Source organism: Podarcis bocagei (assembly GCF_964188305.1).
Source record: "Podarcis bocagei genome assembly, chromosome: 2".
Lineage (NCBI taxonomy): Eukaryota > Metazoa > Chordata > Lepidosauria > Squamata > Lacertidae > Podarcis > Podarcis bocagei.
Genome location: NC_138126.1, coordinates 91,580,712 through 91,724,890, shown reverse-complemented (window position 1 = coordinate 91,724,890; position 144,179 = coordinate 91,580,712). Strand labels below are relative to the sequence as shown.

At 42.8% G+C, this 144,179-nt stretch overlaps 2 protein-coding genes across 10 annotated transcripts; one reads left to right on the top strand and one right to left on the bottom strand.

Moving 5' to 3' along the window:
* The first annotated feature begins 26,826 nt into the window (after positions 1 to 26,826).
* On the top strand, positions 26,827 to 98,633 carry MYH10 (myosin heavy chain 10). 4 transcript variants are annotated; one of them, XM_081184444.1, is made up of 43 exons: positions 26,827 to 26,948; positions 32,162 to 32,534; positions 38,191 to 38,347; positions 47,267 to 47,294; positions 49,726 to 49,828; positions 52,306 to 52,335; positions 56,419 to 56,511; positions 58,289 to 58,352; positions 60,521 to 60,619; positions 61,739 to 61,882; positions 62,433 to 62,528; positions 64,299 to 64,417; positions 64,999 to 65,151; positions 65,542 to 65,715; positions 66,628 to 66,801; positions 69,060 to 69,174; positions 71,520 to 71,582; positions 73,840 to 74,033; positions 74,733 to 74,854; positions 75,034 to 75,103; positions 75,198 to 75,358; positions 75,645 to 75,753; positions 75,845 to 75,976; positions 76,798 to 77,004; positions 77,147 to 77,284; positions 78,449 to 78,572; positions 82,791 to 82,962; positions 83,573 to 83,785; positions 84,330 to 84,474; positions 85,282 to 85,488; positions 86,987 to 87,091; positions 88,421 to 88,573; positions 89,161 to 89,409; positions 89,795 to 90,007; positions 90,690 to 90,902; positions 92,344 to 92,505; positions 92,755 to 92,883; positions 93,364 to 93,452; positions 93,610 to 93,733; positions 93,819 to 94,027; positions 95,127 to 95,235; positions 96,221 to 96,393; positions 97,100 to 98,633. In XM_081184444.1, exons 2-43 carry the CDS (start codon positions 32,187 to 32,189, stop codon positions 97,242 to 97,244), a joined length of 6,027 nt encoding a protein of 2,008 aa, XP_081040570.1. In that variant the 5' UTR covers positions 26,827 to 26,948; positions 32,162 to 32,186; the 3' UTR covers positions 97,245 to 98,633. The 4 variants fall into 4 exon arrangements, with proteins under 4 accessions (XP_081040570.1, XP_081040567.1, XP_081040568.1 ...); XM_081184441.1 differs by lacking the exon at positions 71,520 to 71,582 and adding an exon at positions 53,723 to 53,740; XM_081184442.1 differs by lacking the exon at positions 71,520 to 71,582.
* A 1,121-nt stretch (positions 98,634 to 99,754) lies between these two features.
* NDEL1 (nudE neurodevelopment protein 1 like 1) lies at positions 99,755 to 142,832 on the bottom strand. Of its 6 annotated transcripts, none has more exons than XR_014005289.1 (11): positions 142,679 to 142,832; positions 118,749 to 118,846; positions 115,416 to 115,569; positions 114,342 to 114,490; positions 113,496 to 113,632; positions 112,143 to 112,316; positions 111,312 to 111,403; positions 110,160 to 110,311; positions 106,759 to 106,891; positions 105,397 to 105,421; positions 99,755 to 100,986 (listed from the first exon to the last, which is right to left on the bottom strand). XR_014005289.1 is itself a non-coding variant. In XM_081184487.1 (10 exons), exons 2-9 carry the CDS (start codon positions 118,838 to 118,840, stop codon positions 106,792 to 106,794), a joined length of 1,050 nt encoding a protein of 349 aa, XP_081040613.1. In that variant the 5' UTR covers positions 118,841 to 118,846; positions 128,264 to 128,287; the 3' UTR covers positions 99,755 to 100,986; positions 106,759 to 106,791. The 6 variants fall into 6 exon arrangements, 3 of the variants coding, with proteins under 3 accessions (XP_081040613.1, XP_081040615.1, XP_081040614.1); XR_014005290.1 differs by lacking the exon at positions 142,679 to 142,832 and adding an exon at positions 129,608 to 129,766; XR_014005291.1 differs by lacking the exon at positions 142,679 to 142,832 and adding an exon at positions 128,264 to 128,374.
* Positions 142,833 to 144,179: the final 1,347 nt, after the last annotated feature.

The following is a 144,179-nucleotide window of genomic DNA, read 5'->3' as shown; positions in this document are numbered from 1 at the left end:
CAGACTACTCCAATGTCTGGCCTTCAGTTGCTGAAAGATGTGTGAATGGAAAGTTGCATGGCATATCAAACCAACAAGTGGAATTCAACGTCGGGCTGATACGTCATTCCTTCAGTGCAAGCCTTTCTGCTTGCCACATCGAACAATCTCCACTCACCTTGCATGCTGTTCTAGGCTTCCACCACCAGACTCTGTCTGTAGCCCCACCCACTAATGCACAAGACCAGACTTTGCCAACCTGGTGCCCTCCACATGTTGTTGGACTACAGCTTTCATTTGCCCCTGCCAGCACATCGAGGGGAGGTGCAGTCACTAGGCCACATGAGAGCACCCCCATTTTTACCTGTGAAATCTGTTGGAGCTAATGGAGAACTGAATGGACACTTGCTGTGCCGTCCTGCAGCAATGGCAGCTCGGAGCACAGGGCCGCTGCTCAAGGGCCACCCAAGCACTGCCTTGACCAAGGGTGCACAGATCTAAAGCTGGCAGCTTGCTGTCCCTAAAGCAGAAAAAAAATCCCTTCATCTTTCATGCAGAGAATTTCTCATGACAGCCTCCAAAATGCTGTGATTAGTTGCAGACTCTTTGCAGAATTGTCCTGGAATGAGAAAAGATCCTCTTCAAAGCTCATGTTGCCCCCTTCCCCTTGCATAACCACCAGCACCTCTGCTTATTCTTTCCTTTCAGCATTTCTGGCCAAAAGAAAAGAAAATGTCAACCTTCTGCTGTGCAGTCTCCCGTCTTAACAAGCTACTGCCACAAGCTGTTCCTACTGTTGGGTTTGCAGAATAATGTATAACAAAAATATTTCCAGATGCCCAACAACACCATAACCATCAAGAGGGGAGGAGAAAGGAAGGGCGGTTTGATGATAAGCAGCTAAGGCCAAGGGATCCCAAGGATATTGCACTGAAGGCAAAGGTCAAAAGGTCAGGCAGGCAGGCTGTGGGCTTATCAAGAGTCAACCGCCAGAGACGGGTGGGTCATTGCTACTGACGGCTAGCTTTGGATGCAGACAATGTGGGTGCTATTCTTAGCTTTGACGAAAATGTCCAGGCTGGCCTTTGTGTAATGCAGGGGTAGCAGTCAGCGTGGCACCCTCCTTTTGTTATTGGACACAACCCCTGCCGGTGTGGCCAATGATCAGAGATGATGGGAGTTGCAGTCCAGCCACATCCGTAGGGCTGTTCATTGGTTACCCTTGGTGCAACGTCTAGAAATGTGTTCTAAAAATCCTGTTTTGCAATAAGCTTGAAGCACTGGGCTCTGGAGCAGTTCCAGCTCAGCTTGGATTGTTGCACCATCTCTCCCTCCCCCTCTGCAGAGTGCTAGATTCGGCCTGGAAACCATGAAATATTGGTTGCTGGCGTAAACCTTATTTGTTTCCAAATAAACCTGTCTGCCCGAACCAACTACATCTGTGTCTTCTGGTGCCCATGAAGTATGCTACACTGTGCCAATTTCTGTCAGCTTCCTTGCTGTGTTATAAGGACAAAAGTCTTGATTTGTGAGAGGGGGTGGAAAGGATGTGGCAGTATGAAGAATGTCACAAAGGCCAGGAACATACTTCATTTTAATGGCTGGTCTGCAAATGCCCCATTAGAATGTAAGCTCTCCTTTCCACTTGGTGCTCTAGCTTTTCAGGGTATGATCAACTAATTGCTATGAACAAACTGAGCGTGTCATCATTTCACTGAAACCCTGTAGCATCATTTAACTGTCTTGTTAAATGGAATGTGAAGATTTCCCCCCGATGTCTCCCCCAAATCCAGCCCAGTGCATAAATGGGATTGAGTCCGCACAACTCTTCCTCATCCACCTGGCATGCCATTCTCACCTCTGCCATCCCTACAGATAAATGCAGGGATGGAATGTCCAAATGCTGCTCACAGTGTACAGTGTAGGTGGAAATTGCATGGCTGATGTTCTGCTTTGAAAATCAAATGTGGCTTCCACCTACGTTCCACCGATGCACTGAATTGTATGTGCACAGGCGACGTCTGGATGCTCCATCCCTATGTGTGCATGCAGGGATGGCTGAGGTGAGGCCTGCATAGTGGATGGATAGCTCCACCCCTCCACACATTGTGTTGGATGAAGGGAAGGACATCATTCGATCCAGCCTAAAAGGAAATTACCTGCACAGGCTTGAGAAACAGGTAGGGTCTGAGAACTTATTCTCCCCAGCTCTGCTTCTTTGCGTTTAAGCAATCCGATGAGAACATTTAAGATAAAGTGTGTGGGAGGAGGAATTTCAGGTGCCTAATTTCTGCATATTAAGCTACTATTAAAAGCGCAGAGCCACTTGAAAACTTGGCAACCACAAGGACTTTGGTGGTTTTTGTACTGGCTCTGTTGGAAGCTGAAAGAAGAAAGCATTGAAAGAATACACTCTCAGCATCTGGGGCTTGGGCTGACTGTTCCTTGGATCTTGGCAGGCCAATCAGCCAGGATTTTATAGGGCCAGCCAAAGAGCCATCCTTCTAGGCCCCCAGGGCTGGTCCACCCATGAGGCAGGGTGAGGCAACTGCCTCAAGTGGCAGTACCAACAGGGGCAGCAGATGTGGTCTCCAAGGAACGCATTGCCTGCTGCTGCCTTTGCAGTTGTAGTGAGCTCCTTGGAGGACCTGCCTTCTCCTTGGCAGCCCCTCCCCCCCCCCATTGCCACCTCTACAACAGCCTCTTGGCGAATTGGGAGGTGCTGCTGGTCTCCTCCTGCCTTTGTTGCCAATGTAGGTATTTATTTCCCCCTTGTTCCTGATGTCAATCTTCACTCACCCTTTTCTTCTCTGGCTGGGGGGATGCCATTTTGTGATTCACACCAGATGCCTAAATGTATTGGGCCAGCCATGTAGCCTCTTGCCACAACAGAAGGCTGTAAATCCAGCACGAAAAAAGTGGGTGGGTGTTAGTGTTTTCATCATCCCATTATTTCCACTTTGGCGGGGTGGTCATCCTGTTCCTTTAAGGACAGAGGACTGACAGAGATGGGCTAAAGACACTCTGGTACCTGAGGTCGGCAGCTGAAAAGGTGTTTCCATACCATGATCAAAATACAATGATCAATTAAATAATGGACAGTTAACTGCTCTTTTGTTGTATCCCAAAATCTGCTGCTGCCTCACCTTGTGTAAAAGTAATACTGGCTCTGTGTGTCCTGAGTAGGAGTGCCCGGTCACAACATGCGGACAACTTCTCCTGTTGATGAAGCAGAACCACTTTTTCCCACCCCGTCCCAATATCTTGCCCACCTTATGATGCAATCAAAGCCGACCTTAAGGCAGGCAGCCCACCAAGAAAATTTCAGGGTATTTGTTCCTTTAAATCTGCTACTTTAAAATAAAATAAACCATCAGTATTTATATGAAAATGGAATAACTCAGCCTTTCGGTGTAAGCTTTTTGTAAAATGACTGATAATTCTGGTAGGACTATCTTTCCAGTTCTTCCACTATTCTGGCTGGGCCATCCTTCAGAATCCCTCTCAAAGCAGAGGAGTGTAGAGTTGAGGATTCTTAAAGGTGAAGACGGACCGATGCAGAAAAATGCCACATGAAGGGCTCCTCAGCAAACCACAGTCTTTTCATCTGCTTCTCTCTCCTTAATGCTGTAGAGCAGAGTGGCATAGTGGTCAATAGGACCTGGGAGAAATGGCTAGAAGCCACTGCTGCCACATTCCTAGATTCAGCAGTGAATTTAGAAGTACGTGGGAAATATCCAGGTGGCAATCGGATGGAGTATTGAGCATTTCTGGACACCGAAATTGTTTTCTAACTCCTTTCTTATACAGCAGTGTTGGGCGACAACTCAGGTCTGTCTTTATATTAAACCAGAAACTGTGGCCTTATTTTAAATAAAATAAATGCACTCTGAACCTGCTCAGAGAGCTCTGTTGTCTACACCCACTTTTGAAAACAGGAGCTGCTTCTTACCAAAAGGGAAACCCCTTAACACTTGCTTGGAGGCACTGTGTGTTTAGATGGCGGGGTGGGGAGGGGAGGGGGAGGGCATGCTTTGCTTCCCTCTAGGGACTTTAGAAGTGGGACTTTGGGGGCTGGCCCCATATTTACATTCCACTTTGTCTGGAGCTGCAATCTGGCCCCTTTCATCTTATATTAAATCACTCAAAAGAATCTGCCGTGAGGAGCTACTAAGGGGCCAGGAAAGCTGCTCTCTCTGTAAAATGTGATAAAAATCTTCCTTTATCTGATTCCAAGGAGAAGCCAGTCACAATATTTACACAAGCCTTATGTAGCGCCATTGGTCCCTATAGCCACAACTCTCTGAAGCAGAGGCTGCACCACACACACACACACACACACACACACACACACACACACCCCTCTCCCCACCCTCCCAGCTTCTAGCACTCACTGGCTGAAATTACTCACATTCCTGGGTTTACTACTTCACTTTCCCACCCAGAGATGCTGGCTGCAGCAAATCATGTTTCTTAGACTGTGGAGAGATCCTGTCAGTACTTGGAACAGTTGGGCCTTGAGCACTTGGTTGTCTGTCTCCATAGAATGAAAGCAAGATGTATTGTACTTGTACAGACGTTCAGCCTTTAGCAGCAGCCAACTCTGCGTGGGGTTCCTATTGCCTCATCCTCTGTCCTGCAGCAAAAGCACAACACCACCAACAACTTAACGCAGGTGAGAGGAGCCTTGCTGCAGTGGAGTCTGCCACACTGACAGGCCAAGGAAGCCCACCTAGCCCTTAAGAAACAAAGGAACAAACCATACTGTGGAGGGGGAGATGGGGGGGGGAATGGAAAATGCACTGAAACTGAAGAGGCATTTGCGCCTGAAATCCTGGAGTACCATTGCCAGTCAGTGAAGACCACACTGAGCTAGATGGTCTGACTCAGCGGAAGGCAGCATCCAAAGAGAGAGAAAATGTTTTCTTCTTACACCATGCTGACACGTTCCTCGCCACCTCCTCCTTTTTCTCTTTTATAAAGTGCAACATGAAGACTTCATATAGTTGAGCCAAGAATTCTCCATCCCCCTTAATTAAAAGCAAAATGAACTTTAAATGGCAAAACATGGTGAGCAGAGTTTTGTTTCGCCGGTCATTAAGTATGGTTAGAACCACTGTCTAATAGTTGCTTGGGACATCTGCACACTCATGTTGCACACAGGAGCCCGATAACAATGATGCCACCACTGTCTGGAGTGAACCAGATCCCACCAGTGCAGATTCAACCAGATTCCATCTAGCTGCGATGTGCATGCGGAAGCATGACTGGAGGCAAAGCGTCTGAGCCTCCTGGTCCACATTGCAAATCTATAGGGCAAAGTGAGAATCATCATGATCTATACCAGCGGTACCCAACCCTGGTGCCTGGTGTTTTGGACTACAACTCCCATCAGTCCCAGCATGCCCAATGGTCAGGAATGTAGTCTAACATCATCTGGAGGACACCGGGTTTGTAAAACTGGTATATTCCTGGCTTCTTTTAAAAATGCCTTCTATCCTTTAGAAAAAGTAATATTTCATTTTCAGATTCGCGATCGTATCTCAAGCTGTTGTACACACCTCGATTTTTGGTGTTATGGTGTCTTCCTTGGGAGTAAACATCTCCCTAGACCGGAGTGAATTAGAATAAAAAGATTTGCTTGAAGCCACTTCTTGGGACTGAGCCTGCTAAACAGAACATGTTAATATTTTAGTTCCCCTTCTTTCTTGTATCTTGGATTAAGCTGTTCTGCAAGGATCAAACTTTAAGCAAATTTGTTGGTTTATCTATTGGCACCCCTCTGGTCCCTGGGGCTTTCCTGATAAAGTTTTCCATGGAAGCTGTCCGGAAACCTGCCTGGGGTGTATTCAGTTTTCAGACATGTTCAGCCTATCATTTCTGGGAAATATGTATTCACATGTCCTGATTGGGCAGCCTAACATTGCCAGCTTGCCAGGAGGCAGAGCTGGGCTTCTGCTTTGCATGTCTGCAATGAGAACGCATCTTTAAATTATCCACGAGAATCACATAAAAATAAACACCTGCCTTATTTAGTCCTCTCTGGCTAAGTATTTTGCTGTCATTTTTAATTATACAATTGTTTGTTTTCAGTTGCATATTCTAATTCCAGGGATGGGGAACCTGTGGTCCTCCAAATGTGGCTGGACTTCAACTCCCAACAGTCCTAGACACATAGCCAATGATGGGGTTTTTAGCTCAACATCTGGAGTGCCACAAGTTTCCTATCTCTATTCTAAATAAATATTTCCAAGGAAAATAAGCTCCTGATATCTGCTCTGGTTCTAAATCAAGGCTCAGTTTACCATGTTATGCTATTGCTGTAGTCAAGCTACTAAAAAAGTGTTGCAGCCTTTGAATGAACAATGCAGACAGAGACTGGGAAGCCAAGAGGTTTAGGGCTCAGTCCCCATGGTACAGACACGGTCCAGGGTACACAATCTTGACTGATAGCCCTACTGCTAAGTAATACTGTAGCTGGTGACAGTTTCCAATTTATAGTATATGTAGGTTTAGTAATAATGCTAACACTGAAGAGACTAACTCCTTTCCAAATCTGACTTAACAAGAGATCTATGAGGGTGCTGACTGAGAAGAAGAGCAAGAACTTTCCACGAGGCTTCAAGTTGTGTCACATTAGACCACGTCTAATGTGGTCCTCCAGAAATCAGCTCCTCCAGAAATCTGAGAATTCAGTGGCTTCAGCAGCAATCAGAATCATCTTACAACCCAATCCAAGCACGAAGCTCATGGGCATGTGCACATATATGCCACCTAAGGCTCAATCGCTGGGTTTCCCACAAGGTTGAACTTGTCCACCTTGAAGTCAAACATTGCATTTCAGAAGGCCTGGTATTCCTGCCTGCGATATTAGCAGGCAAAATGCATGAGAGGTAGACATCATCTAGCAGCGTAACACAACTCCAAGCAGAAAGACAACAATAGTCCAATAATCCTCCACTGGTCCCAAGAGAAGTTGGAGAAAAGAGACTCTTGAGGCATGCAGAGTATATACTTGGGCTTGAGGACAGAACATAAAGTCATGTCTGTAAAGCCATGTCACTCATAGCCTTCTGGGTCCATTTAAAAACACCCACCCACCCAAATTCACAATTCCAATGAATACATAGTTGACACGCTTCCTGACACCCAAATCTACTATTCTTGGGTCCTACAGCATTTTTTATCACGAGCAGACCTGACTCCCTTCTAGTCAACCAATTGTCTAGGTCAGTTCTTTGTGTGCTTGAGCAAATGTCAGCTGAGACAGAATGGAAACGCACAGATTATTTCTATTTCTGAATGCGCAGCCTATGTACATTGTGTACTCAGCTATAGGGAAGGGAGGTGGGGTTCAGCATTGCACAAGCTTTTTCATCTCAGTGGGGACAGGCTGGGGGCTTGGGTCTTCGAGGCCGCAGGGAAGCTCTGGCATAGGAACCAGAGTCCCTTCATTAATCCCCGACTTCTCTGGCTGAGCTAGCAGTAAGCGATCCTGAATAACAGGAAACTCCCTTGACAAACACCCTGTCTACTTCTGCATTATTCTGCCTATTATAGGTGCCTCATAAGAAACACTATTTTGACTTGCCACAACAAACTGAGAAAAAGAATGCACATCTGGACACAATCAAAGCCGAAGCATCTGGCTGACCTGGCGAGAACAAAGGGAACAATATTTCTCTATCACTCTCTGTTCTCTGCAGTAGGAGCAGGGCTGCGATCAGCCATAGCACAAAGGCATAAATGAATCACAATCGGTGGGCAGGCAGGAGCCTAAATACAGAGAGAAAACTGGAAATCCCCCCCCAACTTCCCTCATGCTGGTTGGTTTATTTTAGTCAGGGCAGAGATAAGGAGAAGCTGCTTCCATATGTGACATTACCAAGCGCTGAAAAGTGAGGCCATGGCAAGACAAGGTCCGATGTGACATAAACCTCACAAGAATACATCCATCACCCAATGCTTTGAAAGTTGTAGGGCAGATCCCAGCAAAAATCAGGGGAGAAGCTTCTGCTTAATACTGACCAAGCATGAGCAGCAGGTTTGAGACCTTTCACCAGTCTACTATCAAGGAGAAATGAGTAATGCTTACCCAAAGTAACTAAGGTTGTGTTCACACTCCTGTTTGCTGTGCACTTGGTGCATTTTCTTTGCTGGATATCTAATCCATATTCACACCACCCGATGCAAAATTCATATGTATCCGACTTCCGGGTTAGCGTGAACGGCTAATGGCGGATTCCCTCCGAGCTCTGGAGGGAATCGGCTCCATAGGAACAGGGTCTTTCCGCTGCGTCGACGCGGGGACCCTTAAAAATCACAGGCAGAGGAGCCTGTGAACTTGGTGACTCAGCGGGCACCATTTGCGCCCCCCGACCCGCGAAAGAGCCTTTTTAAAGGCTCCAGAACGGGGGACGGGGTGAGCGGCGCGGTGCTGGGAGTCGACTGCTTCTCCTGTGGAGTGAAGCCGCGGTGCCATGGCCGGAGAGCGCTGACTTCTTCTTTTGATCAATCGGACTTTAGAATAACAACCCGTGAGTTGCTTGGAAATTTGGGCTTTAAAGGAAAAATTTGTATGAATCAGGAACGAGCGGGGAAGGGTGTAAAAAGGAAGTCCGCCCCCCCCTCACTGTAGACAATTCAAAGCAAAGGACCTGCTTGCTAAGGTCGAAATTTTCCTGTTTGTATTTGTAAAAGACTTTAATTTCACGGCTTGATATTACAAGAATTTTTACTGGAGGATAAAAGTTAAATTGGAAAGCTGAAATTATACCCCCCCCCCCGGGGCCCGGGAACGTCCCGTGAGAGAGCCTGCTGAGGAAATATTGAAGAGCTTGACAGCTGTCAAGTTAGCTGTCAAGTCGGAAAAAGAGAACTTTGTTTCTGTGGTTTCTGCCGGTTATATTTGTTACAATTTGCTGAAAATAAGGAAGGGCTGATACAAAATAACTGGACTTTTGGTCTCCAGCCAAAAAGAACATTAATGAACTAAAATCCCCCTAGAGGGACTTAGTGACATTACAGAATGGCTGGAGGAGGGAAAATCCAGGCTGAACTGGACAGAGCATTTGTTCTCTTGGGAAAGTTACAAGGCCAATTTGATGTTTTGGCTACAATTGTTTCAACTCGGTGCTCAACAGCAAATAATTTTCCGGAATCGGATAAGGACTTGAAACAAGGAGCCTATTCAATTGAAGAATTTGAGAGCTTTGAAAATAAGGAGAGGGAGACATTTGTCACCCCTGAAGAAAAGGAAGGAGGAACTGGAATTTTTCAGATGATAAAGGAGAGTTCTACCTTGAGGCCTGACATGATGGCAATAAAGGAAAATAAAAATTTGATGTGGAAAGCTTGGCCTGAATTGGAGATCGAGAACTGGAGAGATCTTCTTTTGTGGAGATCAGAAGACCTAAGGATTACAAATGCGATTAAGGTGGAGGTTAGAGCTTTGGGGACTTTTGGATTTGAAAGGAGCAAGAAACAAGAAATGGAACACCCTATAAGCTTTATCCTTAAGTATGGAGGCCTAGCTGGAAAAAACATGGATTATGTTGGGCCGGAGCCTTTTCAAGATTTGGTGGTTAATATCAAGGACTATCAAAAAGACCGGCAGAAAGGAATTGAGAGACAATTGAGTGCCTCGGACGTGAGATCTCCAGGCTGATAATAGATTAAGACTGATGGATACTATTGGGGGCTGAAACCGGGAAAGGGGGGGTGGAATTTGGGAATCCAAAGGATTTATAATTACAATATATTTCATTTCGATTTTGTTTGTTATTGGTATGCAAATTGGGTAATCCGTGGAAGGGAATTTTGGACGACCTTAGAAAAAAAAATGCTTCAAGAATATGAACCGATGTATAAGATTGAGGTTTAAGTTTGGATAATGTAAAGTTGGTGTGTTTTTTTGTTTGTTTGTTTGTTTTTTGTATAAAAAAGGAATTTTTAGAAGTTTAAAAGCCAAATGGTTTTCAGCAGTAATGTTTAAGTTAAAAGAAAAAAAAGGGCAAAAACTAAATGAAATTAAGGGAGAGGACTTGCTGAATAAATAATTGGAAATTAGAATACAGAAAGGGGAGGTAGGAGGAGGTCAGCGAACTAAGGTATAAGAAAATAAAGGATTGAAATTATACTTGTTTTTTTGTCTGTGCTCTGTTCGTGTGTATATATAATCTTTGAAAATCTCAATAAATATCTATTTAAAAAAAAACAAAATTCATATGTATCCTGTATAGTACTTGATACTACTGTTTGATGACTTGCTTCTCAAGCCAGCTTCACACTAACTGGAGTCCTTAAGTTGGTCCTCCTTGCATGTACACAACTGAAAACAACTGAAGCCATGTTGATGTGAAGAGCTGTGAAATGCACCAAAACATCACTGCAGTCTAAGATGGAAATGTGAACATACCCAAAAACGTTAACTCTACCATCCCACTCTATTCTAAAGAGGGACATTACTTACTCATGAAACCTCTTTTGAAATGAAGCTGGGCCACATTTAAGGATCATTCATGCCCACCTGTTGCACAGGGCTGTTGTGTTGTTGATGATAACCACATGCTTCATCTCCCCTTCTCTAAGATTCTGCTAAGATCTAGCTCCCATTGCCAGTCTATCTTGAAGGTGGATGTGAAGGTTTGTAGTTGACATCAGTTGGCAGAGACGTAACAGGGATATTACTGGAGCGCACATATACTGTACACAAAACAAACATTTCTAAGTGTAATTTATCTCTTATGAATTCCAAAATGTATTTTTTCTTAAGATATGCATTTCAGTTCCTCTTTTGTGCTGGAATCTGCATTGCAGAATTTGGAGTGCTCTAAAATCTGAAGGACAGCTGCATTCCAATCTGCTCATTAGTCCAATAGGTGTGGATTTGATGAGTTCATAGAAGAATCTGCAAATCATGAATTCCTCAAGCAGCCATATTTGAGCCTTTCTTTCCCTTCCAAATAAAAGATTCCAAGAAGCAGGGGGACAGGAAAAAAGAATGGAGTCTGGAATAATATCAAAGGCAAAAGAGCACCTCCAGTGAGGTATGTGGTTTGTGGGGTGAGATCCTCCCCTTTGACCAGCACCACACTCAAAACTTTGAGGGTTTCTTTGTTTTAAAAGCTGTGTAAGGATGAGAAATCAGGTATCTGGCAAAATAAGTCCATATACACTACCTAACAGCAAGCCTTCAGGAAAGCCATGAATTTGGGACACAGAATGATGATACATATCTCCAGGCTACCAGAGCAAGGACAGAGTATATGGTCTTAGGCTGCTGTTCACAGTCCTTGTACATTTAGAGTGGTGTGTGACTGTAAAACCATTATTTCCGGGGGGGGGGGGGGGAAGCGGGGCCGATTAAAATGCATGCAAACAATTTATGACCATGCATTAAGTACTTTTTGTGTGCTGGTAAAACTGGTGCCCATGCACTGGGATTGTCTGTGTCTTTGCTGGTGTTTGCTAGTGAGCATGTATGATGTGAAGCAGGCTAAAGACAGGATACATACACAATTCATTTATCTTCAGCTATAATTTCCCCACACTGCCTGACATGGCAATGTGACACCCAACAATTGTACCAGGTAAGTCAAGATCTCTCTGGCAGCAGGCAGCATTTACGCCATATAAACCGGTGGCTATATTTGCTGGCCAAGCCCTTGGAAACTAGGAAATGCCAAGTTTAAGGCTACTAGCACAAGCTGGATAAGGTTCTCCTGCTCATGGCTTGGGTTGCCTGAGCCTGGACTCAAGTGGTATCGAAGCTATAGCCTTTGGCTCAGCAGTTCCTCCATAAAGCCCAACCCCCTGTATTTTAAAAAATAAGTGGCTTTCATGTGCAACAGGAGCTGGCAGAGGACAAACTGTGCCACTGATCAGTTTATAGTGGACCACCTAGTGCACACTGGTGGCAATGGGGGCTGGACTATGTGGGGTTTGGACTGACATAACAAGGAAATTCTTGAACAGTGAAACCTCTGGATAACCTAGATCAGCCATGTCTCACTATTAAGGGATCCAAAGCATGCACTCTTGCTTTGTAAACTTATAACACATTGGTGGATTCCAGCGGAGGTGCAGCAGCAGCAGCAGATGTAAATAAACTACTTTACTCCTCTAACAATGGAAACCTGCCTAACCTGAAGCCTCAGTTTAACCAAGCAGGATGAAGTAGGGCAGTTAAAGCCTTCTCCCTCTAATTTTCCAGTGAACTCCCGTACCATGGATAATTGGAGAAAATGGCCTTTCTTAGCCCTCACAAACCAAGCAATCTCATCACCGTGTGCCAGGAGGGTGTTGGATAGGATTCTCTCCTAGACACAGTGCCGCCTGTTCTGCACTGGGCCTGTGCTGTACCTGGCTCTGCAATGATTCCCTGTAAGGAGAGGGCAGTTGGCAATTTATTCTCAGTGACATGTTGGTTTCATGTGCTCACCCAGTCTGTTAACTCTTTCAACACTTAACACGCACCCTGATCTTGCCTTAAATCGGCGGCTTGCATTTCAGCTGGTACCTGAAGGGTTAAGCAGCTGGCTTTTTCCAAGACAGAGGAGCACAGCAGTTAATCAGGGTGGAATTTGGCTTAATTGCACGTTGACAGGAGCGCTTGATGGCAGCTGACCTTCAACAGGAGTATGAAACGGCAAATATTTATCCACATGGCAGCAGATCTGGTGCTCTCCAGCCTTGCCCCCAAAGAATCAGGGACAGAGGCCACTGCTTCTTCAGCGCTGTCCTGACGGGCAGTGGAGAAAGGAAGTACAGGCTGCACAGAGGCTGAAAAGGACTCTTGAAAGGAGAAGGCTAGCAAGCAGGCAGTGGGGAAGACGCACTCAGTGCCATTGTGCAAGGGGCAATGATACCCTTTCCACGTAGCAGATTGCAGAGGGCCATTTTGCAAAAATACAGTTGTATCTGGAATAAGTACTAACCATGGTTACCCATTGGACTGAAAAGCACAGCATCCTCCGGACTGACCTTACTAAAGTGGCTTCATGCTGAAAAGCAATTACAAGGAATATATGACTCTCAAAGCTCTAAGTACCACCATGCTACTGTGTAGGTTCAACAGGGCATTCAGGTTGTTCACATCAATACTCCAATGCAGTTGGCTTTGCAATGCTCCCATTGCTCAAGAAGGTAACGGGATGTCTTAAGAAACTTACTGATTTGCCCAAAGCCCAAAGGTGGCAGAGCAGTATAGTCTACAAACATATGCCCAGACCTCCTTTCCTCTTTTTTCACCCCAGTGATTTCACCCCTCAGGCGGCATATAGCAGGGATGTGGTCATAGAATGACTTGTACTTCAGACTGCAGAGGGGGATAGCCCCCCCCCCACAAAATCTTCCAGGATGTTTGGAACAAACTGCAGTCTGGAGTACAGCAGCCTGTTCTATCCACTCAGAACTCTACTAATTCTGCTTCATGTGCAGACCTGTCCTTGTGCAATTTCCGTTCTGTGAAGACAGGTCTCTTCTGTGAAACTGCCAGTACCTGATTCCAAACAGGCCTTTAGGAGATTAGTGTCTGATGCAAAAAAGACACCTAAGAAACTGTGTTTTTTCTAGAATAAGAGACTTTTTGGCCTTTAACTTAAGCAGTACCTAGTAGCACAGTACACTTGACTTGCGTTTCAACTTCTGCTTCCATAACCTTCTGGTAGTGCTGTCACCAGAAACTGTCTGGTTGGAGGTGAGCTATGACAGGGCCTTTTCAGCAGCACTTCCCCATTTGTGGAATGTTCCCCATTTCTCTCATTATTGACTTTCATGGGAAATTTAAACACATTCCTCTTTAACCAGGCATTTGATGTCTGAAAGACACTGTTCCTGGTGACTCTGAAATAAGTCTTTTCACAACTTTTTTTGGCAATGCTTTATTATAGTCGCGTTTGCCACTCTGGGGTCTTGGGGGGGGGGCAGGATATAAACTGAAAAAGTAATAATAAACCTCAACAAGGATCAGAGCCTTCATTGGTAGCCTCTTTTCATAGAAAGCAACTTTTCCAAATGTGACTCCCCATCCCCACCAAAAAACAAACAAACCCCTCTCCCTGCTCATCTAGCTGCTGAGAGGAGACTTTGAGACAGGAGTGGGCAACTTGAGACCCTAAGGCCACGTGAAGATAACTTTTTAAATTACACCCAGCCCTGCAAGTGACTTGTTCAGACTTCTGACAAGAACATTCTGTCTGTTCCCAAGCCAGAATCCTACTTGAGGTGGGGGAGAGAGAGGGTATACAACCCACTTTTGGCTCTGGCCCTTCCCACTGTTGACATGCCACTGGCTCCCGCCCCCTCTCCCTGCCCCCCCCCGCCCCATTACTCCTGAGGGAATGAGGCTCTTGACAACAAAAAGGTTCCCCTCCCTGCTTTAAGCAAAAACTTCTGAGAGAAAAGTCTGTTTGAGAAAAGCTTGACAAGACCTTGAGGGGTGGGTAAGAGTTGATGCATTTCAGGCTTCGACAACTGGAAGGGAACCAGCCAGACCTTCCCTCCTAGTTGCCTCAAGTGATATATTTGGCAAGGTGTTTTGTTCACAACTCTCCCTCCTGTTACAGGATTACCCGACTACTGAGCACAGAAGTTGGTCCCCATATCCCCAAACCTGTTGCCCCATATCCCCAAACTTGTTTCAGTCCCATATGCATCCTGCTGTATCTTAACTCCTGTCAGAGCTTAGCTGTGCATTTCTAGCAGACGAGGTTTGGGCCCCAGCCAGGCGTTGTCTTAAATGTTACCAGAAAGGGGCTGGCGGGGATTCAGCCGTAATTCATTGCAGATCCCATATACATTCAAGCTAGGGATGGCAAGCAGCCTCCTTGGGACCCTGACAGAGAATTTAAATTAAAAATAACAAATCCGGAGAAGCAAAATTCTTGACATGTATGTGGATATTAAAAAATGCCACTCATTTCTCCTAATGCAGACCAATAGCCACTGTCTTCAGCTCACAGACCGCAAGAATAGTCATGATGCTTCAGAAGTGCAGGCGCTACCAGGAGGCCATTTTACTGCCACTGATGGTCACCTGGCACATCACATGCTTCAGTGAGTTTCACACACTGAGAGAAAAAAACCCTTTGGCTCCAGATCAGCCTTTCCATCCCAGTAATAGTCAGTGGATAAGACACTAAGGAAAAGATCACTGGTGTACATATCACAGACACTGCTTAGAATTGCTATGGTGTTCCTGGCATTGAGTTGCTTTGTCTTCTCACTCACTTGGTGTGCTTTCTTTTCCTTAACTCCTGAGGCAGCTCAACTAAGAAATCCGAGGGCTGCACATTAGTGGTACCTCGGGTTACATACGCTTCAGGTTACATACGCTTCAGGTTACAGACTCTGCTAACCCAGAAATATTACCTCGGGTTAAGAACTTTGCTTCAGGATGAGAACAGAAATCGTGCAGCAGTGGCAGCTGGAAGCCCCATTAGCTAAAGTGGTGCTTCAGGTTAAGAATAGTTTCAGGTTAAGAACAGACCTCCAGAACGAATTAAGTTCTTAACCCGAGGTACCACTGTACTTCTAAAGACAGGAACCTCTCTTGCCAAGTACTATGGGGTTCTCAGGAATGTACTTAGCCCAGGTCCATCCATAAGTCTATTTACAATGAAAGTGCTACCATGATTCAGGCATTGGGGTGTTTGATCATACCTGTTTCTTAATGCCAAGAATCTTAGAATGTTAAGACTGGATGATAACAAAACCATTAAGTTCACGCTCCTCTTTTGTGGCAAGACTATTCACCCTGGTCACATATTTTCATCTGGAGGTCACCTCACTCTGGTCTCTGCTCTTACACAATAGAATGCCGACTGCTAAAATCTTGGCATCCTAAGGTTCCTTCAAACCACTGGAGGCATGCATCTAATCTAAGAACTATGGCTTCATAGTCAAGCCTCTAATAGTTCAGTGTGGAAAAAGTGGCTGAGGCCCAAAAATTTTGATGGCAAGTCCTGCAATCTGACCATTTCTTTAGGTAGTAAAATGAAGTTTGGCCTGGAACCAACTACTCCTCTTCTCCAGCTCTAAACCATTATGGACTCAAAGTTAGCAGCTGAAATCTAAATATCGGCTGGCTAATTAAACAAATGTGTGATCCAATCAATAATTAAACTTAGTTCAATTGTTGCTGTCAGCTCACATTTCAAATGGACAAATCAAAAACTCTCCAAGTTCCATCAGCTGGGATGGATTTGGTCTCGATGAAGGTACTGGTGGCATCAGAGGCTGTGTAAACAATGCAATTTTAAGGCACATTTGAAATATTTTAAGCACATTCTTTTCCTCAAAGAATTCCAGGCACTTTCAGTTTACTCCTCAAAGAGTTTAAATTCTCAGCAACTCTTAACAAATTACAGTGCCCAGAATTCTTTGAAGGGGCGGATGTACTTTGAATATGAGTGTAGTGTGTATGCAGCCTCAGCTCCTTAAATCATTGAGATTAGGTAATGACATTGAATTTTTAAGAGCAGGCATAGGCAAACTCTGGCCCTCCAGATGTTTGGGACTACAACTCGCATCATCCCTAGCTAACAGGACCAGTGGTCAGGGATGATGGGAATTGTAGTCCCAAAACATCTGGAGGGCCATGTTTGCCTATGCCCGTTTATGAGAGTACTATTCATTCCCCTACTATGGGTGATAATCCTGTATCATTGATTCAGGTTATTCTCCTGCCCCACCAAGCACTTGTAAAGATGAGCTCAAGCATTCTGAAAGCTGTGTGGCTCCAACATACTCTGAGCCCTCCACTGAGTCTTTATCCAACCAGTTTTATGAGCAAACTGTGCACTCAGTCTGGGACTGGGGAACCCAACACAAAGAGGTGACTTCTTAACACAACTCTTACTCAACATGGAAAAATTAAGTGCCTCAGAGAACTATGTTAGTTTGTCATGCTAGTGGCACACAATCATTAGCTGTATGCAACTCAATGGTATGACCAGGAAATGTCCTACTGTCTGAACATTTATGTTCAAACCTGGGCAGCTGACATCCATCAATGGGCAACTGCTCAACCACTGATGAATAACTCCAGTGAAATTCCATGCTCTGGCCCCTGCTGCTTCTACCCTGACTCACTCCCAGCTTGTACCGTGTGCTATTTTTGCTGATCTGACCTCAGTTTTGCAAAAGCATAGCCCACTGCTATTGTGCAATCCTAAATAAGAAACCTTTCCATTCCTGTTTTAGCTGCTATGCAAACTTTCAGGGGGGAGGCTATCTTCCTAGAAAGATAATGAAGTTCATCTCTATAAAACACACAAAAGGAACCCTCACTTTCCCCATTAATACATAAGATAAAGGTAAATAGAACTGGCTTCATTTGTGAAATAAGAAAATTCCTTCCAGTAGCACCTTAAAGACCAACTAAGTTAGTTCTTGGTATGAGCTTTCGTGTGCATGCACACTTCTGAAGAAGTGTGCATGCACACGAAAGCTCATACCAAGAACTAACTTAGTTGGTCTTTAAGGTGCTACTGGAAGGAATTTTTTTATTTTGACTATGGCAGACCAACACGGCTACCTATCTACTACTTTGTGAAATAAGGTTGTTGATACCAGAGTGCAATTTTTGTCTTAAACAGATAAGTCAGGTATTCAGCAAGAAGGCTAACATTTTAAAACTTATTATTGGATAATTCTGTCTGAACATTAGGAAATGTGTGTATGTGTTTTGAGTTCTGGTTTTTCCCAACCTACAATGATGAATCCTGGATTCTTCCTCCCCGTTTTTTACCTTTTCCAGTAAAATAAATAACCACATTTCTGGCCTTTTAGCTCAGTGTTTTTCACCAAAGCCAAAAATGGCCATCCAAACTTGCTTTAGGACAACTGAGTTCCATTCTGAAAGGTTCCAGGACTAAAATAGTATGTCCATCAAAGAAACATTCCAATAGTTGGCACATAAGCTTGAATTAACACTCATGATTCAATACCCCAGGAAGAGACAACCAGTTGAGCAGAGCAGTGAAGTGACTCGCATGGACTCAAATGACGAGTAAGGAATAAGAGACAAGAATTCTGACACTGTCTTTGTAACCCCTGCAGAGTTCTCCACAACACACTGAGGTCAAACCATTCCTGTTTAGTTCCAGAGTGATTCCAAACCAGGTTATTATAACTTCTACGGCCATCCCTGAAATGTGTGGCTCTGCATTACTGTGCATTTAAGGTTATAATACTTCTTACATGATGAACAACACAGCTGGAAATAAAACAACATGTTCGACCAGTTATCAGAGAGATAAAAAATAATCTTAGAATTGTAGAACTAATTTAACCTGCAAGTACTCAACCTGGCAAGCAATTTCTGTCACTTTCCTAGGAAGTGTGGATGGGTAGTAGTAGTGGAGGTTTATTTGCCATTTTCAGGCCATTGCAGAGAATGCAGGGTGACTATTGTTTAGAACACCACAACACACACGTAATTGGCTGTAAAGTAACATAACATTACGGTATATGTAATAAAACTGTAATTTAATTTAAAGTGACAAGGTTTCCAAGAGATTTTTCAGTAGGCTTTTTCAGCCGAAAGTAGTCCACAGAAATGCAGAAGTTGCCGGTCAGAGATGCTCCGTATCAATGACCACTGAAACTAAGCTATATAGGAGCAACCCCTGCAATGGGGCAGGTGCAGGCAATTAGAATTAAACATTATTTATCTTTGAAAATGTTTAATTCTAATTGCCTGCACCTGGAAACCTTGTTGCTGAAGAAGTCCAATGGGTGAAACAAGGGTGTGTCCTGAGAACTGGTCTATCATCAGTTGCCTTGCTGTTACTAAGTAGCTCCGTTTGTTACACTCTCAAGACATAGGACGATGCAAAAGGAAGTTCCGTTTGTTGCACTTTTAAGACATAGGACGATGCAGAAGGAAGATATCAGTATGAAATGGCATTACCAACAGGAACTGTGCATTGTAATCGTTGGACTTGACAATCTTTGGACGACAATCCTTGGACTTTACGACAATAAATACCGGTACATATAGATGGTTAATAGTAATATGATATGTTATTGCCACCAGGAACTGTGCTTTGCAGTTTTTTGATATGACGATTAAATTACAGTTTCATTACATATAATGTTACTTTACAGCCAGTTACGTTTGTTGTGGTGTTCTAAACATGATTTTTATACCTGTTGTCTTTGTCCATGGAGTTTTCTTGGCAGGGATACTGGAGTGGCTTGCCGATTCCTCCTCCAGGTGGATCACGTTTGGTCAAAACTCTCCACTATGACCTGTTCATCTTGGGTGCCCTGCTCGGCATAGTTCATAGCTTCTCTGAGTTCTTCAAGCCCCTTCGCCACGGCAAGGCAGTGATCCATGAAGGGGGCACAAGGAGAAGGGGACGACAGAGGACGAGATGGTTGGATAGTGTCTTCGAAGCTACAAACATGAGTCTGACCAAACTGCGGGAGGCAGTGGAAGACAGAAGTGCCTGGCGTGCTCTGGTCCATGGGGCCACGAAGGGTCGGACACGACTAAACGACTAAACAACAACAAACATGATTTATGTAATGAGGCAATTGTGGTGTAGGGTGACTATTGTTGCCAGAGATTTTTCAAGGTAGCAGTTGTTTATTAATTAGCTATCGCTATCCCTTCATGGAAGTAAATACTTGGCATTAGATTTAAGACCATGCACATAATAACAATGGAAATGCAGCAGCCCAACACATGCCTTCATTGCTGCTTTTTGCTCTGTATCAGAGAACAAATCCTGGCAATGTGCTGCTAAAACTAGGTTGAATGAAACAGAGAGTACTCCAGGTATGTTCACATTAGTGACTTAAAATGCAGTGAGGTCATCCCCTAACGCTGTGTTTCAAGCTGCATTTGTACAGTGTTCACATCAGAGATGCGGTAGGGAAGTCTCCACCCTGTCACTGCAACCCTCCTTGCAGAACTCCTATTTATTAAGCTGTTACCTGTGCATGGCCAATGGCAGTCTCAATTGTATACACCTGGCTTAAGCATGAAATGAATGTGGCTCAAGTTCTCTAATTGGATTGAAGTTGGTTTGGGAAAACACACATCAAACAGCTGCATATATCAAGAAACTACAGGTCAGATATGGATTGTGGCTAACACTATGTGCATGTGACTTCAAAAACTAGAAGTGGGAATGCACTGGCAGTGGAGTAAGCATTAATGTGAGCATATACTCCATCACCCTGTTGTCATTTTTGGTTGATGGTTTTCACCTGTATCATTACAAAATTTATGAACTGTTTATGGTTTTAAATTTTATGTGGTCCAGCATCTATTTTATTTTTGCCTGTAATTCCCCTTTGTGACTGTGTTGATTTACTGTCATGTTCCTCATTTAACTACGTATGTAGAGCGTTACTTAATTATTGCTTCAAAAATGTATGGCTCAGAAACACTTGTGCTGCTAGACTTTAAACCATAATGTGCTTAACAAGTCTACTTTGATGGTTTAGTGTACTGTAAAACATAGGAGCCAACTCCTAGGGGCCAGCCCCCACTCCCAGTTGATAGGCATTGCCATTCAAATGGTGTGTGTGCATCGTGCCATGTGATTATGTGTGGTGCAGTTTATCTGTCCCCCCAATATTTTATTCCAGTTGGCACCCCTGCTGTAAAATCGAATCACATGCTCCCCTGCTACCCATTCAATCTAACAAGCACTGTTGAAAAATGCATTCATAGAATGGTCTTCCCTCCTATGCTTTTGTCTCACATTTGTTGCTGTTTAGTCATTTAGTTGTGTCCGACTCTTCATGACCCCATGGACCAGAGCACGCCAGGCACTTCTGTCTTCCATGCCTCCTGCAGTTTGGTCAAACTCATGTTGGTAGCTTTGAGAACACTGTCCAACCATCTCGTCCTCTGCCGTCTCCTTCTCCTTGTGCCCTCCATCTTTCCCAGCATCAGGGTCTTTTCCAGGGAGTCTTCTCTTCTCATGAGGTGGCCAAAGTATTGGAGCCTCAGCTTCACGATCTGTCCTTCCAGTCTCACATTTACTTGGGGGCATATGCTACTGGCAAGATTACTAGTCATCTATGGTCTTTTGTGGGACACCTGAAAAGACAGAGGACCATCTCTCTCATCTTTTTCTCTCTGAGGGACCTAGCCACCATGAGCAGGGCATGTTTAGGCACACAGCGAACACAAGTGCTGTTTTGGAAAAAGTATGCGAAGAGCAAGTTTCTGAGTGCAAGAACTGAACTCCAGTCACCCCACAAAGCAAACTTTCACAAAAGTCATAGCCATATATCAGCACAAGGCATTTAACAAAACTTGGATCCCTCGTTCTTTTCTAAGCTCTTTATCTCCAATACACTCCCTGTCAGTTAGTTTCAAATTTAAGCGTAATCCAAAGGGATTTTGCTGTTGGCCTCCAGGTTCTGTATGGTGGTGTTGGCACTGGAGGGTGCTAAGGAGGAAATGTGAAAACAGTTGGGAATGGAAAGAGTTCTTTGGTCCGCTGTTGCACAGATTGTTCGCCCCACCATATATGACCAAATCCATTTCTTCAAGGAAGTAAAAGGAGCCACACCACCGGCTCCCCTGCTTCTGCAAAATCTTGCTCTATTTAGGTTATAAATCCAGCTGGCTTCCATTCCAATTGTAGACAGCAAAAAAACTCCTACTAAAGTCAAGATTATAATATAATCTATCATTTGAGAGCACATAAAAAATGGAGAAAGCAAGCCCTTGTCTCAGCCCACATCTTCTTTCCTTTTAAGAATGCTTAATTTTTAAAAACATATATTGTTTGTTTCCATTGTTTAAATAGTTTCCATTGCTTTAAGCCAAAACAGTGATATTACTTGACATTAAAGGTGAATAATGTTCACAGAAAATCCTATGAAAGTTCAGGGCTGGGGGGCAAAGATGAATCAAGACTACTATTATTTAGAATAGTGCTTAGTATTCAAAGTACTTCACATACATTCACTTGTTAAAATATTTACAACTCTCTGTAAGGTAGATCAGTATTGTTAGTTCCATATCATGGGTGGGAGATGCGAGTTCAAGAGTGCTCTAAGAATACATGGTGAATTCAAGGTTGACACAATATTTAAACCTAGGACTTTCTTATTTGCAGCATAGAGTGATGTCCAACTAAGTTGTAGGCAGAGTTGGGACTTAAAGTTACTTAATTCCACTGATTTCAATGGGTGTATTCTGCATATAACTAGTGATGGATTACCATGTAATCCTATGAATGCTTCCTCAGAAATAAGCCCCCCTGTGTTCACTGGGGCTTACTTCCAAGCAAGCCCATGTAGAATTACAAATTTACTAAGAAAGTCTCACTGATTTCAACGAAGCTTACTATTCCCAGGTAGGTGAGTATAGAATGGTTCAACAACCTATGGTATGTTGAAAGGAGGGCGAAACAGGCACACAAAGTGAAAGAAGTGGCAGAAGACAGAAAAAAGAGCAATTGTAAAAGGTGTAGTTCCCCTTTTGTCAGCTATAAGGAGCAAGTTTTAAGTTGGGATTGATACAATAAATTAATATTGATTGCCTTATATTTACAGTGCTTTAGTACAAATTTGATACGTATTTATGTGAACAGAACTAAAGGAATATAATTTTTAATGCTTTCTACATTTATGCTCTTACTATGAAGAATGTATTATATGTTGTATGTTTGTTCATGTATGCATAATTTAAAATTATTTAAAAGGAGGAAGAAATAGCTTAGGTAGCTTTTACCACATCGGTTTTGCTCAACCCTACTCATTTCCTTTTCTTAAGTGCTGATCTCTGGCCACCTTTCTTCCAGATCTGAAGAATCTGTTCAAAGCTCTGTTGCAAAAGAGCTTTGAAGCCCAGGCTGGTCTGAGTCAATTTTGCTGTTTCGTTTTTTGTATTTTTCCATTTTTAGTACTGTATTTTAAATTGTACACCCTTAGCAGGAAAATGTCATATATGTGCAGTAATACATAAGTAAATAAACACTTTCTATGGAAGAAAACATTCTCCTAAGCCATAAACTGTACCCTTTTTGACACCTGTTGAAAACATTATTGTTTAGACAAGTCTACCAAGATGCTAAGAAAGTTGAGATAATTTTGTTTTAGTATTTTAACTTTGTTAGGTTTTAAAGCACTGTTGTATTTTTAATTATTATTTTTTTGCTTTCCTCCCTCCTTCAATCATGCGATACTGTACATACATTTTATTGCATAAAAGAAGAAAATAAACAAGTGTCAGCTCCCTCTTCTTTTTAAAAACTGTTCACAAAGACATCTCACAGCAGCCTGAATTATCCCTTTTTCACTCTACAGTGAAAGAAGGGCCTGCCTTTAAAGGTTTCAGGTTCTTTCTTCAAATAACCTAAGACCAGGGCTTTTTAACCTGGGGTTCATGGATTGAGGAGTTTCAGCAAGTTTCAACTGGATGCCAACAAATTCCCCAATGCAATAAAATAAATTACCGTACTTTTCAATGTATAAAACAAGGGGTTGTTGTTTTTTTTACTTTAAAATAAGGTTTAAAATATGGGGGTGTCTTATACAGTGGTACCCCGCAAGACGAACGCCTCGCAAGACGGAAAACCCGCTAGACGAAAGGGTTTTCCGTTTTGGAGGCGCTTCGCAAAACGAATTTCCCTATGGGCTTGCTTCGCAAGACGACAGCCCATAGGGAAATCTCTGGACAGCGGGGAAGCGCGCCCTCCTCCCGCCGCCCGGCATCGGAACGAAGCTCCGATGCCGGGCAGGGGGGGAACGCCTCCTCCCGCCGCCCGGCATCGCAACGAAGCTCCGATGCCGGGCAGGGGGGGAACGCCTCCTCCCGCCGCCCGGCATCGCAACGAAGCTCCGATGCCGGGAGGGGGGGGGAACGCCTCCTCCCGCCACCCGGCATCGCAACGAAGCTCCGATGCCGGGCGGGGGGGGGAACGCCTCCTCCCGCCACCCGGCATCGCAACGAAGCTCCGATGCCGGGCGGGGGGGGGCGCCTCCTCCCGCCGCCCGGCATCGCAACGAAGCTCCGATGCCGGGCGGGGGGGGGGAACGCCTCCTCCCGCCGCCCGGCATCGCAACGAAGCTCCGATGCCGGGCGGAGGGGGGGGGAACGCCTCCTCCCGCCGCCCGGCATCGCAACGAAGCTCCGATGCCGGGCGGGGGGGGGGGAACGCCTCCTCCCGCCGCCCGACATCGCAACGAAGCTCCGATGCCGGGCGGGGGGGGGGGAACGCCTCCTCCCGCCGCCCGGCATCGCAACGAAGCTCCGATGCCGGGCGGGGGGGGAACGCCTCCTCCCGCCATCTGAACGAAGCTCCGATGCCGGGCGGGGGGGGGGACACCTTCTCCCGCCGCCCAGCTTCGGATGGCTTTCCTGAAGACTTGGGGTGGGAGGAGGGTTTTCCTTCCCACCGCCAACATTCAGAATGCTGTTCTGAATGTTGGCGGTGGGGAGGAAAAACCCTCCTCCCACGCAAGCCCCGGGAACAGAGGGAAAGCGCTGCGCGCCTTCCCCTCTGTTCCCGTACCTGTCCTGAAGGCTTGCGGTGCGGATAAAAGCCCTTCTCCGCACCGCCAGCCTGGCAAGCGGTTTCCCTAGGAACGCATTAATTGATTTTCAATGCATTCCTATGGGAAACCGTGTTTCGCAAGACGAAAAACTCGCAAGAAGAAAAAACTTGTGGAACGAATTAATTTCGTCTTGCGAGGCACCACTGTACATGGATAGTGCATATGCCCATTTTCTAAATTTGGGGTCACCAAAAGTAGGGGGCGTCTTATGGGGGTGTCTTATACACAGAAAAATACCGGATATGCAAAATTTTGTATTTTTGTGTATTTTTTCTGAGATCCATAGCTTTCAGCAGATTCTCCAAGGGGTCCATGACTAAGAAAGATTAAGAACCATTGACCTAGACTTTCAAAGAACAGGACTGAGCATGTTCTGGATTTCCATACAAACATTCCAGTACAGAAGTTAATTCTGGGTTAAAAATCCAGCACCCATAAATTATTGGCTTTATTTTTAAAAGCAAACTTTAGTCCATATGTTTGCAAAGAGAAGCTTGAAAATGTGATGGGAAGTGGGAGCGGCTCTCAGAGAGCTGGGATCCAAGTAGAATTTCCAGACTGGTGCTTTTACGTTCTGTATAGGACCATACCTCTTCCCCTAATTAGAAACAGCAAAACACATTATGAGCATATACAAACATTTGTATCAGTTACTGAATTATTTTTCTTGATGGAGAATTTGCCTTGTTCTTCTGAAGTGCAGTATATACATTAACCCTGTTAATGAGTTTCACCTGATCAGTCTCCTTAGCACCAGATCCAATTAGCCCTGTGAACTCTCTCAGTGACCTCAAGTCCTCTCCAGATCCATTCAGAAGCCAGCCTTGCTGTTGCTGAACTGAGATTACAAAGTATGATCACTGGATTTTAAAAATAAACTTTTTGGCGTGCGCACAAACACAGTTTCCCGCCACTCTGCATTTAATTATCAGTAGCATTCGGAACAAATTGGTTAAACCTGTAGAATATCATGCAAGAAAAGCATGTTATGGTTAAATTGTGATCGATCACTCACTTAACGTCAAAGTGTCCATGTCTAGTTATTGGCAATATATTATGTGCATGTGTGGTATGAACGTGAACTGACAGAGAATGAGTGTAGCTGTGAGCAGCAAAAAGCAGAGGGTGGAGCTGAGGCCAAGAGTTATCAGAGGTGTGAACTCAGTTCCTGGTGGGTATACAATCATTCTACACAGACCCTCAAGAGGGGGGGGGATTTGTTGCATAGGGAATGGGCGAGGAAAAGCTATTTACATGACGTTATTTGTACTGCAGTCTTTGCTGAAAATCACCTTCCAGATGAATGAAAGGGTAGTTTTCCATGAGAAAGAGAGTGGTACTTTAAGACATCCAATTCACTGCAGGAATGCAATGCAAAAAGCATTCTTGCTTTTGTACCAGGTATGAGGGAAGTGGTCAGCACGGACGATGTGTAAAGTAGAGGGGTCTGCAAGAAGGAGGGAAGGAGGGAGTCAATGCAGTGTCTGGATTTGCTACAACGCCACGGCCTATGCGGCGCGTGGGGGGGGGGCGCGGCGCGCATCGTACCCCAAGGCCTCAGCGCTTGGGGTGACTCTTCTCCCGCAACGCTACACGCAGCACCACAGGATGGGCAGCCCGCTACATGCACCGCGCTAGTGCATGTCCTAATTACACCAGCCACGCTGTAGGCACGCAGAGAGGGAGGAGGGCGATGGCGCGCGCGGCAACTGCAGCTGCTTGCAGATGCATGCGGCGCAAGTGGGCGGGGTGCTGCTACATGCGACACATGCACCCCAGCAGGAGCAAAGGCTGCAGCGCTACTCGGCCGCACAGCGCGCGCGCATTACCCCGGCCGCTGCACCTGACCCCGCGCGGCGCCACTCTGGTCCGGGCTCGCTTTGACTTCGGCGAGGAGAGGAGGAGCAGCAGCAGCCTCCGCCGCAAAACGGGACAACCGCAGCCGTCCAATGTCCCGCCTCTATTCCAATACGCTCGGGTGACAAGCGTAAAGACCCCACACTGGAAGGGCTGCTTCCCTTTGATGGGCAGAGGCAGCCAGCCAATCCGAGGCCTCGCAAAGGGTCGGTGAAGCGGGAGGAGATGGAATTTCGGACGAGAAGCTCTCCGAAGGTTGCTATGATCCTGGCTTGGACGGGGGTGGGTCTAAAGGGAGAGACCAATAGGCGGCGAGGAAGGACGCCGATAGGCGGGCGAGGCGACCAACGGGGCAACCCAGCAACTTTCTTTTCTTCCCACCCTATTGGTGGGCGGTGCCAGAGAGGAGGTGGGGAGTGCTCGGTGTGGCGCTAAAGGCGCCGGGAGCGGGGGCGGGGCGGGTAGTGCGGAGTCGGTTCGAGCGCGCGCGCGCTGGGGGGAGAGGCGGCTCCGCAGACAGCGGACCAGCTTGAGCGGCCGAGAGGACGGCGCGGGCACGCGCGCGCGGAAAAGAGGTGAGGCGTGCGGGGAAAAGAAGGAGCAGGGAGGAAGCAGGGGAAGCTGCGGGTGCCCCCCTCTCTTTCCCCCTCCCCCACATTTTCCCGCCTAGCCTGGACGAGATGGGGAGGAGGGAGGCGAAAGCAGCGGGGTCTCTGCTCCCACCTAGACGGGGGGGGGCGGTCCTCCTCCTCCTCCCCGCTTGCCTCGCCTTCATCTTCAGGCGCCCTCCCCTCCCACTCCACCTTCTGAGGGAGGTGCGCGAAACGAATACCCCACGTCCCCCCTCCTGGGAAATGCAACTGAATGGGGTTCGCCTGTAATGGTCTCCCACCTCCCGTCCTTTCCCTTCCCCTCCCTTGCAGTGCGCTGCATGCGCGCCGGTGCAGACGTATCCAAAAGGGCTGCCTGTTCGGGGCCCGGGTCGCCGAAAAGCGCACGTGTCCCTTTGTTTAAGGGGTGGGTGGGATTGCTTGACGGCGTGGGAGCGGTTGAAGCCAGAGTGGTAGGCATCGGTTTAGTCCGTACGCGGCTGAGGTTTCGGTAGCATCCATCTCTGGGGGCCGTATAGGGTTGGGGTTAGGGGCGCTAGCCTCTACCGCCCTCCCGCTGCCTTTTCTGTGGCCGGTAGGAAGGCGCCGGTTAGCCGTAACCCCGTTTTTCCAAATAATCTCCCTGCCCAATGAAGAGGTCTTGACGCCCTTCCGTGGGTTGGCGGCGTCTGTTTCCTTCCATCTTCCCGGTGAGGACTGGGAAGTTGTCACGCAGCCCTTTTGTCCTTCACCGTGGGTGCTGGTCACAACTGGTTCCAAACTTGGGAGCTCCTGCCACTTAAATTTCGAAACTACCGGCCAGTTCACAACAAGCACGCAAAACTGCTTGACCTAGTGGGCTACGTAACATTGTTCTGTTCCTCGTTTGAGATGTTCCAGGTGTATGTAAGATGCTTCAATGTCCTTGAAATGGCTGCACGGAACCTCTAAAACCTCGCCCCACCCGTCGTTTATTCTACTCTTCTCTTATTCTAGTCACTGTTGTCTGATGATGTGAAAAGAGTGATGTAGCCTGACAAGTGATTTTTTTCTTAACACTTGGTGCTAGTTTCTCTGAATGGCAAACAACAGAGGTCCTATCCAACTGTGTGACAAAGTAAGGTTGCCCAGGTAACCCATTTGGGAGCGCACACACCCCTCCGCCATGTGACTGTATTCTTCCAGACCTTAATGTTGATTCCTTCTTTGCTTTGCTCTGGATTCTAGAAACTAGCTGATGCACTCACCTGGAATATTGGTTGTATGTTGGTGGCAGGGTGCTGGTCAGCTACTTTGTTGTATTAGAATGACACCTGGGCCTGCTTTGGAGTTGTAGCTTTAACCTAGAAAGGAAAACTAAATGCCTATCAATTTGCTGTGTTACATACATACATACATACATACATATATGTGTGTGTGCGTACACGCATAGGACAGCTGGAAGTATAGGGCCCCTGCTAGAATAATCCTGCTATAGATTTCTCCATGTGTTTTCAAAGGTGCCATCTTGATTTCAGTCAAATTTGTCTGTAGCGTCTGTAGAGCTAGTGGCTCTTACTTTGGGCATGAGTTATTTGGGTTCTAGCTTCAATTGGAGCAACTTTACTTCTCCTTATTTTCCTTCTTGGAACCTTCTTTTGAGCAGTTTATTCTAAAGCATTATTCCTCCTTAGCTGTGCTTACTGTAGTCATTTCTTGGTCTACTGATGTGAATTCATCTGGTCTGCAGCAAGTAAGGCAGGCTGCTTCATGGCCCTCTGGTGGATTGAATGACTTCACACTTTATTCAGCTATAGTAACTTATCAGTCTGACATGTAGGTGTCTCCCTTGAAGGAGAATAGACTTGAATGGGTTGTATTCAACTAACTTGTACTCAATGTAGACCCATTGAAATGAATGCCCGTGATGAAGTTGGGTCCATTCCGAGTAAAAGTTAGTTGAATACAACCCAATGCATGCATCATTCTTAAAACTGCCTCCTTTAAAATGGGTGTTGGATTGTTATACTTCATTTAGGCTGGGTTAGGACTCTTAATAAAAATTGTTCCAGGATGGTGGTGAACAAGTCAGCACAAAGCAGCCACCCAGCAGAGAATACTGCGACCTGTTTGTCTAGAGAAGTGCAGGATATGTTATTAACCTGCATGCTGGAATGCATGGCAATATTTGTAAATGAATATTACATTGGGCAACTTTATTTTTATTTTTTGGTAATCTTTACAAAAGTGTTGTCCATTATAATAAAATGATTTATATGCTAAAAAATAGGATAGCACACACTTGCATTTGGAAGGCATCCTAGCAAGACATAATTGCATGATACCTACTTAACACATCATGAATTTTATCTTTCATGGGGAGAATTAACATTTTAACTTGCTTGACCATGCTTTTAGACAAAGCAAGGTTGGATTGGATATAGTAGTTATGCAATGCATCAAATAAATCAATGAAGCAATATATTTCCTTAACTTTAGATAGTGTCCTCTTCACTGTTAAATTTGATATATTTCAAAACATTACCAGTTGCATCAAATCTGAACAACTGCCCTTTGATTGCCTTACTGTTCCAGAATCAGTAAAACTTTGGTTCAGCTCCATAGCACATCCAAGTGAATTTGTTGGCTGGCATTTTGTGTCTGTAGTAAGTTTCAGGTAACTTATTATTAAAGGAAATGCACAGCACAGAACTTCATTTCACTTGGTCTCTTAAGTTTCTGCCTAAATTTCTTAAACTTGATTCTATGCTGACAATATATTTTTAAATGCTTGTCTTGGCTGTGGTGGAAATCATGTAATTTCATTAAAACTGCTGTAATTGATTATTTTCAGAAGTATTACTTATTCTGCTATGGATTAACATTCCCATGTTTATGTTCCAGTATTACACATAGTCTCAACATTTATTTTGCAGTCATAGCTACTAACTTGCATTTTATGTCACCTATGCTTAAGTGCCATGCTAAAGTTATGCTGGTCACTATTTCTAGACTTATGACCAAGCAGATCTGAGTTTAGGAATTTTATTCAAGTGATTCGCCTGAAGATTTAAGTATGGCTGGTATTACAGCATTGGTGGGGAACCTTTGCTTTTTTTGGTCAACAGCCGCATGCTGGTAGTCGGAATGGAAATGCCAAAGCCAAAAGTACACAGGACCGGGGGGGGGGGGCTTTCCTTTCTTTCTCTGAAACCACAATCTATTACTCCCTGCCCAGCAGGCTGCTAAAGGAGGAACTGATTACTTTCCCCAGAGAAGCGGGTAGTTTTTGTAATTAGGCTCAGGGCTGTAGGTTACCCATAAGGAATAATTTTGTATCAAAAGAAGGATTGGAGCAGTCATAGGCAAACTCGGCCCTCCAGATGTTTTGAGACTACAACTCCCATAATCCCTAGCTAACAGGACCAATGGTCAGGGATGATGGGAATTGTAGTCCCAAAACATATGGAGGGCCGAGTTTGCCTATGCCTGGATTGGAGAGTTAAAGATACTAGGTTAATTGAGTATTTATCTTCATTCAGAGGAAAAGGTGCTAGGATGAGAATACTTGTTTTAAGTTGATTGCGCATCTCCATCCAAAAATCCCCTGAACTAAGGTTCAGACTGCTAAATGGTTTCTCGGAGCTCCTGCTTATAATTCATCTTTACCCATCCCATTGAAGACTTAGGGCCTGCTGGAAGACAGAATGAAAGGAAACATTTTTTCTATCACTCTAGTCCAGGGTCACTTGAAGGACAGTAAACAGCATGCTGGAAACGTGGTATTGTAGTTCTTCCAGGTGAGAAGGATGGGGAACATCCCTAAGTTCCTCAGCGTTTATCAGGCCTGCTATGGATGGAATCTTTACTTTTGTTACATTGGAATTTTGCCCTTTGAAATCTCCAATCCACCTCTTCTGTTCAGTGTTAGAAACTCAGATATATAAGCTAGGTGCCAAATGGCACCTTAAACCTAGGTTACAGTCGCCACAATGGACTAGGAGGTTGGGCCAGATTGCTTGACTGTAGCTTGCTCTTACAACAGTTCACTTGTCTCAGTATGCAAGAAGTAGAAAAACACACAGTGGAAATTCACTCTGGACTAAGGCAGAGGTTTTTAAACGTGTGTTTGCCAGAACACGTTTCATAGTGTCCAGAAATCTCAAGGTAGTTGCAGTTGGACATATGCCAGTAGCAAAATGTGCCTGGCGCTTGGGGAATTTTGAACACTGCTTCTGTTTGCCTACTGTCTTCCAGCAGAGCCTAGCTGGTAACTCAGCTGGTTTATCCTCCTTCAGAAGTTGCTGATGCTTCTTATTATATATTGGACAGGTAGTTGTGAAACTACTGAATGCACTGACAGATGTGGAGCTGTCATGGAGTGCACCAAAAACAAATTGTACAGTACTAAATATAACTTTATAAAGTTAAAGCCATTCTATACAGAAACTGGTATCCTACATCAAAGTACTTTGGCATAAGAAAGTGCAGTGTAGTGTACATGTTTCATTGAAAATAAGCCCCGTAGAGTTGAATATTTGTCCCTAGCTTAAATGTTTATAAGATTGCAGCCTTTGGTTTGACTGGACCGTTAAGTTCAATCAACTGGAGTTTGTCCACAGACAGCTTTCTGAGTCATGTGGCCAGCATAACTAAAATGCATCTGGTGCAACGGGACACCGTGATGGAAGCCAGAGCACATGGAAACGCTGTTTTTACCTTCCCCTCGACTCTGGTACCTATTTATCTACTGGTGCTGTTATGCTTTCGAGCTGCTAGGTTGGCAGGAGCTGGGACAAAACAATGGGAGCTCACCCTGTTGCATGGATTCAAACTGCCGACCTTACGATGAGCAAGCCCAAGAGGTTCTGTGGTTTAGACCACAGCGCCACCTTTGTCTTGGTGGACTGCAGTGTCAGTGCGTTGAAAGTAAATGGGAAAAGCAAGCCGAAATGCAGATACTTGCATGGCTACAGATGGGGCTCTTACTAAGCAAGCATGAGCATTACATTGGAGCAAATATGCTTTCTTACAGAAATGGCCTGGTTTCATAGGATGTTTCGCTTTCATAAGTACCCATTCCTGCAGAATCTGCTAAATCCCCTATTTGGGTATACATTCTTGAGATTATTCAGTGCTCTAGCTATAGAATCTGCTGAGTTTGAGAAACTCATGTATTAATAGTGACTGCTACTTCTGTTTTCATTTTTCCCCCCTAGGTTGCAGTTATTTGTTAATTCCCTCATGATGGCGCAGAGGATAGGACAGGAGGACCCTGAGAGATATCTCTTTGTGGACAGGGCAGTAATCTACAACCCTGCTACACAGGCTGACTGGACTGCTAAAAAACTTGTGTGGATTCCTTCAGAACGTCATGGCTTTGAAGCTGCAAGCATCAAAGAGGAGAGGGGAGATGAAGTGCTGGTTGAACTGGCTGAGAATGGGAAGAAAGCGGTTGTCAACAAAGATGACATTCAGAAGATGAACCCTCCCAAATTTTCTAAAGTGGAAGACATGGCAGAATTAACCTGCTTAAATGAGGCCTCTGTTCTACATAATTTGAAGGACCGATACTACTCTGGGCTCATTTATGTAAGTAATAATTATTTGTCTGCCCTTTACTGGACCATGGAGCCACCGACAACAGCTTCCTTATTGACTGAAATGTGAAAAAGTACCTGTATCTTTTTTAATGCCAGCCTGATGTTATGTATAACTTGTAACTTGATCCACAGTGTGGTTAGGGTTCTGATAATCACCCTACTTTTTTTTACTAGATAGTCTGTGGCTCTTGATACTTTTGACTGTGGGGTAGTGATAAGGTGACCAGGACACACAAACGTTTTTGAATGCTTCACCATTTGTGGCCGGGAAGGCTTTGAAACTGGTCACGAACATCTCTTCATTGTGTGACTGGAACCTTTTATTTCCAAGCTTCTCTTGATGAGTTTTTGGCCCCTGGGCTTGGTCATAGTTTTGGGGCATAGACAAGTAGTCAGTAGCAGTCAAGAGAGGTTGCATGGGTGAAACATTGCTCTCCTACCTTCCCTAAGCATCACTATTGTTACTGAGAGGGGGAGGGACAAAGCAGCAGGGAGCTAATCTGACTCCCCCAACGCTGTGGCCTTGCCTCCCCCTCTTAGGTAATTGGCAGCAACATGCAGTGTTAGGAAGATAGGAGAGCTGACTTGCAAGCTGCTACTGCAACTGGTGAAGATATGCAACCTTGACTTTTTCTTCCAGGGCTGCACCTGTCCTTAGAATGCTTATTCAGTGTTTGGACATGGTCAGGAGCTGGATACAGGTGAACCAGCTGAAGTTGAATCTTGGCAAGGTGGAAGTGATGATAATAGCTGGCAGGTCCTGTGGCCTTGGGGAGTTTAGGATTCCTGTTCTAGATGTGGCTTACATCCTCCTTGTCAGTCGAGTTTAGTAATCGCTATGCATATTCAGCTTTGTTGGCTGGATTTCAGCTAGGTATTTCCCTTGATTGTTGGCATCTCTTATTGTTGGATAATTCAGATCACCTTCAAAGGACCAGATACCTGTAATGTGCTCTGTGTGGGGCGTGCCCCTGAAAATAGAATTTTCCACAGGCACAGAATGTGGTAGATTATCTAGGGCTGGGTTTGTTAGAACCAAATTATTTCTGTGCTCCGAAGTATACGTTGAATCTGTAATTGTGTCCTGTGCACAATGCAAGGTGCTAGTTTTGACTTATAGGCATGGCTTAGGTCAGTGTTTCCCAACCACTGTTCCGCGGCACACTAGTGTGCCGCGAGATGTTGCCTGGTGTGCCGCGAGATGTTGCCTGGAGGGAGGCGGGCGAGTCGGGCGGCGAGAGGCGGGGCGGCGGCGAGGAGAGGCCGCCCAGCGCGGGGCTCTCGCCGTCTGCCTGCCTGGCTGCCTGCGAGCTCGGCCGGCAGCGCCTCCGTCCGCAGCGCCCGCCTCGCGGCTCTCATTCCCTGCCCCTGCCAAAGCTCACCCAGCCAAGCCGCGCTTTCCTTCCTGCCTCGCTTTGCTGCCTCCTCCCCCCCCACCCCCAAAGCTTGGAGGTTCCCCGGCAAGGGGGAGGGAAAAAAATTGAAACTTACACTTTCGTGCGTCCCTCCCGGCGTGACGCTGCGCGCTGACATCACGGGGCTGTAATGGTGGTGTGCCTCGAGAATTTTTTCATCAAACAAGTGTGCCTTTGCCCAAAAAAGGTTGGGAAACACTGGCTTAGGTATGACAGTAATGGCCAAATAACATGTGTTTTATTTGACTGAAAAAAGGAGCATTGTGCCCATATTTTTTCCTCCTCTTTTCACTCACATGCCATCATATAAAACTTTTAGGGTTTCTTAACCCACAGTCTCCCTTTATAGCTGAACCTAGAAACTGCTTTAATAAACTAGACTCTGTGTGTTAATAGTTGAATGATATTGAAGACAAGTGATCTTCACTGGTAGCCCCTTACTCATGGAATACAATCCCCCAAGAAATACACATGACTTCCTCACTAGCTATTTTTAAAAAGTCTCACCATTTTAATTTTTTTTATCTATTTTGCCTTGGTACCTCGTTCCCAGTCTTACTCCCACTATGACCGTCTATCATATTCCTTGCCAGATTGTGTATGACAGTGGACATTGGGTCAATTTGCATTGGTGGACTTCTAGTTCAATGTGCCCCATCTTTCAGAATCTTATAGTGGCTGCTTGTTTGGCTTTACCAAATTAAATACAAATATGCCCCCTTTTAAAACCACTCAACTTTTCCCCATTTTTCAAAAAAAAATAGTAACAGTGGCAATATTTTCTCAGCCCACCTAAATAACTCCCAAAGTCACCCTTCCACCCTTTACATGGTTTTTGGATAACAGTAAATAACTTCACATAAGCTTATAAATTCCTTCTCCCCTCCCTCCAATACTGAATGTAGTCAAACTATAGCAGTTTGCTGCATCCTACATACTCAAATAGCTGATTCATGCTCCTTCCCCTTCCATACGTTCATATGTCAAGACACAACAAGAAAACTTGAAGCTTCAGACTCCCTTCTGTCCTTCACTAATATATTTATTTCTTTCTACTCTGTTTTCTCAAGACAGAAGAAAAAGCAAGGTAGAACTACAAAGTGGGGTGGGTGCAGAGGAAAGCCCAGCTATCTAGAGATAACGCCACCTTAGGGTCCTGGGTTTATCCATTGTTATATCCTACATTTATCCAATGCACATATTGAGAAGGTAGTAAAAGCTCAAGGGGAAAGCTGTAGCTCAATGGTAGGGCACATGCTTTGTATGTAGAAGATCCTTGTTTCAATTCCCCACACCCAAATTCTTTTAAAAGGGGGTAGCAGCATTGGAAAGACTTGATTTTGATCTTTAGGGGACTCTCAGTATAAAATTTCTAATGGAAATGTTTACAATTTCAAAATCTGAATCTTTCCATGCCAAATCTGAGATTTGTACCACTTATTTTGAGGTCTAGTTCAAAGTGAATAACTATAATTCAACAAAACAGTTACTGTTTGGCATGTTATTGGCACTGGCCTAGATCTTAATTTCTACACCAAGAAAAAGAAGTCAACATTAATAATACCTGAAATGTTTAAATCACAGTTTTGAGTTGAGTCATATTATGCCACATATTCTAGGCAAAACAGTCTATGCAGCCTTCTGTTTCAGAAACACCTGAAGTGAAGAAATTCATATTTAAATTGCATTAGGAAAGGAAGATTTGTGTTTGAGCTATAAAATGGTATTTGAAAGAGGAGCTGTAGCCAAATGCAACACTACATTTGTATTCAGTGAATCAGGAAATATTGTACGGCGGAAATTTGCCTTCTACTTTTCAAAATAAACCATGAAAATCAATACAATGCAAATTTACTTTTCACTGTGTTTTGTATCAAGTGGTTGATTTGAGCATTTATTGTGAGTTGTCTTAAGGGCTGCCCCCAGAGAGCTGAGAAAGTGGTAGACAATAGGGGGTTTAGGTGGAAGCGATTATGAAATTATGTGGGGTACATAAACTTTTCTTTGTGACCAGAGGCCACTTTTGAGCTTCTGTAGGATGACTAGAGACTTATTTTTATTTAAAAAAACCCAGAATTCTTTATTTGGCTATTGTGATTGCACTAGCTACTAATTTCTCTACGAATTCTTCACTTTGCAGAAGTACAGATGTACCGGACTAAACTGCTAGGATCAGTGTAAAGGACATATGCATTCTGTGATAATGAAATTATAATTAAATTGAATATAATATTTTCCACTGTTAACATGATAAGCAATTGAAAACCCTGCCAAATTCAAGCAACTAATAGCTTCCTTTTCTTGAAGAACAAGTCTTAGGTCTTATTGTTCAAAAGGGGCTAGGAATGCTGGAATGTACTCTTGACAGGGTTCCACAAATATCCACACTCCAATGATAACTGTGACAGATTGTACCATATTTTCCTTCAGGATGCTTTGTGGGCTTTATGTAGATTTCAAATTACTAAGCAATACTGTCTTGTGTTGTAGTAGCATTAAGTTTCAAAAACCTGCTGATAAGGAGGCATAAATAAGTATTCACCCCCCCCCACGCTACCTCAAGACACACATTCACTTTTTTATGTGTGTGTACTTTGATCTGTTTTTCATCTTGTTCAGTACTATTAGGTTAAATCTTCACACTAACATGAGTTGTAGAACAGCGCACATGATGGTCTTCTCTTTTATTGCTTTTTTTAAATAACGTTCCCATTTTTAGGCTACTTAATAGTATGGCATAGATTAAACTAGCCTTGTACTTATGGAATTGAGGAGCCCGCTAGCCGAAAATACTGTTCTGTTCCTCCTTAGGAAGTGGCAGCTGAAGTGAGAACCCAAAATCCTAAGAAAGTTGTAGAACAGTTCACTACTGAGGAAGGGGAGTATAGGACACGGGTTTATATGCTGTTACTGCTACAGATTATATATTGTTCCTTCACTTGAGAAGCAGAATTTCAAAAAAGATATTTGGGCCTGTGTTTTAAGATGGTCTAATATCTTTGGCTTAAAATCTAGCAAGACTCTGACTTGCCACAAATGGGGCATCTAGTTATGCATCAGTCTTGAGACTAGAGCTTTTCCATTATGCATGCCCAGACTGCGATCATAGTATACAGTAGGCTTGCAACTTGCACAGAGTTATTTTCAGAGGGATTGTGCATAAAGCTGAAATCATTTATAGTCAGAACAACCACAGAATTCCCCCCCTCCATGTGACCACCCCTACCTTTCTGAAGCTGGTGCGCTGAGTGGGGCTTGCCCCACTCGGAAGGCAGAGAGAGCTTTTAAGCCCTCTACATTGCTTATTAGGCTCTGGGAAGGTCTCATGCAGGTTCTGGAGGTTCCTGTGAGATGTCACCAGTCCATCCAAGATCCAGTAAGCAAAGTGGAGAGCTTAAAATCTTTCTCTGTACCAGCGAAATGCAACACTCTATGTGCTTGGATGTCATCTGAATTTTTTCCTCTGCTGGTTTAAGTAGGAGGGCAAATAAACATCAGCTTCAGACCTTGTGCTGTTCCCCCCATCCCTGATGTTGACATGAGCTATAGCAGTAAACTATCTTTTGCAGCTGAAGTCTTCTAAAAGACCCACCAAGTACCTTTATTTCAATAATGCTATAGTGTGGAACATGTCTCCCCCACTTTCTTGTTTGTATCTATGCAGGAGTGAAATGTGTGTAAGCTAACAGTACATGGTGTATGTTTCTGAACAAAAACAAAGCATTGAGCATTGTGTGGTTAAGGACAGGATGGATAGGAATCAGTGGCTCAGTTTGCATGTCACACTAAGCCAAATCATGGCAGTATGTGAAAGAGCAAGCATGTTGCTGCATATTTAGAAAATAACAAGCATCTTTCTCCTCTCTGCTCCTGCTAGGCATGTGGTTTGACAACCACAAGGTGTAAACCAAAAGCAAACCTTGGTTGCAGGACAAACCATAGTTTAGACAATCCATGAGGCTGGGTTCATGTGTAATTCTAATCCAAACCATGGCTTATTTTCCAGCAGTGCAGTAGGAGTGAAGTAGCCACTATTTTATAACTCTGCACCTGCATGCTTTCCTGTTCACTCTTAGACACAGTTTAGCATCGTGAATTAAACCAAAGATAATGGGGGGGGGGAGTTTTATTTATTTTACAATCAGTTAACAAAATTAAACAGTAGTACATACAGGTTAGGTTAATGCAGGTTGGGAGAGACTAATCAACTTTTCTTCCCCCTCCCTGTAGACATACTCCGGGCTCTTCTGTGTAGTCATAAATCCTTATAAGAACCTCCCAATTTACTCTGAGAACATCATTGAAATGTACAGAGGAAAGAAACGCCATGAGATGCCTCCACATATTTATGCAATATCCGAATCAGCATATCGATGCATGTTGCAAGGTAAGATGCACACTTTAAACGTAGAGTGTTAAGTATGCAGCTGGGAATCATTTTCGGTATCTGCCTATTCGTATGCTACATTTGCACCTTTCTGTCGGTAAAACTGACCTGTTTATACTTTCCCAATGACTTCATAGGTTATTTGATATATCCATACTGTGGCTACCAATGAAAGTTATTAAGGTAGCTACCAGTATATTTTAAAAAAATGTTACGAATCATATTGGAGACATCCTAAATATGGATTTCACAAATTTTGCTTACTGCACAGATGTTTCAATCAGTTTGTATGCCATATTGTTAAATATAGAAACACCCAAATAATGCACTATAGAGTAAAATGTTACTCTACCTACCACACCTTGCTAAGTTCTCAATTACCCAAATACCACTGTCTGACAAGTTCTTCGATGGTGGTTAAATTAATTAAAACCTCAGATGAATTATCTCTCCCCCTCCAAGCTTTTTAGTGAGAACTAATTCTGAAACTGACTATGCGGAGGGAGGGGTGAACCCTACTGTGAAGGTGCAAATTTTCAAACTTCATATTTCCCTTGCTACTTGAGGAGTTGGATGCATGGCTTCTGTTTCATGCATGGGATGCTGTGAAAAATGGCTACAAGAAGATTATGCTACAGCATTTTCAGGGTTTCTGCACACTTCAAAGTGTTGAATACGTAGCCGGGAATCATTTTCAGTATCTGCCTATCCATCTATCCATATGCTACATTTTCACCTTCCTGTTGGTAAAACTGACCTGTTTCACTTTTCCCTTGGCCTTCATAGGTTGTGGTTATTTGATATATTTATACTCTGCCATCTTAAGAACTTCAGTTAGTAGGCAGCTAATATAATTGAAATAAAATGGGGAAGACTTTTTAGGGCACCACACATATACAAACACACACACACACACACAGAGAGAGAGAGAGAGAGAGAGAGAGAGAGAGAGAGAGATATCTAGTTCTTGGATTTTCCAATTGCCATTGTGCAACTGAATCCTCTGACCTGGAAATGGCTGCAGAAGTACTAGATGTTAAGTCCTTTGCAAGTCTGGGCTAACCCACTGTTCAAAGCCTATTGCCGGTACTCAAATATTCTGCCTTTTTATCTATCCTTTCAGGGTTATGAAATAAAACTTTGACTCAACTTAACTTTACCTGTTAAAGAAAACTACATGGAAGTAGTGGGTATCACTTAGAGATACTGGTTTTCGCCCTGATGTTTATCATTTTAAAAATTGAGTTGTATTTGTCATTTTCCCATGCATTCTCTGTTTGGAGAGATCCTTTTGGAAAGCTTCACAACACTGCTTTGTTTTAACCACCCTGAACAATTTACCACCATCAACAAACTTGGCTACTTCCCTGCTGACTCCCAACTCTAGATAGTTTATGAACAAGTTGAAAAGCACAGGTCCCAGTGGCGATCCTTGGGGCAGAAGGACTCCACGTTCTACACTCGAAGAGATGCTTAGTACTTACTTATGGAAGACTTTGCAGACTAAATGAAACCATTTGCAGAAAATTTGCCCCTTGGGGGCTTCCACTTCTCGCTAATCACATTGTTATCCCTGGAGTTTGTCAGCAGAATCTTTTATGAATGGTTAAATTGCCTTAATAGACATTAATGCATTAAAGACTGTTAGCATGATGTTTAACATTAATTGGAGCCCTCAAGTTTTGGCCTCTCTCAAATGGGAAATGGGAATAAATTTCAGGCAATAGGCTTTGAGGAGATAATTCTGTTCCATGACTTCACTGCCAAGTAAAGAAAGGACTGGAGAATGGAGCACTTGGCAGCTGTTGTGCTTTAACACTTGGCATTATTAAAACTACAGTTGTTGCTTCTGGTACATGAAAGGCAGAGCACTGAAAAGCTGTGCTCTCTGCCTCCAGGACTGGGGACACGTGCATGATTTATTTATATATCAAACAATTTATATACTGCTTAACTACAGTCGTCTCTTAAGTGGTTTGCAGGAATACAGTGCAAAAAATATAAATTGGTCAAAACTATAAAATCAAACCTCAATTACAATGCCTGCTGGAATAATAATAATAATAATAATAATAATAATGTCTTCAGTAGGCACCAGAAGTTTTTTTTGGGGAGGGGGGAATGGTGGCGGCGGCTGCCTGACATTAACTGGAAGGGAGTTCCATAAAATGGGGCCAGTAATACTAAGTGTACAGCTCCTGTTGTATACCAACTATGGATTTGAGCCATGGTGGACCACTAAAAGTGACTCCCACAAAGACCTCCGTGATCATGCAGGGACACAAGGAATTCGGAGAGAAGCAGTCACGCTGCTCTCTAGGTATCCAAGCCTTCAACTTAGGCGGGAGTAACCACTGAGGGGAGAGCTTGAAGAATCTTCTGAATTACATTAGGGATGATTTGTGCTACTCTTTTAAAGGCAGGCTTAACTAAGCTCCTTGCGTCTTGAGGACAACTTCTGCGCTTTTAAAATTTGTACCACTGCGTTGAGGGTCATTTAGGCCACTTGTTCTGTTTGGGGCAGTGGAGGAGCTTTGGGGGGGGGGTTTCCATCTCACACAGTGTCTAGCTTCCTGGGGGGAATTTAAATTTGGACAGTGTGCTGGTGATTACTAGATTTTCTCAGAATTTACTGGGAAGATGAGAAAAACCAAATTTCTACCAAAAAAAATGGATGTACCCTATTTTGAATCTGCATATCAAAATTGCGAAAATGGAGGGGGTTGCAGCTTGAGCTACTGCAAAGCACCTGAAAATTGGCTCTCTGGTGTAATAGGGGAAGTATCTGCTCTTTGAAGTAGGCGTGGAGGCCTCAGGTTTCTTGTGGCATATATAATGTCTAGAATCCTCATCTAGTGTAGGCCGCTATGAAAGGAATCTAGTTACATCCAGAAAATCCACCACAGAATTTAGGAAGTCATATTTGCAGCTCCCCAAATTTCCTTACAGGTTCGATCGGGATGGAGTTCAAAATGTGTTGTCAATGGTGGGGGGTTTTCTTCCTCCAATATTCAGTAGTACTAACATACAGGTGAGGTTTGCTAAACTCTCTCACTGGCCTAACTCAATTGTTCTGCTTGTTCCTGCTTATTTCTGTAAGTTTGGCCTGATTCATACCGTATTGATATGCCTGCTCTTCAAAACCATTCAGTTCTAATTGTATTCCTAGCTTTCCAGCTATCTGAAAGTTTGCAGAAGGGCCTACGGTGTTTGGGTATCTTTTCTTTTTTTCTTCTTCATTTTGCCGTTCTTCCTACTTTATCTTCCTTGCGCTTTGAATGGGTTGCAGTTGTGCTTCTGTCAAACTGCCAGCCCTGCTAAAGCCTCACTTAGCTCTTCATGGGACTTGGACAGACCCAAGAGTTGGTAAACAAAGTCTGCTTTTATAAAATTTAATGATAGTGTTGCAGCGGATTAGAACAAGACGGGTTTCTTAAGTGTGCAGGGAAGAACTGGAAAATGTCAGATGAATTGTGTCTTTGTCATATGCAGGAAGTGGAGCAGGAGTCTGGCTATTCTCTTCGAACTGCTGCATCAACTGTGTCTAACAGTAAATTCAGTCAAGTTGAATGTTCGTTTTCAAGGTCTTGGTGCCGTGCTGTGTGTGGGATATCCTAGAGCAGGGGCTGGGAAGCTATGGCCCTCCAAGTTTTGTTGGACTCCATCTCCCAGCAGCCCCAGGGGCACGTTCAGGGGGGTGATGGGAGTTGGAAACCAACTACATCTGTAGAGCTTTGGCCCAGACACTGATAGCCTCTATGAATTTGTCTAATCTTATTTTATAGCCATCTAAGTTGGTGGCCATCACAGCCTCTTGTGGGAGAAAAAAACCATAGTTTAGCTGTATGGTGTGTGAAGGAGTGCTTTCTCCTTCAACATTCAGTTTCACTGGTTGTCCATGAGTTCTTCTGAGTGGGAGGGGGGAAATTCTAACCACTTTCTCCACACCCTGCATACATTTTCACACTTCAACCCTGTCCCCTCTTGCTTTTTCTCGAAACTAATCTTTCTTCACAGGGGAGTTTCTCCACTGCTTTTCTTGATCATTTTGGTTGCCTTTTTTCTGAACCTTTTCCAACTCTGCAATTATCCTTTTTGAGGTGAAGTGACCAGAAACGGTACACAGTATTCCAAATAAGCGTATGATTTCTCGCAGTGTTTGATAACTGGAAGAAATCTTGGAGGTACACAGACGAGAATGAGGAGATAAGTGAGTGTTCTCTAGGAATGCAGGAAAAGCAGGCTTGCTTACTTTAAAGATAAAAATTCATGAAGGAAGAAAACTTCTGGCCGATCAGGTTTGAAGCCAAAGGTAGAGGTTACAAACTAGTGGATAGCATCCCTTCGCCCGCCCCTTTTTCAGGATAAAGAAGCATTTTAAGCATTTGCTTTGCTTCATTGCCTTTTTTCAAGATAATGCCTCTGGGTGGAATTCACTGTGACATTCTTCTAAGTGTGGCAAGCTGAAACCTCCCTCTTCTGCCCCCTGTTCTTGGGATTCTCCCCCACCCCACAAAATTTCCAGTTTTGGGGGGATGCTGAGGGGAGTAGGAGGGGAAAGTACCCTTGCACAAGTCAAAGTCCTTGTGCAAGGCTTCAGTGGATGGGGCTGGTTAAATGAATTGCATCCTCTTGTCTTTTCTGCTTCAATAAACTTTGATAGAATAGAATGCTAAAAGATAAATTTGGTAGTACCTTGATTTAAAAATTGCTTACATAAAATGGTTAGCATAAAGCCCTAGCTCATGTGATGTTTGCCTTGTGCTGACCTTAGATGCATGCTCTTAAAATGCAAAAAGCAGCAGCACGTAACACTGTGCAGAGCTACATCTCTACCACCGCTTGAAGTACTTGCTTTTATGTGGAGGCTGTAATATTTTGCACACTTGGGAGTAAATCCCATTGAATTCGACGGTAGCTGTGAATAAGCATGCATTTGATTGGGTGGTAATTGATACCAAATTACAGATGATAAGTTCTTGTTCAGTCATTCATGCTTGCTGCAGGTTGCAAATGTGCATCCCGCACGGATCACGTTTGCAACCCGAAGGTACACTGTATAGGATAATTTAAATGATTATACTAAACTTAGACCTTTTCTTTCAGTGAATTATGATACAGTAAAGCTGTTAGATATACAGAGTTGTCCACAAGGCTGTTCTGTTTGCAAAACGGCTAGTGAGTTAACCTGTAGTGGCTGGTGTGGCAGTGTGGGTGGGGCTGTGCTGCTCACCTGACTTCCCAGTACTTCATTGCTGCTGGTTACTTAGAGGGGAAGGGCAGTGGAGAGTTTAGTGGTGTACAGGTGCAACAGCAGAGGCAATCCTGCCATGCTGAGCTCTCCAGTGCCTTGTCTCCCCCCTCTCAATAACTGGCAATGATACCTGGCATTGGGAAGATGGCTTAACAGTGCATTACTACCTGTGCTGCCTTGCTAGATGCTTCTGGACTTAACTGTTCTATTAAACATTAATGCATGAAATCTAAGTTAAAGAAGCTTGTAAAAATAAGTAACTCTTAATAAACTTAGTCAGGGTACAAAATTTCTTAACTGATCTTGCGTGCATGTCCGGTAATACACTTTGGCTACATTATGAACATGAATTAACTCCAGAGTTCTCTTTATAAACTAACTTCATTTTTCAAAACGAGTTGTGTTCAGACAAGTGTTTCTGAAAGTTTTATAACTAGGTTTAAAAGTAATAGCTGCCCTTGTATAAACATTGGCATTACTTTTCTGGCGTTTGTGTATATCTGCTTTGGGCATGCTGTATTTAGAGTCTGTTAACTCTTACAAAAACAGTTTAATGTTGAATGAGTTTCCTGTAAACTATATTGCCAAGCTGGGGTCATGATTAACCTAGTTTCATTGGCATTGTTATTAATAGTTATTTTTCAAGCTGTCCAGTATTCTCACACACACATACGTCTCTGTATTGGTTTAATGACAGAGTACAGTACTAGGAAGGTGGGGGATGTATAGCAATAGTATTTATTCAGAAGATCCCAGGTTAGGCTGAGAGGTAGTGACTGGCCCAAGATCACCTAGTGTGAGGATCACCAACCTGGTGCCTGTGGCTTCACAGGCACTCACAAAGGTCTTCATTCATTTTACCTGTGGGTGCTGTGTTGGTGACCCTGTATGATGCGGGAGATGGGAATGGCAGAGTGATGCAAAATAATTGCTGGAACTAGAAGGGCCTGCACTGTTGCATTCTGGTTGGTTTGGAAGGAAGTTTGTGGGTGAGAGAAGTGGCAGGGGTGGTTTTCCTACTCGCCTTATGGCCCAGCTTGCTTGCTGCCTACCAGCCATGTGGAGCTGGCAGCAAACACTTGCTTCCTCCCATGAAGGAGCTTGCGCTTCACTTATGGAGATATTCAGTTGGACTTTACTTTACCTGAGTTCTATAGCACTGCAGATTAAAATGAAAAATGACTCGTTATGAAAGGCTGTCCTTTTTATTACCCTGTTACAGACACACGAGGTGCACAGTCTTTCTTTGTTCAAGAAACAGAAATGTAGAAACTATAAATAATTAAAAAGAAGGAAATAGCTTATGATGAACTTTAACAGGTAAATCCTGTCAGGTAAATTCTCATTTAAATTTCCCCCCACAAAGCTTTTCTGATATCGTTCTCCTAGAAGCATACTTCCTTGTGGGTTTTTAAGTATTGAAAGGCCAGCATCTCCTTTTCTGCTGTATCAACACAAAAGCAATTGTAGCTGCTCATTGTGGTGAGGAGTGTCCTAGTCCCCAAGTCTTACTTATGTCAACTCAAAGCTCTTTAAAGTTATAACTGACAAAGCAGTGTTGGTCTAAACCAGGCATCCCCAACCTGCAGCCTTCCAGATGTTTTGGCCTACAACTCCTATGATCCCTAGCTAACGGGACCAGTGGTCAGGGATGATGGGAATTGTAGTCCAAAACATCTGGGGGCTGAAGGTTGGGGATGCCTGGTCTAAACACTTGGGTTTTTGTCTTTACAAGGCTTAATATTAAACACTGTCCTCTCCCTCAAATAAATAAATAAATAAATAAATAATGAAAAGCAATGCTAATAAAGAGGGAAAAGTGGAAGTTACTGCCCATGCATTGATGGTGAATTAGAATACAAATTGTAATAGTAAGTCTCCCTTTGCCCAAGATTTTTGTGGCTAGTGAAGAATGAATTAATCTTCTGACCCCTAGGGAAATTGGTGGAAAAGCTCATCATATGTTGTGTAGCACTGTCTACTAGTTATTCCAAAGTATCTCCAGCCTTTTACTTTGTTTTTCATTATTCCTATTTTCTAAGTTACCCCAGAAGCCCAGTCCAAACTGTGCTCTTCTCTTGCTTCATATTCTGCTTCTGGCTCAGCTTGCAGTCTGCTGTTGGTGGCAGAAATGAGGCAGAAGCATTCTAGCAGCCTTTATAAATTTTCTTTAAAGAAAATAATGCTTAAGTCTCCATCCTTTGCTCTGCGCAGACATAGGCAGCCCTATAAATTATCTGCTGCTATAACATAACCATATTTTTGTGTTCCATGAATGTCAAAGTGATGTGTAACAGCTGCATTTATTTCTGCTTATTGTTGAATGATTCCCGAAGGGTACTACGTTAGTTTATATCTCTGTGTGCTTTTCAATATGCTAACATTTCTTCTACAAATATAAGTTTAAACATTAATCTTTTTAAGTGGATAGGGCTTGTATCTGACACGACACATCACCTTTAAGGCAATATTTTAAAATTACGAGTTTTCATTTCAAATCTTTCACCAGCTGGTTATGTCAAAAACATATACATTGTATGAGCAGTCCCTGAAAGAAAAAATGTATGGTGAAATGAGACTCGATAGTTCTATAGCTGGTTGGCACCTCAATACCAAACTTCAACAATACTTGCTGAAAGAGCTCTTTCCAGAGGAGGCTAGGTTGTATAGTTGTTCAAATAGTTATTTGTCTTTGCTTTGCTTGCATATGAGGTTTTCCGGCCATTTCGGCAGTCACAGGCTGTACCTCCTATGGTGCCTTTGTGAGGTCACAGTAAATACGCCTTCAGAAATCCACAATGCACAAGAAACTGTTTTCTGTTCTTGCTCAGTTCCTGTTTACACTTGCTCAGCCCTCTCCTACACTGAACACACACCTCTGAAACATGCCCATATTTTATTAGATGCCAGGACTGGACATCCACACTCCCATCTATTCTTAACAGAGGAGAGGTGCAATGAGCTGCTCTCCGAGCAAATAAAGTTGCAGCTAATATAGGTATTTCCCATTGGTGGTGTGACTATTTTGTGCTCCTGTCTTTTTAAAAAATGTCATAACTATTCTGTGTTATGCTTTAGCCCTACAGCAGCCACTTTGTGTGACTGGTGCCCATGGCACTTGCTCAAAATTCCAAATTTGCTTACTTGTACCCAAAAGGCTGGTAGCTCCAAAGGAAGGGGGGATGTATGGTAGGCATGTTGAAGTGGTGACATTCTTGTCTCTCTACTGTAGACTTATGCAGAGAGCCCTTTTGTCAGCGGTAGTATAAAATAACGAGGCTTGGCAGCATATAGGTCAAACCTTGTTCGGTTAGTACCTTGTATGACCTTTGTTTAAGTTAACACCACTTTCAGGCTCAATTCAGGGCATGTTTTAACCTTATAAGTCTTCCATAGTTTAAATCGAGGGTGCCTGAAGGACTGCATATATACATATGCCTACACTCACCTTGTCTGGGTGATTTGATTTAAAAATTAGGGGGGTTGTGGATGGATGTTACAGAGGTGAGAATTTGTGTTTGGCTAATATTAAGGTTCTAGCTATTCCTGATATCTTCTTGTCACCTTTACTCTCCCTCCTCTCAGGTTTTCTGTCTCTGCGTACCTTATTAGCAAAATATGTGCACCAAAATGTCAATCATAAATTGTTCCCTTTTCCTTTGCAGATCGTGAGGACCAATCAATTCTTTGCACGTAAGTAAATGCATTTTGGAGCTTAGCTTTGTTCTGTGATAGTGTGATGACTACTATTTGTCAGATTCACTGGGAACAGGGGCTCCTAAGATGAGTTACACAAGAGTTAACATTTAACTTTATTCACTGAACGATCTCACAGGTGGCAGAGATCATTATTACCAAACTATGTACTGCAGTTCCATTGCAGGAGGCCGGCTGTGGCATTCCTGCCTTAGTAGGAACTGGATCTAGTGTGTCCAGTGCCTTCATGGAGGTGAGCTTGGAACTGGGAACTTCGCAGTTCACTGCTTGCTCTCACAACTGTTATTCTAGCTCCTGTTGCGAGCCAACTCTTGCTGCCACTTGTTACCATGGCTTTAGGATGGATTAGGCCAGGCATAGGCAAACTTCGGCCCTCCATATGTTTTGGACTAGAAGAAGAAGAGGAGGAGTTTGGATTTGATATCCCGCCTTTCACTCCCTTCAAGGAGTCTCAAAGCGGCTAACATTCTCCTTTCCCTTCCTCCCCCACAACAAACACACTGTGAGGTGAGTGGGGCTGAGAGACTTCAGAGAAGTGTGACTAGCCCAAGGTCACCCAGCAGCTGCATGTGGAGGAGCGGAGACGCGAACCCGGTTCCCCAGATTACGAGACTACCGCTCTTAACAACTACACCACACTGGCTCTCAATTCCCATCATCCCTGACCACTGGTTCTGTTAGCTAGGGATCATGAGAGTTGTAGGCCAAAACATCTGGAGGCCCGAAGCTTGCCTATGCCTGGATTAGGCTATAAATCTAAGCATATCATTCATGTGAGATCTGGAAGAATGACTTCCAGCTATTTAGGGGTTTAGTGAAGGGCAGTAACCCCACTTCACACTATCTGCGCCATTCCCATGGTCGCCAAGGCAGTCACTATCTTTTACCTCAAACATCTTTCATTCATAATTCACAGATTCATAAGGAATACGGAAGTCAAGAGGCAAAGGCACTGAAGATACAGGGGGAGATGAGAGGACTAATGAGGTCTTCAGTCTGTCTTCTGAGGATCATTTGTCACATAATAAAACCAGTGAAAAATGTAAAAGTTTTGGGTTAGTCAGTGGGAACCCCATACGTAACTAATAAGTTAATATCGGTGAACATATGTCTCCAGTATATAACAAGTCTATTTGGCAGTGAAATGTGAAAATCCAACATCAGTCATGGAATGATCCAAAAGTGTTCTAAAGGCCAGGAGTGTGTGTGTCCTCTTTCATCAAGTATTCCTATTCCAGGAAATCTTGTATAGTTCACCATCTGGCAACAATACACTATTTGGGGGGGGAGGGCGGAGAATTAACTTCAATTTCAGCTTTGCAGCCACTGCTTATAAAGAGAATAGAACCTACGCTTGACACGTTGAATACCTGCTTAAAGTTATGCTTTTTTTCTTTTCATATATGTGCAAGCTAGATGGACCATATGAAATTGATTATAAAATAGCAGTAATTTGGATATTGTACATGAAGCATTCACCACCCTTTAGCCAGATCTTTTAAATTCTGTTACTCCACAAAGCATAAGGAAACTTGGGGCTCTTTCTCAAGTGACTACTTCATATGCAGCAACGCATATTCATGTTTGAAGAAATCTTATATCGGGCAACTTGAGAATGGTTGTGCAAATTTATATATTGTTCCAGGAGATTCCTTTTTTGATTCTCAGCTTGTATGTATCTCATCTTTCATTTTTCCTAAACAATTGAAACAGGAGTGACAAACTTGAATGTTTTGATTCTTGCTCTGCTTCAGTTTTCAATCTTAATGGGGCAGGACAGGACTCTTGGATCACAGCATCCTAAGTTGAGTGGTGAGGGAGACTCAAATGGTATTTCCTGAGTGGCGGAGGTGACTTCAGATAGAATTGTAGAATTGGAAGGGACCATGAGGGTCATCTAGTCCAACCTCCTGCAATGCAGAAGTGTTTTGCCCAAGGTGGAGCTTGAACCCACAACCCTGAGATCGAGTCTCATGCTCTACTGACTGAACTATCCCAAACTCACTAGAGTTTTCGTTCTTTACCATTGGGTGACTGAAGAGTGCTTTTAGAAGTTAGCTCAGAATGTCTGGTTTTCATTATTTAAAACCCACCATCCAAGTTCTTACTGAAATACCTTTAGTGTATTTTCAGTTGGAACAGCAAGCTGCCTCATTGACAGGGAGAGTTCCTTCAGTGAGAAGTGCTCTCAGAACCAAGTGTATCTGCTGTACAACAGTGGTTTTACATAAAACTCACTACTGAACAACTCAATTCAGCATCTTCTCATATCTCGGGAACCAGAAAGTACCTTGCAGTTGTCCAAACCTGGCATTAATAAAATTATCCTAGACATTAAGTTGTGGTGAAAGCCTGATTGTTGTTTCTCTTCCACAAATCTAGCTTTAAATTATGTGTGTTCTTGCAGAGGTGAATCGGGTGCTGGGAAAACAGAAAACACCAAGAAAGTCATTCAGTATCTTGCACATGTTGCTTCCTCTCATAAAGGAAGAAAGGACCACAATATTCCTGTAAGTTTTACATGGTATTTCCTTAATTTGCAATTGTTGTATTCTGTAAAAACGGATAATACCTTGCTTTGAAGTCTGCTTCCGAGACCCTGTCCATGATAAACAAGTGTTGAAAAACAGGCCACTTAAAGTTGGAATCAGTTTGTAAGCACTGCTGTTTGCTTCATTATCCATTCAACAAAGAGCTTTCTTTAGTTTAAGGGAATAGCCACCTAATAGTTGTGTTACAATTGCACTCTATTAGAAGTTACGAAGCATAAACAGTTGGATGCCAGCTTGGTAAATTTCAAATTGCTATGTGTACAAAACAACCCTCTTGCTGTTACAGTTGTCTTTGGAAACATTTCTGTAAAATCCAGTATGTGTGTGTTGATATAATGAATTCTTAAAATAGAAATATGTATTGTACAACACACCGTTGGCATTAGTTTTTGTGGTGCCATATGCTAAGTTCTATAGCAAAGCAAAACATGTTCTTGAATGAAAATTCATTGCCCCGCTTTTGTGTTCTCTTGGATATTGCAATGTCTCCTTAAGTTCTTGCTGTTAGCATAAGGATTTTTGTGCTGTATATTTGAGATGTAAGGAGGCCCTCAAATGATCCTGTACCAGATACATCATGCTATTCCTTTTAGTGTGCAGTTGGCTGGCTGCTATTCCTCTAGATAATGTGCCCTGTAACTGGGGACTAAAAAATTTAAAGTCGTTGGGCATTTAATAGATATAAATCCTAGGAGTCTGTTAACTCTAGCACAGGTAACTTTTAAGTTTTCAGTTCCAGGAACCACTTTTAACCCAAATATGCATTTGGGGACCCATTTCTTAAATTTTGCCATATATTTGCATCTTAATAGTCCCACATTGAATCAGGACACAACACACTAGTGGGTCCCAGCCCGCCACTTGAAGACCAGTACTTGAGCATACCCAAAAAATGGAATCCAAGGAAGGATTATTCATGGAACTGTCTTGGATCTCAAAGGCTAGCAATGAGTTTTGTGGAGCAAAATCTACAGCAAGATGAAGTATAGGACATAAAACCAGTCCCTTCCTCTGTTGCTGGGGTTTAGTCCCATACCAAAATGATATATGAGTATACACTTTTCATGTGTGAATGAATGGTTGATTAACCCTTGTTGGCAGAAGAATAATGAATTTGGGATGGTGTTGTAGTTGGGCACAAAACATACCCTCTATCCCTGGCAGTCCATACCTTGGTTTCCACTAGTTCTGGTGGTATAGGTTTGTGTGTACACTGTATGTATGCACATGCGGAGCAGATGTACTTTTCCTGCTTTATGGTGAAGTGAGAAATGGAACACCATTAAATCACCTCTGAAGGCATACCGCATTCTGTAGCTTTAGAACTATTAAGGTATTTAGTTGCTACCCTCCTTTAATTCTGCAGCTTGCAACAATTAAGCATCTGTTTGTGAAACTTTCACCTGAAAACTCTCTACTGTTGCCTTCCGAAACTTTTTCTTGCTTTGACAAACAATTGTAGAGCACGGTGTTCTTCTTTAAACTGCTGTTGCCTTATAGCTGTGGAGAAGGCACCATGTTTTGGAACATGGGCTTTATCTGCCCACAATATTCATTGTATAGTGCAATATAAATGAGTACTTGAGTTGTCTAATTGATGTCACAGAAGCACAGGATTGAATGTTTCACCATTGGTCTTAGCTGTGTTGCTTTCTATGAACCAATATTTGACATTGCATCTTTAATAAATAGGTTTTATTTAGCATCCCTTGTGTGACTAATCCAATTTTGATAAAAGGCATTATGGATAAAGAAAACTACATCTCAGTTTGTTGGGTTTTGAAATTTTTGTGTGTGACACAAAACTTTGGCAATTTGCGTGCTACTGTATCCCAAGTTTGAGTGATAGAGTTCTGATTCACATATGGAGTTCTACATGTTGGTGTTGTGTTTTCTTCCGAGTTAGGAATTCCCCTGCATGTGCAAAACATTGCACACATCATCTCACAAAAGATAAGAGCAGCTCTTGCATGCATGCATCTGTATGCATGTTGGAGGCCCTGAATGCACATCAGGCCTGTTGAATCCTGGCAAAGGAAACTAAATACACTGCCTAGAGACTTCTATGTGATCCAGAAGAAGAAAAAATCTAGGTGGGGTTTTTTTGGTCAGAACCTTTTGGAAACATTGTATTTAATTAAGTCTTGAGAGCATACAGCGTCTATTGTATTACTAATCTATACCTTTTCTAAAAGAAGCCAGTATCAGACTTGGAGTCATGAAATAAGATTAAAAAGTACTTGTAGATTTTCAGCTTTCCTTGAATGAAGAAGTTCACATTTAATTCTACCTGAGTAAAATTTAGCTGTTGCCACGATGAACATAGTGGCTAAAGAAAATATACTAGCATGTAAATGAGAGTGAAAACTTGGTGATGGATGGGAAGGCAAGGTCAGATTTGCTAACATGTGAATTTGTTTGTTTACAACAAACAGCCCGAGTCACCTAAGCCAGTGAAGCACCAGGCAAGTGTCTTTTTTATGCTTCTAAACTTTATATAGGCTTAATCATTCTTGTTTTACATTTTTAGGAGACTACCTGTCAACATCCAATATAAGGATACAAGTAATTTCTGGTACAGGCATGCAGCTAAGAGTAAACTTCATTATTGCACATGTACAGAAACACCGATATAATTGTCCTTTGAGCGTGCATATCACTCAGTGTAATTGACAAAGTATTCAGGCACAGATTCTTCCAGATTGCTGGGCATTATTGTTCCATATTTTGCTGACTATATGGGGAAAGCAGGAGTGTTTTAGTGCTGGTATGCCTAGAGATTTCCTGCGGCTCATGATAAATCTGAACTGCAGTCACCCCAGGGCTGGTACAGTAAACTCTGACTGCATAGATTCTTAGTTCTAGAGGCCAGTGAGGAAAGAGGGCATGCGAATCCCAGGACTGATTGTTCTGGATTCTTCTTTCTCCCCCTTCTTTTTTTACTCAAGCTGCCACCTGCCTAATTAAATAAGTGACCTATTGCTTCCTGTATAATGTCTTGAAGTGATGCCTTGCACTATGTACAGGTGTTGAAGTTGAAACTAAGATTTTTTGAATGAGTAGGAGTTCGCCGTGACTCTCTTGGCATGTGGATTTTAGGAGCAGCCTAAGTACTGCTGAAGGTTGAACCACCTATGGTTTGAATAAAAAAATCCCTTCCAGTAGCACCTTAAAGACCAACTAAGTTAGTTCTTGGTATGAGCTTTCGTGTGCATGCACACTTCTTCAGATACACACGGAAGCTCATACCAAGAACTAACTTAGTTGGTCTTTAAGGTGCTACTGGAAGGAATTTTTTTATTTTGACTATGGCAGACCAACACGGCTACCTATCTGTAACTGGCACCTATGGTTTGGTATGTGGTTGACTGGTTAGCTATTTGGTCCAATATGTGACCTTCAGCAACTTTGGTTGTATTAGCAAGGGAAAGGCTAATGCTGTTTACTTTCTATGAAAAAGCGTACAAACAGATTCTGTTATAGCTCTTCCCTCTATAACCCCTATGGGCCACTGCTTAATCATTAGGAGAACTTGAATGACTTCTTATCCATAGACTAGGGTAAGTGGACAATAACTCTTCGAGTGCAGAGCAAAACATGGATGGATCTCCTTGATGATCCAGCCAGATTAAACAAAAGTTTTTGCTACCTGGTGTCATATTCATCAGGTTTATTTTATACTGTGAAGTTGAAGAAGGGTCTGATAACAGATTTTCTCTATTAAAAAGATGAGTAAACTCTCCTATAGGAACCCAGTAAAGCCATTTTGTATTTTTAATCTCAGTGTGTTTCTGTAGGTTTCATAAGTTCATAACCATTAACATTCTGTTTCATTGTCATTTTGAACTGCAGAGTGGATCCCTGTTGTATGTGAGTAGCATGTAGCTCTTCTAGCTTCTCACCCCGCTCTCAAAATGAGTCAAATCACAGGGATGCTGAGAGCAAAGCCTCTCTTACCTATCATTACACTGTTGATTTGCATGAATATATTGCATGTTACCACACCTTCACAATATTTTGGATGCTTTTTCCAAGATTTCCCTGAATTTATGTGTGAAAGCCAATGTAGATCTTGCCTTTGGTTTCAAGCTTCTGTGATACATTGCAGAATAGGATGGTGGTCTCCATATGCCTCTTGTCTGTTTCCTCACATGGGACTGATGCATGACACCAAGACAAGTGTGCCAGGCATTTTAGGGCCATAAGTAAGAATAACTAGTAAACCTATTTTGAAGTGTTTCTATCAGGGATTAGGATCCTGTAACACTCCATGTTTGCTAGAGTCCTGTCATCCCTGACCATGTTGGCTGGGGCTGATGGGACTTGGGAGTACACAAGATATGGAGGGCTACCAGTTCCTCATTTCTGTGTTATAGGCAAGCAATTGTACAAACCTCAAGATCTGACTTCATAGAGACTAAAATAACAGATTAAACCTGTTGTATCGATCAGACACTTGGGGGGGTTGCAAATGCATGTCTCTCTTCATTGAAGTCTGAAATTTGATTTTGCTTGCTGAGAACAGCTAAAGGCACACTATGCTTGTGTGCTTGGACTGTAACAGGAGGTAGCATCAGTATTCCATGAAATGATTTATCTTGGTGTATTTCAGTTTTTTGTAACTGTCCAAACTGAGATAAACTCCGTTCTTGACTAGATGTATTCCTGCAGACTCCATAGAGTTCATTTCTGCAGTTCATATTGTTTACAAACAATTTACGACCTTTTCTGCTTGTCAGATGTGTGCTCACTTGAATTGACTCTGAACTAGCTGTTTGAGCCCCTATTACTTGGTTTCTGTCTTTTGTTTTGTTTTTGTGCTTTTCAGTGCCCATTGAAAGGCATTTTGCTGGATAATCTCTTAGGAAGGAGGAACTAGCAAGAACCTGCCATGTAGAGTTAAGATGCAAAAGGCAACAATATGTGTCTTTCCTGTATGAAAGGGTTTTTTTTATCGTGGATATCAACCAGCCTTGCACTTCCTCTTACTATAGATAGAATGGTGTAGTCTTAGTTAAACATTTAGAAAAAGCACATTGAAATTACGTTACATTCTTCTGCATATACAGGGTGAGTCCTTTAAAAGAGGCCCCGTGGATACAGAGTACACATGTTCCATGGGGCCTCTTTTAAAAGACTCATCCTGCATAAAGCTCACTTGTTTAACTCCAACAGGAGAGTTAAGCACTTGCTTCTCTGAAACCAGTGAGTGAGTGATGTTAGCTGGATAAGCAGAGAATGTTCAGTCAAGAAACTAAGCGATAATTCTGTTCAGATAATTCACTTCCAAAAAGGTACTATACAAACATTAACTAACAGTAGGCAGAAATCTTTAACATATATATAATTGGGACCAAACAAAACCAATCGTACTGTGAAGTATTGGTATTTCAAAGCAGTTGAATGGAGGCCACTTACTGTTAGGTAACCTAGGTTCATACGTTTTCTACAAACAAGATTGACTGGAAAAAGCAGACCTATTAGCGGTGCTAATATTAATTTTGCAATTATATTACAGATACAATTCCACTCTGCCACACACCTTTGCTATCCAAGACATGGCAGCAAAATCTCATCTTTCACCAACTTGACTCCTCATTGGGCTAATGGATACACACAGGTGTTAACATGGACAGCAGTGGGAAAAGAATTCTCCCAGACATGTCTGAGCTGGCAACTCAGACTTAAAAACCTTTCTAAAAAACTGCAAAATTGGTGGTGTGTCCTGTGCTTGTAGCTGAAATACTGTTTCACCTCAAGTTTGAGAATAGCCAGAGCTAAGGCAACACTGCTCACTTCAGTCTAAAACAATCCTATAAGTTTTGTTTAGATGAGGGAGCAGAAATCTGTTCTGCACAGATGATTAGTTAAAATGATAAATGTCTACAGTGGTACCTCGCAAGACGAATGCCTCGCAAGACGAAAAACGCGCGAGACGAAAGAGTTTTCTGTTTTTTGAGTCGTTCCGCAAGACAAATTTCCCTATGGGCTTGCTTCGCAAGACGAAACATCTTGCGAGTTCTTGCGAGTTTGTTTCCTTTTTCTTAAAGCCGCTAAGCCGTTAATAGCCGCTAATAGCCGTGCTTCGCAAGACGAAGAGACTCACGGAACGGATTAATTTCGTCTTGCGAGGCACCACTGTACTTCACAAAGTTTTTTAAAAAAATCTTTGTGCATTACTAACGTATACTTTGTCAGGCCATTTAGCTGCCTCAGATACTGATCTCAGTGGAAGATGGAGCATCACTTATTCCCTCAAAAATTGCCTGAAAGGTGGCAGTTTGTCAACCCTGTGCTTTATCCATTAGCCCTAACGTAAATTGTATCTATTTCTTTAGTTTTTAATACCATATTTTCCAACTGTTTTTTTATAATGTCGTCCATCTCAACTGTTAACAGCATTAAGCATATTTTGAAGATGCTGTATTGAGAAGACATATGGGGTCAAGGCAATTGAAAACGGAAACCACACCTGGGAAATTGTGCTGCTCTTGGATTGGAGATGCCTAACTTTGTGTTTGTGTCTGTGGTTTGTTGTTTTTTTCCAGGGTGAACTGGAACGTCAGCTTCTACAGGCCAATCCCATTTTGGAATCCTTTGGGAATGCAAAGACTGTGAAAAATGATAATTCCTCTCGTTTTGTAAGTTTTTAAATTTTAAATTTAAACCAAACAACCTTAATTAAATGCTAAACTATTTTTTCTAGGCAGATCTACCCTTAAGAAACCTGTTGAAATGCAGTAGTTTTTCTCTTTGGGGAGGGGAGAATCCCCCCTCCACTAACCTTGGTCTTCAATGCCCAGACCTACGCTGGGAGCAACCAAACTTGCATTACAAAGATACATAACGCTTGGGCCAAAACAAATCTTGATTCAGGTGCATGAAATTTTAGATCATTGTCTGAGTATATTCCAGCCCTTGTATATTCTCAGATAAGTACCAGTGTCTGTGCCAGTTACTGGTCTAACAGTGCAATCCAATACATGCCTAGTTAGAAGTCCAGCTGAGTTGAATGGAGCTTACTCTGCAGTGACTGGGTGTAGCATTGCAGTCTAAATGAGTCCATCCCCTGTTGTGTTGGTGTAAACATGCCTTGGATAAATAAGCAATTCCCTCCCGATTAAGTTCCATGTTTGCCTATGATACATTTTTTTTAAAAAAAGAGCTCAGTGTTAATTTTCCCATGAGCAAGTCATGTAACAGCTGAAGCTTACAACAAAAATAACCAATTTGTTACCTCATTCTCTAGAAGAAGAGAGGTGGCAGCGTATAGTCACTCCGTTTATTTAGCTTATGACTAGCCTTCCAATCTTGCTTTCATTATAATATAGATGCATTGTAAACTTTAAATCACTACTACAAGTTGAGCATCAGTAGTACCCTGTAGGTGTGCGTATACAGTACATGCAGGTTAGAATGGTGGAGCCAGAACCTGGGGGACCAGGGTTTCAGTTCCCACTCAGCCATGAAGCTCATTGGGTGACCTTGAGCCAGTCACCCTCCCTCTCAGCCTAGCCTTCCTCAGAAGGTGGTTGAGAGGATAACAAATTGGGATGAGGAGGAGCATGTACACCACCCTTGGCTCCTTGGACAATATAAAAGGTGGGGCATAAATATCATAACAAAATAAACAAAAAAAGTTTAGCATTGTGACAAAGAGCATGAGCTGAGAGTCCCTAGTTAAAATAATTTATCTTGGCTGTGAATGACATTGTGAAACACATTGTGTCCTACATCTTAACATTCGTAAACACAGCCGAGAGGATGTGAAAAAACAAACAAGAGGCCTTTTCTTGTAACTGGGTTGGGATGAGTTAGATCAGCCAAATCTCAATCTGTCCAAAGTATGATGGCATTGCAGAGTAGAGTAGATGTAATTAGGCTTCTTCTCAGATGTACTATCTGAAACCTAATGGTAGCTCCACAGATAGGACATTGGCTAAAAGTTCGCAGGCTGCGCTGCTGTTTTGCTCAGTTTTTACTGGAGGCACAAAGACGTGAATGCACTAAAGTTTCTTTCCTGTAAAAGTCCTTAAGCATCTGTTTCCTATTACATTTTTCCTTTAAGTCTGCATTGATGTTGTGAACATAATCACTCCAATGGCTCTGGCACTATTTTTGTAATGAGTAGTTTAATGCAGTCCAGATGGTGATTTATTTTTGTAGTGAAGGTTTTTAAATTCTGATTTGATAAGAGAGAGTTCCTCCTCTGAAGAAGAAATGCATTGTGAATTATCTTCACCTGATCGAAGTGTAATAATAGTGATACACTAAGAAATGCATTCAAACATTGATTTAATGGATGTAAAGGTAAATTATAGCTGTAGTTGAGAGGTATTGCTTCTGTTCTCAATTTAAATAAACTTGGATGCATTGAATTTGTAAGGTAGTAATTTCTTTTCTGTGTTTTTCCTACAGGGCAAGTTCATCAGAATAAATTTTGATGTTACTGGTTATATTGTTGGGGCCAACATTGAAACATGTATCCTGTTTTCAGTAGCTTATTTGATAAACTCTGCTTATGGGGTACAAATAAATTATTATTATTATTATTATTATTATTATTATTATTATTATTATTATTATCTGGGAAACTGTATTGATGACTTGGTTAAAATACAGTAGACACTTCTTCAGTGGCTATGTTTGAGAACTCGGGGCTTATGCAGAGGTGCACTTCCGTTATTGGTTTGTAGAATAAGCGCCAAATAGGCACAGACCTTAATATTGAGGAAATTCTGGTGCACACTCCTGACTTACAAGGTACACAATTTTTAAAATATGCCACAATAGGCTGGTCAACATTTATCCCAATTCTCAGTGCTGTATAGGCTCAGGTTCTGCTGAAGTAAATAAAGCTTCATCAGTTTGAGTCATCTGAAGACCGGGTTACAAGGCTGTGTTCTGTCTTGGTATACACTGAAACTGCACCTGGGTGATTTTGTTGCTGGGAAAATTACCAATGGACTAGATATGATAGGAAGTAATTAAAATGAGTAACTACTTTACAGCTTTTGGGGCTGGTTATGATCATTGCACAAAGGTCTGCAGTTCAGAATGCAGAAAGTGGAAGATTTAGCATGAAGTTCTTGCAACCATTTTGATTGCTTACCACATTTTCCTCAAATCTACATATGCTGCACTTCCAAATTCCCTACTTTTCCCTTTCTGAAATCCATTCAGCTGTTATAGCCAGCTTAAAAACAGTACGCAAGCAAAATGCCAATTTCATGGTTGGAGACACGACACTTTGCAAAGCTCCCTGAAGTATGAACTTCCTAAGGGCCTCTAGATTCTAGAATCAAGGAGCTTGCCATATGATTCTGTCAACAAATAAAAATGGAGCACCTTGGCTTCATGGACTCAGATTTGTATATCTTGCTCCTTTCTGTTGTGTTGAAATTCACTGTTGAGATGCACCTCTACCCAAAATGGCATATATATTTCCTACACAATACTTACCCTTCCCTTGATCATCATGCCTTATTTTTTTTTAACACAACATGTTTTTGTTCTGCCTTATATTTCCTTTATAATACATACTTTTGAAATCTAGCTCCCTCAGTTGCTCTTTTTACATTCCCACTCTATTTTCTTCCTTCAACCTTCTTTTAAAAACAATTTGTTGTTGTTGTTGTTGTTGTTGTTGTTGTTGTTGTTGTTGTTGTTGTTGTTGTTGTTAGGCTCCAGGCAAAAACTTTCCTCTATAACCAGGCCGTTGGCCTTTAACTATCTGTGGCCTTTTAGAAGTTGGCGGAAATTTTTTAATGTATTTCTTTATCGCCTTAGTTTTAATGTATCTATGTGGGGTTTTATTTTGTTGTTAATTTGGTTGGTTGGTTGGTTGTAGTTCACTTTGGGTTACCCTAGACGGGACAGAGTGACTAACAAATTTAATAGATGATGATGATGATGATGATGATGATGATGATTAAAAAATGTCACATTTACTTCATTTTCTTCAAGTCTTCCCTAAAGTACGATTTACTCATAGCAGGGTTATACATCCAGAACTGCCTCCTCTCTTAGAGCTTAGCTCTGGAAGATTAAGTAGTTTGAAAAAGGCCTGTGGCTATTGGCATATGCAGAGTGCACTTATATTGCCACTGAGCAATTGCAAGCAGGAATCATGGGTTGCAGAATCTTCTGAATCAGAGCCTGATGGCATTCCGTAGCCCAACCACGAGCAGTTCTCAGTTTATCCACAGCCTGGAAGCTTGTAGGGAGTTCACCACGTGCCAGGAGAACATTATCTCTCCTTTCAGTGACATCTCCGTGTCTCCCTCTAAGCTGGCTGTGAAGTAGTATTGCACCTCTGCTTAATTTATGGATTTTGCACTCTCTCTGTCTCTTTAAGACTCAAGGAAACAATTTTGATCGGATTTATTTATGAATAGTGCAGCCCGTGGTGGATGTAGCTCAGACTATTTGGAAGAAGCGTAGGACCTCTAATGGTTTTAGAGGTACTAATCTCGCACATCAAATTCTACGCTGAGAATTTCTGATGCTGATGAAGACACAGTGCAAAATAGAATGTGTGAAAAGAAATGGGGTGGGGGGGATTGCTGTTGTTAATTAGGAGGAGTTTGTTTCCTTTTCACAGCAAAACTGCATAGTTGTCCATTAAAATCCTTAATTGCTCTGGCTCAGACCTACTAGAAAAGTCACGTGCCGTCCGTCAAGCCAAAGATGAGCGGACTTTTCATATCTTCTATCAGCTTCTATCCGGGGCAGGTGAACACTTGAAAGGTGAGTCAGTGCATTATTCTTTTGAATTTATTAGTTGCGGCGTTTAAACAGAAGCTGAATTGATTTCATGGTTTTACTATCTTTTTGCATATGGGAAGGGCACAGATGGCTCTGTTTGTCAGGTCATTTGTACTGGCGCTGTCCAAGATACCTTGGATGAGTGATTCCTAAATAATGAACTCTGCAGCTAGGCTTCAGTTCGGTATTTGGAGTTAAGGTTCTGTATTTGGAATGCTGCAGTGGTGCAGGCCTCAATGAAATCTGCATCACCCATATTAACAGATCCAGCAGACAATTACAGTCTAAAGCTTTATAAAATTTATTGAGCCCTTGGCTGGACAGAAACATGTAAGCTTCAAGCCAGGCAGTTAAAGGAGTGCTGGCATCAGCTATCAAACTCACACTGGACAGAAGAGCACTCAAGCTGGGAATAGTGCCAAGGTGCTGTTGGTAGGCCAAAGCAGCATGGTATTTACACTTTAGATGAAGCACAAATTATTGTGAGAAGGCTTCCACTTCTTCTTGGGATCATCAGCATTCCAGATGTAGATGTTCTTTGAGGATACTAATTTTTTACTTTCGTGTCTTCTGAAATATTGCTTGTCTACATTTGTCCTCTGGAAAGTTTTTGTTTGCTTCCAGCCCAATGTGAAAATGAATCTGGGTTTTAAAATAGTTTATAAATACTAGGGAATTGGTCTCTGAACTCTTTAAGCTTTGTCATTGTTAGAGAATGAAATATTGGCCTGCCATAACGTCTTGTATAGGCTTGCCATACATCAGGAAAATTCCTGACACGTAATGGTTTTGGGGTGTAAAAATGGTGCAGGGGGGAATTTTGCCAAATTGGCAAAATGTCAGGGGAAACCCGGATGTATGGCAGCATGATGGGGAAAAGCAGTGGAAACAGCTCCAGAAGCTTAAAATCACTATTTTGGGGGGAGGTTTCACCACAAAAGCTCAACAATTTGGGTTTGTTCCCCACAAAAGCCCAACTACTTTGCAGATGTCAGGAATTTCCCTTTTCGAAATATGGCAACCTTAGGATTAAATGAATGGAGAGTTACTTTACCCAGTGTCTTGAAGAAACCTCTCTTGCGTTTTTCCTCCTCAATACAGCTGATTTACTCCTTGAAGGGTTTAATAACTACAGATTCCTCTCCAATGGCTACGTGCCCATTCCTGGCCAGCAAGATAAGGATAACTTTCAGGAGACAATGGAAGCCATGCATATCATGGGGTTTTCTCATGATGAAATCTTGGGTATGTTTGAAATGGCTTTGGTTTTTGAAGCGGGGAAATGTGTGTTTTTACTTAAAACCTGTAGCTTTTTTGTAGAAATGCAGAAAGTAAGTTCAGTATCGTATCAAGAATAGTGTGGCATCGCAGATTAATAAACATGGTATATGGCTCTAAATATGGACTTGAAAGTGTGTACATAACGAGCAGTAAAATCTTAAAAAGTCAGAGACTTTTAATGGTCTGGGAAGGGCATTATGTAGTTCATTAACACTCCAAGAGTAGCATAAATCCTAAAAGAAGTAATAACTTCTTGGTGTAGAACTGGATTACCCTAGTGTAGGATTTCAGTACCTTTATTTTAGGGTTTGTAGAGCCTCTGACAAATACCTTGACTTGTTGAAACATTGGACTTGTCAGAGCTATGACCCGATCTGAAACAGAGGGGGCCTGTCCTGTGGTTTTCCTGAACCAGTTAGATATTCTTGTTTCATACTGAACTTGACTGCCTGTCAAACATGTATACACAATGTATTTATCTGCTCTTGTCCTCTGCTCTTTTGTGTGCCTCCAGCTATGTTGAAAGTGGTGTCCTCAGTACTACAGTTTGGTAACATTTCCTTCAAGAAAGAGCGAAACACCGACCAGGCATCTATGCCGGAAAATACGGGTAAATATATTTACAAGCACGGTAGACTTGATTTTAGTCTATTTTCCTCATCAGTGATTGATATCTGCATAGATGCTTGCAAAGAAACAGCTCCCTCTGTATCAAGGATAGGCCAATGTGGTGCCATTCAGACGTTGAAGACTGCAGCTCCCATCAGCCCCAAGAAGCACGGCCAGGGATGGTGGGAGTTGCAGCTCACATCATCCTGCACCATGTTGGTTACGCCTGCAATATAGAGGCAGCTGTGGTTGTAGCGATAAGTCCTAGCCTTCAGGTACTAAGAAACTGGTACTGTTCACACATCTTGTGTTTTGTTCCCCCCACCCCCAAACCTACTAAATACTGCAGAATCCCTGAGACTATGTTGAGGTATTTCCTCTTTGAAAAAGTATTTGAACTCTAACCTCATTAAGAGCTTATCAGCAAAGTCTTTAAAACTCCCAAGTAAAATGGTATGTGCAGTTGAATCGGTTTATTTTTCTTGGGTCTATACAGTGATTATGCTGCCAGGGACAGTGATTCTGGAGCCAAACACGACTTTTTGGAGAATTGGAGACCATAAATGCTAAGTTTAGAAAATCTGATCGTTCAAGTGACAGGGTGGTATGCCTGGGACTGACTTTATAATTTAATACTATCCGTGTCTAATGTTCCTCTTAATCATGGGGGGGGGGGGGGAGGAAATCCTGACACAAGTAGGAATTTTCTCACGTTCTTAGTTCACTTTTGTATTCTCTGTGACAAGGATCATCTGTATCATTCAGCCCTTTGTGCTTAAGTGGATTTCTTAAGGGAACTTGTTAATGCATAGAGTAGTGTGTGGCTGGCTTTGTCATCAGAGTGGGTTCACTATCCCCACCCCCCGAGCGCTGATTTAATACTGGTTAAAATGCATGCTTTGACATGTATGAAGCACAACTATATGTAATATGTATTTCCTGAATCTACAGAGTTTTAGTGATAGTTTTATTATATGCTAACACAGAGTTTTATTATAGGCAAACCCAGGCACACGTTCCTGGTGAATGAATGCTAGAATTATGAACTTACTACATTGGTTGTTTGGAAGGCTTCACTTGTTGAGTTGCAGAGCTTACTTATCGCCCTACCTTTCATTAATGTGAAGCACAGTGGTACCTTGGAAGTCGAACGGAATCCGTTCCGGAAGTCCTTTTGACTTACAAAACATTTGGAAACGAAGGCTCGGCTTCCGATTGGCTGCAGGAAGCTCCTGCAGCCAATCGGAAGCCCCATCGGATGTTCACGTTCCAAAGAGTGTTCACAAACCAGAACACTCACTTCCAGGTTTGTGGCTTTCGGGAGCCAAAACGGACAAGTACCAAGGTGTTTGGGATCCAAGGTACGACTGTACTGGTGTTACCCCTTGAGTGATTTTCAAATGGTGTTCTGGGAAATGCTGAGATTCCTCATTGATAGATTCAGTAATGGTGGAAAAACTTCCTTGAAGGTCAATTTGTCCACCATTGCCAGTGTTCCCCTGCAACATGTAGCTGGATGTGTGCTAGGGTGTACCCTTGGTTCATGTAGGGTAGTACAAAGGCTCATTAAGCCTATATGAACTGAGTTGGCAGTCTAGAACATTCACTGGAGTCCTCTGCAATACACAGGGGGTACATTGTCAAACAAGTTGACTTGGAAAGCGTTCCTTAACATTAGGAACTGTGGGAAATGCTTTTTGGGGGACACTTATTCAGTGTTAAAACCAGTTGTTGAGGTTCTGATAACTGATTGCATTGTTTGTATTTGTAGTTGCACAGAAACTCTGCCACCTGTTGGGGATGAATGTAATGGAATTTACTCGAGCAATACTCACTCCACGCATTAAAGTTGGCAGGGACTACGTCCAGAAAGCACAAACCAAAGAACAAGTAAGCTCTGTGATGCAAAATGTTGAATCTTATTCCACCCAAAGTAGCCACCAATTTCCGGCCAGCAAACATTCTCACCATTTCTCTTTGCCCTGGGGGGTGGTTAAATATCCTGTGTGTTATAGTAAGACTGCATATGAGGCCTCGGGTTTCACCTGGAGCCCAAAAACTGCTGACAAGTTAGTTCTGGCATTTCAAATGTGCCTGGATCCCCATCAGTGCCTCTCGGTTCAGCTTCAGTATTGGAGTTCCAAGTAAGGAGACAAGTACACTGAGCATCGGTACACTGGGTGCAGTGGTTGATCAGTGAGATACAGTTTGATGTGTGTGTGTGTCTGTAGAAAAACTAGAAAGCCACATAATGGCTGGCCTTCTGTGTCTAGGTGGTACAACGTTCAAGCTTAGATCTTAGTTAGAATATGACATTTATACTCCTTTGGGATGAAGGGTGGGATATAAACAAAATAAATATACCTAGGAAATAGCATGTTCATTATCTTTCTATTGGAAATAGTAACTGTGTTAAACTTAGTATTTCTATTTTCTTACAACTTCTTCCAAATTCTCGTTCAAATTTTCAGGCAGACTTTGCTGTGGAGGCATTGGCGAAAGCCACCTACGAACGCCTTTTCCGCTGGCTTGTTCACCGCATTAACAAAGCTCTGGATAGGACCAAGCGACAGGGAGCTTCTTTCATCGGAATCCTGGATATTGCTGGATTTGAAATCTTTGAGGTATTTAGACGGATGAAAGAAATCTCCAGTACTTACTAGATTGAGAGATTTTTGTAACATATATAAAATAGCATTGCAAAGGATCTGGAAGCTCCAAACTGCAATATTGAAAGTTCATGGATAAGATTCTACTCTACACGTGACCACATTTTTCAGTGGCTTTTCCTGACTTTTAAGCAGTCTTGGTAAGCTCTGAATGAGATGGGGTTTCTGTGTAAGAGATTAGCACGTCTGCCTTATTTCCTTGCTGTCATAGAATCATGTGCAAAACTCTGCACGTTTGGCCAGTTGCTTGTTAAATGGTTTGCCCTGCAAAACTTACATTGTAGTATAACCAATACAAAAGCTGTAAAACTCTAAAAAGTTAACTTTCTTGATATTTTCCCCTAGTTGAATTCCTTTGAGCAACTTTGCATCAACTATACCAATGAGAAGCTGCAGCAGTTATTCAACCACACCATGTTTATCTTGGAGCAGGAGGAATATCAGAGGGAGGGCATAGAGTGGAACTTTATTGACTTTGGACTGGATCTGCAACCCTGTATTGATTTAATTGAAAGACCTGTAAGTTCTCGTCCTTGTCCTTTTAACAGCTCATAGCTTTCTCAACCAAGATCTCTCTTTGATGTAAATCATTCCATACACCTTACCGATCCAAGTTTTGTTTTTTGTTTTTCTAGTGGGGCTTCTCTGGGATTTAAGTGTTGAATCAAGAGACATTTCTGTAAAGTGTGCCTGTAGACAAATCCAGCAAGTGCTACCCTCCTGGTTTGCATTTGTGGCATTATTATTCTGCTTTTCTAATTAAAAACTGATCGGGCGACTTAAAAAGCAAATTTATAATAAACAAAACCTAGCCAGAAAAATGTGTTATGAACTGAAATTCAGAATGATGTTCTTACAGGCAATACATGCCTCACTGGATCTGATTAATAAGGCGCTGGTAACTTGGAACATGCCCAAATGTACTCTAGGCTTGCTTATGTCACACATTATTTTGTGAGCTAACTGAATGGTAGGGAACCCTGACTTTCAGTGTATATGTCACTGAGCTCTGTTTCTTTTCCTCTTTCTTGTCCTATACCTTTAATAGCTCTTACTTCGGTTCTGATAATTTTGATTACATTTCAGGTAGCTCTGTGTTGCTATGAGACATCCTGTGAGGCAAAGCATCATGTTGGTTGAACTTGATGCTTTAGAATTCTTGATATGCTTGTATCTTGTTCCCTTCTTGTATCTGATTTCAAAATCAACTGACTTGGGGGGGGGGGGAATCCATTGCCATTAGTCACGTATGTCCACTTGTATCTCCCGTTGAAATGTGAATATGGATTTGATTTTTGCATAAGCATGTGCTCTTCTTCAGCTGTGTTGCTCAGGTGCAACTGTATGGTGAAAGGAATATCAAATGAGGGGAGGTGAGAACAGAATAGATTCTGGTAATAAAACATTTATTTATGTATTAATCCTTGCTAGGCCAACCCCCCTGGTGTACTTGCTCTCCTGGATGAAGAGTGCTGGTTCCCCAAAGCAACTGACAAGACATTTGTGGAAAAACTGGTCCAGGAACAAGGAACCCATTCCAAATTCCAAAAGCCTCGGCAGCTGAAGGACAAGGCAGACTTCTGCATAATTCATTATGCAGGAAGGGTAAGCTTGAAATGCTATATGATTTCTTCAGCATTTATCAGTGTGTCCCATTTGTGGGACTTCTGAGAGGCTACAGGAGCCTGTGTATCTTGCTATTTGAGAATAAGTTTGGCCTCCTGAGTCTGGTCATCAGGTAGGATTGGAGAGTGAAATATGTTGCTTCCAAACTCTGGTGCCCATTTTGATTCCATGCAAGATACTTCACGTGCTGCAATACAGTGGCACCTCGGGTTACATGCGCTTCAGGTTACATACGCTTCAGGTTACACACTCCGCTAACCCAGAAATAGTGCTTCAGGTTAAGAACTTTGCTTCAGGATAAGAACAGAAATGAGGCTCCGGCGGCAGCAGGAGGCCCCATTAGCTAAAGTGGTGCTTCAGGTTAAGAACAGTTTCAGTTTAAGAACAGACCTCCGGAACAGATTAAGTACTTAACCAGAGGTTCCACTGTACTTTAAAGAAAATCAATTTCACACTTACGGGTATAACTTGCCCTTATAGGTATAATCAGTTAATTTGTAGAAGAACTTAATCAGTACCTATTGAAGAAGGCACCTCACAATTTGAATCAATATTTTCCCACTGGGGCTTACCTAGATGGGTTTCAAAGTGTCTATATCCCACTTTGATCTTTGCAGGGTGGTCCTGCAAATCTTGAATCAAAGTCAGTATGGATCAAACGTACTGAATTTTGGGTGGGCCGGGGTGAGAGGAAACTATGTTGCTATTCACCTCTCCTGAATGTTTAAAGGCTAGGTTGTGTTCCTGAGATGCAAATAGTAACTGACTAGTGCTTTGGGCCAAGGACTGGAGAAGCCTTGCTATCAGTTGTTTCCCCTTTAATACACCTCTAGCAGCATGCCCAAGTACAGTAGTTGCCAGAAACTCATACAGTGGTGCCTCGCAAGACGAAAAGAATTCGTTCCGCGAGTCTTTTCGCCTTGCGATGTTTTTCGTCTTGCGAAGCACGGTCCGTCGCAACTCCGCCTCTTCAAGCGGCTTTTTAAAAAAAGCGCAAGACGTTTTCGTCTTGCGAAGCAAGCCCATAGGGAAATTCGTCTAGCGAAGCAGCACAAAAACGGAAAACCCTTTCGTCTAGCGGGTTTTTCGTCTTGCGAGGCATTCGTCTTGCGGGGCACCACTGTAGTGCCTTTTTCATATCTTGCCCTGAAAAGTAAATTTCAGCTCCTGATCTTTTACTTACTTTGCCAAACCTTTATTAGGCATTACAAATACAGGCATTACAAATATAGGCCATCATAAAACATCCATATACAGTGGTACCTCAGGTTAAGTACTTAATTCATTCTGGAGGTCCGTTCTTAACCTGAAACTATTCTTAACCCGAAGCACCACTTTATCTAATGGGGCCTCCTGTTGCCGCCGCACCGCCGGAGCACAATTTCTGTTCTCATACTGAAGCAAAGTTCTTAACCCAAGGTACTATTTCTGGGTTAGCAGAGTCTGTAACCAGAAGCGTATGTAACATGAACCATATGTAACCCGAGGTATAACCACTGTATAAAATTTTAAACTATATACAAATAAACAGCCATGTAAAATATGTAATAACAAGGAGTTTCTTCCTGCTAAATTATGCCATTCACCACTCTTTTAAGAGATACTATTGACAAAAATTCAGCCACCCTTGCAGTTACTTCGGGGTTAATGTCAGCCTGAACTTTTGCAGGCTCAAGGAACAAAGTCATATCCATCAGTGAGGCACTGCCCAGGACTCCAAATGCCTCTCTGAGGACCTTTGGGTGGAAGGGTGGGATAATTTTAATAAATAAGAATAAGAATAATTTTTTTAAAAAATTGATAATAACCCTACAATCGGTTCGGGGGGGGAGGCATTTTCTTAATAGTATCCTACCGCCATATAAACATTGGGAAGTTGTGATCTCTAAAATGGGTTTGAAAGACTTATGGGTCACTTGCAGCAGAGGGAGAGTGTGGAAAGTATCATGTTAAGTGGATCCACTGTACACGTAAAAACCCCGTTCAGACAACCCACCTCATGCATTCAGTGTGACGGAGGAGTTGTGCCTGCTAGCCCTACACCCTTGACAGTGTGGTACATTCAGTGTTAGTCTGAAAAGGGAGTTCAGTAAGTGTGTGCAGAGGTTCTTCACAATTTCAGCACTCCTTAAATGTCAATCACATATGAGGAGATGCAACTCATCTTCCCTTAAAAACAAAAAACAGGTTGGGAAGGTTGGCAGTATTTGCTGTTTACCCCACTTGCTTAATTCCAGGTGGACTACAAGGCAGATGAGTGGCTTATGAAGAATATGGACCCTCTGAATGACAACGTGGCTACGCTTCTACACCAGTCTTCAGACAAATTTGTGGCAGAGCTTTGGAAGGATGGTAAGAATCTGCTCCTAATCTATATAAGATGAGATGGTAAATCCTGGTGGGTGAGTTGGGGCCTTCTCTGCAAAGCTTACACATGAATCCTTCATGGGTTAGTGCAATTCCTTTGAGACTCCTGCCAGCAGTGGCAACAGGAGGGTTTGAAGTGCCGCTGCAATATCAATTAATTTACTTGCACATGTATCATTATGGGCTGATTGCACTTCCATACATCAAGCTACTTAGCTGCTAGTGTGATTATTGAGTAGACTCTTTTCATAGTCATTTAGGATAGTTTGAAAGTCTGTGTTGTGACTAAACGACTTTCAACCTTTCATGAAGCTGCTGTTTTAGTTATCAGCAATGGGTTCACTGGTAAAACAGGACAGTAAACTAAGAATTTTGAATAATCAAAGTTTAAATAGCTCTTAAATATTGTACCATAATAGTACATTGAGTCTTTTTCTTGCATTGTTAATTTTCTGTGTGCCTGGTATGGCGGAACATAAGCTTGCTTAACCAAAAACACTTCTTAAAACTTGGTTGCATTGCTTGGAGTGCTTCCAAAACGGTGTTATAATTTAGTATCCTTTTAACGCCTGCTCTTAGCTTCACATTAACTTAATTTAGGAAAAGATCTGATGGATTACACCAAAAGACACTCTTAATCCTGGATCCCTGTGTTCCATAGTGACCAAACAGATGCCTATGGGAAAGCACAAACCAGACATAAGGGCAAAAGCTATTGCTCACCAGTAACTGTGCCATCTACCTTTGAAGCCCCACAGAGGTTTGGACTTCCCAACTATTGACTGTTATCAGACTCCCAGAGTCGGCTGTCTGCAATGATAGATTGTTCAACCAATCTAGCAAGTTTGGAGATACTTCATATCACCTGATTGGTGGGAACTCTGTATCTGTTCCTTGAAAAGAAAAAAAAGAATGCTCCATCTAAAAGCAGAGTATTGTTTTCCTTCCAAAAGTGCTTGCAAAGCCCCTTGAGCAGCACTTCCGAGGCATCTGACAACCAGCTGATTCCTGGGTACTTAGAAAGTGCATTTTCTACAGATACATAAAATATATCAAGGCGGCTGACAGCATAAAATCTAGAAACATCTATAAAACATAATTTAAAACATCAGTAGATACTGGTTGGTTTAAAAAAGAAATGCATGCTGGGAAGGCCTGTCCAGAAAATACGGCTTTCAAGGGGTTTCTCAAAGAAGGGGAGGGCTGGTACCTGCCAAACCCCTACAGGCCTGTAATGAAGGCCTACCAAACCTAAGGCCTGTGAGGAACCACCAGGATCTCGGGGAGTGAGGTGGTGTATAAGGGACCAGATGGTCATTGAGGTACTTTGGGCCCAAGTTGATTTTGGCTTTGTGAGCTAACACAAGAACCTTGAACCTAGCCTGCTAGCAAAAATAGCAACAAATCAAGATGGTCAGCTTTCCTTATGTAGGGGACATGCTTAAGGCCTCTGGTAAATTTGGTTGCCATTGTTCTGCATCATTTTCAGGTCTACAAACAGCCTTTTAAAGCTATAGTTACCAGCTGCACTATACAAGTGTGGCCCATCATAGATTTATACAATGGTCCAATATTAGCAGTTTTATTTCCTCGCTAAGGTCAACTTCAGTGAAGCAAAGTAAACATGCTAAAGACTGAAGAAATGCTTTTGAGGTTTTATGGAGCCAGGTTTCAAGAATGTGTAATGACTATGATAAACACCCATCTGGGAATATTGTAAATGCCTTGGAGCAGGGACCGTGCATGGATTGTGAGAAGGGGGCGTTTCCATGTCTGTCATAAGTTTAGTTGTAAAATTAGTAGAAGGTGTGCCTGTGGGCTTATTGCTTCACAGTCCATAAATAGTTTCTCTCAGTGCTTTTTTTCTGGGGGGGACGCAGGGGTACGCATACCCCTAAACATTTTGTGAATCTAAGTTTAGCCTCATTGAGGTGCAGTATTTCAATATGAGTAGGAAAATGAGAGTACCCCTAAACATTTTTTAAGGAAAAAAGCACTGGATTATCTATCAAAGAGGCTGTGAACCAGCCCCAAAGTATGCATGAACACAACAATTGTTCCATTTCAGAACATTTTTTCAGTAAACAGTTCCTTGTTGTGAAATATGGAATCACTGTCATGTTTCTTTGTAAATCTATAGCCTGACACCTGCCTTTATGTTCACTGTTTGGGCCCTGAAATCAACACACTCTGCTGAAGATCCATCATTACACCATAGCGACCTGTTATGCACTTTGTTAAAGCTTGCTTGCAATTCAAAATTGTCTTCTCTTTACTAACTAGACTGTCTTGTGTATCTGCTCTTTGTTCTTGCTGTTTCTGTGCCATAGAGATTCACAATTTTCAGAGAGCTTCTTTCTATGACAATGTTACTGGTCTTCCTGATACACCAGGTGAATGAATGAAAAACAAAAATAATAATATAGGCCTCCTAAAAGCAGGACTTGAATCTGTAGGAAAAACATTTTTTTGCTTGTTAGGCAAGCATGAACTTTCATTTCATCCTAACCTTAGCGTTACCTCCACAAGCCAAATGTTCTTGTGCACATACCTATTTAGTTGCTGCTGCATACATAGAGTATCATTTTTTGTACTGCACTTCTAGAGGCTTTGCAAGTGAGTAGCTGCATTTGAAACACAGGCTTGCTTCTCCAACATACCCGGATGACCTTGGGTATTTGAAATTAGGAGTCTCGGTACTCTGGTTCGGTATGATTTGTACTTGTTAATGTCTGTATACAATTTTTTTTTAATTGCAGTCAAAGCAAGTTTTCTTTATACAACTTGCTGCGCTGGCATTAAATGACATGTTGAATGTTTATTATTTCAGAAGCTGCTCAAAATTAGTATCATTGCTATTAAATGCCTATATTTTGAATGATAGCTTATGAGGGAAGTCCGTCAGTACTTGGGCCAAGTAAACAAATTCTGCCAGGGGTATATGCTGCCCATTAATCTGCAGGAGCACTTCTAAACTTGAAGCAAATCTCAGTTAGGCTGCGCTCCTAAGCAGACTTACAAGGAACTAAGCCCAGTTGATCGCAGTGGAATTTACTTCTGAGTAAACCTATAAGATTACCCCATTAGCAAAACTCTATGTATTTTGGTAGACTTTAAAGCTGCTCTTTAGTTGTCTTTGTTTTTCGCTAAAAGTATTTTATGGAGCCTGCTTTGGCATTTTATTAGATTTTTACTGCCACCATTACGTGTCTGATCATGCTTTTGTTGTAAGCTAAAATACATAAGCAGGGAATTTATGTATCTCCATGGGTGTATCTAAGTTAATCATATTGATGTAGTTTCAAAATGAAGCATGTTGCTTTTTCCTAAGTGAATCTGCTCTCGTGCGCTGCTTCCTTGATCGCTAGAGGGGACTGATTTCTACCCCTGATAGAAAAAAATGTATTTTGTGAAATACATGGTTGTGCAAATACTTAAGCATATGGCCCATATTCACTTGAACTTGGGAGATTGGTTACAGTTTGGCTCTTCCTTCATTGGAGGATGCAGCATGCATTGCTCTCTCATTAGTAAATACTGTGACGTAATTTTATGCATACTTAATTGAAGTAGACTTGGCAGTGGTTTTAGCTGCAGGATAGATTCTTGAACTTCAAAGTACTACGACGTGCCGCTTGTTCAGTATAAGCAGCATGGCCAGGTTGTCTAAATTTTATTTGTCTAGGGACCCAGGGGAAAGGACTCCCTGAACCTAGTATGAATTTCAACATTTTAGGCTGAGGTGCTTTTGGTCTAACTGGGAAGAAGATGTTAGATTCCTGGTGCAATGACTAGGTTAATTAGCAAGATCTTAGGTTGAAGATTTTAATGTGTTGTTTCCTAGGAATACCCAGTACTGTGGCTATCCTGAGATGTGTTTATTTGCATTTCTCTTTTGCTAGCTGACCAAAACATAATCTCTCCACCCCCTGTCCTCCTGCTCCAAATGTGTGCTTGGTTCCTCATGCCTTTAGAGTTTGGTTTATTTATATAATCCATAGAGGAAAACAATATAGAAAATCCTTTCCCTTCTGTTGCTCAAAAAAAGTAGAGAGCTTTACAGAAGCTTTATCATTGTCACATACACAGTGGATATCTCAGGTGTACTGATATATTTGCTATGACATACCCACAGAATTGCACTTCATACGATGTGGTAAAGGGAATGTCAGTGGTGAGACAAAATGGCCTAATTATTTCTCTCCCCCCCCCCCCTTTTCTCTGGGAATATTATTCCATGTTTTCTTCAAGTTAAGCAGAAGTTGTTGGCAGGCTGATCATGGTTTGTTCCTAGCAAAGTTTGATACATGCCGTCATTTGCATTTTTTGGCTCTATTGTAAACCTTCCCACATATTCACTCACATTATTTGCAGCTTCTTGGTCTAAAATTCCTTTTACGTATGAAAATGGAATGGCTTTTGGTGCATAAAGCCGTGACTTGTGCTTTGTAGTGCATAATGGCAAAGCTACAATGTTCTGCCTGGTGTGTTGCTTTCAATCCTGCTGCTTCCATATGTACGTAGATTGCTTTGCCATAGTAGGCAGCACCTTCCACCGTTTGTCGCGCAGAGCATTTGTCGAACCTTTTATCTCTTGTGCACTGCTCTGTTTCCTGAATCCGCTTAATTTGGTGTTCTTGTTGCCTGCAGTGGACCGCATTGTGGGTCTGGATCAAGTCACTGGGATAACAGAGACCGCGTTTGGCTCCACTTACAAGACCAAGAAGGGCATGTTCCGTACCGTGGGGCAGCTATACAAGGAGTCCCTCACCAAACTGATGGCCACGCTGCGAAATACTAACCCAAATTTTGTCCGCTGCATCATTCCAAACCATGAAAAGAGGGTATGTCTTCATTTCAAACATTAAAATGTGCTTCTAATTTTCCCTTCCCAGTCGCTAATACTTGTTAGGAGCAACCTACTCTCAAGTAGGACCCTGGTAGAGACACATGCCCAACTGGCATGTTCTTTCCCTCCTGGCCGATTGTTCGGGAGCTTCAAAAGCTTTCTCCAACCCGAACATCACAGCGACTAATGCCAAAAGGCATTAGCACACTTAGGGATCCGCAGAGTATTTGCAGTTTGCATAACAGAACTCAGTAGCTCAGCGTTTTGGCTAATCTACGTTTATTTACATATAATACACTCGGAGCATTCTGACTTGGCTCCATCCTCTTTCTCATCAGACAACAGAGAGAGAGAACAAAGGACAATAGTCCCACTTCACGGAACACAGTAACACAAAACATCTTGTCTCCGTCACTTCCCACACTGTGGAATGAAAACATACACCATCATGTGATAGACAACAATCCCATGACTGCAGACACGGGGAATGAATCTCCAACAATACTATTGACATTTGATGTATTTGCTGACATGATAGGGTTTGGATTTCATGTTTTGCACATGAAGTATTCAGAACCCCACTTCATCCTTGTGAGTGGTTAGTTTCTTTAACTAGGTAAGGCTAAAAGCCAGAAGGATGATTACAAGGAGCTGCTAGTACTGTCCTGTAACAGAGCTTTTCCTCTGCCTTTAGGCTGGAAAGCTGGATCCGCACCTCGTTCTAGATCAGCTTCGCTGCAACGGTGTCTTGGAAGGAATAAGGATTTGTCGGCAAGGATTTCCAAACAGGATAGTGTTCCAAGAATTTAGACAGAGGTACTATAATAACTAGATTTGGCATGTTTAGAGCTACATCATTTCAGGTGGTTAAACCCAGTCTTCCCCCTCAACATAACTTTCTGTCATTAGTCAAGCGTAGCATGGGGATTAAATGAAAATTGGTCACTGTACGTTTTGATCAGAGCTTAACTAGTTGTTTTCTTATTGATTGGTAGATATGAGATCCTGACTCCTAATGCAATTCCTAAGGGATTTATGGATGGGAAGCAGGCTTGTGAACGCATGGTAAGTCATTCAGTAGCAATCTAACATTACTAAAAACCATTATCTTCTTTGCCTTATAAATTTTGAAACAAATGGGTTTTGGATATTTGTGCAGATCAGAGCATTAGAGCTGGACCCCAACTTGTATAGAATTGGACAGAGCAAGATTTTTTTCCGAGCTGGTGTTCTGGCACACCTAGAGGAAGAAAGGGATCTGAAGATCACAGACATCATCATCTTCTTCCAGGCAGTCTGCAGGGGATACCTTGCCAGGAAGTAAGTGTTCATAGTAATCTTGGCAGACGCTTATATTTGAAGTGCAGATTTTGTGGAAATGTTCAGTTAGGTTAATCAAAAGCACTGAATTTACAGACAGATGCATGGTTATTTCGCTGCTAAAAAGCTTGAGAAGCAGTCTGGTGGAATAAGTTTATTGCCAGGATAAAAAAAACAACACGAGTATTGCCCCCTTGCACTTGAATATGGCTTTGGAAATGCTTTGATGTAGCTGTTAAAATGCAAACATTCCCAACTGAAATGGAAAACCTTGGTTTGTGTTCAGGGCTTTTGCTAAGAAACAGCAGCAGCTGAGTGCATTGAAAGTCCTGCAGAGAAATTGTGCTGCCTATTTGAAGCTGCGGCATTGGCAGTGGTGGAGAGTGTTCACAAAGGTAGGTTGTCCACGAAGGTCGGTGGTGGTGGTGGTGGTTAGGAATTTTCAGCAGCACGATAGTGGCATGCCTCTTGTGTCATACTTTGCAGGTGAAGCCCCTGCTTCAAGTTACTCGACAGGAGGAAGAACTTCAGGCTAAGGATGAGGAGCTTCTGAAGGTGAAGGAGAAACAGACAAAGGTAGAAGCAGAACTTGAGGAGATGGAAAGGAAACATCAACAGGTTTGTATACACAATCTGACCTATGCACAAAGTCGACCTTATTCTAATAGCATTTATGACTTTATTATCTACCTAGGCAAAACCAACATCTTAACTTACTGTAGTTAGATACATCTAGCTAGTTTGTGTAGGAACAGAAAGCATATTGTGTGATCAAATAAACACGCAAGGAGTTATAGCGAATACATTTTAATGACTGGTCTGGAGAAGAGGTATGAAGCTGCACAGTGGATCCCTTTTGAAATTGAACTCAATCTTTTCTGGATATATACATATAATCAGAGGCAGATTTAGGGCAGTGTAACTGGTTCCCCCACACTGGGCACGGAGCTGCGGGGGGTATTGCAACTATGACATAACACATGTGCGGAACAGAAGGCGAGAGGTAGGGGACACTGAATTTTGGCCTTGCACAGGGAACCACTGAAATTTGAAAGACCAAAGTATACCCCTGTATGCATGCACACCCTTCCTGTATAGTTTCTCTCTACGTATATGGCTACTGGTGGCAAAAATAGTTGCAGGCTGGTATAATGAACAGGAGCCTGAGCTAGATAAAAGAATATATTTTCCCCCTCTTGTTAGTTTATTCCTTCTTGGTTCCATCCTTGAGAACAACTGGAGGGATAGACACAAGATTGCAGCAAATAGCATCACTCAGAAGTATTTCCCTCTGGTAACTGTGGTTGTCTGTGCATGCTTGTTCTTTCAGCAACTTTTAGGACTGGGTGAGCTATGCAAGATTCTCCCGTAACTATGAAATGGTTGTTTTGACAATATATTGAAGGAGGATTGACAATACTTTCTTACTGAATTTGCAGCTGTTGGAAGAGAAAAACATTCTTGCAGAGCAGTTGCAAGCAGAGACAGAACTCTTCGCTGAAGCCGAAGAGATGAGAGCTCGTCTGGCTTCAAAGAAGCAAGAGTTAGAAGAAATTCTGCATGATTTAGAATCCAGGGTGGAAGAGGAAGAAGAAAGGAACCAAGTGCTACAGAATGAAAAGAAGAAAATGCAGGCGCACATACAGGTATCTCTTGATGTCTTGATGGTAGGATGATTAGAAAATATGTCTAAATTTTGGTACATTGACCTATCTTTGGTGAGACCATGTGAAAACTGTGGGCAAGTTATAATACAGCTGAGCTGAGCTGAGCTTTCTGTTTTTTAAGGACTTGGAGGAGCAGCTCGATGAGGAAGAAGGTGCTCGGCAGAAATTGCAGCTGGAGAAGGTAACAGCTGAAGCCAAAATAAAAAAGATGGAAGAAGAGATCTTACTGTTAGAGGACCAAAATTCCAAATTTCTTAAGGTGAGAGCAAATTGTGACACACTCCTTTAGAACTAGTGAATGTGGAAACAATAATGCAATGCGTGAAAAGTGACTGCTGTGGGAGCCATCTTGTGGCTCCTCAATCTTGTCATCCAGGGAGTAATTGGCATCTGTTTGTGGCTTGGATTTAGGACCCTCCCCCCCCCCCATAGAGCAAACTCTTGTCATGTGTTGTGCTGTTATCATGCAGTGATGTCATAAGTCGTGCAAAAAGGGTGTGCTTTGCTGTTCATTCTGTGAAATATAGCTTTGATTTAATGATCATCTTCTAGAGTAGCATTCTTCAGCCTTTCCAAGCCCAGGTCCCACCTTTAATCCCAACCTGCATTTGGGGACCTGTTTCTATTTGTATGGCGGTAGTGCTGTTCATCGTGACCTGAACATGCATGAGGGTAGTTAGTCACTGGTTTCTACACTTCCTGTTTCAGATGCCTCCTAGATTTCATTCTCCCATCTCAAAATCACCATGAGCATTTTGGTCAGGGGGATGACAGCATGTCTCTTAAGTACTAAATTGCCCCTGACCCAGTATCTCCAACCATAATGGTTCTGTGGAGAAGTCTGCCCCTTTTGAGAATTGTAGCATGTCCAGAGCAACCCCACCTCCAGTACACCTTTCCTTGTCCTTGGAGTTTGCATCCACTGCCCCCCACTGGTGCTCTCTCAGTCCACCATTCCAGCTGGCCCATCCTGGCTCAGAAACTCAGTGTAAACCCTTATACACAGCATCCTTCTCCAAATATATTTGGCACATGTGCTTACCGTAGGGAGTTCTCACCTATCTGCACGCTTGTCAGTTCTACTTCTCCCCTATTTGAACCATTAAAAACATTTCCCCCTCATCCCTGGGGAATGATATGTCCTGAACCAGATGATTTCTGCTGTGCATTCTACTAAATATATCTGGATGAGCCCCATGTTTTAATTACCTGGAAGTAATTAAGTAACAAGGCTTCTTTTCATCTTACCCTGCACATTTTGCTTTAAAATCTTAGGAGGATCAGTAAAATACAGAGGGGCAATTGAATTGTCCTGTCCTGTCGCATCGTTCGTGCAGCCTCAAACTGTATCTGCAGGACCCATGTCTGTTGCTCTGAGCCCACATATGTACTACCTAACAGTTGCTTTCTTTTTCTCAATTAGGAAAAGAAATTAATGGAGGATAGAATTGCAGAGTGTACTTCACAGCTGGCTGAAGAAGAAGAAAAGGCCAAAAACTTAGCTAAACTCAAGAACAAGCAGGAAATGATGATCACAGATCTGGAAGGTTAGCAATTTCAAGATTTGCCATATGAAGGGACTCTCAGTAAAAGTCGGAAGTATGCTAACACTGAACGAAAAACAAGCTTATCACTGCCTTTACGTGTATCATTTTCTGGGACCAGAGGTACAATAATAGTCTTCCACAGTGTCAGTTTGGCAGCTGTTAGGATTGGGCATTCGGTCAGAAAATATTTGTTTGATCAAGTATTTTTAAAGCACTAACTGTTGGAGGAATGATATTTTAATCAACTGGCTTGTTACAAAATAAAATCAGTGAATTTACAAGTTGACCTACGGTCTGCCTGCTCCCATGTACATGCTTACTACTACTACAACAACAACCCAAATACAATAAAACTCAGAATAAAATAAACAAATCAACAAAATTCCACACAAACCATGAAACAGCCTTCAGAAACCAGCTTCAACACATTTTGGAATGTCTAGGCAGATAAAAAGGTCTTCACCTGGGATTTAAAAGAAACAGGTCTGGTGCCAGGCAGGTTTCCCTGGGGAGGGCATTTAATATACAAAGGGCCCCAACCAAGAAAATAGGCAAATGTCAAACAGGGAAGGCAAACTTCATATGGCAGAGGGACTCAGAGGAGGGCTTCTTTCTTAAAAAATAATTAAAAAAAAATATATAGTGAAAAGAGAACAAGAATTACAAACTGAATATTTCCCCCCTCTTTTTCCAGAACTCAAAGGCATAGTTCAGATAAAAACCATAGTTCATGCAAGCACTGAAGGGGAAAGAGGCTGAAAAGTTGCTAATATCAATATGAAAGAGAACGCTAATACAAACATACATTGTGGAATGCAGCAGGTGCAGTTTGTCCTGTAGAGTTTTTGTTCGTGTGCTGAATGAATTGCTGCCAGTCTGCTATGAAAGTCTCCCTGCTTCCCCCTCCCCACTACCTGTATGTAGTTTCTGGGTCAGTTTTTTAGAAAGTGCTATGTCACAAATTATGTCATACCATTTTTGTTCCTTTAAGGGGGAAGGGCTTCTGATGACAAATACATTTTCATCTGCTTTACATTTTTTTAACTACTTTTTTTAAAGCAACTGTTGAACACAAATCGGTTTTTAAAGACAAGTGTGCTGAATTGAAAGCAGGCTAGTTCTTTGGTTACCTGTTTCCCCTGCTTTTTTCTTCTATCTGCATCAGTATGTCAGCAGTATGCTCCTGACTAGTGCAGGGTGAAGGGGCAAGCTGTCTTCATTCTCTGTTACTGCTGATACATAACTAAACAGAAAAGCTAAGCTGCGACCTATCCAGTGTCATATTCCCCTTCATGAAATATTTGGCAGTATTTGGTCAAATAGGAGGAGGTCAGTGGACAACATTTGACCGGTCAGTGGGCCAACATGCTAATCCCAGCTGTAACAAATAAGTTAATGAATTAATCAGGGTAAATACAGATTTTCAAATATTTGGACTTGCATCTCTTGGTATCTGAGTATTTCATTATTACGAATGTCAGCACAAAGAAAACTATTTAGGTTAGCAGTTTGCTTTCAGCATTGCAAATGCAAAAAAATGTGTTCAAATGTTCCTTTGTGTTTTCTTAATAGCCATTTTGACCATTTTGTCTTAATCTGACTTTTGTCTATGTTAAGTGGATTTTAAAAAAGAAAGAAAGCAACATGTCCTTCATTAATGGAAAATATTTAATTTTATTCATATGAATTGGGTGTTGCTGTGTTGGCCCTATGGAATGACAAGAGAGGAGAATGTCTTTGTTTTGTACCAACTTCTGCATTCCTAGATTGTTATATGTTAGTGCAAATATCTAAGCACCTGGCATCACCAAAGCAAATTTCACTCCTGTGTACAGTATACTGTTACTTATAGAACTTCCTTCTTTCTCCTACTGGGAGACCAGAGCCATACCAACAAGAACAGGTTCCCTTCTCTCACTGGGGCATTCCAGTCTTCATACCCCCCCCCTTCCTTACTCCAAGTTGCCTTCCAAATCTCACTGACTTCTCTCTCTCTCTCTCTCTGCATTTTTTTTAACATCACTGTTTATGCTGCACATTAGAATACTTTCTGGAAGTTCTTAGCATTTATTTTTGCTATCTCAACTTGCTTCAAAATAGAGTTATTTTTCTTTATCCCAATGTTCTGTTTATAAAAATTCCCCCTTCTGCTCTTGGCATTCGCTGATGGATTATGTTTTGAGAAGAAATACCATGAAATATTTGCAGTGTTACACTTGCAATATCAACAGTATATGTAACCCCCTTCTTGGATTTAGATGTGCTATAATTTTTGGCTGTAAAACGCATACATCATAGAATTCTGACTTTCCATACACATTTACTTATTTTTGTGTCCTAATTTGGGAATAGTTTCTGCCTACAGTGCTGTGGCCACCTGACTTGATTCTGAAAGTATTACAGTTCTGACATTTAGCTAGATAGGCTGAAATTGAATAATAAGGATTGCAACTGACATCCGCCATATTTTTGAAGTTCATCTTGCAATTTCTAAAGCTAGTCATAGCCTTTCCTTACACTTAGCAACCTGATACTGGAAGAAAGCATAAAGGTGTCACCATATACCACTTCTTTGGCAGTCCAAAATGGAAGAGAATGCATTTTTACAGTTTCCCAAAGTGTCTTATTGTTTTTCTCCTCTGAGGCAACAGAAATCCTATAGTTAGCCTCCCAAGATCCTGGCTTAACTTAAGAGACGGATCTCTCCCAGTTCCTATTTCTTCCCTCTGCTTGGGAATTAGACTTTCCATGAGATCTTTAGTTGAGGACCAGAAGCTTATCTTAATGCCCTGAAGGTTTGGTTTTGCCTCTACCAGCAACAGTCAACAGGCAGGAGTTGTTAGTCATCTTTTTGAGACTGAGTGAGGAGATTCTATCCCCAACACAATCTCACCCAACAGGAAATTGGCACATTTCCCACCTCAGCCTCTTCTGTGACCATCAGCCATTGACTACATATTTCAGACAAGCTCCTCGGGAGAGGTACTGTTCAGTAGTGCTTTAAGTAACCAACAGAGGTACTAAAGAGGTTCCAAATACTTTTCGGTTTTCTACAACCAATAATTGTAGAGTACTTCCGGACACTCCAAAGATTCTTCAGTGGCTTCTAGCCAGATTTCTATAGTCAACTTCTTACCAGCAAATATTTCCTTTTATTTGATACAGATGGAAACTTGTCTGTTGTGCTTTCCAGAAGCTAGAGCTAGCTGCCTGCAAGAGTCTCTTTTATAGTCTCCAGAGAGCAAAGGAAAGCGCAGAGAACCCTTTTATGCACAAGCTATACAATCATGTTTCAGAGTAGAAACTTTCTATAAACTAAATATTCCTTAATGAAATTCATAATGCATCAGGTTGTCATTTAAGATCCTTCTATTCCCTGCGAAGTTATTGCCTCAGCCAAGTGCTCTTTTTCTTGTCTGCACAAATGCAGGTGCACACATAGGGTTAACTACCTTAGAAGTTACTGTGGAATAAATTGATGTTTTTCTGGAGCTTTTGGACAAGAGGGTTCTAATCATGGTCTCCCAGGGCTGGTCAAGTTCTGATTCTTAGCTGGTGAACCTCTGCTCTTGTCAGAGAACAATCAAGCTTCCTTACTAAACACCTTGATTTGTATTGTCACCAAGTTGTGATTTTGGTAATAGTTTGAGGACTTTGTGGGGAGAAGTTCCTTTCCTTAAGCCGCCTGCCTCCCAGGTTCTAGAGATAGGCAGCCCAGGATATCTTGGTCCCTGGCACAGAAAAGTCAAATGGCAGTCCCATCATTGTGATAAAAACATCAATAGTCATTATTACATAAGTGACATACAGAGTTGTTCTAATCCCAATTTTGTTGCCTTGGAAGATAGCAGAAATTAATCAGATAAGAAATGAAACATCACTGTTACTCTCTAGGGTTCATTTATGTTCTTAACAACACTGATTTTAAACTCAGACTGCATCGTTCTTCATGTTGGAAGTGTTCAAACAGAATGCTATTTGAAACATGATAATTTCCAGGAGCTCTGTCCTGTGGTAGTGATCTGTAAGTTAGATGCTCTAAATTTGTACACGGAATTCTGGCATTTCCACTTGGGATTGATGCAACTCTATGCCCCTAAATCTTGAATTAGCCATTTGGTTACCTTCATTTTTAGTAAGTTCATCCTTGGCATGCTCTCACAAGATAGCGTTTAGTAGACAAAAATTCCCCACTTACCATGATTGTGTCTCCTAAAGAGCGCTTGAAAAAAGAAGAAAAGACTCGTCAAGAACTGGAAAAAGCTAAAAGGAAACTTGATGGAGAAACAACTGATCTACAGGACCAAATTGCAGAGCTGCAAGCCCAGATTGAGGAGCTAAAAATGCAGCTTGCCAAGAAAGAAGAGGAGCTGCAGGCTGCTCTTGCCAGGTAGACTATGCAAAGATAGTGCCAGGTTATTTGGTATTGTAGGGTGATATTAAGCTATTACTGCATATTTCTGCTTTGTTGGTGGTGGGGTGCCGTGTAAATTGTACACTCCACAGCCCATCCCAGTGTGGTGTAGTGGTAAGAGCGGTAGACTCGTAATCTGGTGAACCGGGTTCGCGTCTCCGCTCCTCCACATGCAGCTGCTGGGTGACCTTGGGCTAGTCACACTTCTTTGAAGTGTCTCAGCCCCACTCATATCACAGAAGGTCTGAGCATCACCAATTTCCTTTCATGACAAGGAAAAATAAAATAAAAATCAGGAGCAGCAGTAGGCCTCTGCAGATGTCAAGGAGTGTGTGTCATGGCATCTGCATGGACTCAAAATCTAGTCACTGTTGCTATCAATGCCATTTGATTTCCACCTCTTATTAGATCTCCCATCTGCGACTAGGTAGACAGAATCCAGTACACTGCCAAATTGTTCTTCACTGATAAGTTTTCTTGTGGAAGTCTAGAACTCTTTCTTCAACTCCCAACATTTGAATAGGCTTTATGCAAATCCCGGACCCTGAGCTTCATTCTTATTCAAGAAATTGTGTTGTGTTTCCAGAGGGGATGAGGAAGCTGTGCAGAAGAACAATGCGCTGAAATTAATACGAGAACTTCAAGCTCAAATTGCAGAACTGCAGGAGGACCTTGAATCAGAAAAGGCTTCACGAAACAAGGCTGAAAAGCAGAAGAGAGATCTAAGTGAGGAGCTGGAGGCACTGAAGACTGAGCTGGAAGATACCCTGGATACCACAGCAGCTCAACAAGAGCTCAGGTTAGTAGAAGACTAGATACATAACAAGGAATGTGTTCATAATGCTTTGATTCCTCATAAAGAACAAGCCCTATTCTGGTAAATCTGAAGTCCTGGCTACAACTCTCTCTGGGAGATGGAATGAGGGCAGAGCATAGTTGAAACCTTTGTTGAATCAAAGCAACAGTAATGACTTACATCTGTGTAAAAACTCTCACACAGGAAGAGTTTCCTAAAGTAACTCAGCATTCCTTATATTGTAATAAATTTAGGACTGCCTCATGTCTTCTGACACAGATTAATCTCCAGTTTGGTGTTTTTTGTAACATTTAAGTGGTGGTGGCTCTCCCTTGCCACAGAAATCTGCCTTTGGGGAATAACAACTAAAACTTGGTTATTCTATCCAAACTGGATTCTTCTTACTACTACTTCTGGGCAATGCTGGTAGATTGCTTGTTTCTGAAAACTATCTTAAATTTGCATAGAGGCAAAAATCGTTGGAAAATAAACACTGTGGTAGAAGCTGCTCAGACCTTCAGATCTTGACTTGCTGGGTATTCCTTAGGACAAAGCGTGAGCAGGAAGTTGCTGAACTGAAGAAAGCACTTGAAGAAGAAACAAAGAATCACGAAGCCCAAATTCAGGATATTAGGCAGAGGCATGCAACAGCCTTGGAAGAGCTCTCGGAACAGCTTGAACAGGCCAAACGAGTGAGTGGAAGATTCACTTGAATGCACGGGAGACTGCCTCAGAGCCCTTCATATATACTATGTTGGGTTCAGTTGAAGGAGGGCAGGATATTCATATATTAAATATACATTCGAACAGGTGTTAATACTCTGCTTTCATAATATAACTGCACAGTGGATATGGCTGCCATTTGTCTACCAAAATCAGTTGATCTTGCATTTTTTAACCAACCTATCAGCAGTTTTGAACAGGATGGCAGATAAACGTCCAACAGATTAAGGATGAAAATGCAGTAGTCTTTGCTACCTATCTCAGAAATGCAAACTCATTTGACTTTGCTCATACGGGTGTTGCTCACAGATATGCACCTAAAAATTATAAAGTGTTAAGATTTGGGTCCTCTTGCATCCCCTGTGGAATTGTGATCTACAGTGGCAGCTTCTGCTCCACCCTAGGTATATCAGAACATTTTTGGCAAATGAGGCCACACTTTTATGATTTAATTGCTCACATAACCATCGTTGCAAGCACTGTTATGACTGTAGCCGGTAGCATACATGTCCGTGTCAAATTCATGCATTTGTAGACACTTCTGCAGTAAAGTGTTACAGTTGTGTTGCAATGCAATATCTAAAGTTCGGTTTCAAAAACAAATTCATATTGAACTTGAAGCAGCTAAGAATTCAAATCAGATTACCAAACTTGTGGTGCCTCAAATGAAGAAGCCAGTGAATTTTAGTCTGAATCTAGAAAAAAGATTTTCGCTTCATGTGAAGCCTAGCTTTTATATTGCAGGTGAAGTGTGATTACCTTTCTTTTGCTTTTAGTTCAAATCAAATCTTGAAAAGAACAAGCAGTGCTTGGAAACAGATAACAAGGAGCTGGCCTGCGAGGTGAAGGTGTTGCAGCAGGTTAGATCTGAATCGGAGCACAAGAGGAAGAAGCTGGATGGGCAGGTACAGGAATTGCTGGCCAAGGTTGCAGAAGGAGAGAGGCTGAGGACAGAACTTACAGAAAAATCAAGCAAACTGCAGGTAAAGATTTGGATGGGCGATTCTTTAACTTTTTCTCACGAACTCTTGGTCAGACTACACAATTTAGTGAACATCCTTCTAAAATGCTCTTGCTTGATACAGATGTAGTATTTTGAAAAATTGGCGTGGCATTAATGTCAGATAATAGGACGGGAGCTGCTTCTGGTAGTACTTTGTGTTGCACCAGTTATCCTTTGGTGAGCACATGCAAAGCTTCTGCTTTGCATTAATATGGTTCTTGAAAGTTGAAATAGTTTTAAGCTCCTGAAAAATGCAACGTTACTGTTCCTCTTGTGACAAGGAGACTGTTTATAGAGCTCTAGTACCATTTCCCCCGTCTTGAAGTGCCCATTTTCCCCCATGCAAGCCATATCCTGCTCAGAGAAACATTTTTAATTTTGAGAAAGTTACTTAAAACATCAGAGTGAAAATTACTCCTCATTCTGCTCAGTAGAGTTAAAACTAAAAAATCAGTTTCTTAGGGAGGCCGTTGAAACTTTTTGTGGAAGTTTTCAATAAAAGTATTCAAAAGTTCATAAGAAATGTAGGCCTTGGGTCAGGACTGTTCTCCAGGGCCTTGCATCCTTTCCGACCATTTAGTATACAAGAAACATAATGAGCAGTAAAAATGTCAGAGAGATGGTTCATGGGTGTAGAATACTTTGGGGAGAATCTGTACCAATCAGAAACTGCTGCAGTAGGCACAGGAGAATAGTTTTAAAATTCTCTTACAGTTTATCATAACACTTTAGGACTTAGCATGAAATATATTGGAAGTGTTAAAGGACAGTATTTTATTTTATTTATTTTGCAGTCTAAGCAGCTTCAAGAAAATTCTACAGTAAAAATGTGCACAGGGTCAAACTTCTAAGTAAATTTCGAGCCTTTCAACTGCCACTTCATTTTGAAGCTGTAAAAAAACTTCACTCATGTAATACACAACTGCCCAGTCATGCAAAGAGAACTGAAATACTGTTTTCCAGCCAATTCCAGTTTACCATACTAGATTAGATTAGATTGGGTCAGGTCAGAGAACTAGAACCCTATAGGAGTTCTGTTAGCTCTGTTTGACGTAGGGCAGCAGTGATAATCTTACAGAACCTGAAGCAAGCATGCCTGAAAGGTGGATTGTCCAACTGGATTACTTTAAAGTAGCTGCAAAAGAAATGTCTTGCAAATGGATCCACTTGGGCTACTTTTGGAATCAATAGAATGCAGTTTCTGTTATCAAAGTACTTGTCAATGTCATGGAGGAAACAAATAGCAAGATTCTCCTTAGTTCCATTGAAGTTTCTCAAATCTGCTGCATGTTCTAAAGCGAAGTCTCATGTAAATAGTCACAGACATAGCAATGAGACATCAAAACATAGATATTTCAAATATTGCCTTAGATGAATACTGTTATGAATATCCTATACTGAGGATGTCGCTTTGGAAAAACACATTTTCTCACAAGCAAGATGTGAGTACATTACCTTGAGATTCCTTTGCTTTGCAGAATGAGCTGGAGAGCGTCTCAAGTCTCCTGGAAGAAGCAGAGAAAAAAGGCATTAAATTTGCCAAAGATGCTGCCAGTTTGGAGTCTCAGCTACAAGATACACAGGTATGACTAAAATTCTAGAATGCACATTTGTTTGAAATTCTTTTCTGCCATTCTATTCTCCCATAAGTCAGCAAAAAACCCTATATATAAGCCAAGCAAAAATTAAAATGGAAGTACAAGGGGCTGGTTGTAGTTGTGCTCTCCTGCTCATCTAAGAAATTTTGATCCAGTGGGCACCTCAACTAACCGAAGAGGAGGGGAGACTTTTTTTGCAGCTGCTCACCCTTCCAAAATTTGCTCCGACATACTGGAGTCCTCTAGAACAATGTGGATAAAAGCTGCAGTGGGAATTGGTGAAAATTGCCTCCCCTCCTCTTTCATTAATGGGAACCTTCACTAGATCAAAGGACTCCTGTTCATGGAAGGGCACAAGTGAATGCTGCCCTGAGTATAAATCAGTCATTATACATAAAATCAGAAGAAGAGAAGCAAATTAATTCCAGCTATGAAGGCCCTTCAAAATAGAAAGGTGTTCACTGCAAGCTGGAATGCTAATAAGAGGGAAGCCAAGCTGGGCCTCCATGCAGCTGTTAGCACAGCGGCTGCTGTAGTGCAGATAATACAACTCCTGTGAACTTACATGCCTGTTTCTGGAAGAGTTAAGGCCCAAGCATTTCTGAGCAACAGTGTACAGGTGACCCAAAGTGTTTTCAGATCTAGAACTTGGAGCAGCACCCTTTGATGTTCTTGGTTCATTCCTTATCTGCACAGTGGAAATAAAGGTATTCTGTCTCAAGAGTTGTGCTGAAGTTGAACAAGACAAGGTTTTTAATTACATGCTCACATTTAAAATAATGGATTCCCTTGCAAGGATTTGTTCAAACCTTTAACACAACTTTGGACATTTTATGACACAGGATTCCCTATGTTCTTTTGATGCTTACACTTGCTTCTGAGAAGCATGATGGGTATGCTGCAGTGATAGCATCGCCCAGTTTCCACTGTAATGCATGACCAGCTCTGGCAATTCTGACGTGCCCTTTTCCTGTTGTGCAATTAATATCATTTTCCTAATGGCATCAGTCTCATCCCGTTCACTGACAATAAGATGCTGGGATATTTCTTCATTTTAACGGATGACTCTTTGGCTGGGACCAGTTAACTGCTTTTAGATCTGTAATGATGCATCTCATTACCAAATTGTATAACAATGAGTTAATGCTTTCAGATCACCCCAGCATAAACTTGACATCCTTACCCAGCCCTGTACCTACCATCTCACAGCAAGTAAATATCCCCATTCCATACTGAACACCACCGCGCCAGGCTAAGTTCAGATTCTCTCAGGACAAGTGATAAACATGAGTGTGTTTTTCATTCCCACAACAGGAGCTGTTGCAAGAGGAGACTCGCCAGAAACTGAACTTGAGTAGCAGGATTCGACAGTTGGAGGAAGAGAAGAACAATCTGCAGGAGCAACAGGAGGAAGAGGAGGAAGCCAGGAAGAATTTGGAGAAACAGGTGCTGACTCTGCAGTCTCAGGTGAGAAGCCATGGAATACACGGGCAATTGCGCATCTCTGTGTTTTTATTCCAGCCAGGTTTGTCTTAAGACTAGTTTAAACTGAATTGGCTTTTCCTGACTCTTCGTTACTGTATCTTCAGTACCAGAGCAGGGAAACGTCAGGAGCTATGAACTTTTGGCAAGGTACACCGCTCCTGATTTATTTCAAAGCATTTCAAGGTTACAGCAGTCTATTTACCTGTTAGCTTGGATATTGGATGCAGCTGCTTTGGGGGTGGGGGGTGGTATTCCCACCAATTCAATACAATAAATTCATTAAAAATGGATCTAGTTCACACTGCAGTAAAAACAAACATGCAGGTAGTCTGTACTACTGCATGTGGCAACTGACCTGAATGAAGAAATGTTTCTCCATTCAATCTGGTTCTAGCCTAGGCATCTGCTGTCCTTGTGTGTAAGCCCTCACCTGCACACAGATTTGCAGTGAGAACCTTGCCATCTCAATGGAAAACAAGCCAACTTCCACCTGCACAACGCATGTCTGTCTCTTTGCCAAACAGAAAAAGGTCATAACGACGTTATTTTCTGTTGCTCATTAAACTCAGCTCGCTGATGCCAAAAAGAAGGTTGATGATGACTTGGGGACTATTGAAGGATTGGAGGAGAACAAGAAGAAACTACTGAAGGACATGGAACTTCTGAGCCAGCGTCTTGAAGAAAAGGCAATGGCGTATGATAAGTTGGAGAAGACCAAGAACCGTCTTCAGCAGGAGCTTGATGACTTAATAGTGGACCTTGATCATCAGCGCCAAATTGTTTCCAATTTGGAGAAAAAGCAGAAGAAGTTTGATCAGGTATGCCACTATATAAATCCTCTTGCTTTCTTCTTGATGATACATGTAGCAGTTAGCTATTATTTGCCCAGTAGATAATCTTGTTACATAGGCATTTTCATGGTCTACCTGTGAGCTGATGGAATATCTAAACTGGTTTTCAGCTGGCTACTTATCTTGGGGCTTGCAGGAATCCTAATGCATTCTTGAGAAACAGGATCAATATTGAGGAATTGGGGAGAGGAGAAGAGATGCACCCTCACCTCTTACATCCACTGTGGTTGCCTAGAGCTTCTCAAGGTTGAGATGCAAAGTATCAAACTACCTTGGTAATTTGGAAGCTAAGAGCTTGAAATCTATATTTATGTCTGACTTCTTCCAACTTTGCATATGTTGTGATGCTCAGATGCTGGCAGAAGAGAAGAACATATCTGCCCGCTATGCAGAGGAAAGGGACCGTGCAGAGGCCGAGGCAAGAGAAAAAGAAACCAAAGCCCTCTCTCTAGCGCGAGCCCTGGAGGAAGCTTTGGAGGCCCGTGAAGAATATGAGAGGCAGAACAAGCAACTCCGGACAGAGATGGAAGACTTGATGAGTTCCAAAGATGATGTGGGCAAAAATGTGAGTGGTGTATTATTTGCATGACTGAGAATGATGTAGTACAGTTTGAACAAGTGCTTAAATGGTTGTATTTCAAATTGAACTTTGGTCAGTTGGAGCACATTCATTCTAATGTTCTGAGAAGACTTCCAGAATTCTATTTGCATCAACAGCTGTGTGCACTGGAAGGTTCTTAAAACCCAAACGCTCATAGTCCTAGGGTTAAAGTTGCCTGTCTCTGTGCATTTTTGTCATTGTTGTAACTTCAGCTTTTACACTCTTCTGAACATAAGAGCTCTACGTTCTCTACTATGGTAGTGTTTTCCATCCCTGTGCTCTCTAAAGGCAGAAGCAAATGTGGCATGAGCACTTGTGTATGTGTTCTAGGTCGGTGGTTCCCAATATTTTTGGTAGGGCAACCCACAAGCCCAAATCTACTTGGTCTGATGACCCAACAGTATATTGTCGTGTGAATTTTGGACCTCAGGTCTTGGGCAGGCATCATTGGCATGCATTTTATCTGCAAGTTTGGCGATTTTATACCTATTACTTGAGGCATCCAAGCAAAAATCTTACTTAATGCCCCTATTAATGTAGGATTTGTTGAAACAATTATACTACTTTAAGAAACTATTCACAGGTGGTGGTTGTTGCTTTAAAAAATGAGAATGTAAGAACACTAATCATTTGATTGTGGCTGTAGGTTCATGAATTGGAAAAATCCAAGCGCACCTTGGAGCAACAAGTGGAGGAGATGCGGACACAATTGGAAGAGCTGGAGGATGAGTTGCAAGCCACAGAAGATGCCAAATTGCGCCTGGAAGTGAACATGCAAGCCATGAAAGCACAGTTTGAGCGGGATCTCCAGGCTAGAGATGAGCAGAATGAGGAGAAGAAGAGGCTCTTAGTAAAACAGGTAAAGCTTTTAACATACAGAAGTAACCGTACTGGTGGTTATAAGTTCTGTTGAGCAAGTGTCCCTCAAACTAAAGCAGCAGGTCGTTGGGTTTTATTAAGCTTTGAAGATGGAATGTTAGTCACCTGAAGCACAAGTCCTTCCAACCCCAAGAGCCAAACAAAATCTGTCTTCATTCATGACACTCTAGCAATTTCCATGCATGCTTGATTATTCCTTTGAAAGGGCAGTGGCTGGAGCATTCTCAAAATGCCAGATTTTGTTTCATGTAGGCTATTTTCCACCCAGGTTTTGTAGGGTGCATAAAGCTGAAAATCTCTGGTAAATAAAGCAAAAAATCTTAATTTGTATTAAGCCCATAGCGATTTATCATAATCTTGTATACATGTGTAATGCCTGTGGATTCAGTATTCACTGAACCAGTGTTACAAAAATGCCAGGTGGAAGGGAGTAGTTTGCTGGCTCTGTGGTTACATGACGGAGGGCAGGTAGAGTGAACCTGGATCATGGAATTTATAGCTTCCTTTCTGCTGTTGTAATTAATGTACAGAGTGCTGAGCACTATGAATATGGAAACAGTCAAGGAGGACCTGTTGATTAATTAACTGTAAAGGAGGACTGTAGACTGCTGGCTTAGGAGTTTTGCTTAGTGCAGATGTCCTTCAACAGATCTTTCAATTCTAGTATGGGTGCTGCTGACTGGAGGTTCTTATTGAGGTAGAAATTGGTGTTGCTTTCTACTGTATGCAAGTGCTGTAAAGTCTGTTAAGAAAATGTCTTTCAAGTTCTGATTCAGGAAATGATGCCATATTCTTTGCCTCTTCCTTTTTTAATTTGGTTTTGCGGTAAAACACATTAAGTTGTTTATGAGCTCTTCAGTAGGTTTTTTAAGGGTTGTTGTTGTTTTTTGCATAGTTGATCATAAATTACTTTCCATTTTGCTTTGAAGAATTAATGAGACTACACAAAGCTTTTATTGTCTCCATTTTGGGAACCGGTGTACCATGAACAAGTGTGCCCTTTTGGCCTTACTACGAGGTTAACAATTACGGTTGGCTTCAATAACCTGTAATATTAAGCTTTTGCACAGGAGCTATGGATCAAAGGAGATAGAAGCTCTCGCTGAAAAACTGCTCATAAAATCACTGGACAAGTGAAAACATAGCTGATTGTAGCCCATGTAGCTCTTCTGCATTTTTGTCTGCTTATATGCCCTCTGCTTGGCTTGTCTCCTGAACAGCTAATGAAGATTATCAGAGGTTTTCTTTACGGCATCCTCATAAGGGCATGTGGTTCCAATAGTCTGTGTTTTTATTTAAATACCGCACAAATTTTCCCCCCGGACTTCATCCTTCCTTATAGGCAGCTCCAAACTTTGGGACTTTTTTTGAATTCTTTTCTTTTGTCTTCCTGTTTTCCTTGTTACTGATTTAACCTGTAGGTCCGAGAGCTGGAAGCAGAACTGGAAGATGAGAGGAAGCAGCGTGCTTTGGCTGTGGCATCCAAGAAGAAAATGGAAGCAGATCTGAAAGACCTAGAAGCTCAGATAGAGGCTTCAAACAAAGCCCGCGATGAAGCAATCAAACAGTTGCGCAAGTTGCAGGTGTGCACAGCTATTCCAGAAATAATTTAATCAAACCTTGGCCCCCAAAGTACTTATCAGCTTCTCCTTACTGTAACAGAGAAAAAGACCTGGATAACCGGAATATAATTGATCAACATTAATAGAAACAGGGTCTAATCAAAACTGGATACTCTAGATGTATAGAGTAAATTCTGGCCATGTGATTGGTTGGCCAAGTTCTCAGAATAAACATCTTTTCTTGGTCTTAAGATGCCTTTTAAATTTCAGGCTCAGATGAAAGATTATCAGCGTGAACTAGAAGAGGCCCGGGCATCTAGAGATGAAATCTTTGCTCAGTCGAAGGAGAATGAGAAAAAGCTCAAAAGCCTTGAAGCAGAAATTCTTCAACTGCAAGAGGTATGGCATGGAAAGCTGCCTGAGATATACCCGTGGCTTATGGTGGAGATAGGAATGTTTTGAATCTTAACATTCTGCAAGTTGAGTGTATGTATTTTACATATGCTTTGCAGTTAAGTGTGTGTGGTTTTGGCACAACTTTTAAAGTGTACACACTAAAATGGTTCATTTGTTTGAAGTAGTTGATTTGAATACTTTTCAAGGATCTGGTAGAGTCAGGCTTCAGTATCAAACTCTTGGGTTAGGGCAATGCTATAAACAAAGTCCAGGTAATATGTGAGCAGGGGAACTTCACGACATGGTTAAACTAGGCTAGAAGCAAAGCATATTAATTTCTTAAAAGCAAAAGGCTTCTTGTGCTGGCCTGTTTGATAGTGATATTGGGCACAACATGGTAGCTTTCTCTCCCTTCCCCCCATATGTTTGAAAATGGTTTTGCCTGCTGAAGCTAGTGAGATTCCCATGAATATATATTTTCAGGACCTTGCTGCCTCCGAGAGAGCCAGACGCCATGCAGAGCAAGAGAGGGATGAGCTGGCTGATGAAATTGCCAACAGTGCCTCTGGAAAGTAAGTAACTCCGGGTAGACTTCTTCACCTATAGCAGCCATTATGTGGCAGAAGCGTTCTGTGTCTGCACCAGTTGCTTCGCAAACCTCAATACGTGTGACAACAGCCTAATATCTTAGCTGAGTTTGTAGTGATCCTCTGTTGTCCCCCTGTGTAGATCTGCCTTGCTTGACGAGAAGCGCCGCTTAGAAGCCCGAATTGCACAGCTGGAGGAAGAACTAGAGGAAGAGCAGAGCAACATGGAGCTCCTCAATGATCGTTTCCGCAAAACCACTCTGCAGGTAACCCCTTTTGTGTTAGCTGGATGTTTTCTACTTGCCCCTAAAGGGATGAGAGTGTTTAAACAACTGCTTGACTTTCTTAAAGGTTGACACCCTGAACTCTGAGCTGGCCGGAGAGCGGAGTGCCGCCCAGAAGAGTGAGAATGCACGCCAGCAGCTGGAGCGGCACAACAAAGAGTTGAAAGCTAAGCTCCAGGAGCTGGAGGGTTCAGTGAAGTCCAAGTTCAAGGCAACCATTTCAGCACTGGAAGCAAAGATTGGGCAGCTCGAAGAACAGTTGGAGCAAGAGGCAAAGTAAGCACGGCACACTCTGAAAATAGTGTTTCCAGGAGACTGAATCATGATTTGATTTTGAAAAAGTACAACTTATTCTGAAACACCTTTTCTGGTAGCTGTTAATGAAACAAGATAGTCATCCAGCAAGAAGCTTGCAAGCCCAAGGAATAATAATCATCCAGTGCAGGCATTTGTGTGATCTTAATCAAGTTTATTTCTGATGGTGTGATTTATTGCTTTGATGTTAACACTGCTTGATGCATGAAGTGTTCCTCTAGAGCAGTGGTGGCCAAACTTGGCCCTCCAGGTGTTTTGGGACTACAATTCCCATCCCTGACCACTGGTCCTGTTAGCTAGGGATGATGGGAGTTGTAGTCCAAAAACAGCTGGAGGGCCAAGTTTGGCCACCACTGCTCTAGTTGGTTATGGGAACCCCCTTCATTATCATTATCATTATTTTTTCTATTATTATTTCATTTATGAATTTCTTCTCATGTAACACCTCAAAGCGATTTCTAATAACATATATAAAACAGTACATAAATAAAAACAGTTAAAACAATTGCATATATAATGCAGTTTTAAAGAAAACTGTAAATATAAAAACAGCAGCACACACATAAACTCAGTTCAAATCCAAAACAAATACCAGCTGGGATACAGATTTTAGAAGGTTTGTTGAAAGTGGAATGACGTTAGCAGGTGCTGAAAAGGCAACAGACGGCACCTAACTGATATGCAATGGAAGGGAGTTCCAAATGGTAGCTGTTGCCACACTAAAGGCCTCATTCTGATATCATATGGAACGGACCTCCTAAGTGAATGATAATTACAGGTTGCCCACTTGTGCTGGATGCGGTGATCAGTTGGGTATGTAGGGAATGAGGCAAATTATCAAGTATCCTGGTCCCAGGTTCTGTAGGGCTTCATACACTAACACCAGCACTTGAACCTAGCCTGGTAGCCAATTATTCTCACTAATGCTTTATTTTTCTGCTGTGGGCTCATGGAACCTTCACCTGTGGTTGGTATACTTTTGGGCTCTGTTGCACTAATGACTAGTCTGTTACCTTTTTGACATCAAGTTGAGTGATCCTGCTCTGTTGACTTACCTTAGGGAGAGGGCAGCAGCCAACAAGCTAGTACGCCGGACAGAGAAGAAGCTGAAGGAGGTGTTCATGCAGGTCGAGGATGAGCGTCGACATGCAGATCAGTACAAAGAACAGGTGAGGAACTACCTGTGCCATTTAGAATCTCTGCTGTGGCTAGCCGACTATAGAAAATTTTCCCTGCTGATGCACATTGGGAAGCATAGTAGGTTGTTTACAACGGCCTGTATTGTGGACGGGGAAGGAACCTCAGAACTGGAGGCTGAGAGCACTCCCTGGTGACATCCCTTCCTTGGCCACAACCTCTTTCTCCAGGCCAACCCCCCTCACTGGTTCTTCATCGCACTCTCCTTGAGTGTTTTTGCATGGCCGAAATGTGTCTTTGAAGTCTGATAATGCCTCCTGCTTGTGTGGATGAAGGAAAGAAGGAGGTGTGTGAGAGTGGGTGCAGAAAGTAGCCTAGTTAAAATTCGAATTCAGCGTCCCACCCACTTTTGCTGCTGTTCCCCACCCACCACTAGAATGTACGCCCAGGAGGGAATGTTCCCCTTGGGCTGAAAAGGTTCTTCACCACTGGCCAATAACCTCCATGAAGTTCTTTAAGTGAGCAGGCGTTTGCACATCCTGCAGCATCTCTGCTGCTATGGGTCCCATTCACTTGGGTGTGGAGTCAGGCGGGCTTGTGCAAGCCTCTCCTGCAGCCCATTCAAACTTCTGCTTCTCTGATCTGGAGTAATTGCAAAAGACTGAACTATACCTTCAGGAGAAGGGTATTTCTGGAGCATGCAACTTCTTGCCATAAGGTTAAAAAAACCAACTCAGGTAGTGCATTAGAGAAGAATTTCACCGAAGTTTTGTCAAATCCATGTGAGCAGCACAGGCAGCCAAGGCAGTCAGCACTGTCTGCTTTGTGAAAGTGGATGAACTCGTCAATCTGCCCCGTGAACATCCCACAGTGGATGGAGACCGAAAGATTGTTACGCCGCTGCCAGAGGTTCTCTGTCTCGAAAAGGGAGTGTAAGTGAAAGAGGATCTCTAATCTCATCTGGCGTGTCGTGTGGATGTTTCTTTCATGGAGCCTGTTTCTGATAATGCTCTGTAGATGGAGAAGGCCAATGCCAGGATGAAGCAGCTCAAACGGCAGCTGGAAGAGGCAGAGGAGGAGGCAACACGTGCTAATGCCTCACGCCGTAAGCTGCAGCGTGAGCTGGATGATGCCACTGAAGCCAATGAGGGTCTTAGCAGGGAGGTCAGCACTCTGAAGAACAGGCTACGGTGAGTCATGTGGTGGAAGGAAGGTCAAGGCAGGTGTGGGCAAATGCTTCGGGGCAGGTCGCTTTTGAGTTGGTGAATCACATGAGCCCCACAAAACATTTCCAGTTCTTTCCCTCCCCCAGTTTGTGATAGCTCAACTCTAATGTGGTCCAGAATTTAATGGGAGGGTGCTGTTGAGTAGCCAGAATTGAACATTATGCTTGAAATTTAATGTAGCACTAAGTAGGGGATGTGGCCCTTTCAACAACAGGATGTTCCCCAACCCCCCAGAGCAGATTAAGGGGGGGGTGAAGCAGGAGGGGAGTCCTGTTGTGTGTGCACACACAATTTTGTTGAATCCCACCCCATGTCTACAGGGTCAGATCATTAGCTGATTTTGTGCCAGGTAGGCTGAGTGCAGGCTGCTTACAACAAATGGCCCTACTCAACTCCTATACCAATGAACAAGAGGGCAAAGTGATATTTCCTAAGCTATAGCCACACATGTACCAGTCATAGTTGTAGGCTTAAGTCTATCACTGGAAACATGATTTAAGTGGTATTGTGATCCTCATCTGTGAGCACTATGGTCTCAGTGAGGGGAAAACCTTTATGCTAATGTAGTGCATGGTGGGTAGCTAGACATCCTCAAGGTCCCAGTAGCTTTCTCTGTGGAGCAAAGGTCTATGTCCTTCCAACAACTCACTCCTTTCCCTCTTCCTCATAGGAGGGGCGGTCCAATCACGTTTTCCTCCAGCCGATCCGGGAGGCGCCAGCTGCACATTGAAGGGGCTTCCCTGGAGCTTTCAGATGACGACGCAGAGAGTAAAGGCAGTGATATCAACGAGCCGCAGGCTGCCCAAACAGAGTAGAGCCTCCCCCCCCCCCCCACCATATCTTACAGCGGGCATTCCCGCCAATGTGACTTTTGCTCCATGCATTTGGAAGAGGAGGAAGAAGAGGCCCTTACTGGCCACCAAATTGCCTTGTGGCCCTAGACTTGCCTTAGGCAACACTGGCACACTACCTGGTCATGCAGGTCAGCCCCAGCATACTGCTGCCTGGCTTTGCCATGATGTAGCCTGCTTTGGATATAGGTACCACTGCTTCTTTATATGTATTAAAACTGTCTTCGTTCAGTGCTCTTTGTCTTCAAGGTATCCATTGTAAAGCCATTTTCTAAGGCACTGGGCGATAGGATTACCCCTCTGTCCCTTCTGATACACCATTCCCAAGCAGACGTTTCTGACACCTGCCTCTTCCCCTTTTCTATGCATGTTTAGCTGTATAGCAATCACTTGCGTTTCTTTTGGTCTCCAAAGTTCTGCTTATGTACCAGCCCCGACTGCGCCTTTTTCCTGATCATTTTACGATAGGTTTAGGTCATTGACTGTGAAAATGCCCTGAGGGGCTTCAGGGGGTAACGTACACCTGAGAGTAGCATCTCTACTAGCCAGCAGTTGGTGCTTCATAATGAGCACTCTTCAGCCGTGGGACCTCCAAATTGGGTTGGTGCTATGTCCTGGCAGATTAGAGACCAAATAAGATACTAACCACTTTCTTCAGTACAGTACTATTAATAGTGCTCAGTGCAAATTGGATAGTCTCAGCCTGGGAATTGGATTACCCCCCGCAGCTACCCAGCAACTGTTTCCTTGCTGGGGGTAGAAGTGTTAAGATTAGAGCCACTCTTGCCAGCTATCTTGATGCCCAAGATCAGTGTATCTGCCAGAGGATAGCATGAGGACATTGCCTGTAAATGGATACAGCCTGTGGAACTGCTCTCTCCCTTTCTTCGGCTTTCATTTGGACAGTGTTAACTGCACCTAGCTTAGCATCCTTATTGTTTCATAGCTGTGAACTGACATTTACAGAAAGTGCCTTAGACACTACAGTACTAAGACAATGTTACATATATAATTTGCCTATAACAATGATTTAATGTATTAATTTTATCATATCATGTTACATACACATCTTCTCTAGTCCAAGTGGTATTGATATTCAGTGATGAGGAATCAGTGTTAACTATGAAATCTTGATCTGTTGCAACATGCTTGAAAAAAATACTTTCTTTTTTTTTGGTTACAAGCTTTAACATCCGTTATAAAGCTTTTGTTTCTGTGCATTTGGGTATTTCTTAATCCTAACTGGCTGTTGACCACCAGGCATCTGACTGCAAATACCTTGTTTCTTTGTATCTCCATATTTCTAGACAATGATTTTTGTAAGACAATAAATTTATTCATTCTAGAGACTCATTCATGCTTGGGCTGCTTACTTAGAAGAGATGCTATCCCTCCCAAAAGCAAGATAGAAATGAATAAATGAAACTTGCAGGTTTGTCCCTATTGGTAAACTGATGGTGCTATAAAAGTAAATGATGTTGATAATAATATTAAATACTGAATCATTTTTAAATTGTAAGTGATAGGCATCAAGTTACTTCAATAATTCATTTTCTTGGGTTTTAAATTCTTTTAGCATTTGAGAAACAGGTGTGCCGAGTTCAGTAACCAATACATAATGCAAGGAATACTAGTCACAATAACTGGGGGGGGGATGCTGCCTCCCCCATTCCTTAATTTAGAACAAGAGAAAACCTTTTATCTGTAAGCCAAGGTTGACAGATGTGGTATCAACCTGTCAAAATCCCTTTCCCTTTAGATTTTGTTGACTCTTGTAGCAGTGTGTGATGAAGATGATAAATAGCTTTGCAACTGGTGTATAACTTAAGGCAGTACCCACTCACCACTTTACCAGTGGTGACAGTACAGGAGTGGTGGATTGGTCCATTATCACGGATGTATTTACATCTAGGAGAAAAAGTCCTACCTGAAGCTTGGTCTTTTGGGTGTGTACTTTCTTCAAGATAAGAAACTATGAAGATGAATAGGAGCACATGCTACTGCCAATCATGGTGGATGTTGACAGTAGTGAAGCATCATGCAGAAAGTTTCAATTTTGGCTGGAAACCATCAAACCTGAATTCTCTGTTCAGTTGCCATCTTGACATTAAACAAGTTTTAAGTACTCTTCTTAGTTAGTTCTTAGTGTAACTTAGTCTTTCCTGGCACTCGTCATGTGCTGCAGGAATCCAACATAGATTAGGCATGTAGGAGAAGAGAGCCCCCTCCCTGGCTGCCACAATTCCAAAACACATGAAAAAGGATGCTCTTTGATCAACCACCTCCACATCCAGCTGTAGATGCACACACTTCCCGTATTTACCCTCTACTGACAGCCACAGCTGTGGAAGGGAACTTGTGTCAACTTTATAAGGGGAAGAGCCTGCTCAACAGCTGCCACAGTGACACCACCCACTCACCAAAACAACACACAAAGCATAGGCAGAAGCATCTTTTCTGCAAAAGCCAATGTGTCCACATTAAAAGATCTTTATTTTTGGACCATCTCTCGTTGAACCACAGGATGGCAGTCACCACAGAAATCTGATACACTGTCCTAGGGAAAACATGCCTCAGAGATTCTGAATAAATAAAGCTACAAAGCCCAAGTTATGTACAAATATCTTAGGCAAAGATATTATGTTTACAAACCTATGTACAGTAAAACAAATGTAAACAGTAAATGCAGCAAAGGACACACAAGAAAAGGGCAGACAAAATCCAAGCTGTGAGTGGCAATTTGCCCCTAGCCTGCTCTGGCTTTTACTCCCTTCTCTTTTCCTTGCTCTTAGGCAATTCCCACTAAATCTCACTAAGAAGCCAGAGCCCCAAACCACTGGTTTATTGAAATAAGATAGGCAAAAGCCAGCAGCATAGGATGAAGCTGACTAAAATTTTAAAAAAAAATTAAACGGGTGTTGCTCTACTTTAAAAATTACCAGCTTTGGTGAACAGAGACATAATTGCACAACACACACATTTCTTGTGCTCCACAGAGGAGATACCACAGCTAGATCTTTAGCAGGGCTGCTCCATCAGGTCTCAAGCCCGTTGGATACATCATCATTTCATTGGGAGTATGGAAGGTCCATACAGGTTCATCCTGCATCCCAAGTGTATCAGCTGGCCAGAGAAGTTCTAGGCCTTCCCTGGCTTCCCTTGAATATGAGCTGTCTCATCCAGAAAGGGGGCAGGGTGGGGAAAAGAAATACAGCACTGGGATCCTGTGTGCCTATGTGCAAAGTTTGGTGAGCAGTGGGAGGAGGTGGAGGAGTTGCTAAGGGGCCATCCAGCATCAAAGTAGGCCCAACTTAGCAGAGGTACAAAACTGGAGGGTGGGGCAGCAGGAGAAGGTGATTTAGGCAAGTGCAACTCCAGCATCCTGTGAGACAGACATCAGCGGTGACCACGTTAAAGAACGTCCACGATGGAAATAGAAGAAAATAGACTGTATTGACATAAGGAGTGCTCTGTGTGTGCTGGGATCTTCTCCAGGCAGCTTCTGAGTGCTACAACCCACTCAGCTCCAGCAGGGGGCACTAACGGAAAAGTTTTGCAAGCAGCTCTTGTTCCTTCTCGAACTAATTAGAGTCCCATCATGGCCTTGCAACCCATTCATACACTCAGAGGGAGCATGCCTGGTGCTGATGATGGTCTGGACCCTCCTAGACCTGGTGGTGGGCCTTGGTCAAAGCCATTGACTGCCCTGTGGAACAGTAAGAGAAAATGGTCAACAAGAAGTACCGACAGATAAAAACTGCACTTGTTGCGCCATGTCACAAACACATGCAATGCTGAACTGTTTGTCTTGCAAGGGCTAGCCAAGTGTGTAAACTGAATTGTGAAAATCCAAAGGACTGTTAATCCTGCAAACTAAAGGCCAATAGTTCAGTTCCCAAAATGCATGCAGCAAGGGCAAGTCCCTTGATAGACACTTCTGTCTCCTTTCAGAATAGTCTTCCATTTGTTTTCAATTTTGGTATGTTTGTTTATATTTTACAATTGTATAATTTTGGGGGCTAACTGCAAAAAGGCAAAGTACACATGCATTTTCTATATATTCAATAGAAACATCTGCCTTTGGGGCTGTCATCAGGGGTAACAGGGCTTTTTGCTTATCCAGAAATACACCAAATGCTTTGTAAGCCTCTTAGGCTATACGAAATGGGTATTTTAGTGTGGCAGCACCTATACTTTGGAACTCGCTGCCTACTGACACCAGACAGACACCTTTAGTGTATCCTGTTCTACACCCACCTGCTTAAAACATTTTTGTTTAGACAAGCCTGTTCAGTCACAGATGTTGGCATTTTTTAATCTTTTAAACTGATAATTTTAATATTTCTTGTAAACTACTAATGTTTCACTACCATCAAGGTGTGCATAAATAACTTTGTATGGTATGTTGCCTTAGCATTACCACACAACCAAACACAGAAATTATCATCCAAGTTTTCCAGTCTATCAGAAAGCTATGAGAAGTATCAAAACGCACAATATGCATGGACCAAACATCACACCTCCATGTAGAGGTGCTCCCCGCTGCCACACAAATACCAAACCAACCTCTGTTTCTACCTCTTGCTCTTAGACCTAATCTCCATTTGAAAAACTAGAGGAGGGGACTCATAATTTACCACAAGTCCCCAGAGCTAGGCTGCATGCAAATGTGGGACACTCTCCTGCTGCTGCAACCCAGAAGAAAAGCAAAAATGAATTACATAAAGAAGGACTAGGTGGCTCACAGAGCTAGTTAAATCTTTGCTGTGTTACAATAGCTAAGAAATAGGTCTCAAATTCAATTATTCAAAAGTTGCAGAGTGACAGAAGTGTTTCAGAGTTAGTTTTGCCAATGAATTGGAATTCCCATTGGTTCAATCTATCTAATTGTGTCCTAGACCCACAGCAAGCTCTTCATTCAAGTAGAGGTTTCAGTGAATGGAAGTCCCCTTTTCTCCTGCCAACCCCCACCCACTTCAAGGGCTCCCCAACTCTCTGGAATGTATGTGTGCACACAGTGGACTGCAGAGGGAAGGGGGAATTCATATAAGCCTCTGATGGATCAAGAAACCATTTATTAGCAGAATATAATTGGATGCAACCCCCTAGCTACTTTTAGTGTGGTAGAGACAGAGAAGGTGTTTATGATGCTAATGAACAGAAAAGTGTCCTGGGAGAATGGACAGATCCATGGCATTGGACATTTAGACAGGATGATAGAACATGTTGAATGACCTAGCCATTATATGCTCCATCCAGGTCAAGTGGTTTTGCACAAATTGCCTGTGTTTTCAAAATTTGCAATCCAATCACCAAGAATTGGAGCGATGCCAGATTCTGTACTAGAAGGTGGATTCAGAAAGTTCCAGCAAGGTCATGGTTATGCATAGTTCTAGGCTCCCAAACCTACAGGCAGCGGACAACATTTCTGGAATACAAACATTCACTGATGAGGAGTCCAACTCCTAAATAGACCTGAACTTGTTGACTAGTATTCCCAGATACACTAATGTGGTGTTACCCACAAATATGTACACAGCCCTTTGAATATACTGATGTTTATTTCCAATTTCAGGTTTTTAAATGTACTGGGCTTGGGCACAAATTAAGCACACAATGATGATGCTGAAGTGAAACCCAATATATATGTCCAAACTTTCTCCCAGTACATAGCTTGTCCCATACTGGACAGAGACAATTCCTACACAGATTGCAGCTGGAGGGTTCATCACAGCTATGGAAGTTCACTTAGCACTGAAAAGAGATTGTCTTGGTCAATTGTACAATTCACTGATTAGCAGGCATATAGTGGACTGCTAGGGCTTCCCAGGGCAAGCTAAATGATGGTGGTGTGAGCCCTACAGCTAAGAAAAACTATTTCTAGGTCACAGATATTCTGAAGATGGCTTAAGGCAATTATAGGCTAACCTGTTCCTACAAAAACCACGCAAAGTGCTGGGACTAGTCACACAAGGAATGCCATGGTAACAGCTGAGAACTGAGGTACAAGACTGTTCAAATCCAGGCCATTCACTGAACTGCAGTTCTGATGCAATAAAGCCCTAGCGAACTGTCGGTCAGCCATTTCTAGCCTACTTATCTCAGAACTGGCTGAGGCAGGAGGCCCATTAAAGCCTCCCTCTGCCTTCCTGATTCAACAGCAGATTGAGCTGGAGAAATGCCGCATCAATATGAGCAGGCAAAGCTTCTTGCCTGTGGCATACTTCTCACTCAAACAGCAGAAGTGACTACATTCAGCAGTGACTTCCTCTCCCCTTCTTAAGCAGAAATCTATTGACAAAGAATGAATAGGGAGGTAGGGGAATGCCCTTCTCCCTTCAAGGCCTTTCCCCTCCATTTTTCAATGAAAAAGAAAGGACGCTGTGGAAGAAAAATTGAAACTTATGAACTATTTTCACTTTTGGAATTATGGACAAAAGGCTCAAACCTCAGCACTGGGCAAGTATCTGCTTTGCTTGATGAAGGTCCCAGGCTTAATCTCCAGGTAGAGCTGGGAGAGACTCCCTGCCTGAAACCCTAGAGAGCCAATATATCAGTGTAGACAATAATGAGCTACAGGGACCAATGATTAGGCAGCTTTCTGTATTTGAGCAAAGTGACTTCACTTCCCCCTCCTCATCTGCAACAGACTTCCACACAGTCAGAATTTTCTCTGAAAGGTCTCTAAACCTTCTGGAGCAGATTTTGGAGGTCTGTTGGTGGCAGGGGCAGAATGAAGAACAGGCAGGTGAAATCTTGTTAGGCAAGTGGAATTCTGCCAGCAATGGAGCCAACCTAATGTGAATGACACCTTTTAATACAGGGCTTTAAAATATTGTTTCATCTTTATCTTACTTCCTTAATTTCTGATGTAAAGTGTTAGGTACTTCTTGAAGACGTGCACAATTCTTAATGCCTACTTCAAATTCCTCCACTTGAAATTTGAGCATGAAATAAAATGATGCAAATTAAGTACACACTGAATTAAGAAACAAGCTAACATGCAAATATTGTTTCAAGCAGCAAACCTTCAGTTCACAGATTATGGAGAAGGAAAAGGAAATTGGAATCTATGATCACGATTAGAAACAAATTTCATTGTGGGTATTTTCAAGGGTGTGCTTTATTGTTCAATTAGGGTTTCATGTGGCTTATTTATGGTATTTTTACCCTTGCCTTCCAGACTTGCTGTGTACTAATGACTAAAGAGCTCAATCCTGTTATACAGGCGGCAACCATTTTAGGCATGCCCAACTGACATATGATTGCAGACGCACAGGTCCTTTTGGACCCAGATGAAGGCTTATACGCACTCCACTGACGCTTATGGGGGCTGGGAATAGAACCCCCGCATGAAAAGGTCACCACCTGAATATAAAGCAGATATATATGAATCTTGCTTGTGATATGTGGTATCAATCCACTATCCCCTCTTGTGTTTCCAGATTATTATTATTTTTTTTAATTTGGGGTTTTTTCCCATTTCTGCATAAATGCTATGGATGGTGGACTGTTTCAAGGCCTAATTGTTAAAAACTTTCATTTTGCTTATCACAATACTGATTGTTCCTGCTTTATGTGATCATTTTTTTCATATTTTTACAAAAAAAGTTATCTTTATGTAATGTAAGGTTCAGCAGGTAGTAACTATTTCTGGGCCTATTTGTAATTGATGCTCAAATACAACTAAGGCATTTGTTTTTGAAATTTCATTAAATTGTACTGTTTGCTAAAGTACTAACTTTACACAATACATTTTATATTCAAGTTTGAAATTGATGAATAAGTACTTATATATATATTATTTTGTCTCAAAATTTCTAGGGGTTTGTTTTTCCATGGTTTGCCAATTTCCAGAAGTTTCATTTCTGTACACAGCACACACCTCAAATCTGGCACGTATTTGTCGCACTCAAGTGGCATGCATGAAGAGGACAAGAGTTCAATAGAAGTATAGCATCCTGTTACGTAAAATCTATAAATCTAGTTACATGGCAATAAAAACCAAAAACCAATTCAGTCACAAGATTAGTATCTCAGCCCCACACATCCCTGATAAGTGACACACACTCGCATCTCCACGCATCAGGCATCACACCAAAACAGTTGCAATTACCCATGAAATGCGCAGGGAATCTGACCTATCCAAAAAGGAGATGGCAACAATTCATATTGAAAATATCTGTTATGTCAAAAGACTTCCAGGCATCACTGATGAAGGTGAGGTTCTTGAAGTCAATTTAGGAACTAGTATTAAAGCCAAAGTGGGGAATTGCTTTCCAAATTCCACCAAGCATAGCACTAAAGCAGCAAGATTAGAGATGCCTAAAATCAATCCAGTTTACCATCTACACATCTGCCTTGCTTTGGGAACACTTTGCTATTAGGGGTTCTGCCTACACAACTGGCATTCATGTATACTGTATATATTTCTAATAATATAGTCAGTGGTCCTTGATGGCCTACCAGAGACCATTTTTAGTACTAGCTTGTACAACATCAATACAGCTGTGTTTAGAATTTGATAACACTGTACATTAATGCTAACATAAAGATACAACGACACCAGCATGGAATTCTGGCTTGGGCTGGGATCTAAAGCGTGCTCTGCTGATGGTGCTCTCATTCTGCAATAGAAATGTGTGCTACTACAATGCAAGCAAGGAACACACACAATTGTACTCTTGGCAATGAGATCTAAAGCAGGATGAGATATAAACCCTCCAGGGATTGCACACATACACCTGCCTTCATATCACATGCATTTACTCCCCCAGCCAACTTGGCTTGAAAACAGTATTTTGGGGGTTTTGAAGCCCAACTCCTGGAGGAGTGATGGATTTTCTGGAGATTGCAAATGGGCTGTGACAGACCATCACAACAATTAGGATTGAGAAAAACCTACTGAGGGCAACAGAAGGCTATTTATCAAGTTTAATTGCAGAGCACAGGGTGTTTTGGTGCAAAGGGAATATTAACACTTTCCTTCCTAGCTGTGACAAACTGAAATGCTCTGGGAAAAGCCTTTTTCATATTTAATTGTAACAGGGAAGGGAACACTGTAGGCCAGATGGGGAGGTCTTAGGGATGACATATACCCCACAGGCCTATGGTTCCTCATCCCTAGTCTAACGAGCTCAAAAGACGAGTTTGCATGAAGTCATCTCAGCCACTTATCAGCCATCACCAATTTTCAGCATTACAAGGACATGAATAACTGGTTTATTCTCTGGTTCAGTCACAATTTCCAACTTCACTTAAGCTCACTTGGCTTCAAGTTTCAACAAATGACTTACTTAACTTTCCATATAAGGGGCCCTTAACAAGATGTTCCTGCATATCACTAGGTAGGACAGTACCCACCACACCCCAATTTAATAGCCACTCAATTCCAATGCACTATAGAGAGTCAACAGTGTAAACAATTGCTACTAGCAGAATAGCGGCAAAGCCAGCAATAGAGCAATGTGTGAGTTACCTCAATCAGTCCCACCACCCAACCATAGGCCATTCATAAGGCAGCAGCAGCAGCAGATTGGGTTGGGTCCATAAACATGCGTGGCTGTTTCAGGATCCAGCGACAATTGGGGGCAGGGAGAAGACTACAGGGGCTAGAGAAAGAGAGAGAGAGAAAGAAACAAACAAACAGGGGAGAAGGAGAAAAAATAGCATGCCTAAGCTCACTTCCCATGCCATGATAAGCTATACAGCCCTGGCCAGCATGGCAATAAGATAGTAGCCAATTCACAATTACTCAGAAGGGCTTAACAATATGCAAAAATAAAAAATAAATCGCAGGTGGACTGAAAGGGAGGGTGGGGGAGAGAGAAGGAGAAGCAGCAAAGGAAGAGGGACAGGATGCAAGGCCACAGAGTGTCAACATAGGGGCGAAAAGCAGAAGGAACTGAGAAAAGAAGTGTGGCCTTTGACTCTTCTCTGCACACTCTTGAACAACTTGAATACCTCCCTGCTTGCTGCTCAAGAAAACCCTGTGTGTCTGCTTCATGGGATATAGCTTGTCGTTGTTATTTGTTCCCCAGGACTACCTTGAAGACAGGATCACCAGATCTCTGTTAGACATATTCTTCAAGAGACAAGCTGCGATAATCCCCTAACCACTGCCCAAAAGTAGGACTACAGCTGCCTAACAGTACTGTTTACCAATTCACTTGTTTAAGGTCTGTACTAGTTACTATAAGCAACAGGGAGTTCTGCACTGAATGGGATATGGCATAGTACAAGGTGAGGTCAGGGACTGGCAAAAAAAAAAAAAAGAGGACCAAACAGAAAGAAATCATTTCTGCAGAATGAGACTTGGGAAAACCTGAAGAGAATTTTGGAGAGAGACTTGTAAGAGGAAAGCCAGGGTGTTCTAAATGAAGGGATGAGCAGAAAGCAAAAAGAAGAGAGGGCAACAAAAAGCCAATATAAAATGAGCTTAAGCAGATAAAAAGCACAAAGGACCTGAAAAGAGACGTGAGACAATGACTGCTGCAGCAATAGAGGGATAATACAAAATATACACAAACCATGAATTCTTCCAGCAGGTCAACTGCACGTTGCATTACACAAACCAGCCCAGCATGCAGCCCAGCATGGAGTGACCCTTTCCTACCTTACAATCTGCTTACTGTTCACAGTATGGCTCAAGATAGCAAGCGTGGGTTTTAAGAGGCTTGCCTCTGGATTCATGACCATGAGAAGCAAATCACACATTGAAGGCACACCCAATTCACATTGAGACTAAGTGTATCCACAAGCAATTTCCTATCCCACCTTTGTGCAAATGGCAAAGATGCAGCTTGGTCTGTAAGCTATACAGAAAACATCATTAAGCCAGGCACAAAGGCAGCCAGCAGAGCTTCTACTTTCATTTCCCCTCCCAAACGTCTGAAGGACTCAGCTGCTTATGTGGATTTAGTTTTGCACACGAAAGATGTACCACACTTTGTCCTAATCACACTTAGTCACATCTAGGTTAGACTGCTGTCTTGAGGTCTGTCAGGGGCTGCCTTTGAAAAAGGTACCAGAAATGCAGCTGTTAGATTGCAACTGGTGCAGGCTGCAGTGAACATAACACTTCAGTTTTGCAACAACTTCATTGCCTAACTCCCTGTTTATTTCACCTAAACAATCTCTGTGCAGGATAATTTAAGGATGACCCTGATCCTCCACAATCCAAAGTATGGGGGAAGGTGGCATAGAGCAGGGCTTTCTTTGCAGTGGCTCCAAATCTCTGCAAAAAGAGTAGGAACATGGTTGACCATACACTATTTAAAACTTCACAAATGCTCAAGGCAGCATAGCTCCTGAAACTTTTCAAACAAACAGCTCTTAACTAGAGCTGGACTGATATTTTTGGCACAGCTCTTTTTGCCCATTTGCAGGGGAAGGGCATAAAGGGCTAGAATAATTTTTGCCCCAAATTGGGAAAGAGAAGAAATTTCTGAGAAAGTTCTCTCAGTGGAAAGAGTGGAAGGGGCTTACCTTACATTTTATAATGAAATTACCAAGAATGTGTATCATTTCAAACATTCCCAAGTTTGTCTTCCTGTACTTGATATGACAGAGGAAGAGAAACCTTGTAGTCCTTCACATTCTCTATGGCAGTGGTTGAGAAAACTCCAGCCCACAGTTTAATTTGTTCTGCCAGGAGTCCTTAATATGGCCTGTGAGGCCATTTCTCCTAAGCCATGCCCACCTGCCATCATATATGATGCCATATATGAGGTAACGATGCAAGAGAAAGGAATAACCAGGAGCCTTAGAATATACTCCCAATTACTTTTTGGCAAGTGGGGCTTGTATGCAGCACCTATTAAATTTGGCTGATCAGCACCAACTTCAAGCCTCGCTGCAATCTTGCTTGGCGACACAGTTTGACTTTGAGCTGTGTTGCCTAGGAAAAATGGGTCACCTGACATTGTGATATCAAGTGACTGACAAGTGGGCAGGACTTTGACACTGCAGCTGTCAAAGTGTCCCACTGCAGATGGGGGAGCTAAGGATCTGGCTTACCAGCCAAATTCTATTTCCCACCACTGCCCTATAGTTTAAAAAATAAAAAAAATGCATCAGGACAACTTTGTGCAGGAATGGGTGAGTTAACCCAACCCTTCCCCTTCATGATCTTACCTAAATCAGCACATACACAACGGCATGACAGTTAACACTCAGGAAAAAAAGTCCTGTTGACCCTAAACCCTCTGCCTCCTCATTCTAAGAAGTAAAGTGAGTCCAAGCCCACCACTACCCACAAAAATTTCTTCTGTCCATCTTGAAATCTAATGGAAAACATATTCATTTTCCTAAGGGGACAAATGGTCCAACAAATATGAGGGTGGGAGTTCAGCTCACCACCATTACTAACCAACATTCTGTTAGACATGCGTGGTAGCCATGATGGAATACTCCCGAGTTTCACTGATGGCATGTGAAGGCTAGGTTGTTTCTTACTTAACAAGCTTCACTTAACTCTTGGGAAGAAACCAAAGCATGAAGTGTCACAGTAAGCCAAACAAATCTGACCTCATGATGCCTTGCTTATTTTGAGTGATGTTCCACTATTTGCTATTAACACCTTTCCCCAACTGTACAGAACACTCTAAAGGGCCCACTACAATTTCTTGAAGGTTGCCAAGCCAGCTTCCTAGTGCTACAGCTTAGGTGCCAAATTGGAGAACATGAAAGCTCAGATTCGCATCCTCAGAGGGTCAAGGTATCCTGTTCTCTGGCTTAACAAGAGGCCTGTAGATGATGGGCTTCCTTAAGCTGCACCCTATATCCACAGGAAATATGTCCATAGGCCAAAGGTTGGAAGCTTTTGTCTATTAGCATACAAACTACATCCCTGAAACATTGAGCACAACCAGAACTTACGCTTTGTCATAGAATGTCGTGTGTCCTGAATGACAGAACTTCATGCCATTGCTGTTTATCATGCTGCTGTTTATGTTCCCTGAAATGTAAGATTTCCGCGATGCCTGGTCCTTCGCAAAGTTTCTACAAGCAGCTAATTTTGATTCCAAAGCCTGAGAAAGAAGTAGATAACAGAGCTTTTTATTTAAAGTAATTTGCCTTAATGAGGGAATAGGAGAAATAGAATCAACATCAGCAGATTCAACAAAATATAAGATGGAGCAATGACTCAGGGCAGTCAGTCAATCTTTTGATTCCACTTATGTCACATTCTTAGTAAGAGAAGCTGATTTGAAAAATCTGCTCTTGAATAGAACATGGATTCCCAAATGCAGGACAGGCCAGAGTTCTTCAGAGGAGAACTCCCCTACTGAAAAGCCAAAATGCCCTTCAAAATGTTAAAAATAGTAGAAATTTAAATTTGCATCATTTTATGAGGAAATCTTGGAAAAGCTGGGAGCAGCTGGCAAAAAAGGTAAGCACTAGAGGCATTTGTTACAGGAAAATAGGAATACTAGAAGAATATGCAAATAACCATCAGAACTGGGATGTGACTGGAGAGACAACAGACTATGGGAGGATATTCTGAGCTAACATCTTTAATGGGATTTGTGAGATGAATGCTCTAAGATTTCATTAAGCATTGCCCATCCACTTTTGCACCCCTCAATGCACACACACACAGAATTCTGCAATGGGCAGGGTGAGAGGGGGGTAAAGAGAAGACAACAACAGCTTGCCACTATCTAGGGTGAGTAAGCCAGGAGCACACACACTGGTTCCCAAGAGAACTAATTCCATCTCTCTCTCTCTCTCTCTCTCTCTCTCTCTCTCTCTCTCTCACACACACACACACACACACACACAGAGAGAGAGAGAGAGAGAGAGAGAGAGATGGCTCAAACATCTTGAAGCAGATACCTTCATTCACAATGCTATTAACAATACATTTGTTTCAATTAGCATCCTTGTTTACAGTCCATCTCATAACAAAGAGTGTGACAGAATCAGTATGCAACAGTATCAATGAAAAGTCCTAGGCTGCTTTAAACATAGCCTGGAACTCTGAAAGAGAGAATAAATAAGTCATGCATAGTAAAGAAAGGCTCTTACCCCAACTTTCCTTAGGAGATCACCTACAATATTGAGCGCAGATATTCTGGCAGAGGGAGTAAGGGGACTGGTACCAAAACCGTTGGGAAGAGCTGCAGAAGGGAAAAGACAACAGACTAGTCACATGGATGTACATATGAACAAAAAAGGAAAATGAAGAGCATGCCTACTCATGTTCCCTGGCCCCAAGAACAGTTGCTCTCTGGGAAAATATCACCACTACACGTATTTATGAAGACCAACTATCTCAGTCTGTTCCCTAAAACCTTATCTCACAATCTTCAAATATCTACATTTCCATTATATGGGATAGGATTTTATAACGAAAACAAGAAGCAATGGAAAAATAACCAACCATTTTATTTGTATGCCACCTTTACAAAGTTAAAAACATGCTGAAGGCAGCTTATAAAAAATGTAACAAAAATAGTCATAAAAAAGAAACAAAACATAAAAAGTATACAACCAAACTGAACAATTTCCACATAAATAAGATACAAAATAAAGATGCAAAAAAAACCCCAGCAACAGCAGCAACACATACACGCCACGAAAAACCCGATCAAGATTCTTTCAGCAGCCTCAGCTTTTGTAGCTGGAGTCAGTCAGGGTCACACCCTCCCAGGCCAGGTGGAAAAAATAAGTCTTAATTAATACACAAATAAATCTTTGTTGCTTTATATGGCTCAAAATTTGTTCTTTAATTTCTACTCTAAGACTGGCCCACTATTTCTACATTACTACAGCTGTGCAAGAACTGTGCAAGTTCTACATTCACACACAATGTAAACAGTAGATCATTCAGAGCATAACATGTGTATTGTGTTCTACCTTTTGGAGAGGGAAAGCTGTTCTCACAGCTTTTCCCAACAGGTGTTGCCGGCAGTGAGAGTGATGCTTGGACAGCTGAATCCATCTTCTCACAGTCCAAGGTTGGGGAACTGGGAGCTGACTTCCTGGTCACTTCCTGTTGCCTTTCCCGTACTGCTAATTCTTGTCTTAAATCTGTAAGTTTGAAGAAGAATATATTGCAGATGTGTCTCATTACACAGAGAACACATCCACCTTACCCTCCAACTTCTGTTGTACTCATTTCTCTGGAGATTCCTACCATCACAGTAGGTTGTAAAGGCCGAATGAGACACAAACAGAACGTTGGCTGGAGCTGCATGACTTGATCTCAAAGCCTAACTTGGACAAGACTTCCTTTGAACTAAAGCTTGACGTCAATAATGAACAATTTCCATTGTCTATCAATGCAAGTTACACAGAAGTAGCATAACTAATAACCCTTAAGCAAAGGCAAACTGCCCATCAGGTAAATTCACCTCCCTCCTCTCACTAGCTTTTATGAATGTACTCCTTGGCAATCAAGCATCTGCTTGGCTGACACAGTATATTCATATTTTGAACAGCACCTCACACTTCCATTGTGGAAAAGACACTTTTTTGTTGAAATGTCAAAAGAACCCAAGTCTATAAAATATACACACTCTTATTTTATTTTACCAAATTATAAGTGCAGGCAGCACACCACAACAGGGAGAAACAAGAGGTCTGTGCAGAATGGCATAGCAAGGTCTTTTAAGTGTCTTGCCAGGTACTGGTTGCCAGGAGCTGAGGCTGCCTCAAAGCAAGCAAGCAAGAAAGGGAGCCCAGTCAGCCAGTCAAAGTTACTTAATATGTATTTCCTCATCAAATCTGGTCTGCTGATGTCCAATAAATCGTTGATTCATGTTCTGAAATATGATAGCCACTACATAAAGCATGGCTGGGAAACCTTTTTGCCTCCACAGGTCAAATCCTTATCAGAAATCCTTATCAGGATCAGCCTTGTAAGCCAAATATGACATGACATCATTATGGCATCACATGATTGATAGGTGGGCAACCCCACCCATCTCTCAAAATACCTTGTGTGAACTTTCCAGGCACTCACCTGGCTGTTTGGAGCTTGGAAACCAGTAGTAGTTCAAAGCCCCTTTACTGTTTCTATGCACCTCCCAGTATGGCTAGGCAATACCTGCTTTCCAACATCCTAATATATCGCCAGCTAAACTTCACGATATGACAATATATTATGATTTGGCTTACATTTGTACCCACGGTTCATTCTAAAAGTTCCTATTTATTCCTTCACAACCAGATTCCATCTTCATTAACTAAGCATTAATTTAGCAATACCTCTTGCTTCATCCTTCAGCCTTTGTACAGAAACTAGCAGAGATTCCTTGTCATCTAACTCGCTTTCCAAAAAGGCATTTCTCTCAATGGCCTGATTCAGTCTTTGTTCAAAGTCTTCCAAGGAAACAATTGTGGCCCTAGACACACACAGAGAAAAACAGAGGATACAGCTCTTCAGTGCACATTCAAGAATCACTTCTAAAGCTATCATATTATAAGTCATGGTTAGGTTGTGGTCAACAAACTTTCTGAATTTATTTGCAAGGATGCCCTAAACCCCTGAGAGCAGGATTTCATTTTAAAGGTGTTTGCGGCTCCTATTCATGATGTACAACATTTAACTATTATATATACTTAAGTATAAATAAAATAAAATAATATTTTTTGGCACATTTGGTGCCAACCTGATCCTGTGGGCTGTAGATGTAGCAGAAATCATTGACCACTTTCCTCACAGAACATTCTGAATGCTAATTTATCATTCTGGAGAGAATCAGTCCAACCAGGCACAAACACTACACACATACATATATTTTTTTATGGGGACTGTGCAAAATAATTTGTTGTATAAATGGAAATTATAGTCATTGCGTGTTTTACATTAATGCTTCAAAATTCAATCATATTTTTTGCTAACCCAAGAGGCTACCACATGAAAGAGGTTTTGGAAATATGATAAGCACTGTAGATGTTTTAGTTACACAACTGCATCAGTATCAATTCACTATTTATGGCATACAAGGTTTTTTGGAAGCTACTGAAACAAAAACCTGAGCAGCAAGGCAATATAAGGAAATCTCTGTCTCAGGAAGGGAACAGACTACCACCCAACACCATGACCCTTACCTCTTAGCACGCTCAAGGTCATCATTGGATTGCTCTAGCTCTCTCACATATTTATGCAGCTGGTCTTTAATTGCCCGGGTCTGACTCAAGTCATCCTCCAACAAAGACACTTGCTTGTAGCTTTGTGAATACTGGTGCTCAAGCTTCTCCTGAAAGCACAAGAGTATTAAGTATTCTGCTGCTTTGAAATTAACAAAGTGATTTAGAAGCATTCCTGCTATCCCCTGTGCTACTTCCTCAAACTCACATTCATATTTGCAGATACATTTACAGACTACCTAGCCTATATAATCAGTCCAAGTGACACCCAGCAGGACTTAACCAATTTTCTTCTTTTTCTCCTCAATACCTACCACATTTCTGAAAAGCAAATTCACATATGAGATGTGTAGCTACAAAAGAGCCCCTCAGCTAAGAGACTCATACTGATAGGGACAGCTCGTCTAAAGGGGTGTAGTGGATACAGTATGCTCAAGCCCTCATCAAAGACCATAAAGCAAGCATGTTTTTTCATTATACTGGATGGTTGTAAGTAACCAAGTACTCTTAGTAAAGAAGATCCAAGTTACAGTATCTTTAGGTTTATGGGAGAGAATGCAATTCTCCAGAAGCATGTCAAGGCAGTATGGCAGTTCACTGTGTCTTTGAACTGCAACTAAACTCTTATAGCCTTGCAACCAGAGTGCTGCCAACAGCAATGCATACACCTTTCAGATAGGATTCTGCCAAAACATCTTCTCTTCCCATAGTGTACTCATAGCACCAAGCAGTCCTTTCACATATAAAAGGCATTAGAATACACCAATGTTCACTCTTAAAAGCCCTTTAATAGACATAGAGCACTAGTTTTAAGCTCCAGGGCTTGTTAGGCTGCTCACTTTCCAGTGACTTTCGAAAATCTGGTGGGCTAAGAGACTATAAAAATAAGAAAAAGGATAGGCCGCAATTAACTGGCCCTGAAACCTAAGTGTAGCTTTAGAGCAATGTCTTGATAATGAAGTGAGCTATAAATGAAACGATAATTTCCTATTCCAGATTTGCCTCCACCAACACTGCTAACAGATGCAGTTGTACCTTTAAAGTTTCCACTTCTTGCTTTAATCTTTGGTTGTCTGCTTGCAAGTCCCGGTTCCTCTGTTCAGCCTGTACCAGCTGAGCCTCCAACTCTGCTTCCAGTTCTCTGCTGCCCTCCTGAAATTCTGCCAGCTCGTCACGGGCCTCCTGGAAACTGTAAGAATGGTGATGATGAGTGAGGCATTACTCCAACCATGTCTCCATCCTCTCAATATGGTATTAGCAAGCCCTTAACTACTTCTTCCCACTGAACCTCAAAAGGACCAAAAGTATTTACTGCTGCATTATGTGAAGGATTATTGTGTGGAGGTTAACCACGATTCTTGCTGAAAGCCTACTGAAAGAATTGCTGCACACTATCTATGTGCATCCCCATAGAAAGAAAAAAATAGTCTAAATAGTCTTCCAAACAATAGAATCCTTTGTGTCACTTGAGACACATGCTTATTCAAAATACTGTGTCTCTTGTGATGCTATACTGTTTAAAGTTAATAAAGAGATTAATAAACAAGTTGTTTGGACACCAAGCAGTAGAAATCCCTGGGGCCCCAGAGAGCTGCTGTTTCCCCGTCCCCTTTAGTGCACTTCTCTTGCATCTAACTTACTCTCCAACCAGTGGAATATTTGTAGTTTGCCCTTCCTTTTCCCCTAGCAACCAGAATCCATCTTTCCTGTGGTGAGTTCACCTGAAATCAGGTGGAGGAGGAGGAGTTTGGATTTGATATCCCACTTTACCACTACCCTAAGAGGTCTCAAATGGGACGCGGGTGGCGCTGTGGGTAAAACCTCAGTGCCTAGGACTTGCCGATCGTATGGTCAGCGGTTCGAATGCCCATGGCGGGGTGAGCTCCCGTCTTTCGGTCCCAGCTCCTGCCCACCTAGCAGTTCGAAAGCACTCCTAAGTGCAAGTAGATAAATAGGTACCGCTTTATAGCGGGAAGGTAAACGGCGTTTCTGTGTGCTGCGCTGGTGCTGGCTCGCCAGAGCAGCTTTGTCACGCTGGCCCCGTGACCCGGAAGTGTCTCCAGACAGCGCTGGCCCCGGCCTCTTAAGTGAGATGGGCGCACAACCCTAGAGTCGGACACGACTGGCCCGTACGGGCAGGGGTACCTTTACCTTTACCTTAAGGGGTCTCAAAGCAGCTAACAATCTCCTTTCCCTTCCTCCCCCACAACAAGCACTCTGTGAGGTGAGAGACTTCAGAGAAGTGTAACTAGCCCAAGGTCACCCAGCAGCTGCATGTGGGGGAGCAGGGAAGCGAACCCGGTTCACCAGATTACGAGTCCACTGCTCCTAACCACTACACCACACTGGCTCTCCCTATAAGTTATTTTCTAAAAATATTACTACAGTAAGTGTGGCTGGATGTTAAAGAATCCTGTCCCTGCAAAAGGCAAAAGTGAAGGTTTTGCAAAGAGGCTTAGGCATGTCTCCTGCACTCATTCACAATTCACTGTATAGTTAATTAACTATACAATGGTCTACAAGTCTACTCAGAAGCAAGTCTCTTCAAGTTTAATGAGGCAGCGTAGGCTTTGGTTTAGGGTTGACACTGTGGAAAATCAGGGTTTGTATTTATTTTATTTAAACAATTTATTTACCACTTAACTACAATGGCATCTAAGTAGTTTGCTAATATATGCCTTTAACATCTGTATGACAAGCCAAAATACAACAGGTTAAGCTGCTTCTAGTACAGAAATATAAATATAGGGAAGGATTAATCATGAATGTACTCTAATTTTGGGTTATGCCATGCCATTTATGCAGGTGCCCACAGCACTCTCAAAATTCAAAAACTGCCCACTGCTCCAAAAAAGCTTGCAACCCATGGCCTAGCTTCTGTGCCCACATCTGGGTAACCACTGAAAGGTATTTGTAAACTGCAGCCAGTTTACAAAATTGCAAAATTGAGCAGCTAGATTGTTGACTTGACTGGGATCAGATGGTCTGAACATAGTAACACCGATCTGGCCTGACTACATTGGCTAACCGTCAGTTTCTGAGTGCAATTCAAAGTGTGGGTTTTGACCTATAGAGCCTTATGCTGCTCAGAACCCGCAATTCTTTAGGGACCACTTCTCCTTGGATTAACTTACCCAAACCCAGGGATTTTCAGAGGCCCCTCTCTGTGTGCCTCTTCAGAGGGAGGTATAGAGGGTGACAACTTGAGAATGGGCTTTTTCAAGGGTTGCTATCCATTTGTGGAATCCTCTCCCTATGAAAACCTAGCACCATCACTGTCAGCTTTCAGACACCAGGCTAAGACATTCCTATTTGCCCAGGCTTTTGATTAATTGGGATAATACTGTAGTATGTTTTCTGGCCTGTTTGTGATGTTAATATTTTATTTCGGTATAGTAGGCTTCAACTTTTTTACAATATTACTGGATGAGTGCCTTTAGATAAAAAACTAAGTCACTTTGAGACTCTTAAAAGTGATGAATAAACAAGGTACTAATAATCGGAGGATGCTGTTGAATCCTTTTTGCTATTGCTAAAAAAATAGAAATTGAAAACCACTGCCAATCCCCCGCAAATTTCCCAATAGAGTAGTTTCTACCCATCCCTGTGTTACCTCCTTAAAAACCTCACACCACACACCTTGTTTAGGAAGCCAACATCACTGCTTTTCCCCCCCTTTTCTTTTTCAAACCATACTGCTCTAGGCAAGAAGAAGCTAACAAGACTACAAGACTATACAAAAATTACCCACCAAGTCAGAACAATGAATCTACTATCTATCTAATCTCTGTGGGGGGTGGGGTGAGGGTTTCTGGTAGCCCATAATGGCTGTCTTTGTCTTTCATTCCATACCAGTATTCAGGCAGGAAACTGAATTCATTCAGATCATGCATGTGCTGGGCTGCTATCATGCAATATACAAGAATCAGAGGCTTAAACAGCAACCTAATCACTCAAGGGAGTCAGAAGCTCCTATAATCTCAGAACAACCTTATTTACCAAAATTAGGCTGCACTGTACATAAACTAAACTTCAGTAAAACTAGAACTTTTAAAGATATACAGTTTAACCCCACAGTGAAGAATGAGACAATCTGCCAAAGGCAGGAATCAGCAGCATTCTTGAGATGATAAAGGACCCCATTGTTTGCAAGGGCAGATTTCAAACAGTGCAAGGCCACTACTGACAAAGAAATTCTATTCCTGCATCCCAGAGCACATAGCTCACAGCTTTGCTGAAGACACGTGGCTTCCAACCACTTGCTTCTTACTGCTGCGACAGACATTTAAAAGGTTACCTCAAAGAAAGCAATTTAAATGCATTAACTACCTAGAAATGAAACTCAGTAAACTACTACTAGAACCATACCTTTGTTTATATTTCAAAGATAACTCCTTCCAGTATGCAGTTTCTTCCTCTGGACATGAGAACTCAGGGATTTCTTCACAGTCCATGATCATGGTCACCTGCAAAATCCAGAGTGTTTAATAGGAAGTTCCTGATATGGCCTACTGGTTTCAGACAAGCCCCAGGACTCTCAGCATTCCAAAGCAACAAGTAGAACTATACCTCACCTTCTATTCATCTCAAAAGAAATGAGTATGGGTGATTGGCATATTTTTTTTATCAGCAATTAAAATGTTTTAAGTCTGGGTCATGCTGGCCACATGACCCAGAAGCTGTACGCCGGCTCCCTCGGCCAATAAAGCGAGATGAGCGCCGCAACCCCAGAGTCGGTCACGACTGGACCTAATGGTCAGGGATCCCTTTACCTTTACCTTTACCCTGGGTTGAACCAGGCCACCAAGAGTTCTCTGAAGATGCATTGTTGCATTTAAATTGAATCCCACTTTAAATGTTTTGGGAAAACAAAATAAAAACACACCCAAAATGTACCATGCTATTCAAAGAAGGGTTAACGGAGTTGGAACAAATCCAGCTAAGGAATATGCAAATGATCACATTTTAAAGCAGGCATTGGCTTTTCATCCAGGTGGTAAGACCTGTAATTACTGGAACTAACACTTCTATCACCCACTGAATAAGATCATAGAAGTAAAGTCTGGTCAGCCATTTAAGCCGAGCAAAGGTTTGTTCCTGCCCTACAGACAGTGAGAGGCTGAAAGGTTTCAAACTGCCCTTTCTCTAGCACCTGAATAATGAATAGAAATTGGCAAAGTGGCTCTACAACATTATCTGTTCAGAAGCACAAAGATAATGAACTGCTTTGGCATGCCAACAAAAACATAGGGTAGCACTTCAAGACTACATTGAAGGCATAGACAAAGCACTATAGCTGATGGAGGCTAGAAGCTCTACTAGAGGTATGGGAAATCTCCAGACTGTGGCCCAATTAGGCCCAGCATGGGTCCCAATTTAGCCTGCTATCTCCCTTATACTACACAAAACTTGTTCCAAATCTGACATGGTATGTGACATCAGCTGAGGGCAGGTGGAAACATGGTTGCCAGTGCACAACCTTAAAGTAGACTCCTGGTTGTGCTGATAGGTGCTCAGTTCAAGCTTCCTGGTATCAACTGTGCTATTGATTTCTAGCAGAGAAATTGCACAAGTGACGCTGACACAAAACCCCACGCATACATTAAGTAAAATAGAAAAATCGACACCTGACCCCACCCACCATGGCCTCCTCCACCTCTTCCCCCCTTTTCTTCCTAATATAACACTAATGTCTCAACAAATGAAACTGATCTGTAGAAAATGTAACTTGAAAAAAGTCATTGCACATACTTTTATAAACCAAGAAATCTTTAATAAAAAATACATTAAACAAAAAAACTGTGCTACTGATTTCCTCATGGGGAACTCCACAGTCAATCCTTGAAGCGACCTGCAAAGAATGCAAAAGCATTTTTTTGCAAGCTCCTTGCAAAGAACCCTGGTCAGCACTCCCCCTAGTGCTATGACCCTAATCCAGATAACTGAAGCTTTTTAAAATGTTAAACATAGGCAATCTCTCATAACACATCTAGTTTAGCCCTCTGTAGTGCACGATTCCAAGCAGCATTTGTTCCTCCTGTTTTATTTTTCCTATTTAACAGGATTTATATAGCACTTGATCAAAACCTCTTAGCAAGTTACAATAAATATACAATAAGATTACCAATAAAGTTAGATATCAAAAGCAAGTTCAATTTTTTAAAAGGCCAATAGGACTCATTATATATACTTTTTTACTGCCCTTAAATCATATTCCCACAAAAGTTTGAAAAATAAAATAATAATAATACAATTAAAATTTAGTCAGCTGCTTCCTTCCAGAGCACTGTTAAAGCCCCCATTCCTTCAACAGATGATCACTGCTAGCATCTGAGTCAATGTTGTAGCCACTCAACTACAAAGAAGGCATTTGCTTTACTAACTTTTGAGGTGCCACACAGGAAGGAATGAACTGCATTCACAATACCTTTTCATCCTCCGCATGTGTACAGATTCTAATGCTGTTAACCAAAGAATACTCCTGAATTCTGACAAGCATCAATAGTCATTTCTCCCTCCAGGGAAACAAACTGGCGCGTCCCACATTTCTGTGACCCACATTTCTGACCTGAACATTCAAAGCACACACACAGTATTCTACTTCATCTTACTGTATAAAACATGACAAAGAAAAAAATATAACAGTTAAGAACTACATTTCTTAAATAGCAGTATCATCTGAGGCCAGTACTTTGAGAAAAGTATCATGAATAATGATAGTGGAGAAATATAAACACTGAGTTATCAAGAACAAACAAGGTAAATGTATTTCCTGCCCAATACTTTATAGATACAAAAAAGTCAAGGTGACTTATAAGTTAAATATAAATCTACTCCATATACAGTGGTACCTCGGGTTAAGTACTTAGTTCGTTCCAGAGATCCGTACTTAACCTGAAACTGTTCTTAACCTGAAGCACCACTTTAGCTAATGGGGCCTCCTGCTGCTGCTGCACCACTGGAGCAAGATTTCTGTTCTCATCCTGAAGCAAAGTTCTTAACCTGAAGCACTATTTCTGGGTTAGCGGAGTCTGTAACCTGAAGCGTATGTAACCTGAAGCGTATGTAATCCGACGTACCACTGTACAGGACAACTTTTAAATGATAATTTTATAAAAACAGTATCATAGTCCAATGGCTAACAGATTGGAGGTCATGGAGATGAATATTTTGGTCACTGGTCTATATTATTGTTTCAACTTATGGGTTACCTTTTTATTATTAATTTTTTATTTAATTATTATTACCTTGACTTTTTTGTGTCCATCTAGAATATAGCTGCTAACCTATCATTTCTTACATTCTGTTACCCCCATTCCAATCACACAACTACACTGGATCATAACCAATGCACCTGATCCAGTATAGTCTCCCTGAACTGGGACAAAGAACCCTAGCATGTAAACAGACATCATTGCAATAAGTGACTCAAGGAATAGATCAAATTGCTAAGTGGCATTTTGGGACTTGGCAGACTCTGCCTTCTCAGTGTGGTAACATCAATGGTGTTTGTGCCAAGGTACTATTTAAAACAGTCTGCGCCATCCCAGGAATGAACTATTTGTGGGTTCTTCCACCCCATAGTGTGCTGTTTTCAAATGACTTCTTCCAAGGACTTCACTTGGATTTACAGTTTAAATTTAAAGCACCAAAATGGCAACATGAGACGCTTCAAACAAGCAGGACTGAAGTAGTGCAACAGTAGTTTGCTCTCAGAGGCCTCTCAGAAATGAAACTCAACAGGTCTGGAAAAATACAGTCTGTTTCAAGTTGATTATGTTGTGGCTTAGGCCTAATAACATGGATAGCACAATTTCCAGAAAGATGATAATAGGCAACCATTGTGGAGAAGGGATTTCAAATGTTGTACATCTTTGCTTGCATGTTTCCAGGCAGCCTCTTCACGAAACAGTCCTAAGCAAAAACACCACAGAAGTATAGAGGAAGTGAAAAACTAAGCAGATAAAGACTTCAAAAGCAGGCTAAGGTCCTCAGAACAGGTGGTTTATGAAGCATGAAGTCAAATCCTCCAACAGCATTGACTGACATTTTGCAAAGTCTAATGCGAGTACAATGGTACCTCTGGTTACGTACTTAATTCGTTCCGGAGGTCCGTTCTTAACCTGAAACTGTTCTTAACCTGAAGCACCACTTTAGCTAATGGGGCCTCCTGCTGCTGCCGTGCCGCCGGAGCACGATTTCTGTTCTCATCCTGAAGCAAAGTTCTTAACCCAAGGTACTATTTCTGGGTTAGTGGAGTCTGTAACCTGAAGAGTATGTAACCTGAAGCGTATGTAACCCAAGGTACCACTGTATAACCAGTGATTTGTAAACTCTGTTTGGCCAATTAATGGAAAGGAAAGGAAATAAAATGTAAATGTGCACTAAGAATGCAAAAAAGTCTTCAAGAATAGGGAGTCCTCAACAGATAACTCTCTTCTCCCCCTCCACTCTGCAGCTCTAATCTAAAATCTTCAGAAACTGCTTGCACTAATGAAATTCCCTGTCGCAAAATGCACCTAGAACAATAGCAGTTTCGAACACTGAATGTGAGCCATACACCTAATATTAAAGAAAGTCTCTACTGCACTCCAGTCAAGTCATTAGCAGCTTGAGAGCATCCCAACAGAACTTTTCTACAGCTTTACATGCAGCCCCCGGAACATAACCCCCACACAATATGTGAGCCTACTGTTTCTGCTGACTATGGCTAGCTAATTTCAATCTCTGATTTAAGGGCTAATCGTGGTTTCAATTTCCAAATTAAAGGCAATGTATGCCTAGTGGTAACTATGGCTACACTGGAAATGCTTAATTATACTTAACACTAATCTGGGGAAAGTGTGGGGAGCAGTTGGAAGGGGGATTGCCAGTTGGCCCAGCATAGCGTCTGAACAGAATTAGGAATAAAGCCCATCTTCCAGAGTCACTGCTACAGCTTCTGTGTTGCCTTCAAAAAAGAAAAAGGATTTGCAAAGCAGAGGTTCAAACTGAAAAATAAGCTTGTGTGCATATGTACCACTAAGTACAATGTTCTAAAAAATGTTATCCACAGTATTATTCCTTAATTGTATTCTTACAACCTATGTAGGAAAGCAACTAGAAAATGGCACAGACACACATCTTTGTGATGTGTAAGATTAGAGCACAAGTATGAGACAAATGGACAGCAGACAAGCTTGAATTCTGCCAGATACTTCTCTAAGACTCCTCTCTGATCACATCCCAAAGACACATGTTTTGAGGTCACTTCATGTTCACTTCACTGCACATTTTAAAAATCATGTAGGAAGCAGTCATAAATTTATGAGGGGGGACAAATACCGAATTCACATTTTAAGTGGCGATTACTCAAGCGAACAATTATTTATCTTCCTCAGAAGTGTGTTTTAGCATTATCATAAGATCTAACTCACTTCAGAATACTGAATCATATGCTTCTGGCAACTGGCTGGGAGAGGATGTCAGCATTTCCTGAAACCTGTGTTTATCAGATGCTGCTCTGGAATCTACAGAGACTAGTAAGGTCACATGATGATTACTCAATGAAAGGTCTCAGTACTACTAAAAACAACCAGTTTCATCAAGGAAATGAAGAATTTACAAACTGCAGCCTCTGATCACCTCTTCACTGATACCAGCTGCCCAGTAAGCTTACAAAAAAATGATGAATGAAGTTGTAGAGTACCAAAAGAAGAGAACAAAACTATATCCACCCATGGGGGCACAGCAGCAGAATAAAGTGTGTGGCACATGTAGAGAACCAGGGAAGACCAGGGTTCAGAACAGGTCGCTGTTCATTTCCTTTTTGTACCTGTTCAAATAAAAGCAACACCTCTCAAGACTATATGATGGCAAATAAGAACTGTAAAGAGAATCTACACTGCAGTTGCATTTAGATGTACGTGGTAAGCTATGGTTATGGTTTACCATGGATGCAGAGATCATTCTCACTTTACTTCTCCCTACTAATGAGCAGCAGCAACAAGCTATAATCCTTGGCTCAACAGAACAGGGGACTGAGATGTATTTTTCTCCAAAGAAGCTGCCGTTTGGAGCAAAGCAAAACTTGATGCTCGGTTTGGACACTGGGTGAGAGCCAACATGTTAGTTGTGGAAGTGGTAATGTGGCACAGCTTAACTGCCACAAAGTACAATAAAGGTAGCAAGTAAGCAATATATTTTGAATGTGCAAGTCACTCAATGGATTTGGCTGTTGCTCTGAACAAGATTCCTGCTACCAGGATGGCCGTTGGATGAGTGGTTGCTACAAGTGAGTATGAACCATAACACTTAACCAAAGGTGATGGTTTGTACTTCCACTTGCAATCAAAAGCAATTTCTGCATTCAACGTGAACTAGTAACCATGGCTTACTGTGAATTACCCAAAGAGAGTTCTGCATTTATAATTTTTTAAAAGCCATCTGCAAGAACAAGGAAAGCAAATGTGTGGTGTGGCAGGGGAAACTTAACATGATTCTTTATACGATGACCCAAGTTCTTCTGAGAAACTTTATCAAAATTAAGGATAGCATTCATTCAATAGGACCCATGGAGGGGAAGGTGGGAAGTCCAGAGATTCAGGGAAATATCTAAATATGGATATGTAATTTGTATTGTTATAACTCTATATCTGTAAAATCAAATAAAAATTATTTCAAAAAAAAAAGTATAACATTCCTTCAATCTTTCCCTGCCATTTTACTGGGGGTGGGGGGACTTATTTAGTGTTCCTCTGGCAAGTACATTACTCAAACAAAAACTACCTCAATTGCAATAGCCTCAAATGCACATTTATTTCCAGTTCCTAAACCTAGATACAAGAACGTCAGAGAACCACTGAGGGGGGGGACCTATCAATCTATAGTCATTAGTCTACATTTAGAAGCACAGCATTATGGTGCCAGACTTCACTTTTTGAGACCAGTTAAATGTTCTCACTGAACTGGTTTACTAAAATGCATATATCCTTAAAATGGCATTAACAAAATAAACTCAATATTTGTCACAGACAGCACACAAACAACTTCCTTGGAGGAAAATGAAAACAGAATGCCCTTTAATTTGGAATCAGTTCTAGAAACTGATTCTAAAGTCTGAAATATCTCAATACTGCATACACAAATATAGTACTTTAACACAGATTAGTTCGTGAGCACTGTGCTGTGTTTTACTTTCTTTTTCATAACACCTTATTAACCTTTCTAAGCCCCAAATATGAAGGAATGATGCACATACAAGTTTTATATACACCAGACCAATAGCTGAGTTGCATGATCTCCTTTCCCTTCCTTGGAATAGTAAATGATCATGATACAGCTAAATCTAGTGAAAGTTTCATCAACTTATTTCTCCCTTAAAAGCTTGTTTGCTGTTGCCACATATCAAAGTTTGTATTGGTCCCAGCATTAACTTGAAAAGAATGCACTTTGTAAATGATGCAATTTTAGGCAATCAGCGTTCACATGTCCTCAGAGCTGCAGAGTCTCACTCTCTCTAAACTCAGTTGTGAATCAGCCACTCCCTCCCCTTTGCTCTTATTATTGCCCAGCAGCAAGCCTCCTGGACGCAGCTCTGACGCTCTCAAGTACTTATTACAAAGCTCTACACTTTTAAAGAGAAGTCATCCTAAATCAGGCCACACTGCATGCACATAGTTCAATGTAAACTTCCCCTGACTTTTTTTTTAAATGAAAAGTAGCAACTGGAGGCAGCAGTAATAAATAAAGGCAGGAGAGGGCTCTTACCACTTTCCCTGCTAACCATTCTCCTTCCAATGTCACTCATGCAAAACTGCACCCCACCACTGCAACATTAAGAGATACGTGTTCACATATTTTCACCTGCAGTGAGAAAGGAAAGCTTGAGGTGAAAGAATTTTGGAATTTCACCTACAGGCACCTAAACAGCAACAGTTTGATACCTGCAAGTCCATTGCAAAAAGCAATGCTGAAGACATGTATCAACATTTCAGTCTAATATATATTGTTACAGATAATGTATCATAAAGACAAATTGACAAGAACCCTCCACAATAGAATATTTGCCCATGTTATAGAACCAGCAGTATGCCCATGCACTCAAGACACAGAACCAGATTATGATGTTTCATCTTGACAGAAGACCACGCAACAATGATCCACTACTGCTCCACATTCATTTTCAACCTTCAAGCTCTCAATAAACCCACAAAAGAACATAACCTACTGGTGCCTGGCTATTTCCCTACCGATAAAACCTGCAGGATGAGTGCACTTTCTTCATGGGGCCCTAGGACTGGACTATACTGTAACCACACAAGGCTTTTAACTGAAGCTATACTGGAGTTCCATGTAATCTCTGGCTTTTAATGTTTGGATGGAACCAGAAAAATTAAGGGTTATCTTTTCAGCATACAGTACAAACCGTTAGGCAAAGAGGTCACCAGGCATTTGAGAATTCTGCACCAATAGGTATAATAATCATACTTCTTATTAACATTTATTCATCACCTACAGAAGAATGTCAAGTAGACTAACCATGAAAAGACAAAATAAAAACATCAAAGTTACACATTTTAAAATACGTAACACAAGCAATCATTAAGTATATTACAGCACAATTCAGAAACATCAGTATGTCTTGTCATCAGTATGTTCCCCAGAAAAAGTGACCAATGAAATAACAAGTTAAAATATAGCCTCAAAAGCAGGAAAAGTTTGGTCTTTGCCTGGTGCCGAAAATATGTTAATGTGGTTGCCAGGAAAGCCTCTTTGGGGACATCATGCCAAGACTCTGACATCAAATCTATCTACATCGTGAAAGATAAACAAAAGGCTTTCATCTCCTATCCTATCTGAAGTAGCTGAACTCTCAATGAAGGCTTTACTTTCCAGAGTCTGAACCCCACCTTATATGAATCTGCAAGGGCCAATACCATGAAAGCAGTTGTATCACCATAAATTTGAGTGTAAGATATCTCTAATACCAACAATGCAAAAATTGCCTCTGTGATTGCAGAACATGGTTTAAGACATACGTAGTAAAGGCAAAAAAACCGGATGGGTCAGGGAGCAACGAGAACAGCAGCAACTAAGATTTTACTCTGCAGCTGTCTCAAACAAAAAGCCTTCAGCTCTTTGGGGCAGAAAACCATAATTAGGATTTGCTTTGCGTGATTTGGTGGGTAGGTGTTTTTTGTTGTTGTTGTTTACTTTTGATCTAAAATAGCCACCTTCCAACAACTTGATTATCTCCAAAATAAAATGCAGCATCTGTAACCATACCTGCCTCTTCCCTCCACTAAGCAAAAGAAAAATATTTTCAGTGACTCATGGGAACTTAGTGCTCTGACATCATCAGTATATTTGTGTATCCTAGCAACCATCTGACAGCAAAACACCTAAGCTTTTCCCTTTCCCCAATTTGGCAGGCTAGTAGTTATAGCTTCTACAGTGAAAACCAACATTAACAAAGGAGGAGTTGTTTGTATAAAACATCTGCTATTATCATTATTACAGTACTGGTGTACATGTAGAAGACAGACTATATCCAGTGTGATCAACTATTTGACACAGGAGAAGGGTGCAGAGGGAGTGGAGGGAAATGGAGGCAAGAGTAATAAGGGGAGTAGGGGGAGATATGCTTTCAGTTCACTTCAGTTGCATATAATGGAAGCAACCTCATTTTTTGTTCTCATCCCTATTCACATGTAAGAAGAGGGTGGGGGCGGGGAGGTTACTGGTTTATATTGTTTTTGTTCTTTGTCTTGTATTTTTATGATGTGCACTGCCCTGAAATTTACAGGTGAGGGGTGGTATAAAATTTCATAAATAATAATAATCTCATTTTCAGAGTAAAAGGAGACCCAGGGCAGTGGAGTTGAATCCTGACCCTTCCTCACCTTATCTGTCCATTTCCAATTACTGCAGGCTTTCTCCCCTGGATGAGGTGCAACACAAGGAGCCCAATGGGAATTAACAGAGGAAGACATTATTCACCTCACCTAGACAGCTTTCAATGTAAACATTAAAAACATACGCATTTAATATATACAGTGTGACATGTGACCAAGTGTCTCAGCATGTCCAGCTTAACCTTAAAGGGTTAAGCCAAATCCTTAAAGTGGGCAGTCATCTTTTTCCTATCACAACACACAAAGACTCAGAAGGAAGGTCATATACTCTTTGACACCTCCTCCTAATTCAAAAGCAGGGTTTACTCGCTTGGGAAATTCACAAACATCCCAAAAAAGACCTTGCAAGAGACGGCCCTGAGTCACTCCTGGGAACAGACTTCAATACCGGAAGGAATCCAAGCCGCCCAAGATTTTACAGACACGGGGATTTGGGCCTCGCTTGTCGGAGAGCCTTATCAGCTGGAACAAAAGCTGCGGGAGGTACCTAGCGAAGGTTGCCAGAGGCAGGAAGAGAAAGGAAAAGTCAGGGCGGCCACAGGGTTGGCCAGGAGCTGGAAGTCACTCACAGGCCAAACGCCGAAGCTCAACCGACTGGAGCCTGGAGCACTTAAATAGAGGCCTGAGAAGCGGCAACAGGATGCCCGCTTCTGACGAAGCGCTGGGCTGGCACGAAAGGGAGCTGGTGCCGGCAGTGCAGAACCGGAGGCAGGCCTTCATCTGAGGCCTACCGGGCAGCGGGGAGGGCGGCGGGCCGTGAGGTGAGTCACGAGGCCAGCAGCAGCAGCCGGAACCCTTCGGCGTTAACGGTCCAGGGCAAGGGAGGGCAGGTTCCGGGCGGGGCGCCGAGGCGTCACAGGGCGGCGCTGGCCGACAGCGTGGCGGGCGGCGGTGGCGCCACCAACAGAGGAGCGACAAACGGCCGCCTCCTCCCCTGCCTCAGCGGTGGCAGGGAAAGGAGGGCAGCGAGTCCTCGGGGGGGGGGGGTGAGGAGGGAGGCCGCCTGTCCGCCCGCCCGCCCGCCGCTCCCTAATGGATGAATGACACGACTTCAAGCCAGTGACAGTCGGCCATGGCTCCCCTTCCGACTAATAGAAGGCCGGCAGGGGCGGAATCTGCCCCGTTGTCGCTTCGCAACCAATCCGGCACGAGCTCGCGACGAAGGAGTGAAGCAGTTGTGCGCCCGGTGGGGGGAGTTAGGACCGGGGTGGGGTGGGGGCTCACCTGGCTTCGGCGGTACCTCAGCCCCGCTCGCGCACTTCAAAAAGTCCACCCACCCTCGCACACAACGCACGCTCTCTCTCACACACACACTTGCTCCACTAGACCCACCCTTGTTCCTCCTCACGCTCCTCAACCGTCCAGCGGCGCTCTCCTCCTACCACTGCCGACGCCGCTGCTGCCACCGCATCGCCTCAGTCGCTGACACAGCTCCGAACCCTGCCTCATCCGGGCAACCCACCGCCTTGGCTACGTCACAGCAGAAGGCGAGGTCCGCCACGAGACAAGCACAACCCCGCTCAGGGGCGGAGCCAGCCAGCTTGAACGGCAGGCCGCGGGAGAGGGGGCGGGGCCATATAGATATGGTCACGCCCTTCTCGAGCGCGCGCCGTGCCTATTCTGAGACTCGCGCGTGATACTAAAAGCAAAATTAAAACTTTAATGTTCCTGTAGCGGTTTTGCTGATTTTGTTGCGGCAAACCAACCCACTGGCGATCACACATGTAGCGCAATCCAAATACGTACATGCCAATGACACGTATTACCCAGGTAAGTGTGTGCAGGATTGCAACCTAGTTGTGTGTTCCAAATATTCAGTGTGGTCAATCTCTTCCTACCTGCATGGTTTCCAAGACCAATCAGAACGGATTTTGTTCCATTTCTTCTCCAGCAATGTAAAAAGAAAAGAAAAGAAAAGTCTTACATTGTTAATACTGTATAATAAATAGTGGGTTGTTGCGTGTGTTCTATTTTTTTTCTTCCTTTTGCTCAAGTGATGCTTAGCTTCTTTCACTGGTAGATAGGATGCATATAGCAGTACCCAAGAAGTAATACCTATCACTAGTACAGTACTTAGAAGATCTACACGGGTTGCCTGTTTGATTCCAGCCAGGTGTGATGCGAAGTGTGATTCTGACTTACAAAGCCTTAGGGTGGTATCTAACTAAGCTTTACTCAGAGTAGGCTCATTTAAATTAATGAACATGACTAAGATTAGACCACTGATTTCAATAGGTCTGTTCTGAGGGGAAAGGTTAGTTGAATCCCAACCATAAACTGCAATATTATGTACATTTACATGGAAAAAACACAGACATATTTTATTAGAGAACATGGATAGATGTATGTTACTAAACAGCCTGGGACTTCCCCTACCTTGTAGGAAGAAACTGGTTTCTTAAAGATGAAGCCCTTCTACCAGTGCCCCTTTCTACACAAAAGAGGTATTTTCTGAACAGAACAGCGTTAGTGTTTCAGGAATATGATGTAGTAGTTCATGCTAAGCTGTGTGAGACATTCTATCTTGTTCACAGGAAGTAAAAACAGGAAGGAGGACAGGAAGGAGACTTAGCTGAGATCTGCTTCCTAGATATGCCTGCCAGTATTGAGATCTTCCTGAGATAGTTTCAGAAACAGAAATAGCAAACCTTGTGTGCTAAATTTGAAGAAGAGACAGGCAGAAAGTGGCTGGACATATCGCTAGTGTTTTTAATATTCTTTCTTCGTTTCCTTAACTCTGTTCTGAGATGTCTACCACCTCTTGTTTTTCTCTCCATTCTCAGCCACTGCTTGAATTACAGAAAGGTCAGAAGTAGCAAAACTCCCATAATTTTTCACTGATCCCCTTGGCTCCTGTTTTTAAAATCACATCACTACTGGTGATGTGATTTGATTGAATTAGGGGTGGAAGGTCAATGGCTTGCTTGTGGATTTCATTGAGGGTCCCTGAACACCCTTCTCCCCTAATATGAACATCGTTCCCAGCATTGCATTGACAGGATCCATCTTTTGCTCAAGATCCATTTTTTTATTGCCCAAATTGATCCGGTACGTGTTTGACAATTCCAACTTTTTCCTCTTTGGCTTTCCTGTACTGGATCTTGATTCTGCCCCTGCTCAAACTCTACTGCTATGGCTCTCCATTGTTCTTAGGTAATGCATTCAGCAGACATCCTTACTTAAGCCACACCCAGTGCACCAATATGTCTAAAACACCAGACAGGCAAATGCTGCTTTAGTGCCTGTTAATTTCTGGTGATTTGAAGTAGCATTATATGATGGAAGGGACATAAGAAGAGCCCTTATGGATCTGATCAAGGACCCATCTAGTCCAGAAATCTATTCTCACAGTGGCCAACAAAGTGCCTTTTGGAGGCCTGAACTCAGCCAGATGGGCGGGGTATAAATTATTATTATTATTATTATTATTAATTATTATTATTATTATTATTATCATCATCATCATCATCATCTCTGCTGGCCCTACTATTAGGCCAAGTGAGACAGTCACCTCAAGCAGATGCTCAGCGGCAGGTGGCCCCTGGCTGTTTCTCCTGAACCTCTGGCTGCACCCTTCGGCTGGAAGGCAGAGCTGTGTATTCTATGTGGCCTGCCCTACACCCCCATAAGTTGCAGGATGATCTCTTGTTCCTGAAACTGAAGTAAGATTCAACTATCAGTCCAGTCAACTTCTGCATATGGAAAGGAGGGAGCAGTGTATCTCTATCAGAGGCGCCAACTTTGAGAGAGAATGAGGGCCCCGATGTCACGTGTGTGATTTCACATGTGACATCAGAACACTGGGAAGAGCCAGGGTGGAGCTGAATGCAGTGGCAATGTGGCTTCAATGGCTGGTGGATTCTCCTCTTCCTGCCACCACCACTGGCCAGGGGCTGCTTCCCTCTTCCTTCCCCTCCATTTGGGGGGGGGGAGGAGGAGGAGGAGGAGATGGCCACTGAAGACACACTGCACTAGGCTCCATCCTTGGCCTCCTCCTCTCCCTTTGAACATTGGGGGGCCATCCCCCCAAAAAAATAAGTGGGGGAAGGGTTCGGCCCATAGGAGATGGCGCCCCTGATCTCTACCATTGGCCTCAGGCATCAAAATGTCTTGGGCCAGTATTCCATAACAAGCCATCTGGATTCTTGAAGCTCAATGATCTGAAAATGCTGCCGTCAAAAGTCCAGGGAGATGTTTGTGATGGCTGTAGCAACATCCCTGCATTCTGCTTACAACATTTCTGCCCTTAACTGTCCTCCCCGCCAGAGCTGAGATAGTCTGAATGCCATCTCACACCGGGAGAGTGTGGCTGCAGATGGAACTATCTCTGAAGGATGGAGAGGTGCAATGGGCCTCTCCTCTGAGACTCTGTTCTCTTCACTTCCCCTGCATTCTCCTTCTTAGTTGCTGCACCTGACACATGGCAACATCCCTTGCACATTTGCCTTTGTCCGATACTGATGGGGCTTTCATAGAATTAACAAAGAGACAGTGTTGGGGCCCCTGTTTCCAAACTTGCATTTAGAGGGGGCTGCCTGTCTGGTTAACACTGATTTAAAGTCGGTGTTTGTTTTCAGGGTGTGTGTAGGCTTTTTTTTTTTTTACTTCTTTTGCTTGCACCCTGTTGTAATCTGCAGTTGTTCCCATGCATTCTCCACGGGCTCCGAGTCCCGAGGCTCACAAAGGCACAGTCACTTAGCATTAATTCTCTCCTACCCCGAACAGCCAGTGCTCCTCTTTAGCCGTGGTGGGGCTGTGCTTCCCAGGCAGAACCAAGTCATCTATTGAAAAGCAGACCAAAGAAAAGGGACATAATGGATTCTATTGAAGTGGGATCCGTCTCATGGGGTGGGGTGATGAGAGCACAGAGGGGCCTGAGAGCAGAGACTAAGGAGTGTCTCATGAAATCTGGGGTCAGGACTCTTGACAAGGCATGCTCTCTCTCTCTCTCTTATAGGAGTACACACAGGGTGGGCGTTATAGATTGAGTGTGGGAATGCAGAGACAGATGTCTTTCAGAGCCTGTGAATGCTTCACTGAGCACAGTCTATCCAACTATACCTGCCCAGGTGTGGTACAGTACCTGTTTTACATTCATTGCCCCAACTACACATGTATATCAGTTTTATCTGCAGCTACAGGATCTTGCAGCTTTGCTACTACGGACTGGAATTGTTGGCATTTGGGGACTGTCTTTGGCAGTAAACCCTGTGCCTATTTTTGAGCGGTCATTGTTTAAATGACAATGTAAAAGAAGAAGAAGGAGGTTGGGCAAGCCTGGAGAACACATGCAAGCAATTTGTACCTACTTGCCTTTCTCATCATCACATAAACCTCCCCACCCCCCATTAATTTATTTTCTTGTTAATTCTCATCAGGGCCGTCTTTAGCATATGCACCACCAGGGTGCAAAGATCTGCCTAGCACCCCCAAATTTAGTTAATTTCGTGTGCACAGCACCATTGAGAATGACAAGCACCGCAGTTGTGAATGACAAGCGCTGTCGTGAATGACAAGCACCACCACTGGCGCAGTGCGTCTTTGGTAAATGAGCGCACAAAGTCGGAAGTCCTTTAGTGAAACAGTAGGTATACATTTCAGGTGCCTCAGGGTTCTGTCCTCTCCCCCATGCTTTTTAACATCTACATGAAGCCACTGGGAGAGATCATCAGGGGGTTTGGGCTGGGTATCCATCAGTATGCGAATGATACCCAGCTCTACCTCTCTTTTAAGTCAGAAGCAGTGAAGGTGGTAAAGGTCCTGTGTGAGTGTCTGGAGGTGGCTGGAGGATGGATGGCAGCTAACGGATTGAGGTTGAATCCTGACAGGATTCTAGGGGGACAGGGTGGACTGGTGTGGAGGACTCCCTGGTTCTGAATGGGGCAACTGTGCCCCTGAAGGACCAGGTGCGCAGCCTGGGAGTCATTTTGGACTCACAGCTGTCCATGGAGGTGCAGGTCAATTCTGTATCCAGGGCAGCTGTCTACCAGCTCCATCTGGTATGAAGGCTGAGACCCTACCTGCCTGCAGACTGTCCCACCAGAGTGGTGCATGCTCTAGTTATCTCCTGCTTGGACTACTGCAATGCGCTCTACGTGGTGCTTGGAAGGTGACCCAGAAACTACAACTAATCCAGAATGCAGCAGCTAGACTAGTGACTGGGAATGGCTGCCGAGACCATATAACACCAGTCCTGAAAAACCTACATTGGCTCCCAGTACGTTTCCGAGCACAATTCAAAGTGTTGGTGCTGACCTTTAAAGTCCTAAACGGCCTCAGTCCAGTATACCTGAAGGAGCGTCTCCACCCTCATCATTCTGCCCGGACACTGAGTTCCTGCGCTGAGGGCCTTCTGGCAGTTCCCTCACTGAGAGGAGCAAAACTACAGGGAACCAGGCAGAGGGCCTTCTCGGTAGTGGCACCCACCCTGTGGAACACCCTCCCATCAGATGTCAAAGAGATAAACAACTACCTGACATTTAGAAGAAATCTGAAGGCAGCCCTGTTTAGGGAAGTTTTTAATGTGTAACATTTTAATGTATTTTTAATCTTTGTTGGAAGCTGCCCAGAGTGGCTGGGGGGTAGTACAAGTGGTGAAGTCCACACAAAGAAGTGATACACCTTATTCAAAACATTCCCGCCACCGCCACCCCCGATTCTCCCTTCTGCCTTTCCAGTCACTCAATAAGGCACCTTATGAAGACATATGCCTGTCTGTCTTGATAGCAGATGGTGATTGCTAGTGCTTCCGTAATGCCATTCCAAAGAAATCTCTTCTGTGCTCCATTGATCAGGAGTTAGGAAATGGAAATATTCCAGAATGTTTACATCTGTTCCACATAAGAATGTATAGAACCATTGCTGTGCACCTTAATTTGGTGACTGTACATACTCATTTCAGAGTTGCACAGCAGCATGAAGTGAGTAGTAGGGTCGCACGTAGATATTTGATTGTGGTTGTGAGAATGCTGATATTGCAAGAATATGCGCTGGCTGTGCAAGGAACACATGGAGACAGTGACACTTTCACACACACACCCCAGAATCAGAAATGAACAACAGTGAGGCTTGGGCTCCTGTGTATCCTCTGCCACTTCTGCTGTGCACAAGGGAAAGAGATTTACAAGTTTCCACTTCTAGTTTGTAACAAATCATAGTTTGGTATTAATTTGCAAAATCCCAAATCGGGTCAATTTTTTATGTGAAAACCTTCAAAGCCAAAAGAAAATGCATACTTGGATGAAAGTCCCCAGTCAGTCAGTTCAGAAGCAGGGAGTACAAATGGGTGGTTTGAAAGAAGGTGACACTCGTTTTCCCATTTCTGGCTGTTTCGTTTCATTTACAAAATTTCAGACTGTAACTCAGGTGCCATCATTCAGATTACAGAATTTGGATGTCAAGACGTTGAGATCTGCTTTAATCAACTTCTTCGAAAGCTCTCTTTGCAGCTGCCAAACGAAAAAAGGTTTTGAATTCAAATACCTTTTCTCACATTTCTTCTAGCTCTGGGTTTGTTTTTTAATTAAGGTGAAAATTTATTTCAAGGCATTAGTCAAAAATAATGGAAATAATGAAATGTCTAACATGTATGAACTAATGGGCATAGCCAGGATTTTTGTTGGGGCAGGGGGAGGCAGCCAAAGTTGTTAAGCTTTTTTTAAGGAAATCAGAGGTAAAATTACCCTCTAAATAGGCAGGCAGCTAAGATGTGGTGAGTATCTCACTGGTGGTGGTGGTGTTGCAGAGCAGGGCGGCACTCCCTGTTTTGCCTCTAATGGCAAAATGGGACATACCACCCCTGACCTCAGGATTCCAGAACTAACAGCTGTCTGTTTGGAGGGAAGGAAGGCAAGGACCAACAGTCCAGATGGGGCTCTCTAGCTTAGGGTGGAGGTGTGTGATTCCTCAGCTGGGGTAGGGTCAGGACAGGTGAGGCTCACAGGCCCCGTCAACCCCAGAAGCTATAACAGGAAAGCCGTCCTGACCAGGCCTGCGTCTGCACAAAAGAGCAGTATTAAAATAAAAAGTTTGCCTTTCAGGTAGCTTTCCCTTTAAACTACTGTACATGTAAGCGGGAATCTGATCTTTTCCCACTTAACAACTTGTGTGTATTTTGAAGCGAAAAGTGGTGATCTTTGCACATTTACCAGTTTATTATTTACCTATGTATGTATTTATTACTACATTTATATCTCACCTTTTCTCCAGTGTAGCTTAAGGTAGCATACACTTTCCCATTTTATCCTCACAACAGCCCTGTGAGGGAGTCCCTGACAGGCCCAAGGTCACCCAGAGAATTGCATGGCTGAGTGGGGATTTGAATCCTAGTCCAACACCGTTAAGCCCTGCACCCAGATCCCCTGGCTCACTAGGTAGAGCATGAGACTCTTAAGTCCAGGGTCGTGGATTCAAGATGTTGGGTGAAAGATTCCTGCATTGCAAGGGGTTGGTGACCCTTGTGGCCCTTTCCTCCCTACAGTTCTATGATTCTATAATTCTATTATTCTGCCACACTGGTAGGATGTTGACATTCATGTGTGTTTTGTACTGGGGTGTCTGTACCAGAGTGCTTTGTTGTTGCTTAGTCGTTTAGTCATGTCCGACTCTTCGTGACCCCATGGACCAGAGCATGCCAGGCACTCCTGTCTTCCACTGCCTCCCGCAGTTTGGTCAAACTCATGTTAGTAGCTTCGAGAACACTGTCCAACCATCTTGTCCTCTGTCATCCCCTTCTCCTTGTGCCCTCAATCTTGTACCAGAGTGCAACATATCTAATAATGAGAAGCAGCCATTGAACACACACTTAATTAAGGTAAGTGCCCAGTTTCACAGGCAGTGCTCTGCTTCTGCCATAGCAATTTATATCGCTGTGCTTCCGGCCTGTGGTTTCTAATGAAGATGAGGACAGCTGCAGCAGCCTTCTCAATGCCTCTGGCTTAATGCCCGCTGGATATATGGTGTCTATGAGGAAGGAAGCTACTGCACACCTCTCTAAAGCCTTGCCATAAAGGAAGTGCCCATGGAATGCCCTCTCTGTTATGGTTCCTGTGCCACAATATGGTAGGACTGCTGCTGGCTATAAAGACCAATGAGAATAGGCCAACTCAGATCCACAGTGCATCAGTTCCCAGGCACTACTTTCTCCCCGCCCCCTTCCCCATAAAGGCCCATGTAATGGATTCAAAGCCATTGATATTCCAGCAATGGAAGGAAACTCGCTTTTCAAATGCAAATCGCCCCACAGGAATGATCGTGGGATTTTGCCAGGGAGATGAGCCTCCCTGTTGCTGGGTAACAATTTTTTCAACAGAAGAGAGCAATTGCTCTTTGCAGCGCTGGGGGTTAGTAATCAAGCCCAAGCCACCCCTGCAGTACAGGATCCATCATTGTGGATCCGGCAGGCAATCCACAATGACAAGAACTGCCTGCAGCAGCTGTAGGTAGTAAAACAATGGGCATTGCTTTGATTGTGCAAAGGTAGTCGGATCAGACCACTGATCCATCTTGGCTTTCAGGCATGAGTCTCCCCCAGCCCTATTCTGGAAATGTCAGAACCTGAGCCTGAGAGAAAACATGATGGGGGGGGGATCACAGATGGGGTCTCGCCTTACCTTTCTTTCAAGGTGGTCAAGGGATGTTTGTAAGCGTACCTCCTTTCATTCTACAAATAATATCTCTGGTGGTCTGCACTTTGCAGCTTCCCTTTCCTTAAAAGCTCATGTTGTCCTCAGCAGGGCTTTCTAGAGAGGAAGAGTGCCTACCACAGTTCTTATTTATTTAAGCTAAGTTGTTTTACTTTTAAAGGAACCAGTTGTTTTTTTACTTTTAAAGAAACCAGATTGTTTTCCTAAGGAATGCCTTTTTCTTGAGATAGTTCCTTTTTAAAATGAACTTTCCAAGCTCCGTGAAAGACTCCAGACCTAAAAGACACTTTCTGATGGTCACTATTTTGGGGTGAGACTCAATCACATACCAGCAAATTCAGGCCTTGCAATTATAGCAGACTGGGAAGTCTTACACGAGAACCTCACTTTCCCAAAATATCAGACTTTTGTGATAAGGAAAGTGTGGGGAGATGTGCTGGCTAGTGTGAGATAGCTCTTGCTTTGACACAAGGTCATCTCTCCTCCCCACAAACAAATCAACGAACAGGTAATCTGGAAACACCCTTATTTGCTAAGAAGAAAGAAAGACAGAAGCTGACCTGAGAAACTGCTATAGGTAAAGGACCCCTGGACGGTTAAGTCCAGTCAAAGGTGACTCTGGGGTTGTGGCACTCACCTCGCTTTTCAGGCCGAGGGAGCTGGCGTTTGTCCACAGACAGCTTTTCGGGGTCATGTGGCCAGCATGACTAAACTGCTTCTGGCTCAATGGAGCACTGTTATGGAAGCCAGAGCGCACAGAAACACAGTTTACCTCCCCGCCACAGCAGTACCTATTTATCTACTTGCACTGGTGTGCTTTTGAACTGCTAGGTTGACAGGAGCTGGGACAGAGCAACGGATGCTCACCCTAGAAGCTCACCCTACCTTACCCTAGAAGCTTCTAGGAAACAGCAGCAACCCCTACCCTGCTATTTAACATGGCAGAAAGAAGGTGAGGAAACCATTCAGTGCACTATTGCTGGATTTAAAAGGACCCAAGAGAAGGCAGGCAGGGCCTCCAAGGAGCGCCTCTTGCTCAGACAAACTCCTCCACAGCCAGCAAGAATAATAATCCGATTTGCTCCTGCGCCTTAAAGAGCTGGAGCTGCTTGGAGGGTTCCCATCAGGGTTCAATTGGATACCGAGTTAAGCAGGAATTACCTCTCCTGGGTATATAATCAGGGATAAAACCATCTAAATCTTGAGGGAAGAAATTAGGTTTATTGGACATACTGGAGAAAATTACATTGTAAGCACAGATGCAGAAATGCACAGAGAGACAGGGAGTTTGGGGGTGGGGGACAGAAAGGAGGAGGGGGAAGATGGATAGTACTTAATCCCAATTGCCAGTTCTTCCTGTCTCCTTATTAACACCATCAGCATCTTTGCTGAGGGGCTGCTGAGCTGACACTCTAGATTATGAAAGTAAATTAACCCCTAACCTCCTTTGCTTGTTGGTGGAAACTGCATGCTTGTTCCCACTCCTGGGGAGAGAACAGCAAGGCTCTGGTGACTGTCCTGTTGTTTTGTAAATTAGAGAGAGGAGGAGGAAGTTGGTGCCTTATTCCCCCTTTTAATGACAGGAAAGGGAAAAAATTGAATGAGAAGCCCAAGGAACAGTGCGACTGCTGGGTTATATTCCCTTCCTGCTCATCTCCCATTACCTCACAATGCAGAAAACAGCTTCTCTCTCCTCCACTGTCACCTCCCTTGCCTAAATAAGAAGATGCCACTGAGATCATTCAGGCTGACCCAGTGTAGGCTGTCAGGCCTCAAGGGTTCCCCCACCCCAGATGCCCCCCCAATTGTTCCTTTGTCATAGGCCCTTATAAAAAATACTCACAAGGGAAATGTGTGTGTGTGTGTGTGTGTGCAATATTTGATTTGTGTCTACATGCAGTGGAACCTCGGGTTGCGAACATGATCCATGCGGGAGGCACGTTCACTACCCGCAGCGCTGCGTCTGCACACATGCGGGTCGCGATCCGGCGCTTCTGCGCATGCGCAAAGCACAATTTAGCACTTCTGCGCATGCATGAGCGTTAGAACCCAGAAGTAACCTGTTCCAGTACTACCGGGTTTGGCGCAGTGCGCAACCCAAAATCATGTAAACTGAAGCGTCTGTAACCCGAGGTACCACTGTATTATGCTTTGCCTGCCTTACTTTTCCACCACATACCTCCAACAACTCTTCCTCCCTTACAATATCCCCACCTAGGGAAAATAAAACCCTCAAGAACCACCAGTGCTGCTGGATGAGGCCAAAATAAGATGTACCGTATTTTTCGCTCTATAAGATGCACCAGACCACAAGATGCACCTAGTTTTTGGAGGAGGAAAAGAAGAAAAAAAATATTCTGAATCTCAGAAGCCAGAACAGCAAGAGGGACTGCTGCGCAGTGAAAGCAGCAATCCCTCTTGCTGTTCTGGCTTCTGGGATAGCTGCACAGCCTGCATTTGCTCCGTAAGACACACACACATTTCCCCTTACTTTGTAGGAGGGAAAAAGTGAGTCTTATAGAGCAAAAAGTAGTTCAGCATCTCACAGTGGCCAGTTAGATGCCCTAATGAGAAGCTCACAGGGAAGACCTGTGGGGGGGGGATCCTCTTTCTGTCGCTCCCCAGCAACTAGTATTCAGAGGCCTGCTATCTCTGATCTGGAAGGATACATATAAGTCATCATGGCCAGTAACCATTGATAGCTGAATAACTTCATGAATTTAACTTTGTCTTACAGGTGTCTGGTTTGGTCGCCACACTTCTGTCATGTCTCCCCTCCCCCCATCTACTGGCCTCTTTTTTCCTAATCTAACAAGCCCCAAACAGTGCCACTGTTGCTTCAGTCCCCTTCATCATTTTGCTTGCCCCTTCCCCAGCTCCAAAATATTCATATTGAGCTGCATACTGATGGCTTCCTTCAGCTAAGATGCAGTACCAGTCAGATAAGCATGAATGAAGTCAGGTTCTGGAGGAGGGCAGCTAGGCTTTCTTCTGGGACACCGAAGGTTGATTGATTTCGTTTCGTTTTGGCTGACTTATGACTTTTCCCTATTGTCTTCCTTCAGAGACAGTGTGGCGTCAGCAGTCCCTTTCATGGTGTGGTTTTTTAAAAATGTTATGCAATACATACTTATAGTAGTCATACGCACTGAGCCAGGTTAAAGGAATCTGCTAGATCACATTCTTGACCTCCCATTCTTAACCATATTCCTTAGCTGCCACAATGTTGGCCACGGAAAAGATGCACTCAGATTCACACACACACACACACACACACACACACACACACACACACACACGTGCAGCCACCCATGCTCTTTCAATGATCTGAAAGCTCCTTTGGAGTATAGAGAGCATTCGGTTTCTCCTGACAACTTGAAGAGCCATATATTTTAATTTACAGCAGCTGGGAAAATAGCCACTGCCTGCTGCTTAGGATAGAAAGGGAAGTTGTCAGCATGAACTGCAGCAATTTTTTAAGACCTTCCGAGTAGCGAGACAGATGGCTACATCCTTTTTATTGGGATGCTCCATATAATTAGACCATTCCGGAGACCCCAACTTGACCTGTACTGTAGCCCTTACTTTCATCATCTCATGCTGCTGACCTGGATGTAGTTTAGTACTCATCTGTAGACCCCCTTTGCTTAGGTTGGGGGAAAGTTCTTGAGGATGGGAGGGGGCAGTGTAAGCGGAAACATCCCTGCCCTTTCAAAATGAGTCTGGTATTCATCCCAAAGTGGTAGCCTGACCTGTACCCCACCATCTCCATCCCCACAAGCTCCACCAGATGGCTGGAGTTGGATTTCCATCCAGACAGTCTAAGCAAAGATAGGTCAGTCGGGCGCTAGCTTAGTGCTTCCTTGTTACGGATCTCAGACAGGCGGGGAAGGATAAAAAGCATCAGCTGGTGGCAGGTTTACTGAGGCCGACTAGTAAAGCAGACAGTTGGTTTGTGACTTTTATGTCGAGCCCTCTCCTCTGGACTGTGCAAGCTGTGTAACGCTGGGAGCAGAGCATGAAACAGAATCATGCTTCCCCCTACAGTGTACAAATCCATTGTTAAAGTACAGCAGTTCAGAAAAGAAAAGGCTAAATTTGTCATGCTTTCCTCCTGACTGACCCGTGCCCTCTCCTGCCACCTGGAATCCAGGATCCACCCACATTACAAACCTAAATCCACTTAAGAGCTGAGGTTGCAGTTTTCTAGTTCTGAGAGCTCTCAGTTTGAGATCTTTTGTCCCCTCCTTCACAGAACTCTCATTCCCAGAATTCCTTCACAGGGGAAAGGTTGTAGCTCAGTGACAGAGCATCTGCTTTGAATTCCATCCCACAATACCTTCTTTCTTGTTTTGTTGCACTCTGATATAGGCTGTAGGGCCCCTCTTGGCCTAGAGACAGCACCTGCTCCTTTAACAGTTCCAAGGCGCACTAATTGCCTTTACCTAATAAAGGCTCACTGGTCAAATAGCTGCATTTCCTGAGCATACAGAGAGTAGCACTGGAATACATCTGGACTAAGGACTTATACAGAAATCATTTCCCCAAGCCAAGCCTTCACTAATTGCCCTTCAGACAACACACAGACACACACAGTGCAAAGCCCTTCTCTCAACTCCCTTTGCAGTTACTCTCTCACCCCCTGAGCCCATCTTTCTTCCTGGAACATTAGTGTTGGTAGCTGCACCAGAAATTTCACATTCTGCCTGATCCTGCAGACCTCCCGCACACATTCTTAAACCAGAGGATGTCTTCTTACCTCCTCCTGGATCTCAGCCTTCCTTTGGTGGCAAGCAAAGAAGATCTCTCTCCTAAGAGGCGCAGGAACACGTGAATTGCCTGTTATCTTCTTTGGGCAAACAAAGGTGCTCATCCTACAAAAATGAAGGAGGAGGGTTGAGGCAATTGAAAGGATTGGGAAACACACCCTCATCACCAGATCTCCTCCTGTGGTTCATTATGCAGTTGTCCTAAGCCTTTGGGAAGTAGATAATCAAGCTGTTAGCTGCAGGCGTGGCCTGCTTACAATGAGGACAGCTTAGAGCTACTGGCATCTTTAAGATATTAATTCCACCTTTGAAGTTCTCACTGTGAGGGGCCCTGGGGACTCATAATGCAAAGAGTGGCATGTATGAGCTTCTCAAAAACTTGCCCATGCCATAGCTGCACTGGGCATTGCAAGGATGCAGTCCAAGTGTTAGCATGCCCCTGGCCCTGCAGCTGGGTTGTTTTTTTCCTAAGCAAAGAGTAAATGACCTAAGAGATGAACACAAGGCGAGGGTTGTTGATGCCTGCAGAAACAGATCTCTGCAGCACCTGGCTTTTTTGATCTGCTCCAGCATGGAAAGAGCCTGGGGTTCCCTTTTCCTGCCAGCGCCAAATGCCAGCTGGCATCACCTGGGATTTGTGGGCGGAAGAAAATAGATGCCTCGAGAGATAGGGCCATAGTTCCCAACTGATGCGTCCCTTTTGTTTTAAGATGTCTTGGCGTCCCACCTCACATATAAGGAGGTTCAGCAGAGCTGATTCTTGAAGCTGATTCCCATCAAGGAGCTGCCAGGTTTCAACTCACTTTGGAAATTGTTGTCCACCCCATTAAACTATTTTAGAACAGTGCATAGCGGATGCCACCACTTTTCACTTCTCAGGAGACAAGAACTTTGTTCAGCTTAGTTCTAGGATGATCTATGAGGTCTCAGCTTCTTCAGAAAAAAATGCCATTCTGACTGTCTTTTAGTAGCACCTCTCTCTCTCTCAAGGGACGCAGGTGGCGCTGTGGATTAAACCACAAAGCCTAGGGCTTGCCGATCAGAAGGTCGGCGGTTCGAATCCCCGCAACGGGGTGAGTTCCCGTTGCTCAGTCCCAGCTCCTGCCAACCTAGCAGTTCGAAAGCACGTCAGAGTGCAAGTAGATAAATGGGTACCGCTCTGGCAGGAAGGTAAATGGCGTTTCTGTGCGCTGCTCTGCTTCGCCAGAAGTGGCTTAGTCATGCTGGCCACATGACCCAGAAGCTGTACGCCGGCTCCCTCGGCCAATAAAGCGAGATGAGCGCCGCAACCTCAGAGTCGTCCGCGACTGGACCTAATGGTCAGAGGTACCTTTACCTTTACTCTCTCTCTCAGCATGAAACCACTTGGAACAACTTTTGGATTCATGGCTATGGACTTACTTTCCCAAATTTTTATAATGACGTCCAGTAAGAACATAAGACTGCAAGAAGAACTCTCTGGCATAAGGCCAGCATCCTGCTTCCACCATG

Coding starts and splice junctions, on each gene's coding strand:
- MYH10 (XM_081184444.1), top strand. CDS start 32,187: ATGATGGCGCAGAGGATAGGACAGGAGGACCCTGAGAGATATCTCTTT. Junction 74,855..75,033: donor TTCCAAGAATTTAGACAGAG/GTACTATAATAA, acceptor ATTGATTGGTAG/ATATGAGATCCTGACTCCTA. Junction 96,394..97,099: donor ACTCTGAAGAACAGGCTACG/GTGAGTCATGTG, acceptor TCTTCCTCATAG/GAGGGGCGGTCCAATCACGT.
- NDEL1 (XM_081184487.1), bottom strand. CDS start 118,840: ATGATCATGGACTGTGAAGAAATCCCTGAGTTCTCATGTCCAGAGGAA. Junction 115,570..118,748: donor TCTTTGAAATATAAACAAAG/GTATGGTTCTAG, acceptor CCATTCTTACAG/TTTCCAGGAGGCCCGTGACG. Junction 106,892..110,159: donor ACGACATTCTATGACAAAGC/GTAAGTTCTGGT, acceptor CTCTTTCTCTAG/CCCCTGTAGTCTTCTCCCTG.